This window comes from Monodelphis domestica, chromosome 2 (assembly GCF_027887165.1).
Source record: "Monodelphis domestica isolate mMonDom1 chromosome 2, mMonDom1.pri, whole genome shotgun sequence".
Taxonomy (NCBI): domain Eukaryota; kingdom Metazoa; phylum Chordata; class Mammalia; order Didelphimorphia; family Didelphidae; genus Monodelphis; species Monodelphis domestica.
Genome location: NC_077228.1, coordinates 271,528,576 through 271,648,807, shown reverse-complemented (window position 1 = coordinate 271,648,807; position 120,232 = coordinate 271,528,576). Strand labels below are relative to the sequence as shown.

Genomic DNA, 120,232 nt, shown 5'->3' with positions numbered 1-120,232 from the left:
TTCTGTGTTCTCCTAATTTTCTTATAGTTTCCTTTATGTTCAAGTCATTCGCCCATTTTGAATTTATCTTGGTGTAGGGTTCATCTGTCATTTCTAAGCTTAAAGAGGGAAAGTTAGAAGTCTTATCTTCCTTGCCCCCTCTCAAGATGACAAAAATTATTTCTGTAAGTGCTGCTTTGAAATAGCATCTATCTCTCATCCAGCATTCCTTTAATTGCTTCTTTGCCAATTGCTTTAAAATCGGAATTACATGTTCAGAAAATGCTCCTGAGGTCTCTGAATTTTCCTTCCAGTAAAGCTGGCATGTCACTGGCAAGAATGAATGTAGTTCAAGTGGAAAGAGAAGGTACTTCACCAGTGGTAGGAATAAGCTTACAGTATTCCCAAGTCAAGGATATGTGTGTGTGATGAGAGGGGAATTTTTTTAAGCCTTTACCTTCCATTTTAGAAGACTGTTGGCTCCGAAGCAGAATAGTAGTAAGAGCCAGGCAATTGGGGTTAAATGTCTTGCCCAGGGTCACAGAGGAAGTGTTGGGATTGAATCACTTAACTGCCCTAGGAGGAATTTTTAAAATATATTTTATCATTTTATTAGGAATGGTTTCGAGTGGGTTAAGAAGAAACTAATTCATTGAGTTTGATGAATTTTAGGAGGAATTTTTTAACTGACCCTAGAATGAAAGCCCAGAAAAGCTAAAGAAATACTCCATAGCATTTTGAAGTTCAGTAAGGCCAACTATTCTCAGACTCAACTAGGTCAGCTGGTAAATACAGGTCACTGAAAGCTAGTTTGGAAGGGGTTGGTTGTTCCTACAAATATATTGGGTTCATTTAGCTATCCCCAGTTTGGAAATGGGATTTCTGCTTAATTGTACAGTAATGGATCTTGAGTCATTTGCCACTAATCTTAGAAGCAGGTATATGAGAAAATTAACTAGAGTTGTCTGCTATTTATCAAGGTACATAAATGGAAAGAATTGGAACAGAGCTTTTGAGTATCTTAAAATGACTTAAATTCTTATCTTAAACAGCCATAACTTTTTTTCCCCTTCCATGTAATATAAGTTTTCTAGAGATTCTCCATAGAATTCTTTGCTCTGAAAAAAATCCAAAATCTCAGAAAAGGACTTGACCAGAGGTTCTTTATCTGGGGTTTGTGAGCTTGTTTTACAAATATTTGGATAATTTATATAAGTGATTTCCTTCACATTTTATGCACTTGAAAACATTCCAAGAAGCTTACCTAGAGGGGCCTGTGAAACAAGATTAAGAAATTACTGTAGAAGGTATGTAGTATATTTAGAACTATGAGAGGGGTAGTAGGTTGTGGGTTTTTTGTCCATTTTATTAGCTGTAAATGTGCTTCAAGATTAAGTTGAATATTGAGAAATACTTCCTAAGTTGATTTCTAGTACTTAATATAGGTTGAGGGCATTGCGATTATGATCTAGAGCTTGAGAAACTGAATAAAGCTGTACCTTATTTTCCTTTTCAAGAACTTGCTTTTCTTGATTTATACTTAGTTACACATTAACAGGATGGTCTTGTGTGTCCTACTCTATAGCCACAAGACCTTTTAAGTTACTGTGAGAATATAAGAGATCAAATATTGGTAGAGGGAGTTGACCCACTTTGGAATCGGTATTAGAGAAAGGTCAGTCTCTTAAACTACTTCAGTGTGCTGTATTTCATGTCCCATGTGCTATATAGATCTGAATTGGTGAGTAGAAGGAGGACTCCTTGGCAACTTCACTGGATGGGTAAGACCTACCTAACATTGGCAGGAGGGTTCTCTAAAAACTTCCTTGAAGGCCTTCCAGGATCGAGGTCATAAACTGTAAAATCAGATTGGAAAGGGAACACAGTAATAAATGTAGAAGTTAGTGGCCTACAAGTGTGACCATAAATCATTGTTGAATGAATTACAGATCCCTTCCCCTTAAATTAGAATTGGTTTTTATAGAGTAGCTAGAGGTGATTTGACCACGTTTTCAAGAATTGGTGAAAAATGGTAGTTTTGTCTTCTGTGCAGACTGAGTTGAGACCAGTAGGTGTCAGGCTATTGCAAGGCAAAAATCACCAGATTACCTTTATCCACAGCCAAAGGGTTCCACCTCACTGCCAGTAGGGGAAGCTTTCTTTGGCAGAAAGGGCTAGTGTTTGGGGAAACTTACAGTTCCCCATTGGCTGCCTATGCCTGGCCTGGCTTTTTATCCAATTTTCCAGCTGGCTTGAATGATGTCAAGTGGTTTGCCCGTGTTCACACGCTGAGGGGATTGTTTAACCTGGATTAGACTCTGAGATGTTGCTGGCTCCCGGTCTTCCCTTTTCCTTCTCACCAAAACAGAATGTGAATGGATTTGTACTTTGTAACCTAAATGGCCTAGTGCCCTAAGTCTTTACAGCTTTGGTTGGAGCTCTAGGCTTTGGGATTTTATTTTTTTGGTTGTGTGTGTGTGTGTGTTGTGAATTAGCCCAGGCCATAAAAGGAAGCCGAAGCCCTGCTTCTACCTTCCCTTTCCTGATAATTTTATACTAGTAAGTGCAGGAAGATTGAGAAACTACTAAACCTGTGTTGTCTGTAAAAGTCTAGATCTGCAATTAAATTTTCAGAGTTAAAAGAATTTGAGATCAAGTATTAGTAGAAGGAGTTGGCCAAATAGCAAAGAGGGACAGCAGTTTGACAGAGACAACAGGAAGATTTGAATTCAAATCTTAATTGACCAAGTGAGCATGGGAGTCACTTTTTTAAAACCCCACCTTTATTTTTTAACCTATTTTAGGAATAGCAAGGGCTACCTATTGGAGGTTAAGTGAGTTACCCAGGATCATACAGCTAAGAAATAACAGGATTCAACTCCTCAGCTCCTCAATCTCCTCAATCTGCTTTGGTATCACCTCATACCTAACAGATTGGCTAACATGACAGCAAAGGAAAGTAATGAATGCTGGAGGGGATGTACAAAGTCAGGACATTGATGCACTTCTGGTGGAGTTGTGAATTGATCCAACCATTCTGGAGGGCAATTTGGAACTATGCCCAAAGGGCAATAAAAGACTGTCTGCCCTTTGATCCAGCCATAGCACTGCTGGGTTTGTACCCCAAAGAGATAATAAGGAAAAAGACTTGTACAAGAATATTCATAGCTGTACTCTTTGTGGTGGCAAAAAATTGGAAAATGAGGGGATACCCTTCAATTGGGGAATGGCTGAACAAATTGTGATATATGTTGGTGATGGAATACTATTTTGCTCAGAGGAATGATGAACTGGAGGAATTCCATGGTGTTATAGTCAAAAGAGTGTTTGCCTTAAACTGTGAGCGCGAAAATATGGTTTCAAATCAAAAATAGAGTGGTTGCCATGTGAAAATTCCCAAATATTAAGTATACCCAATTCATCTGGCTTTTATAGAGATTTTAATTAATACAAATTAAGGAATTAATGAAAGGGAGAAAGAGTAAGATAAAATAATGAGAAAAGGGCTAGGCCAGCCTAGGCTTAAGCCTTAAGAGAGAGATCAATCAGTCTTTAATCCACTCACCACAAGATTTGTCCCAAGCAAGATTCTAGTGTTCAGAGAAACCAACCAGTTCATCTCTTCAGCTAAACTAAGTTTAGCCACCAAGCCCTCCAATTCAGCTTTGGCAAGCTCACTCCTTCAGAGGCCTTTCTGACCTCCTTTTAAAGAGAATTTTCTCCTATGTCACCTCCCCTAAGTTCTCACATCTACCAATCACAGTAGATGTTTTTCACAGGACTGACCATTCTTAATTCACATCTTCTTTAGTTCTCGACTTCTCTGGGTAGACTAAAACTTCTGAGTAAATTCACACCTCTTTGCCCCTTGGCAAGTTTGCAAGTTGCCTGACCTTTTAGTGATTAATTTGATCTTCATAGGTATTTAGCACCTTTTTGTATTAGATCTAAAAATAGACTTAGCTTAAGGGCTTTTGCCTCACTATAAGTATGGGTTAAGTGCTTTTTCATTGTTCAGTAAGGAGTTTACAACTTTATCTTCCCCTAAAGTATGCTTAAGTATGGGTGGAGTAATGTTCTCACATTCCTGACTAAGTCCATTCATTGTTTAAAATGGGGAATGGTCTTAACCAAATGTTCTAAAGTAGAATCTGAGAATTCACAAGTCTGAGAAATTTTAAGATTCACAATGGGAACTGGAATGACCTCCAGGAATTGATGCAGAGGGAAAGGAGCAGAACCAGGTACAATGGAATGTAATGGACTTCTCCATTAGTGGCAATGCAGTGATCCTGAACAACTTGGAGGGATCTATGAGAAAGAACACTATCCACATTCAGAGGAAAAACTGTGGGAGTAAAAACACCAAAGAAAAACAACTGCTTGATTGCATGGGTCGAAGGGATATGGTTGGGGATGTAGACTAAATGATCATCCTAGTGCAAATACCAACAATATGGAAATGGATTCTGATCAAAGATACATGTAATACCCAATGGAATTGCGAGGGGATGAGGGAGAAGAGGGAGGAATAGAAAATTATTTTTGTAACCAGGGAAAAATGTTCTAAATTGACCAAATTAATAAAATAATTTTTTAAAAGATAGCTGCTTTGGGGAAGAAAGTTTCTAGGAAATAAGATTGTAAGTACACATACAAAAAGTAACCACAATTGAATTTTGTAACATTACTATTAATCAGAATGCTATCAAAGTGGCAGACTTGGAGGTGGAAAAGACCTTAGAGCTTCTAGTCCAGTGGGATTTGACTTGAGGTTCATGAATTTTTTTTTTAATTTTCAATATAATTGTTTTTCCCTGTCATCCTATATATTTTATCATTTTAAAACATTCTGAGAAGCAACCCACAAGACAAAAAAGGTTAAAAACCCCCATCAGTCCAAACCCCTTCTTTTTTTTACAGCTGAGGCCCAAAAAGGATAATTTACCAAGGGGAATGAGTGTCTGAATTGGGTCTAGAACCTTGAAAACCTTGACTCTTGGTCTAGAGCTCTTTCATTATACCATGCTTCATAAAGCTTACAAATTAGTTAGCAAGAAAAATGACAAATAATTGGCCTGCAATGATAGCTTTACATAGCCTTTAAAATTTGCAAAGTATGTCTATTTCTCATTTGGCCCTTAACAGTGATGAGGTAAATACTATGGTATTGATTCTCCCCTTTTTACAGATGAGAAAACAGACCCACAAGTTAAGTGACTTACTTGTGGCTACAGAATCTAGTTAGGGTCAAAGGTATGATTTGAACATGGCTTTTTAACTCTGCTTGGAGTCATAAGCCTAGAAAACACAAGTGTTGGGATATGAATCTAGGTCTCCCTGGCTCCCAAATCCGGCTTCTCTCTGCCCCTTCAAACCCCACTCCATATCACTATCTCTCCTATTAACTTAGACAAAAAGTTGGTTTGAGAAATGATCTATATGTTCAACAGGAACATACAGATGGTTCTGTATAAATGTTTGGGAATGGATAAATCATGATGACCTGGTAGGAGAACAATCAATGAACTACTGTTTTGTGTTTTTAAAATCCTTCTTAGTAGCCATCCTAAGACAGAAGAATGTAAGGGATAGGCAAACTGGGGCTAAGTGACTTGCCCAGAGTCACCCAGTTAGGAAATGTCTAAGGCCATATTTGAACCCAGGTCCTAACTCCAGGCTTGGCTTTCTATCCACTGAGTTACCTGCCTTGGTTATGGTTTTGTTTTGTTTTTTCCTAAATTATATATAGAAGAGGGGCAGGTAGACAACATTGTTAAGGGACAACAAGAAAATAATATTATTTCTGTGATTACAAATTCCACACTTTATGTTAAAAAAAAAAAAAGGACTGGGCTAGAATAAAAAAATGCTAGGAATGTTAAATGAGAGTTGAAGAATCTGCAAAATTAGTCTAGACAGGAAGTACTTCAAGTACCATGAAGATTATTAGCAAATTGCCTCAAAGTATGCACCTGGGGTTTAGGGGTAGAAGAAAATACTTTTTGTGGTAGATTTTAAAACTATGCATGATTTGTACTGACCTTCATTCAAAGAAAATTGGAGTGTGTAGACAAGATGCCATGCTTAGTACTGGCCTCAGTTCTGAGTAGTTAATAGGAACCAGTACAGGAAGCAATTGTGATAGTGACAGCAATATCACTGAATTCAACATTCTGGTAGGAAAGGGGAGACCAAAATAAACCTGTCACTTGGTTACTCATTTTTAGAAAAGAAATCTGGGACACAATGAGGGCTGCTAGGAAAAACAAAATGTCAGTAACAGCTTCAAAATGCTATAACCTACAAGGAAGCTCTGGGACTTTCTATTTTAAAACACCTCATTGGAAGCCCAGGGTAAATGAATGGCAAAGATTCAAAAGAAGAAATGACTTGAAAAATAATTCCTGTTCAGTTAGTCGACAGTCAAAGAGACTATTGTAGGGAAAAGGGCATCTATTTAATAAGGGCCACATTATTCATGCTAAGAGAACAGGGATAAAGTGGGGCAGGCTGAGTACAAGCTAGAATTGGAAGAATACCTACCTCACAAAGTTAATAAGAATATTATTATTCAATATATGTCAAAATCTTCAAGTTAGTTTAAGAGACAGTGGAAAGGGGCAGTTGGATAGCTCAATGGATTGAGAACCAGGCCAAGTTAGAGTTGGGAAGTCCTGGACTCAGATTGGACCCTAGACTTTTAGCTGTATAACCTTGCACAAATCACTTAACCCTCATTGCCTAACCCTTCCTGCTCTTCTGACTTAGAACCAATACACAGTATCTTAAGATAGAAGGAAAGGGCTAAAAAAAAAAGTCAATGGAGTCCTTTAAATCCTGCGCAAAAGCAATGGGGAGGGATGAAAAGGAAACTAGAGGCAGAGTGCCTGGATGATCTCCCAATTCATTATCTTTTTGAAGCAGAAATGCCAGAGGGACTAGATTAAATTGATCTGTAATGCAGGTAAGATATTCTAAGCCAAGGTGAAACAAAAGGTTTGGGTAAGTTAGTGTAAATGGTCTCTGTACTACCCAAGGGTTTTAAAAAAATTCAAGGATGAAATTGTGATAGAACAGAGTTATGCTCTAGGCCCACTTCTCTTCTTTACTATTTCACTTGGTGATGTCATCAATCAGCTCCCATGGATTGATGCTGTCGATTTTCAGATCTACCTATCTTGCCCTTCCAGCCTCCCATCTCTAACTGCTTCTCAGACCTCTGGAATCAGATGCCCAGTAGATATCGTAAATTTAACATTTCCCCCTAAATCTTCTCTTCCCACCTTCCCTGTTACTGTAGAGGATAATAGCATCCTTTCATATCCTCAGGCTCACAATTTCAGAGTCTTCCTGGATTCCTCACTGTCTCTCATCCTTCATATCCGAGCTGTTGTCAAGATCTGCCAATTTTGCCTTTACGGCATCTCTTTGATATTCCCCCTTCCCTCCTCTGACATTTCCACTATTCTTGGGCCTCTATCACCTCATGTTATAATAAGAGATTGCTACAATAGCCCACTGGCCAGTCGGCCTGGGCCTCGCAGCTAACAAATAATGGGCCCCTGGTCTTGGGAATCTGGGATTCTTTTGTTCTGGACTATTTAATTGTGAGGCACATAAGCAGAGACCTGCCTGTTTGTAGGCAGGCTGAATGTTTTTGTTTTTTTTAATTACTAACTGATGCAAACTAATGTGACATGATAGCTAATTCTTGTGTGACTGTAATTAGGCAAACATTTTTAATAAAAATCTCAGGTGGTTTCGTTTTCATGTGTAGATGATACAATCTTTGCAGGAATTCACACATCATGACATATGCTATTACCCCACAAAGAATTTTTGTATTTTAGCGACCACACAATGTAGTGGAAAACACTGGATTTGGAGCTATAGGATTTAGGATCAAAGTATCAGGCAAGTCATTTTTTTTTAAACCCTTACCTTCTTCATATCACTTCTAAGACAGAAGAGCAGCAAAGGCTAAGCAATTAGAGTTAAGTGACTTGCCCAGGGTCACAAAACTAGGAAGTTTCTAAGGCCTCCCAACTCAAAACATGTCTCTCTATTCATTGTGCTACCTACCTGCTCTAGGCAAGTAATCTTACCTCTGTGAGCCTTGGTCTCATCTGTACAAGGTAGGGAGTAATACTTCTATTATACATCTCTCATGGTTGTTTTAGAGATAAAATGACTATGTAAAGCAGGCTCCCTTAGAAAGAGATTGTGGAGGAGATTGGGACTATGAATGTAGAATACTGTATAAAATGCCAAGTTTTTCATGTCCCCCCCAAACTTTTTTTTCCTTTAATTTTTTTGCTGTTATAAGGGATGGTTCTTGGGAAGGCAGAAGCAGTGAGATATATTGTTTAGTCAGTTGTGAAGTATCTATTTAGTATATGCTTTGTGCCTAGCACTGCTAAATGCTGGGGATAAAAACAAGGGGAGGTATGTATTCCAAAGTGATAAAAAAAAAGGTAGAAAAGACCTGCTTATACAAAAATATTTATAGCAGTCTTTTTTTTTTTACATTTGGTCAATTTCAAACATTGTTCTTTGGTTACAAAAATCATTTTCTATTCCTCCTTCCCTTCCCTCTACCCTTCCCATAGCTGACGCGCAATTCCACTGGGTATTGCATGTGTCCTTGATCAGAACCTATTTCCATGTTGTTGTTTGCACTGGGATGTTCATTCAGAGTCTATATCCCCAACCACATTCCCCTCGACCCATGTGATCAAGCAAATGTTTTTCTTTGGTGTTTTTACTCCCACAGTTTTTCCTCTGAATGTGAACAGTGTTCTCTCTCATAGATCCCTCCAAGTTGTTCAGGGACATTGCATTGCCACTAATGGAGAAGTCCATGACATTGGATTGTACCACAGTGTATCAGTCTCTGTGTACAATGTTCTCCTGGTTCTGCTCCTCTCGCTCTGCATCACTTCCTGGAGGTTGTTCCAGTCTCCATGGAACTTCTCCACTTTATTATTCCTTTGAGCACAATAGTATTCCATCACCAACATATACCACAGTTTGTTCAGCCATTCCCCAATTGACGGGCATCCCCTCGTTTTCCAATTTTTGGCCACCACAAAGAGTGCAGCTATGAATATTCTTGTACAAGTCTTTTTCCTTATTATCTTATTATCTCTTTGGGGTACAAACCCAGCAGTGTATAGCAGTCCTTTTTGTGATGGCAAAGAATTGGAAATTTAGGGGATGTCCATCAATTAGGCAATAGCTGAACAAATTGTGCTGTATGTTGGTGATGGAATACTATTGTGCTATAAGGAATGATGAACTGGAGGAATTCAGAAAGAGCTGGAAAGACCTACATGAACTGGTGCAGAGTGAACTAAGCAGAACCAGGAGAGCATTGTACACAGTAACAGCAATATTGTGGAATGATCAACCGGGAAAGATTTAGCTACTTTCAGCAATACAGTGATTTGGGGCAGTCTTAAGACTGAGAAAGTCTTATGACAAAGAATGCTATCTACTTCCAGAGAAAGAATTGTTGGAGTCAAAGTGCAGATCAAACCATATTATTTTTTACTTTTTAAAAAAGTATGTGTAAAGGGAGAATGGTCACCTCTCTCAAGAAGTTCCTATATAACATATAACATGTAAACAAATAACATGTAAACAAATATATTCATATAAAATGTACACACTTTAAATGGGAGGTAGAAACATTAACAAAGCATTGGGTGGGAAGACACTGGGAAAGGTCTTGGAAAAGATAATACATTTGAGCTGAATCTCAAAGCCAGAGGAGCCAGGAAGTATAGGTAAACTGGGAGAGCATCCTAGGCATGCAGCCTGGCCAGTGAAATGCACAGTTAATAGATGGAGTGTTGTATATGCAAAGGAACAAGATTAGTGATGTTGGATTTTTTTTTAATTAAAAAAAATTTTTTTGGACAGTCCACATCTCCCTCTGGGACTTCTTTAAACCAAGATTTGCATGACTTCAAAGGGGATAAAATGTAAGAAGAATGGCAAGGTAGGAAGGGTCTAGGTTGTGAAGAACTTTAAAAGCCAAACAGGGTTTTATATTTGATACTACAGGAAGGGAGCAAGTCACTGGAACTTATTTAGTAGGGGAGTGACATGGTCTGATCTGTGGTTTAGAATCTCTGTGTTTGATGACTGAATGGACAATGGACTGGAGTAGGGAGCAACAAAGAGGGTAACCAGCTAGTCCAGGCCTGAGGTGAGTAAAGGCCTACACCGAGGTGGTAGCTTTAATATTGGGACATATACAAGAGCTATTGCAAAGGTTATAAAGACATGACTTAACAAGAGATAAGGATTGTGGGGTGAGAGTAATCAAGGGGTCAAGAATGATACCTCAGTTGTGAACCTTCAAAACAGGAAGGATGGTGGTACTCAGTAATAATAGGGAAGTTTGAAAGAAGGGACTATTACAGATAATGAACTCTGTTTTGGACATTTTGAGTTTAGATGGCTACAGATCATTCAGTTCATAATTGTGCAATAGTTGATGGTGCAAGACTGGAGGTCCGGATTAGATATATAGATCTGGGAATCATGTACATAGAGATGATAATGGAAAAATGGGAGATGAGGTCAAGCAAAATAGTATGGAGGAGGAAGAGAAGAGGGCTAAGGATAGCTCTCAGGTTAGTGGGATGCCCTGGAATAAGAGTCTAATAACAAAAGAGATTAAGAAGGAATGGTCAGAGAGGTGAGTGGAAGACTAGGAGAAAGCTATATCAGCAAAACTAACAGAGGAGAAGATATCCAGGACTGGATAAGATGGAAGGAAAGTATCCTGAGGGATAGTAGATAACAGCTGCCTGGTTCTCGATTGGATGAAAAATATGGATTGAATTCATCTCAAAGGAGGAAAGGTTACTGAGTAATGGTGGTAGATAGAGGGAGCAATGGGAAGCAAGAAATATATTTTTTAAAATCCTTATTCTCTGTCAGTATTAATCCTAAAACCAAAGAACAGCAAGGGCCAGTATCTCAGCTAAGAAGCATCTCAGGCCACATTAGAACCCAGCTCATCCAGACTTGAGGTCTGGTGCTCTGAGCAAGAAGTATTCTAACTCCCCTACCACAACCAATGAGTCAGGGGACATGATATAGGTGATATAAAAATGAAGGATATTAAGAATTTTAAAATATTATAAGTTTAATAAATAGCAAAAATAATCAAGCAAGCATACAAAATAAGAAGTGAAACTATACATAAAACCATTAATAGCCAAGCGACAGTTTACTAAAGGAAAACATGTATAGGAAAACTTTAACTAATTAAAAAATTTTCCTTCTATATTATTTTATTACCATTTTTAATAGTTGCAGTCATACTGATTCTGTTTTCTTTATCTGCTTTATCATATCATATAAATCTTCCCATGAGTCATTATATTTGTGACTTTTGGAACAGTATGTTTTTATTTTTCATAACTTTACATAGAGATTTATAATATGCATGAATATAGTGGGTTTAAGTATAGGCTGTAAAATAGAACAATCAGGAGGAAATCACATCAAAGAAATTGATTGAAATGAAAAGAAAATGAAAGAAATTGAAATGATTGAAAGAAATGGTGGGCTGATCATGTGCTAAGAGGGAGAACTGATGGAGAGACAGCCTGTGTACCCTACTGATATCCTTGTGCTATCCAAAAGAAATGAAGGAAGACTCCCAGCATATTGGATAGAAATACTACAGCCGTTAAGATAGATGATACGGACAAGTGTCATTCAATACAAGCAGCAATGAATAGGGTGCATTGTTGGTAACCACATTTATGAGATTAGAGGTTCTTTTGAGTAATTTTTCATTACCTTGATATGCCCCAATTTATTCAGGCATTCCCTAATTGTTGGGACTATAGGCTATTTCCAGGTTGTTGTTTTTTGGTGATATTTTAAGTCCACTATAGATATTTTTTTCCCTTTTAATTATATCCTGAAGCCCTAGCAAGGAGAACTCTGAGCTAGGAGGTTTGCTCAATTTTGTAAAGTTTATTTTATTTTTGCCAAAGCTGGCTTTCCAACAGAGAAGTGATTTTTCTTTTAACCTTGAGGTGGGGTGGGGGGCAGGTAGGTAGCACAATAGATTGACAGGTCTGGGAGGTGGGGAGCACCTGAGCTTAAATCTGGCCTCAGATACTTCCTAGCTATGTGATCCTGGGCAAGTCACTTAGTCCTGATTGCCTAGCCCTTGCCACTCTTCTATCTTAGAATTGATACTGGGGGCATTGGGGCATCTGGGTAGCTCAGTGGATTGAGAGCCAGGCCTAGAGACAGGAGGTCCTAGGTTCAAATCTTGCCTCACTTCACCCCCATTGCCTATCCCTTACCCATCTTCTGCCTTGGAACTAATACACAGAACTGATTCCAAGATGGAAGGTAAGGGTTTAAAAAAAAAAAAGAATTGATACTGATAGAAAGTTTTTTTTAATAGATGTAATTAGTATATATGCTGTTCTAGTCATATCACTGTTATTTCATGTCTTCAGATTTTACTATATTCTTTATAGTCACCTTATTACAATACTCAAATATACCATAATTTAACTTATATTTTTTATTCATTGAGCTTTGATGGCTACATTAAGAAATCTCAGATTTTGTTCTTCCAATAGTGCAAATCACAGCCCAGCCACTCATTTTCATCCTCTGCTGCCCTCATTCATCCATGTTCTCTATGCTTGCTACCTGACATTCTAGTGGACAGCTAGGAAATATAATAGATAGAGCACTGGCCCTGGAATCTGGAATTCCTGAATTCATATCTGATATGAAACATTAGCCATGTGACCCCAGACAACTCACTTAAGCACTTTCTGTTTCAGTTTCTTAATCTGCAAAATGGGGGTAATAATAGCACCTGCCTCTCAGGGTTGTTATGAGAAAGTAAGATTTTTACAAAACTCTTTATAAACCTTAAAGCCTTGTATAAATGCTGGCTTTTAATATTTTTTAATGTAATTAATTTTATTTTTTACTTAAAATAATATAAAGCTAGGTGTCATAGTGTAGAACGTGCTGGGTATGGAGTCACGAAGGCCACCAGTCAAATCTAGTCAGAACTCACTTGCTATGTGACATTTAAACCTTTTTGCCTCAGTTTTCTCATCTGAAAAATGAGCTGGAGAAGGAAATGGCAAACCACTCTAGAAGCCTTGCCAAGAAAGTCCTGTATATAGTCACAAAAGATTGGACATGACTGAAATGACTAAACATCCACAAAATTGGAAAAAAGAATAAGGGAAGAAGGCTATGGGTCAAGGCTTCTGCCTGGGCCTCTGTGACCTTGAATGGGGGAAATGCATCCTTTTCATTAATCCTCAAACTGAAATTTATCACTTCCTTCAATGATGATTTTTTAAAAAATTCTTCTGAGAAGACCCCTCAGTTTCACCAGACTGGCTATTAATATTATTATTATTAATATTAATATTATCCTGGATCTTTTTGCTATGGATAATAAAGGGGATGGTGTATCATGATTGGAAGTTTAAGATTGCTTTGGTGTACAATTACACATGTAAAATCTAAATCAGATTGCTTGCTGTCTGTTGGAGGGGAAAGGTGAGAATTTGGCTCAAGCTTAAAAGAAAATGAAAGTAAAAATTTTTTCATGTAATTTAGTTTAAAACAAAATAATAGTACATAAAAAAAAACAGATCACTTTGACAATTGAGTCAGGGATAGAATGAAAGTGGGGAGCTCTTTGAGGGAGGCAGACTCATCAGAAAAGAACATCAGAAAAAAAAGAACAGAGCTTATACAGAGATGTTGGGCTGAATTCAGCCTATCCACACAGGATAGGTATAGGAAGAGAGCTTCCTTTCCAGACTATTAAATGCCATTCAACAACAAGCAGTGGTGAATATGTATTGAGCACTTCCTTTGGACCATGTACTCTTAATAGAACTTAAACTCCTTGACAATGGAGAAAATTTCATTCTTTGTCTTCCTATCCTCCCACTTAACACACAGGAAAGCACTTCAAATCTTGTTGATTTGATATACCAGGGATACAAAGGCAAAAAAGAAACAATGCCTGCCTTCAAGGAGCTCACATACTACAAAGTAGAAACAACATGTACACACACACAGTAATTACAATCTATACACAAAGTAAATAGAGGTGATTCCAGGGTGTGGGAAAAGAGCACCAACCATTATAGGGTATGAGAAAAATGTCCCTCTTGTAGGCCTTGTGGAGAGGTCAATCCATATAGGTAGGCTAACAGTATATATATCTCAGACAAATATGGAGGGACAATGAGCTGGGTTCAGAAGTGAAGAAGAGCAGACTAGAAAACTGCAGTTTTTTTTAATGACTTCAAGAATTTATCTCCATCTTTTAATTTAAAAAAATTTTTACTTTCTCCTCTTAGAATTGATACTGAGTGTTGGTTCCAAGGCAGAAAAGCTGTAAGGGCTAGGCAACTGGGATTAAGTGACTTGTCCAGAGTCTCCCAGCAAGGAAAGTTCTGAAGTCACATTTGAATGTGAGGATCTCCTATTTCCAGGCTTAGCTCTCTATCCACTAAGCCACCTAGCTGCCTCCAACTCAGTCATTTTCTAATTTTTTTGCTTATTTATTTTTGCTAAAGCAGCCAAAATTGTATGGGTCAGGGTAAATATGAATTGCCTAAAGCATTGACACTAGGCCTAGTTTTAAGTTCTTACAAGTGATTTTAAAAATTTAGGGCATGTGTAGATTGTCAATAAATACCCCAAGTGATGAAATGCAGAGTTGAGAGGAATAAGTTTCAAGAAGAACTCTAAGGTGTTAGGGGTTTAAATTTTTTTTAAATTTAGAGTAAACATGTAAATTGATGGAATATGGTAAATTCATCTTTACTAAACTCCTATGCTGAAACCTTACCATGAAGGTGGCTCTGGGTTCTTAAAGGCTAAACTACTGGAAGCTAAGGCTTGGCAGGCCCTAATATCAAGTAGGAGGTGCTTCAAGTATCAGCCTGACCAAGACCAGCCTAAGTAAAGGAGTTTACCATCAGCAGATGAATTTCTTTGGCTACTACAGCTCATATAGTCATCTATGGGGGCATGGACAGATTTTAATTTGTGTCTATGGAGGCTATACATACAATGATCATAAGATCATAGATTTAACTCTATGGAAGGGACTTCAAACATCAATATGTCTAGCCTCATTTTTTAAAAATGAGGAACTGAGGTTCAAAGAGGTTATTTGTCCAAGAACCACAAGGGCAAAAACCTGAGTCTAACATCTAGTGTCTTTTACTTCAAACTGCTAAGATTGAATTATATACCTTTTGAAATAATGAAATAAGATGGATTCATAGTTGATGAAACCATAATAGGCTATTAAAGGAAGCTATCTAATTATTTAAGGTTGTTACTAAAGACAACCACACCTTCCCCAAAAAACTTACTGTCGGGTTAAACACTGGTTAGACTAAACTAACATTCCATTCTTGTTTTGGAGGCTAGAAACAGGACATAGCAATAACAAGTCTTAGTTGTTTTAAAGAAGATTCGGTGTAAGAGCAAATTAGAAAAATGAGGGAACTTTGGGATATAATCTTTATTTGGAAGCTTTATTTAGGAAGGGATCCTTGGAGGTCAATTTGTCCAATTCATCTTTTACCCATGAGGACATCTAGGTCCACAGATGTTAAAAAGACTTGTTGAAGAACAAGAAGACCAAGTGATTGACTTGAAACTCCCTCCCCTTCCCCCCATCCTGGAAACGCATTACCAATTAATGGACAAGGAAAACAAATTGCTGAAAGCCACCAATGCCCAACTAAGCAAATACTCCGAATTCGGGAGGAGGTGGCTTGAAGGCAACAAGGCAGTGCTTTCTTACATTTCCTGGGAGTATTTTTATTTTTTATTTTTTTTTAGATTTAGGGGAAGGGATTTTTTAGGGAGAGGGATGATGGGGGGAAGGGGAGTTGTCCTAAACGTGTTGGTTGCTATTTTAAACTGTTTATAGCCCATAACTTACTCTTCAGCCCCTACACCATTTATCTGAAGCAAAAGCAATTTTCTTGAATTTTATTCCCCAAGGTCCAAGCTGGAATCCCCAGCACAAGTGGGACATCCCCCCTCCCTCCGCTCTTCCCTACCCCACCCCACACCTCCCCCGCCCCGTCCCCTCTGGCCCCAGGAGGACCAGTGGGGTTCTACAGTCCCTTCGATGACCTAGCGCTGAACTCGAGCCTCGGCACTTTGCCCAGGTTTCCTTTATTCTTCTAGGGAACCCAACACAGCCACACCCGCCGCAAACTCGAGGCCTCGTTATGCTCCGGCTCCCCTGCTACGCTACGGGCGTAGCGGCATCCACTAGCCTCCCAGCCGGGGGCGGCCCCATTCCAGACGCCCGTTTACGCCCGCGCGGTTGGCATTAGGGCTTGAGCTGCGCTCGCTGGGGAGGGAGAGATTCCCGAAAGCTGCTTACGCCGAGAACGCGGAGAGGGTCTTGTTGCTCCGCGCAGCCTTACGCCGATGACGCAGCGTACCCCAAGATGGCGGCCCGGTCGTCGTCGGTGGCGGCGGCGCTGGCGGAGGGGGCGGTGGCAGCGGCAGCCGTGAAGCGAACGGCAGCGGAGGAGAAGGCGGTGGCGGCCGTGACGGCGGCAACGGCGACGACGAAGACGACGGGTCTGGGGCGGGAGGAATGAGGTGGCCGCGGCGGGACAGCGGCAGAGCCGTGTAGCGGAGAAGCGGCTCCCTCCACTGCTCCCTCCCGGCGCGAGCGCGCCTGGGGCCGGCCCCGGAGCGGCCTCCAGACTCAATCTCGACCCCGACTCCGACCCAGACCCTTATCCCACCGGCAGCGGCCGCGGCTCCTCCTTCTCCTCCTCTTCTTTCCACGCCCCCTCCTGCCCTGACCCCTCGACCCCGATCCCGGACAATGATGAAGTTCAAGTCAAACCAGACCCGGACCTACGACGGCGATGGCTACAAGAAGCGGGCCGCGTGTCTGTGCTTCCGCAACGAGACCGAGGAGGAGGTGAGGGGGTATCCAAGTACTGGGACGGGGGCGCGCGGGCTACGTGCGAGACAATAGGGACGCCTCAGACCTGAGTGGGGAGGCGGAAATGGAAACAAAAGGGGGTGTCCCCTCTCTCCCTCCGACTCCTCTGGAGCTAGGGAGACAACTATTTGTGCCCTCCACTCCTATTAGGTAGACTCTGGTACAAGAGAAGCGAGGCTGTCATTCTGGGAGAGACGAGGTGTAGGGTGGGGCAGGACTAACTGATGGGGGATGGAGAGGGTGGGCTTGGGGGCTGGTAGGTGGAGGAGGAGAGGGGGAGGCTGGCAGCTGGGGGGCTTCGGGCCAAGACGTCTTGCCCCTGGGCGTGAGTCCCTTTTTAAAAGGCTGGGATTTGCCCAGAGTGGAAGAAGTCTAGTCTGTGCAATTCCCTGAGGTGATGAATAAGGAAAAAACATTATGGTGAGGAAGCAAGCCAGGAGCTGTTTGGAGAAATTATGGAGCTCCTCTGGAGAAGAAAGGGGAAATAAAGGATGTGGGAAAGTAATTTTGGAGCTGGTGGTTGGAGGCTCTAATTGTCTTTCGATAAGAACGACCGAGGTCAAATGGCAGTGGTTTAATGAATGGTCTGTAGTTACAGGATCTTCCTGCAGCAGTTTTTGAGTCATCTGGACACAGAACTATATTTGTCAGACACACTCGTTGAGTGACCACTCTAGGCTAGTAATTCGCTTCACTTAGCACTTGTGTAGTTTGCCTGGATTTTGTATTGGTCATACTTCCTGGGCAAGGAAAGACTTAAAAATAGTTGAGTGTTTACATGCCCAGTGGTAGTTATTTTACTATATCCAGTATACCTAAGGGCAGCCCTAGGAAGAGAGAAAGTTGGTAAAACAATCTTTGTGGTCTGGAAAATTTTCAGCTTTACAGTTAATCTTCAAGGCTGAAACCTGTAATTAAGGTCTTTGGGCTAATTCCTTTCACTGCCCAAAAGTAAGGCCCATAGGGCAAAAATTGCTGAGTGGGGGGGGGGGCGGGGGTGGGATGTGAAGAGGACCGGAATGCTTTCAATTATTGATTTATTTTTAGTTGTTATATAAAAAAAATCTGTGCTTCTAAAGTAGTTTCCGTGGTGATTCAGTGAATCCAGAAATAAAGAAGAGGCTTTGGAAATTTAAAATGGTCCTTTGGGGAAAGTGTTTCTTATGTACATAATAGAATGATAAAGTTAAAGTTGAAACAATGGAATACATTAATATTCAGCATATTTATATTGGGCAAAGCATTCAGCATTACATTGAATCCTGGGGGACCTACCAGCAAATACTATCCAAATGAGGAAAGAAATCTGGGCCAATACTTGTGAAGGAAAACCTTGATGAAATGAGAAAGTGAGAATTAAAATTAATGCCTTAAAATGTGAACTCCTATGACAATATATGTATTGTTGAGATAGTATTTCCTTATAGTAGAATCTAAGGTAATATATACTTTGTATCTAGTCACTTGTTTTAAAGGTTTCCAAACTTTTTAGGACATAAAGTGGCTGTCTTAGTTTGACCAAGGCTTTGTTCTGTTTTATTATAATATTTGTAGCTTTAGGAAACTGCATGGGATCTCAGGCTTGGGGGTGGGTGGGTTATTGAAATAATAATAGCAAATATTGCTATAATTCTACCAACTATAAGTTTAACTTTAGCATGAACAATGCAAATTTTTTTTGTATTATACATATATATGTTATATATGTAAACGAATTATTTGTGGTTGAAACAGAAATCCATTATGGATAAATTAATTTAGGCTCATTTTTCCTAATTTCTTTTGCTTAAAAGTTATACTACTTAAAATGCTACCATTAGTAGCAATACATCTGGGATTTCAAAGCAATAGTAATTATTTTTTCTAAGTTGATTTCTATTTTTTAAAATTTATTTTTTATTGAACATTTTTATTTAATTAATTTAGAATATTTTCCCATTGGTTTCTATTTTAACAAATTTTCCACATAAGTTTTCCAAAGTTATATGATCCAAATTGTCTCTCCCTTTCCCCCTCCCTGCTCCTGGAGCTGACAAGCAATTCAATCTGGGTTATACATATTTCCGTATTACTCATTTTTGTAAGTAAATAACCTTATAAAACCAAAACCTTCTGAAATGTACCTAAATAAACAAGTGATAAATCATATGTTTTCACCTTCATTTCTACTCCCGACAGTTTTTTCTCTGGACATGGATAGCATTCTTTTTCATATGTCCCGCAGAATTGACCTTGATTATTGTATTGCTGTTAATAGCAATGTCTTCCACATTTGATGGTTCCACAATAAGCAATAGTAATTGTTAAATGTTTAAGGGAATCCTGAAAATAAAAGTCACAAGCAGTGTCACTCTCTTTTAGTATTTTAATCTAAAAATTCTAATGTAGCAAAAATTATTTTAAAGGGGGCAGCTGGGTGGCTCAGTGGATTGACAGTCAGGACCAGAGACAGGATGTCCTGGGTTCAATTCTGACCTTAGACACTTCTTAGCTCTGTGACCCTGGGCAAGTCATTTAACCCCCATTGCCCAGCCCTTACCACTCTTCTGCCTTAGAACCAGTACAGTATTGATTCTAAGACAGAAGGTAAGGGTTTAAAAAAAATTACAGAATTAACTTTTTATTGATTAAATTGAGTGATTAAGTTATTTGTGAATCATGGTCATGGAATATTAAAATAGTAAGTGATATAATTAACAACCAGCTTTCTTAATCTTATGTTACAGAAGAGGAATCTTAGGCCCAGGGAGGCTTCAATATGTCCAAGGAATATAGGTTTGTATTGATCTGTCCTAACATAGGGTCCCTAACTTTTTATGTGAAGTTTGTTGATCAATAAATATTTATTAAGCACCTAAGGGATTCAGAAAGAGACAAAAGATAGTCCCTGCCCTCAAGAAGATCACATTCTAATGGGGGAAGCAACAAGCAAACAAATGGGTATTAACAAGCTATATACAAGATAAATAAGAAATAATTAAAAGAAGTAAGGCATTAGAATTAAGAGGGGTTAAGAAAAGGTTTCCTGTAGAAGATCAGATTTTAGTTGAGACTTAAAAGAAAGCCAGAGATAGCAGTAGGTAGAGATGAGGGAGGAGAATGGAGAAAGCCAGAGAAAATGCCTAGAGCTGAGAGATGAGGAGGTGAATATCATACTGATCAAAGAGTATGTGGCAGAGAATAAGGTATCATATGATTGGAAGGGAAAGAGGGACTAGGTCAGTGATGGTGAACCTTTTAGATATTGAGTGCCAGGACCTGCCCCCACCCCAAGACTGAGTGTCATGCTCCTCTCCTAATGCATTGCTGGATATGTCCCCCCTCCCCCCCTTATCTCACACAGTGGAGGGAGGAAGCACTCCTATTGGGCTATTGGGCAGAGAGGTGGGGAATGTGAAGAAATGTCCTCAGGCTTGGTGGAGAGGGGAGGGGAGCTGCTCCCCTTCAGTCCCTCTCCCTTTCTAGTTAATAAACTTGGTGTGAGGGGAGGGCAGCCACATGCCCATAGATAGTGTTCTGTGTGCCATCTTTGACACCCGTGCCATAGGTTCACCTATCACTGGACTAGGTCATGAAGAGTTTTGAATGTCTAACAGGATTTGTATTTGATCCTGGAGAAAGTAACAAGACCCTGGAATTCATTTTTCTTAGTGTAATTTTCCAAGGTTACATGATTCATGTTCTCTCCTTCCCCTCCTTCCTCCCCTCTCCTGGAGTTGACAAGCAATTCTACTGGGTTATACATGTATTATCAATCAATGCCTATTTTCATATTATTCATTTTTGTAAGAGAGTAATCTTTTAAAACCAAAATCCCAAATTCTAAACACATATAAATAAGTGATAAATCATGTTTTCCTTCTACATTTCTACTCCCATGGTTCTTTCTCTTGATGTCAATAGCATTCTTTCCCATAAGTCCCTCAAGAGTGTCCTGGATCATTGCATTGCAGTTAGTAGCAGTCTGTTACATTTGATCATCCCATAATGTTTCAGTTACTGTGTACAATATTCTCCTGGTTCTGCTCATTTCACTCTATATCAGTTCATGGAGGTCTTCCTAGTATTTATAGAAGTTAAGCCATTCATCATTCTTTACAGTGCAATAGTATTCCATCACCTGTCATATACCACAATTTGTTCAGCTATTCCCCAATTGAGGAAAATTTTTTGAACAGACATTTTTTTACCTCTTTGGGATACAAACCTAGTGACACTGAAGTTTGTTGATTGAGAGTGGCAATGTGATCAGGCCTGTACTTTTAGGAAAATTACTTTGGTGACTGAATGGAGAGTGAATTGAAGTGGTAAAAGACTTGAGGCATGTAGATCCACCAGCAGGCTATTGCATTGGTCCAGATGTGAGATATTTTGGACCTGCACCAGAATGGTGGTAGTTTTAGAATAGAGAAGGGGGAATTTTGGAGAGACATTGCAGAGATTATATTGATAGGCCTTGGCAACAATTTAGATATGAGAATGAGAAATAGTGAGGAGCCAAGGATGACTCCATGGTTGAAGGATGGTGTTGCCCTCAACAGTAGTAGGGAAGTTAAGGGAGGATGTTGACTTAGGGGGAAACTATTGAGGTCTGTTTTGAACATGTTGAGTTTAAGATGTCTAGTAGACACCCATTTTGAAATGTCTGAAAGGCAGTTGGGGATTTGAAATTGGAGGTCAGCAGAGAGTTTGGAGCAATATAGGTAGATTTTAGAATTTTTAGCTATTGCTTTTTAGTCAGGCAGTCACCTAGTGAAGTATTAGATGGAGAAGAGAATAGAGCCTAGGACAAAACCTTATGGGACATATGCAGTTAAAGAGTATGACCTGGGTATGGATCTAGCAAAAAGACTTGAGAAGGAGAGCATGATAGATAGGAAGACTAGGGAGAGTAGTTTCCTGAAAGACTAGAGAAGAGAAGATACATGGAAGGGAGGATGATCAATACTGGATTCAAGGAGAGTGAGGAGTAAAAAAAAAGCCATTGGATTTAGCATCTAAGATCATTGGTAACTTTGAAAGGAGAAGTTTTGGTGGAATGATATGGTCAGAAGCCAAGATTAAGAAGAGAGTGAGAGGTCTCTATCATAGATGACATTTTCTAGTTTAGTCACCAAGAATAGAAGAGATATGGGATAAAAGTGAAGGTGGAAGGATCAAGTGAGGGTGTTTTGAGGATGGAAGAGATAGGTTCCTGTTGGAAGATAGTAGAGAAGGAGTCAGTAGATAGAGAGAGATTGAAGATAAGTGAGAGAAAATCTGTTGGAGGAGGCACAATGGAATAGAGTCATTTGTGTGGGAAGATGTATTAGCCTCAGTAAGTAGTGGAGTTACTTCATATGAGATGGGTTAAGATTAAGAAGTGGCAGAAGGCATCTCAGTGTAGGTGAAGAAGGTACCAGCAGCAAATGGTTTCAATTATTTACATAAAATTTAGGCACATTTCTCATCAAAGAGATGGGGAAGGAGACGACTTGTGTGCAAATAGAGATCTGCTACACCTGAACTACATTTACCCAGAATCTTTTTAAGTTATGTCCTCATTTTACGTATGGAGATAAATTTGTCTGAGATCCACACTGCAGGTCTCTTTTTGAGCTTGGGTTTTTGGTAAAGCTTGGCAGATCTGGGTCTCCGACAAATTTATCTTCCAAGCATCTTTACATAAAATGAAGATGTAACTTAAAAGGATGTTGGGTAAATGTAGTTCAGGTGTAGCAAATTTCTATTTGCACGCTTGTGTTAGGGGTAAAACTTAGGGTTGGACTGAATATATTTTTAGTTGGTCACCAGAGATTTAAATTCTAAATCCTAATGAAATACTCAAGTCAGAATGGAATTCTGGTGGTTTATTTACAATAGAGTGAAGATGTTAAGGAAGAAAGAAAGAGAGAAAAGAGAGAGATACCAGGCATGAGTTCAGAGGCCCCATGGGTGGGGGTGAGTGGATGGGGGGGTTGCTGTAAGGGGGGAGAGGATTAAATCACAGCTTCCAGCCAGGAGGCCTCCTCCAAGATGAGGGGCCTCCTCAGAGAGGTTGGTGCCTCCAGAAAAGCCAAGGAAAGGGGAGTAAGCCTTGCACTCACCACATGATAGTCTAAGGGAAGCAGTCTGAGGTCTCCTGTTGGAGCTCCTCCACAGTCAAGTTCCATCGCCAAGTCCCTCTTACAGGAAGTGACACAAAATATAAAGGCAGTTTTTACGTCACTTCCTATATCTTACATGTACCAATGATGACTTAAACTTGGCTTTGGATGACCCAGGGGGTCAGTCAGTTGTATCTGATTTGTTACTTGCTAGCACACACAGGTCATAGACCTTCCTCCCCCACACTTAATCCTTAAGTGGGGGGTGTATACATTCCTGGTTGCTAAAATTCTAAAGACTAAGCAGGGTGGAGTAAATCTAAAATTCACACTTGGCAGGATTAAGGAAGATTGGAAAGATTTAGAAGAGCTGTTATAGATAGTGGTATAGTGAATCTAGCAATAGTGAGGGCCAAGATGAGATTGTGTCACATAATTTTGTTGTGGACTCAGAGTAGTTGTGTGATTTTTACCTTCATTCAGTACCATGTGTATAGGAGAGATGGTGGCTAGAACGTGGGAATGATCCAAAACTGAGCCTGGTCAGTATGCAATTGGCAATGTGTTCAAGGGGCTAGAGACTCAAGAGAAGAGGACAATGATAATTGACCTAGTTCACCAAGGGATCTAGAAGGGGGATAGAGAGAGTCAGAATGGAATTCTGGTGGTTTATTTACAATAGAGTGAAGATGTTAAGGAAGAAAGAAAGAGAGAAAAGAGAGAGATACCAGGCATGAGTTCAGAGGCCCCATGGGTGGGGGTGAGTGGATGGGGGGGTTGCTGTAAGGGGGGAGAGGATTAAATCACAGCTTCCAGCCAGGAGGCCTCCTCCAAGATGAGGGGCCTCCTCAGAGTGGTGCAAGTGCAGGGGAGATGTCCTAGGAGAGAACTTAGTGATTGAGGGATGAAAGGTTTGGTTAGTAAAGGCACAGAAAGAGTTGGAAAGCCAATAGATTATGGCCAGATAGGATATTTTGGAATTCTTGAACATGGAGACAGTGCATTGTGAATAATGTCGAAGATAGGGAGATCCAGTCTCTTAGAGAGATTAGAAGATAGGAAAAAACATCCCCTATAGATGGTATGATCTTTAATATTAGTCACTTGTTCATTGTGAATTTATTGTAGAATATGGTCTAGTATGTTGGCAGTTCTCTTTAATTGCCATATCTGGTCTTCACTTCCACTATCCTCTCTTCAAAACTTTTCTTGGGTCTGGTTTTTATAATGGTATTCTTACCTCTGACCTTTGAGTGTATCTCAGGGTTACACACAGTTCCAGGCCCTCTTCTCTCTCTTTCCAATTTCTCATTTGTTGAGATCATCAGCTCCCATGGGTCTAATGATCATTATGCATATGATTTCAAGATATATCTACAAAAGCACTTTATATTCATCATTTAATTAGAGCATCATAACAACCCAATTAGCTAAATACAGATATTTTCCCCCCAATTTCACAAGTGAGGAAACTGAGGCTCCAAGAAATTATGTGACTTACCTATAGTCACACAGCTCCTATCTGAGGAGCCATATCAACCATTCTGTAGTCTGCGTAGCCTCAAGTCATAACATTCCATCCACCAGAAAATGCATGGCTTTTGTTTTTTAACATTGTTGTAATATGAGTTTGAATTTTGTCTCAGTTACTTATTACTTTTGTGACCTTGGATAAGTCACTTACTTTTCTCTGAATCTCAGTCTCTTCACCTGCAAAGTGAAGGTGTTGGAGTGGATGATTTCTATGGTTCCTTCCAACTCAGTTTCATAAAATCATTTGACTATGAAGGACTTATGACCATTAGCATCTTTCAAAAGTCATTTCTTTTGACCATCATTTCTTAGAGACCCTCCTGTATTTTTCCTCCCATCTTTCATACTTAACGGCAGTATACTTCCTTTGAAGTCCTCTTCTGATGCTTCCTTATGGTATGAACATGACTATACACAAGCTTGACCATATTTTATCAAACTAGAAAATTTTCAAATGCCAACCTAGTGACAGACTTGCTCTATTGACTGAGAACTGGCATAGCCAAATTTCATAGTATCTTATTGATAAACAGTGATGAATCTTTTTGACCACAGCCCAGCCAAAGACTATTAGATAACAAGGAGGTGCAGTAGATAGAAGGCTAGACTTGGAATCAAGAAGATCTAAGTTCAGATCTGCTCTGGAACACTTCTTAGTTGCCCTGGCCAAATCACTTAATGTCTATCTGCTATAGTTTTTTCTACTGTAAAATGAGGATAATGATAGTAAATAATGAAGTAAAAAACAGGAATCAAGAATTCTAACCTGTTTTTCATTAAATTGGTGGTAGAATATAGAATGGACATGACATGAAGTTATGCATAGAATGAAAGTTCTGTGGAATAATAGTGATAGCCAACCTTTAGGGCTATTAACCTTGGGCTTGTTATAGACATGTCAGCATCAAATGAGCCATATTTAACATACAATACATGATTAGTATAATAGTAGTAATTGTTGGAATTCTAGTATTTGTTTTAAAAAAAACCCAAACTTCACAAAAGAACAAAAAGCTAAAGGACCATTTAAGTCTCCAGACAATTTAATGGGTTATACTATTAGAAAATAGGAAATAAGGGGGCAGCTGGGTGTTTCAGTGGATTGGGAGCCAGGCCTAGAGAGAGGAGGTCCTTGGTTCAAATTTGGCCTCAGACACTTACTAGCTCTGTGACCCTGGACAATTCACTTAACTCCCATTGCGTAGCCTTGCCTTAGAATCAATACAAAGTATTTTAAGAAATAGGAAATAGGGCTAATTGGAGCAAAATAGGATTTACAGTAGAAATAAGAAAGAATTATAAACATTGAAATGTTACAAAAGACTGTATTAAAAGCTTTCTTTGAAGATAGGCATTATATAATTAAATATAGTCTTATTTTGGGGTTTGTAGGTAGCTTAGTGAATAGAAAGCCTGATCTAGAGATGGGAGGTCCTGGGTTCAATTTTGTCCTTAGACACTTCATAGGCATGTCATTTAACCCCAGTTGCTTAACATTTACTACTCTTTCTGACTTGGAACTGATAACTTTGTATCAATTCTAAGATAGAAAGTAAGGTTTAAAAAATGTGTAAGTTTGTGTTTTTAACTTTTCTCTTATTAGATTTAGCCCAATGTTTTAAACTTGTCAGGATAATTTTGGATCCTTGTTGTTAGTTTTCTCTTCGAGCTTTTTATCATTTGCAGATTAGATAGATGCCATATATGTTTTTATCTGTGTCTTTAATGAATATTAAACAGCAGAAGGCCAAGCATTGGATTCTGGGGCACTCTGATATGAAACAATAAGTTGGTGATGTCTTTTTTTTTTTAACTGCTCAATTAACCAGATATGAATCCACCTAATTGTACTGTCACCTAGACAAAAAGTTTCTAAAAATACAAACAAGGTTTTTTTGTACTTGTAGAGTCTTATTGTACAAAAGACTCTGATAATTTTAAAGTGCACATAAACAATAATATGAAAGGGTTTTTTTTTCCCCCAACCTTGCCCACTAGATATTCTATAATGTTGAAAAGTTGGTTTTGCATTTATAAATATTAAGTTCATGGAAATGTAATTGATTTGGACTAAATTGGGAGAAGGCCAAGAACAATCTGATTTATAGACTCAAAGGTTTTGTTTCTTTAGAATATATACAGTAATTTATTAGACTAATAAAGTATTACTTGATAGCAGTCATTATGAATACACAAGATTTGCAGTTTACTTATGAATGGATTCTTAAGAGTAACTTTAAAAGCTTTTCAGATTATTTAAATATTTCCTTATAAATCTTTTTATATTTAGCATAACCTGTTCCCACAAAAATATAAATCTTTGCCCAACCCATGTTTGAATTATGAATTTCAAATCAGTCAAATATGAATTAATGAGGGTACTTGTATAATACAGCTCTTTGTTTACAAGGAGCTAGTTTCGATGAAAGGAAAAAACTTTCTGATAAATTAGCCTCCTTATTTTTTAGAGTTTTCATAGCACTGGGTTTTGTAAGTATATTGAAAATAATGTTCAAAATGTCACTACTTAAATGTTTAAGTTTCTAATTTGAGAATTAATGTGTTTGATTAATTCAGAATGATTAACTGATCACTTAATTTCTAGCCTGTTCTATTTTCTTTCTGAATATTGCTCAGAAGTAATGAATTTCAAAAAATATATTTTAACATTATAATACTGCATAGTATGATTGCCAGAATATTTCTAGTGGTTTCAGCAGGAGATTAGGAAACAGAATAGCTTGATGCCCTGGAGTGGGTTCCTTTTGAGGTAGCATCCCTAATGAGAACCTGCTTGCTTCACCATCTGTAGCAGGAGTTGAGGGAAAATTTCTAATGTCTTATTGATTCTATCTTTTGTGGCAGTCAGATAACCCTTTCAGAGTGTTAGTTTTAGGGAGGAAGAAGGAAAATAATTATAAAAATTATTAGAAAAGACTTATGCGTAGGATCTTTGTTGTTTTTAGCCTTACATTCCATCTTATAAGAATGTTGAACCTCTAGTTTTGTGGAAGAATGATTCTCAGAACTGAAGATGTCATTTTTCTTGATCACTTCTACCAGTGAGACCAAGAGATCAAGATGGAAGATAATTCAGTACTCATTTTGATCTGTATTTAGAATGTCTTGAACAGTGATATTTGAATAAAAAATATGCTCCATACTTTGGGAATACCTCTTTAGACAAAGCCAAACTATGAATCCATGAAAAAGAAAATAAAAGGCATCTGGCCAGTTTTTTCATCCTGAATCCCTTCTGGCCTTGTAACTTACTCTATACTGTGAATTGACTGACTGGTTTCAAGCTGAGTTAAAGCACGACTGGAAGCTGAATTATTCTCTCCCTTAAACATTACCTGGAGCAGGGATGGTGATCAAGTGTTTGGGTTTTAAATAACTTTCTGGAAAATTACTTCTAAACTAAATAGAGTGGTATTAGCTTGCCAGCAAAGATAATTAATCAGTGGAAGGGAATATTGTCCAATTTAAAAGTGAGATTTTCTATGAATAATTGGAAAATTATTTGTAATAACCCGCTAAACTTCTGTCTAGTCATTAAGTCTTCTAAATTCAGTCAGAATGTGTGCATGACCTCTTCCATTGATGTTTTGAGAAATTTATTAAGATGTTTAAATTTGATTTTTTACTGTCTGTTGCTAGAACCACATAAGCTGCTTTTAATAAGGGATTTGCTTGTACATTTGAAGATTATAAATCCTGAGCCTAATATAGTGTCATGTACCCTGATGGACAGTTAATATTTTGATTTATGATTCTAAAGTAATGATAACCTTCCTGGTAATTTGTAATAGACACTATGCATAATTTCTCATTTCTTACTCTTACCAGGATAGTAAAATTAATTAGAATTTAATTTTTAAGGTTAAATATGTGGAAAAAATACAGTTACTAAAAAGATGTTGTTCCTCAGATTCACATCTAGTTATGCTTAATACTTCTATTTTGGTCCTTCTTTTTCCAGTGCCAAGGCTTCCTGCTGACTGCTCTACTCTAACTACAAGCCTCAGTTTTCTTCACCTTTTTTCCTTAATGTGTTTTGATAAAGCACACTTTTAACACTAGCTATTGCTGATTTGAAGGGGGGAGGGGAGAAGTTTATAGCATCAAGATGCTATTACCTCTCGATCACTGTTGTCTCTTTAGTCCATTTCATTCACATAACTTTCTTCTGATTGTGGAATGACCAAATATCCTTTGACTTACTTGGACAGTGCCACTCTTCGTTTGCATATCTCTGCCTCTTCTGACTCAGAATACATTGAACATTAGTGCAATTGGTGGCTACCTCATAACTGGAATAGACTACCCTGTAATCAGATTCTGTTATTTCAGGATATTTGAGGACTGAGGTATCCTGGTGCCAAAAATGCATTACTTATTTTCAAATAATTAATTGGAATATAGTAATTATACTATACACTAAAGCTGTACCAAACTCATTTTAATCTTTTTTTGCTTTAGCAAGCATTTTATAATTTTTGAAGTGTTTCGGGATTGTTAGCACTAATGATTTTAATTGTTAGGTACTGTAGATGTGGATGAGGTGAAATCTGTATCATTCCTGTGATACTTCCTAGAAATATATCTCTTTTCTCTCTTGTTTCTCCTCTTTCCTTTTCTGTGATTTCATCACTATACCAAGCTCTATATACATCAAAACAAATAGATATCTACTTTTTAGTCCAAAGTTGTTGAGATATCTAATCCTGTTGCCCTTCCTTCCATTCAATTCAACAATCATTTAACACTGGGGCTACAAAGATGGTTAATAACCTTCTCTCAACAACTTTATAAAGAAATTTGGCAGCTGTCGTAGGCTTCTCAAAAATAAAAGACAGCAGTGTGTAGCAGAGAGTGCTGGATTTGGAATCTGGAGGGTCTTAGTTCAAATCCTACCTACCCCAGACACTCGTGTGATTAAAGATGTATCTTTTAGTCACTCCCCTCAAGTTTCCTATCTATAAGGTGGAGGTAATGATAGCTATGGCATTTTATTCATAGAGTAGATGTAGCTCTATTAAGAAAATATGTTTACAATGATTTGCACCTTTAAAGATCCTAAAGTAAAACTACAAAAGTGATAAATGGGATCAAGAATGGTGTATTTCTAGGATGGTATATAGTAATTCTTGTTTTGGTACTTTAGCTATTAAAAGAGAAAATGCCAAAAATAATTTTGAATGAGATTATCTAGAATGTTAAAATAAGTGGACATTGTTAATAATGGACCTAAATACATTTGCCTCAATGTTTATATGAAGTTAGAGTTAGTAGAGTGTTGTTTCTGACCCTTAGAGGAATAGTTTATCTTTTAGTATAAAAAAAATAAGTCAAAGATTCCTTGCATTTTTGGACTTAACAGTATCACTGACTTCTGTTTTAGTGACTTTTCCCCCTTTTCTCCTAAATAGAAAAAGCACTTTTTTTAAACCCTTACCTTCTGTCTTGGTGTCAATACTGTGAATTGGCTCCAAGGCAGAAGAGTGGTAAGGGCTAGGCAATGGGGGTTAAGTGAATTGCCCAGGGTCACATACCTAGGAAGTGTCTAAGGCCAGATTTGAACCTAGGACCTCCCATCTCTAGGCCTGGCTTTCAATCCACTGAGCCACCCAGCTGCCCCCAAAAAAGCACATTTCAAATGTAAAACATTTTAAAAGTCACTTTAACATCATAGAACTATACATTTAGTACTAAAAGGAACCTTTAAAAGTCATAGAACCACCAGACCTTATTTTACAGATGAGGAAACTGAGGTACAGGGGTGTTAAATGACCTGTCTATGTTCTCAAAGCCAGGAAGTCCCTGAGACAGGAATTTTAACTCAGGTTTTCTTTAACTCTAAATCTTGTGCCCTATCCAGTATTCCACAATGCCTCACCCTTAAGGACATTTACATTATTTTTATATTAAAAATTGTATAAAATTAATTTTAGTGTGGAACTTGACCCTTTTAGATTTTTTCTTTAATGATGGTCTGTATAATATTTCCTTGCCTACTACTCTTCTTCTTTCATATTTTGTTGAATTGTGACTTTATTGGTGTTTTTATACCTTTTGCCAGTTCGGCACATAGCTCATCCATGGTTCTCATCCTTGTTATTTTTGTCAGTCTCCTTCTATAAATCTTCTATATGACATCTACCATACTATAGGAATTTTTCAGGTCTCAAGACTAGAAAGCCAAGAAGCATCAATTGATACAAAAAAATTATTATAACTTTACTATGAAATAAAAATTTTTATCCTATATTTTCTTTGAATTATGGATAAAAAAATGTTGACACAGATTGGTCCTTCATGTTATTCTTAATAACCAGTTTTGGGGGGGGTGTTAATATTTAATGAATACCAGAGCTGTTTTTAGGTTATTTTTCACTTTGTGATTCTTTTATTCTCATCTCACTCTCCCCTCTTATTAAGAATCTAGTCCCAGGATAATACGTTAGTAATAGTTTTAAATGTATGTTACCATAAGTATGTTATGACATAAATCATAAATGTATAATTATATTGCATTATATTGTTCTTTATAACATTGATTCTTGTAGGAAGGCAGCAAAGCTCAGAAGGGGATTTCTCAGAAGTAGGGGTTGGGATGTACTATAAACCCAAGTCAAGTTGTTCTGACCAGTCCATGACATGTAAGTTCCTATTATTTAATGTCAAGAATGACCTCTGTAAGTCTTACTCCCTACTCTGTAAATTTCTCTTTTGCCTTTAAAAATCTGTTTGTGTTCATAATCAAGGGTCTCATATTCAACTGGGGAATCTACAGACCTCTGGTTTGTTTGCCTTGCCAACCAAATAGATCTTGCTCAGAGAGTACTTTACCCAGTCTTTTTCTTTCACTCCTCTTTGCTGGTGTAACTCTCCATAAAAATACTTGTTATATACTCTGTCCTGTTCATGGGTTATTGTTAATATGAATATAGGCTACCCCCAAAAAATTATTTAATTATTTAATTTGGAATTTTTTTGTGGTTACATGATTCATATTCTTTTCCTTCCCTCACTCCACCCCCGCAACCAACACGCAATTCCACTGGGTTTTACAAGTCATTGATCAAGATCTATTTCCGTATTATTAGTATTTGCACTAGGATGATCATTTAGAGTCTACATCCCCAATCATATCCCCATCAAACCATGTGATCAAGCAGTAGTTTTTCTTTTGCATTTCTACTCCCACAGTTCTTCCTCTGAATGTGGATAGTGTTCATTCTCCTAAGGCCCTCAGAATAGTCCTGTTAATACAGACTATTTAAACCTACCAAATGTTTCTCCATTCTTTTTTGGGTTACCCTCAATTTTGATTCTCTTGAGATAGTGACATCCCATGATTCATGATTATATAACATCACCAAGAGAATATCAGTTTTGAAAAGGTGAAGCAAAAAGTTGTGATCATTGAACATATACCACAGTTTCACAAATGGAATATAACTCTTTCTTCTATTTATTTATTTGTTTTAAGCTCGTACCTTCTGTCTTAGAATCAATACTATATTTGGGTTCTAAGGCAGAAGAGTGGTAAGGGCTAGGCAGTGGGGGTCAAGTGACTTGCCCAGGGTCACACAAGTAGGAAGTGCCTGAGGCTAGATTTGAACCTAGGACCTCCTGCCCCTAGACCTGGCTTTCAATCCACTGAGCCATCCAGCTGCCCCCCCTCTTTCTTTTCTTTATTAATGGGCCAAGATCATTGTCCATCTGAAGTACCCAAACAAGGTATTATACATTTGTCAATTGAACAGCATATCATACTCTTGCATTCCTAATCCATTTAGTTAATTTTCCTTCCTAGATTGCTAAACCAATCTCTTTTGAGGGACCACATTTTCATATTCATAACAAGAATAAAAAATATCAGTTCTGCATATGGAATTCAAATGGCTCTTTTAAAGGTAGTACCAGTGTCTCAGTTACCCAGCTAATACCCTTCCTTGTACCATTCTTCCTTCCTCCAACTCTCTAGTAATGTAATCATTTCATTTGCTAATACTTTGCACATTCTGTTTATTCATTTTCCTTTATATCTTTTCCCAGTGACACAAAACTTGTTCAAACTTTCATTATCTTTCACCAGGATTATTGCAGTAGCTCCCTTCTCTTCCTTAACAGGTCAGAATATTGTTCTCCTTAATTTTGCATATGTTAGTGTTAATTGTCTACTTTAAAGTTTTTACCATCTTTAAATATTATTAAAAATTGTTAATACTATTGCATTGTGAGACAAGATAAAATACCTGGTTTGTAAATTAACTTGTAAGGCCATTAATTAATTTCTTCCTAATGTGCAGGTTACCATATCAGATCCTTCCCCCACTATCCTAGCCTCAGTCATTAAATTTCTATGGCTTCCTATAACCTCCAGCTAAAATATAAAATCTTTTTGCCATTCGGATTCATTTATAACCTACCCACTCCTATCTTTCCTGTCTTCTTACACCTAACTCCGTGCACTCTTTGATCCAGTGGCATCAGTGAGCTCCTTGCTGTTCTTTGTACAAGACACTCCATCTCCTTACTGGAATTTCCACTGACTCCCCATGCTTGGTGTGTGTGTGGTAAACATGGGGACCCCTAACTCAGTCCGTCTCAGAAAGACTTTAACATATGAGTCACAGAGTCATGTGGCATGTCTGATGGCCTGACACTGAGGTCCCCTAGAGTCCCCTGGTATCCCAGTGTTAGCAACAATGTCTAGGCACAGGCATGACGTTTGAAAGGTGTTGGCTTATGATCAGGGGCTATGAGGAGCATAGAGTTTGAAAAGCAAGAGAAGCTGAGATCTCTTTCCTCTGGACCAAGCTCTTGAACTAACTGGCTCTCTGGGCTTGCTCTCTGTCTGTTCTCTTATCTCACTGGGCCATCTCTGACAAGCCACTGCTTGGAGACTGGATGCAATGTAGGATTGGGTTTTTATCTAAAGTTAGAAAGGCTGAAACTTCTTTCTTTCTTTCTCTTTACTAGTAAATGCTTATAAAGCCAGTAATAAACCTCCAGATTAATTTTGATTTATAGCATTGGAATTTTCTTCCTCCTATCTTTCAAGTTTCAGCTATAGTCAGCCCCACCTTCTACAAGAAGCTTTTCTCCATTCTTCTTAATCTTAGTGCCTTTCCTCTGAGATTATTTCCAATTTATCCTGTAGTAATCTTATGTGTACAATTGTTTGCATATTGTTTCCCCCATTAAACTGTGAGCTCTTTGAGAGTAGGGATTGTTTTTTTTTTTGCCTTATCTGTATTTCTATTATTTATTAAAACAGTTCCTAGCACATAGTAGGTATTTAATAAATGGTTATTGACTTGACTTCAACAAATATTTTTTTAAGTGCCTACTCTATGATGCATTTGAGCTAGGAATACAAGAATGATGCATGTGACAGATTCAGGGAAACATGGGAAGACTCCCAAGTTGATGAAAAATGAAATGAGCAGACCCCAAGAGAACCTCCTATGTGATAATAATGTGAAGGAAAACAGCTTGGAAAGACATAAGTATGATCAAAGCAAAGAACAGTAATGACTTCCAAAGAATGATCATGAAGTAAACTTCCCACGTCCTAGCAGAGAGATGAAGGATAAGGGGGAAAAATGAGATTTACATTATCAGGCATGGCCAACGTGTTGATTTGTTTTGTTGATTCGTACAAAAGAGAACTTGAATGGACAGGGGAATGGGGTAAGTTAGTGGGTAGTCATAGAAATGTCATAAAAAAAGGATGGATAAAGATTTTTTTAAATGCACGGGGGGAAAAAGTATAGAAAGGTGCATAAATAGAACTGTTTTATTATTACTTTGTTATATATGTAAACATCTTTTTTTTTTTTTAACTTATAGGGGGTGGCTGGGTGGCTCAGTGGATTGAGAGCCAGACCTAGAGATAGGAGGTCTTAGGTTCAAATGTGGCCTCATACACTTCCTAGCTGTGTCACGCTGGGCAAGTCACTTCACCCCTATTGCCTGGACCTTACTATCCCTCTTATGCTTTGGAACCAGTACACAGTATTGATTCTAAAATGGAAGGTAAGGGTTTAAAAAAAACAAACACATACTTAAAAAACCTTACCTCTGCAGAATTAATGGTTTCTTGGATATCCCTCTTGTTATTTGCATACTGTAATAATTGTGTTTTATAAAAAAATTTTCCATTAAAATTTTTTTTTAAAGGAAGGGAAGGGGCTGTCACAGGCATAAGTGGGACTCAAATCTAGGTCTTTTGACTTCCAAAGTCATGCCTTTAATAGATACTAGATATAGTTTCTATCAAGATTAAACCAATCTGCATTTGTAGAGGGTCTTTTATCTATATGATACAGGTTTTATCTCTGTCAATTTCTGTATATGTTCTTCTGAATTTTAGGTTTGTTATATAGGGTTATGATTATCTATATACATACATATATATAATTTGGATGTTCCAATAAGACTGTTTTAAGGCTTATAGGCTTAAAGCTGGAAAGGATTCTAATAGGGGAGGAAATTGAGACTCGTGGAGTGGTTAAGTGACTTGCTCATGATCATACATCTGCAATGTGTTATATAGATAAGATTTGTACTTAGGGCTTTCTGACTCCAAAATTTGACATAAGGGTCTACACAGTGATCGATGCTGGGAATACAAAGACAAAATGAGCATATTCTGTGGGGTAAGGGAGGATATAAGAGGGTCAGAGATAAATATTTTATACACACACATGCAATAATTTCTGGAAGAGTTCAGCATCTAAAAGCAAATAGAATAGGTCTCTGAGTTAAACTTTAAAGTGAGCTAGAGAAAGAGAGATTCTGTAAGATGGACATATAGCTAAGAAAGGAGAAATTTAGAAAAATCTAGGAAAAATAGGAAACTAGCTTATATTATTTTACTACCTTTAAACTGAACTGGCTTATATTATAAATCCATAAAAATATGAACAGGTAGCAAGAATTATTCCTAGCAAAATGACTGTGGGCAAATTGGAGTGTGTGAAATATTCTAAGTACAAGATTTGTAAAAATTTACATGTGTTATTTCATTGCTCTTTACCATTATCTGTAAAGTTTCTACTAAGGTATTATTATCCCTGTTTACAAGTGAAGAAACTATGAAATGTTAATTGAATTGCCCATAGTCACAAGGTTGTAACTATCTGGAGTCTTTTTCTAATCCCTTGCTAATATTTATTAGTCTACTCCCCCCCCCCCCCCCTTTGTAATACTTTAAATCAGCTTCTTTATATTGGAAGATGAGAAGGCAAGTTTGACTAGGTTGGAGAATAAATGAAAAGGAAATTATTTATATTAAGATTGGAAAGGTGGATTAGAGCCACATTGGAAAAGGCTTTAAATGTCTGTCTGAGGAATCTGTATTCAAAAGCTAATAGGAATCCATTGATGTTTGTTGAACAGGAGAGTGGCTTCCTCTGCTTTAGAAATATTACTTTGGTAACTACATAAGTAGAGAATGGATGGGGCAGGGTGTGCAGTAGGGAGATAATTTATTAAATTACAGAAGCTTGCCTACATTCATTCATGATCATTTTGGGGTTGTCATTTTCTCCCTTAACTTTGAAGTTTTCAAAATGAGCCTTTTATTATATATACATGTGTATATATATATTTTTTAATATCAGGTGTTGCTGGTGAGCAGTAGTCGTCATCCAGACAAATGGATTGTCCCTGGAGGTGGCATGGAGCCTGAAGAGGAGCCAAGTGTAGCTGCTGTCCGGGAAGTGTGTGAAGAGGTACCTATATATTTTTAATATATATATGTATATCTCAGTTGAAAACATTTACATTTGCTAATAATTGTCTCTTCTTTAGGAGTGGTGTTATTTCCTTCCCTTCTAATTTTTTGTAAAATCTGTACAAATACCCTACCCCATTCTGTTCTGTTGATGAAATTTTTAAAAATATTTCCAAATACATACTGCTTTTGGTATGAAAAGGTGGGTTTTGATCATTATAAAATGTGCCAGTGTTCTCTTTTAAAAAAGAAAACCTCTTATCTTCCACTATTAGAATTGACACTAAGTATCATTTTCAGGGCAGAAGAGCAGGAAGAGTTATGCCATTGGGATTGGTGACTTGCCCAAGGTCACACAGCTAGCAAGTGTTTGAGGTCAGATTTAAATTTAGGACCTCCTCCCATCTCTAATCTTGACTCTCTGTCCACTGAGCCACCCAGTTGCCCCTCCCTTGTGTCTTAATGAGAACTGAAAATAGCCACACCTTAAAATGTCTCAGCTTCTCTTCTGGTTCAAGAAGCTTTTGTAATGAATCTTTAATATATCTGTCTCATGCTGTTAACCATTTTGAGCTGAAATCTGTCATGCTAGGGAATTTTTGAAGTATCAGTATTTCTCAGCAGTTCTGTAATCCCCTATTCTGGTTTTTGATTGACCTATCTCATTGATTCTTATTGATTGAAACTATCTCATAGATTCTATTTTTTTTTTAAACCCTTACCTTCCATCTTGGAATCAATACTGTGTATTGGTTCTAAGGCAGAAGAGCAATAAGGGCTAGGCAATGGAGGTTAAGTGACTTGCTCAGGGTCACCCAGCTAGGAAGTGTCTGAGGCCACATTTGAACCTAGGACCTCCTGTCCCTAGGCCTGGCTCTCAATCCACTGAGCCACCAAGCTGCCCCCTATCTCACAGATTCTTTGTCATTTAAGATTCTGGCCCATAATTGTTCCACGAGCTTGAGTCATTTTAATTCCATGTTTTCTATTATAACTTTATTCTTGACTTAGCATTTCTCCCCACTAATAACATCTTGTTTTCTATCACATTTCTGTTCTTTTCTTCTAATGCCAGTTCATCTCTCCAACTATTGCTTGACCTTCTTATTTTAATCTGGCTCTTCACGTTCATTTCCAACATTTCCATAAAAATAAGGTGACTATTATCTATCTTATAAAGGTTGGATTGTGAATATAATGTTTATATGATTGGGGAGAGAGGAATATACCTCATTTCAAAAATGGACCACCATTCTCCCAGTCCTTCCTATAGATTGGAAATCTAGGGATCATGAATTCCTTACTCTCTCCATTCTTCAGTTAACATCATAATCCCACTAGTTCTTTATAATGTATTTCAAATTGTTCCTTTCTCTGTTTGTAGTACTATTACCTTAGCTGCAGTCTCAGTAGTGTGTTATGATAATAACGCAGAACTTTTGGTCTCTTCCTCTCTATCCTATATACCCTTGCTAGGTTATTCTTACTAAACTACTAATTTTTTTCATGTCATTCCCATGCTCAAAAAGACTGAGTGGCTCTCTTTTCCCTTTTCACATTAAATCTGAACTCATTAGCTGCAACATTCAAGGTACTTAGTCAATTGGTAACCTGGCTAACTTTTGCTTATTCTAGCTCATTTCATCTTGTTTCTATAATAGACCCTTTATGCTTGCCTGCAAGTTCCCAAGTATAGGATTCAGAAATGGAAGGAACTTTAGAAAGTTTCTAGTCCAAATCTGTAATTTAAAAAATAAAATATATTGATGCCCTTTTTTATTAGTCCTTTCTAGAAATATGCCTACCCACTCCAAACCTCATTTCCAAATTTAAACCTCCCTTATGACAAAGAAAAACAATTAAAAAGAAACTCAATATAGTGAGTGAGTCTGACATTTCATACAACATCTCTACCATAAAGAAGCAGGGGTTTTAGCATTACTTTTCCTTTGCTCATTTTTAGTTTTTCAGTTCCTCAGAGTTTAGCTTCCTTTTTGAAGTTCTTTCATTTACATTTGTTATAATCATTGTGTATATCTTTTGTATATTTTCTTCTGCATCAGTTTTTTCAAATCTTCCCATTTTTAAAAATTCCTAAAGATTGTCATTTCTTATTACACAATATTTCATTATTCCTATACCCGGGATTTTTTCCCCCAGTTATTTCTTAAGGTAGGGCACCCAGTTTCATCTCTAATTTTGCAGATAACCAACCTAAGTTCTAGAAAGGTCAAATGATTTGCTCAGAGTCACACAGGTAAGTTTCAGAATCATAATTTGAACCCACATTTTCTGAGACCACAAACAGGGCTCACTCTTTTTTTAATCCTTATTTTCCATCTTAGAATCAATTAGCATATTGGTTCCAAGGCAGAAGAGTGGTATGGATTAGACAGTGGGGGTTAAGTGACTTGCCCAGGGTGATAAAACTAGGAAGTGTCTGAGGCCAGAAACAGGGCTCTTTCTACAGTTTGCTGCCTTTTATCAAAAACTAAGAACTGAGCAACCAAACTCATTTGGTCAGTACCTCATTTTCTCTCCCTTTTGCCTCTTCCGTTATGTTCATTTTTACTGTCCTTCACAAATCATGACCATTCTTACTTGCATTTCTTGCTTTTGTGGTTTGCCCTAAATAAACTTCTCCCCTTCTGTATGGTCAGTACAGATTCCTTATTTCTTACTAGTCTTACTTTCTTCCCAATCTATCTTTGTCCCTTGGGTGTTTCCCCCCCCCCCCCCCCCCCCCCTTTGCTGAACTAACTGTTCCTGCAGTATTTTAATTATTTTATGAAGGTTGCGTCTTTGTATTCATGCATGCATGTATATCCTATTCTTCCACCCAGATTGTAAATGCTTTGTGGGCTGGTACTGACTTCTCTTTTAATCCCTTACAGTGATTGTATACAATAATGGATATACAGTAGGTGATTAGTAAATACTTCATTAATAAACATAAATTCTAGGAAAATATTAAATAGTGGAATACTTTTTAGAGGAAATGAGACTTAAGCCAAATCTCCGTCTCTATTCTTTTTTGTTGTTATGAACTTAACAAATAATAGCAAACATGAAAATGTCAATATACAAAGGGCAGAAAAGAGAATTGTATATGAAACTGTAAACTATTACATTGAGTTGTTTTTTTTTTAAACCCTTACCTTCCGTCTTGGAGTCAATACTGGGTATTGGCTCCAAGGCAGAAGAGTGGTAAGGGCTAGGCAATGGGGGTCAAGTGACTTGCCCAGGGTCACACAGCTGGGAAGTGTCTAAGGCCAGATTTGAACCTAGGACCTCCCATCTCTAGGCCTGGCTCTTACTACACTGAGCTATCCAGCTGCCCCCAACATTGAGTTTTTTTAATGTACATTAGATTTAGAAAAATTGCTGTAAAAGCACCGTACTTGTCTTTGTTCTTTGTTCCCTTCTGAACTTTGTTGTCTTTCTATTTTTAATCTTTCATTGATGCTCCTCTTTTTGAGTCATTATCATCACCTATCAACTTCCTTCTCCCCCATTTTCTCTTCCCCCTCCCCCAACAAAAGCCCTCTCTTATGACAAGGAATTATAGTCAAACAAAAGAGATCCACACATTAGCCAAGCCTGGAAATTTATTTCATTTTGTACCTTTAGTCTTTTAATCCTACAAGGATATGGAACCAGGCTTCATTATCAGTCTTCTGATTGGTCATTGCAGCCATCAAGGTTCTGAAATCTTTCAAAGTTGTTTTCTTTAGCCTATTGTCATTATAGAACTTGTTCTGATTCTTTGAGTCAAAATTTTAAAGAAGTAATGATAGGGGTGGACAGAAAGGAAGTTGGAGGCATTGAAGTTGAGCAGCAGCATAAAAGAGGAGAGAGGAGGAAGTAAAGAGACCATGAACCATGTGCTTGAGAATGTTTGCCTGGCAAGAGCAGAATGACATTTCTGAGTAATGAATGGTAAATGTGAGGATTATGGCCATGAATCTTGGTAGCCTTTCCCCTAGTTTCATTTACAAGTGAAAAAAATCTGGAGTAAGATCCAAGTAGCATAGAGAGGGGCTAAGAAAGGAGAAGCAAAGGATATGCAGTTCTCTCAAAAAATTTTCAATATTGAGAAAAGCTGCATGGCCTTCTGGAGAGAGTACTGGCCTTGGAATCAGGAAGAACCAGGGGGTTCAAATCCTGCCTCAGACATTTACTAGCTTTATGCTCTTTTTAGCTCTTTGGGGCCAAGTTCCTCATCTGTAAAAAAGAAGAGGTAGAGCTAGATGGCTTCTAAGCTTACTTCCAGTTCTGTGATCCTATTGCCTATGTATCTCTTTCTGGTTCTGTTTTGACAGGAAATGAAGAAGCTTAGACTTAAATTGCAGTAAGTTAAAAAAAAAAGAACTTAAATAAAATCAAATCAAAGCCAGAGCTAATAGACTAAAGCTTTCACAATTTGTTAGAAATTTGGTTATAGTGAATTTGTTATAGTTGATAATGCTTTAGGGTAACAGAAGCATATGCAATATATTTTAAAGGACTAAAGAGATGTTTGTTCAGGTGCTTAATATCTCTTGCTGTAAATCACAATAGCAGAGGAAAATAGGAATATTAATCCATTAAGAGTATTACATTTTCTTTAGTGTTTTAAGTTGCTTCTTTTATTTTGAAGATTAAGGAGAGAGGTTATTCTAGGGTTGGACACACCCTCCTCATTCCCAGCAGGTAAGCTACACTCAGGCTAATCATTCAGAAATCACCTGGTTGTCATTACTGACCTTAAAAAGGAAGTCAGGAAATATTTCTGAAGACTAATAACAACTTTCTCTTCCTACATAGTATATTTAATAGACAAGAAGAGAACAGTCTGATCTATAGCATTTGTGCTTTTTTTTTTTTATTGTTAGATGGGAGTCCTTGGGAGTCCGTATCTGTGGAGATGTCTAGTTTAGACCTGAGTGGGGTGACTCTCCCTTCTATAGCTGTTTTGGCTAGGTAAAGAGTTGAAGATACTGTTAATATATAATATAAGTGCATTTTACTTAAGTGCAGCTCAACCTAAAAGGCAAGACTATGTCCATCAGTAAGTCTGGATGACTACTAGGTTTACCAACTAACTGTATTCCTATCTAGTGATGTTATCAAAGCAGTAGCAGTAGCAGAGAGTTTTAGCTCTCCAGGAATGGAGTATGATTTTGATATACTTCTACTTTCCAGCTGGGTTAGGGTTCCACATTTTTCTAGAATATTGGGAAAGTTGCAGATCCCAAGCTGGCTGTGAAGTGATAAGAGTAACAGAACCTAGCTTTTTTTTTTTCCATCTCTCATAACCTCCATTCTACCTAGTATTCTCAGGATAATTATAATTGGAATCTCCAAGAATCATATCTATTTGATAATCCCTTCATTTCGCAGGAGAGCCAGAGAAGTGACTTGGGAAACCCTAATGGAATGAACGGTGCCCCTGAAGAGGAACCTAAAGTACTTTGTTTAGGTTTATTCTATACATGTAGAAGAAATTACAGGTTGTTTATTGGTATGTAGTGGCAGTAGGAATTGGTGTTTTGAGAGAGATCATTCTGACAAATTGTTTTCAAGATACACTGAGTTAGAAGGAAACTGGAAGCAAGGAGATCAGCCAGAGTTGTTGTAGTAATCTAGGTATGAAGTGGTAAAAACCTGAAATAGAGTGAAGGTTTTAGAAAAGGAGACTGATATTGTGAAAGAAGTCACAAGACTTATTTATTGATTTTATCTAGGGGAATAAGGGAGAGTGAAAATAAGCTAAAAGTCTAAAATAAGCTCAGCCACAAGCTTGGGAAATAAGGAGGATGGTGCTAACTTTAACAATGATAGTAAAACTCATATAAGGTACCCTTCTCAAGGGAAGTTGGTTTTACCATTTTTGTCATGGTAACTTTGAAATTTTTTTAAAATTCAGTTTTATTTTCAGTTCTTAATTCTCTCCCTCCTTTACCAGTTGAGAAAGCAAGAAAATTGAAACCTGTCACAAATATGTTATATGGTCAAGCAAAGCAAATTCTTGCAATTAGTTGTGTCCCCTCCAAAAAAAAGGTGTACTTAAGTCTGCAGTCCTATGTTGTACAGTACAGGTGGATAGTGTGTTTTCAGGAGTCCTCTGGAATTGTGGTTGTTTGCATGGTATTGGTCAGTTTCTACATTTTTCAGAGTTCTTTGTCTTTAATGTTACAATAAAAGTTGTTTAAGTTGTTTAAAAAGCCATCATTTAATTATCTCCTGTACTGGAGCCTGTACAAAAATATTTATAGAAGCAGCTCTTTTTTGTGGTGGCTAAGAATGGAAACTGAGGCAATATCCATCAGTTGGGGAATGACTTGAACAAAGCCCTTTGAGCATAATTGCAAATTGCCCTCCAGAATGGTTGGATTAATTCACAACTCTACCAGCAATGCATTAGTGTCCCAATTTTGCCATGTCCCCTCCAACATTTATTACTTTCCTTTGCTGTCATATTGGCCAATCAGCTAGGCATGAGGTGGTATCCCAGAGTTGTTTTTATTTGCATTTTTCTAATTGGGAGGAATTTAGAACACTTTTTCGTGTGATTATTGATAGTTTTGATTTCTTCATCTGAGAACTGCCTATTCATATACTTTGACCATTTGTCGATTGGGGAATGGCATGATTTTTCATAAATTTGACTTAGTTCCTTATATATTTTGGAAATTAAACCTTTGTCAGAGTTTTGTTATAAAGATTTTTTTCCCTGTTTGTTGCCTTCCTTCCAATTTCGGTTACATTGGTTTTGTTCAAAATTATTCATTTTACATTTTGTAATGCTCTCTCTTGCTTGGTCTTAAATTTCTTTCTTTCCCACAGATCTGACAGGTATACTAATCTCTGTTCACCTAATTTATTTATTATTTCACTCTTTATATTTATGTCATTTACCCATTTTGAATTTATCTTGGACAGGGTGTAAGATGTTGATCTAGACCTGATTTTTTCCATACTGTTTTCCAATTTTCTGAGCAGTTTTTTTCACATAGTGAGTTTTTGTCCTAAAAGCTGGAATCTTTGGGTTTATCAAACCCTAGATTGCTGAGGTCATTTACCCCTAGTCTATTCCATTTATCCACTCATCTGTCTCTTAGCCAGTACCATATTGTTTTGTTTTGTTTTTTAAACCCTTACCTTCTGCCTTGGAGCCAATATACTGTGTATTGGCTCCAAGGCAGAAGAGTGGTAAGGGCTAGGCAATGGGGGTCAAGTGACTTGCCCAGGGTCACACAGCTGGGAAGTGTCTGAGGGCAGATTTGAACCTAGGACCTCCCATCTCTAGACCTGGCTCTCAATTCACTGAACCACCCAGCTGCCCCCTACCGTATTGTTTTGATGACCACTGCTTTATAGTACAGTTTAAGATATGATACTACTAGGCCCCCATCCTTCACATTTTTTTCATTATTTCCCTTTATATTCTTGATCTTTTGTTCTTCCAGCCAAACTTTGTTATAATTTTTTCTAATTCTATAAAAAAGTTTTTTGGCAGTTGGATAGGAATGGCACTGAATAAATAAATTATAGATTACTTTTTAAACTACATGTTTTACCATCTTTTTCTTAGGATAGGTCTTCAGTTTTTTGTTCAGTAGGGGGAAATTCCATTACTATAAATACCAAAGGGACCTATTTCCTTGTTCCTACAGATATCCCATAATAAGAGTGCAAGAAATACTTTCTACAACCATTCCTATGATAGTTTCTTTCTGTGCAGCGATAGGTACTTCTTTGTATGGTATTTGCAAAACAACTTTCTCTAACTCATTATAAAAGTTAAAAACCATTAGCTGGCAGTGATAAAAAAGAGAAGCTGTATCAGAATTCTTTTGTTTAGCAATTATACCTCAACTTTGTACTTCAACTCCTACCAGTTTCTACTTCAGACATCTGTAATTTTCATCAGAACAACTTTGAACTTTGAAAGATCTATTCTATTCTGAGAGTGTTTATGAACCTTTTGACAGCATCATAGCTCACTGCTTTTTCTGGTCATATATATTCTCAGCTCATCACAATAATTTAAGAATAAGAATTTTGAAGAGAAAAATAATCAAGATAAAGAAATGTTGAACACTATTTACCTGCAACAATTGAGCAGCATGGTATACAGTGCTCATAGCACTGAACTCAATCAACACTATTTATTAAGCTTACTATGTACGAGGCACTGTTCTACATATTGAGAAAGGCCTAGGGAATCTATGATTTCAAGGAAGTTATATTCTTATGTAGGCATGCCTCAGAAATTTGGGGGGTTCAGTTGTAGACCACTGCAGTAAAATGAATGTTGCAATAAAGTGAGTCACAAATTGTTTGGTTTCCCAGTGCATATAAAAGTTATGTTTATATTACATGGTAGTCTATTAAGTATGCAATGGTATTACTTAAAAAAATATATTGTATATCCCTGAATTAAAAAATGTTAATCATAATCCGAGCCTTCATTGGATCATTTCTTTTCACTGGTGGAGCGTCTGCTAACTGACCAGGGTGGTTACTAAAGGTTGGGGTGGCTGTGACAATTTCTTAAAATAAGACAACAATGAATTTTGCCATGTCATTTGACTCTTCCTGTCACTTGAACACTTAGAGGCCCTTGTAGGATTACTAATTGGCCTCATAGGAAGGCCTAAGGAGAGGGAGAGAGATGGGGGAACACTGGTTGATGGAGCAGTCAGAAAACACACATTTTTCAATTAAATTCTAATATGGGCAAGATTCATGGCACCCTCAAAACAATTGAAATGATAATAATGGGGAAAAGTTTTAAATATTTCCAGAATTACCAAAATGTAACACAGGGACACAATGTGAGCACATGCTGTTGGAAAAATGGTAAGGATGGACTTGTTTGCCACAGGGTTGCTTCAATTTTAAAAAAAAACTATAATATTTGCACAGCACTATTAAGAGCAATAAAACGAGAAGAAAAAAAAAACATGGTTAAACAAAAGATGGGAGGTCCTAGGTTCAAATCTGTCCTCAGATACTTCCTAGATGTGTGACCTTGGGCAAGTCACCTCACCCACATTGCCTAGCCCTTAGCGCTCTTCTGCTTTAGAACCAATACACAGTATTGATTCTAAGATGGAAGGTAAGGGTTTAAAAGAAATCTATATAAAATTGTTCCTTTTAAATTGAATCTTTTGGTCTAATATTCTATTCCATTAGTATATACTTCAATGCACAATAAATAACAAGGACTCAACAAATGACGTTTAGCAAAATGTTTGATGCTGCTGCTTTTTTCATTGCTCTTCCCAAAAACTAGGTGCTTATGTGTTCCTTAAAACAAACAGTGCAAACAGTATTAACCTTAATTTTCTCACATATACTGAAAACTTAACAGTAGCAAATTTGTTCTTTACTCATATAAACCTCTTCTTGTTTTGAAATGCTGGCCAGAGATCTGGCTGCTCTAGAGCCAAGAAAAGCCCATTGAAATCCATAAAAGCCTATAATAGTACTCTTCAAGCTATTGGAGCCTATAGTTGTAGGCAGTGTATTGAAAGGAATAGTTTTAAAATATCCCTCATTTGATACCATCAGATATATTTGGCCTTAAAAGAACCAGAACCCTTATACAAATTAATAATTACTTATTTAGAACATAAGAAATGCTGTACTGGATTGGTTCCACAATTATTCAATCTAACATTTGAAACTGGCACTGAGGGCCATTTTGTGTAAGGTTCTTCCAAATTAAACATAGTCCAGGTATTCATCATTTCTCTTAATCATCTGTTATGGCTTCATCAACAACTAATTTATCATAAATCTTTGTGGTGGCTATGGTGATTCAGTGGATAGAGTGCCAGGCCTGCAGATGAGAGGTCTTTGGATCAAATCTGGCTTCAGAAACTTCCTAGCTATGTGCCCCTAAGCAAGTCACCTATCACCCCCATCCCTCTACCCCCATTACCGATCTTCTTTCTTGGACTTGATACAAAATATCGATTCTAAGAGAGAAGATAAAAATATTTTTTAAAAAGGTTTTGTGACTATTCAGTGAACAGACATTTATTTTCTCTCCCTTTTACCTCCTTTCCACTGTGAAAAACAAAGATCTTGTAACAAATATGTATAGTCAAATAAAACAAATTCCTATATTGGTCTGTCCAGAAACATGTCTTTTTCATGGTGCCGTATGAGTTGTGTTATTTGTATATTCAAATGGACCTGGTATATTTGTTCTGAAGTATAATTGTAAACATGTAAAATAGCTCCCATTGTCTGCATTTCTGTTCAAAGATAATTTATTAGGTATATTTGAATATGCAGTTTCCTTTCCCAGAATCTGAATAAGACTGGGATTCAAGTATGACATTGAGATGGGTGCATATTTCCTTGTCTCCAGAAGTGTATATGTGTTTCACCAGTGATGTGTATGATATTAATCAATGCTTTCATTGTATTAAAAGTGGATATAAACTGTTCTTCTCTTCCTTCAGATCCAGAACCATGTTAGCTCATATTGTAAATTATCCATTCATAGATTCTTTTTGTTTAACCCAAGTTAATTGAATTTGAAAATACTGGTCATACCTTATATTTTCATAAACCTGTGAAAAGTTAGATTTACTACTACATTTAAATAATACCTGCCTTGAAAGAGTTCAATGTGACTTACTGAATGCATGTAGGAGCACTTACTAAGTGCTTACTTTATGCCAAGCATTGTATTAAGCTCTGGGGATACAAATACATCCCATATACAAGGAGCTTATATCATAATGGAGGAGAAAGCACATCCAGAGGAATGATGCTAAGGACGGGTGTTTTTATTTGGGCATCTATCTGTTGTCAAATATTTATTAAACCTGACAATATACAAAGCACTAAAAATAAAAGACAAAAAAAGAAAGCTCCTGCTTTCAAGGAGATTATATTTGGTTAGGGAAATATTCTAAATGGTACAAAATAAATATAAACTATAACAAATTAGGTAATGGACTACACTAGCAATTGAGGGAAAGTGGAGAAATCAGGAAAGACTTCAAATAAAAGGTGTTGTAAACTGAATCTTGAAAGAAATAAAGGTTTCTCAGTGAAGAAAATGAGATTGCTTATTCCAGACTTAGAGGACAAGGAAATGTGCCTTCCAGTATGAGGGACAGCATGAATGCTAGTTTGGCTGGATTTTAGAATAGGAGGTGAGTAATGTATGCTAGAAAGTGGGTCAGGGCCATGCTTTCAAGAGTTCTAAAAGCTGAATAGTAGTTTACATTTTATCTAGTGCAAAAGTCACAGAAATTATGAATAGACTCCTAGAGGAATTGTTTGACTTGGGCTTTCCATTAGTATCAGTTCACAAAATAAAATACAAACTGAAGAACTCCTACACTCTATTGAGAATGAATGATTTCCCCCTGAATTCTGGTCTTATCATCCTGTAATTATGTGACCCTGAGTGAATCTCTTAATCTCTTTGGGTTTCTTAATTTGTATATTTGAAGGTTTTACTCTAGGTCAAAGATGTCAGACACTCCTGAGTGAGACCAGAACCAGATTAAAATATAATTGGAAAATATATAACAAAATAATATATAGTAGAACATAGATAATGTTAATATGTGGTTTTCTAAGTTAATATTGTAGCTCACAGGGATTGTTATGTATGGTTTATCCTCCCACTCCCATTCTACCTACTTTCCATGTGAGTTTCTCACCACTGACCTAGGTGATCTCTAGGAACTTTCCTAATCCTAGCAAATCTGAGAGATTTGTGAATTGAATTGTCCCAAATTCTCCTTGGACAAATTACTTAATTTCTTGTCTATTTCCTTATCTGTGAAATGAAGAGAGGTTTGGATTATGTGAGTTTCATAGGTCCCTTGCAGCTCTAAAATTACATTATTTAAATTTTTTCATTAAAAAACCCTAAATGAGTACAACAGTGGTTAAAATATTGAGATATTTGCTTATAAGAAAAAACTAAAGAAAATTACAGGAGAGAGCCTTCCAGTTTCACCAAGGAATAGAGATTTAGTGTTTTGTTAGTAGCATTTAAGCTGATAGGTACTTTACTCAGAATCACTGGCTGCCAAGTTTTGAATTACATTCTCTTACCATGTGAACAAGAGAGCTATGGCTGACCTGAGGGATTATCACAACTAGCTTAAGCCAGTTTCTTCACTGGAGAGGATACCTCTGCCAGGGTTTCCTTTCACTTACTAGATTGTAACTTAGAGAAAGGGCCTTTCCAAGTTCTCAGCTGCCAGAAACCATAGATTCACTGGCAGTTTATTTAAGGATCCGAAAGGTAAAGCCAGAAATGTGAGTGGACTAGACTTCCAAAATGAAATGGCCCCACAATTAGTTTCTAACATAGATGTGGTGTATTTTTTCTTCCTGTTTCACATTTTTTCTCTTGGGAAAAACTATTATATTCCTTGCCTACATTTTTAGACATTAATGCTTTTGCCATATTACTAAACTAGGAAGATTACCTCCTAGGGGAAAAAAATGTAAAAAGATCCCTTTAATAAAGTTATATGACTAAAGAATTTACTAGAGGTCAAAAAGGGAAATTGTTTTTTAATATATTGAGTTACATATCCTATAAAGCTCTTTTTGAAATCATCCATTACAATAGAATACTGAGCTCAAATTGTACTGAGAGGTTTTGAATCTTTTATGAACAAAATATCCAGAATACTTAAGGTCTAAATCCTTATTAAAATCAACATATTAGATTTATAGAAAGTAGTATTTATCTTGCTGTATTTCATATTACTGCTAATATTGTTCCTTGCATATATTAAGCATACCATAAGGATTTATTATTGGACTGTGCTTATCATTTTATTTTAGGTTTATTTTAGGTAAAGTTTTTAGGTACACATAAGGAAGCATTTCTATGAGTACTTTAATGGTAAAATCAAAACCCAGAGAATCCTCTCTTAATAAATTTTGATCTTTTTTTTTTTTTTGGCAAATAGCCTATAAATAGATTTTAAAATAGAAATATGGGGAATGTCTTTTAAGTAGTAGTTTATTTTTAATTAGTTTTTATTAGTTTATAGTAGTAGTTTTTATTTTTTAAGGTATTTTTTTTAATAGAGTTAATTATTTAGTTTGGCTTACCCAGGCTGAAAGTACAATGGCCACTTGGAGCTAAAACCTACTGTTGATAGGTATGGAGACTTTACTTCCTCTTTTTTTCAGTCTGAGTCTATTTACCCCTCCATGTTCAGTATATTAATCCCAGACAATACAGACAACTGATCACCTTTAGCCCTGCAGTACCTTATAAATTAAACTCAAGCAAGTCTTAGCCTCTGCCACTAAAAGAGGGATTACAGGTGTGTACTATGAGGCTTTATATAGTGACCAACAAGTAAACATATTACTAGAGCAACTGAATTGTATCTTGACATTCTTACTATAAATAAAACCAGAAGACAGAAGGAAGTTTCATCTTAGTAGAAGGATGACTCAAAGATGCTCCCTTGGAGAGGCCAGGAAAAGTTGGCAGAGTAAAAGTTTAATCATATGCCCAAAGGAAATAAGAAACATTACTTCATGGGATACTTGGTCACTACAAATTATAGTACTAATAATAAATATTTGCAAAATAGCCACTATAAAAATAATTGCTGCTTTATGTATCAATATTAAATGTTGAAGATGAAGTGGATAGAGAAATTCTATAAAGAATTGGTAAGACCCTCCAGATGTAATAAAAAAAAAAAACTCTGATTCTTAGTGACTTTAATCCAAATGTGAAAAAGATTGAGGATAAGGAAAAAAATATAGGAAAGCATAATTTTGGAAGAAAATGAGTGGCCAAAGACTACAGAGATTACACAAAAGCTTTGCATCTCTATGCCATGAATATGTTCTATAGCAATAATAATGATAAACTTTCATTAGGTATGATAAACACCAAATAACATAAGAAACAATAAAATAAATTACATTTTAACAGACAGGAAAGTAGTTATTGTTAATGTGAGAATTATCCCTGGATCAGCTCTCTATTATATTCAGCCAGATCATTGACTCATCGGAACTAAGATAAGAATTAACAAGAAGGCAAAATAATGGAAAAAAGGGTATGGTACTCCTTTGAAGAACTTAATTCTTTAAAAACCAATATTAAAAACTCTTGGCAGGATACCCACTAAACAAAGTCATTCTGGGATGAAAATGGAATGACTGAAGAATAATGGGAAATTTTTTCAAAAAACATTTTAAAAAACTTTTTTTGAACCATTGACTTCTCAAACCTATGCTAATATTACAGCTTCAGATATGCTTGTATAGGCGGTAGGAATGGAACTTAAGAGAATAGACAGGCAAAGCACCCAAATGTGATCAAGTATATAAAGAAGATTCATGCTGGAGGCAACACAGTAGTGAAGTATTGGGACACTAACATACAAGAGAGGAAAATACGAAAGGCATGGTGAAAATAACTTTATTAATACTGAGAAAATGCAATTCATATAATTTTCTATCTCCACAAAATATGAGAATAATTTATACACAATCAAGGTTGTCCTCAATTATTATTAGCAGGAAATAAGCAAGCTTTTGCAAGCAATATTTAGTCATGAAGCAGTTCTTTGACATTTCATTATTAAATAGAAAATGAAGAAAATATAGAATCCCATTGTACTTTTTGATTATACAAAAGCATTTACTTAGGTAGAAGAATGCTAACTTTAAAGCAGTTTTACAACAAGCTGTCTTCCATCCTTACATCAGATTCATTAGAAGATTATAATACAAATACTATCACACACACACACACACACACACACACACACACACCCCTAAAAGTAGTTGTCACCATGATAGAGGAGATATAGGGCAGTCCTGGTTTAAGAGACATTCTCTTTAGATGATGACATTCTGTAGATCCTCCCGTTTACAAATGACATGATACTAACTGCATCAAGCCCCAGAACATTACAGAACCTACTCAAAGGAGTTTGACCTATTCAGTAAGAAAGACTAAGGGGACAAAGAACCTCTGTTGTCCAAAATTCAACATGCATTTTGCTTAGAGTTTTTCCTTCATGATACATCTCCATGACAGACCATATGCATAGACAGGGAGTTAAGACTCAGTATTAAAAAGGAAGAACAGAATAGGCTAGTTTGATTTAAGGAAATTGCAAGGTTCTTTTCCTAACTCCCTGCTTCCTTTGGAAAGCATATGGCAGTGGAAGACCACCTGGAAAACATTGTAGCTTGTACATTAATATCTGTTTCAGAACATAAAGGGGAATAGAAATGGAATTTCTTGGGTGAGGAATAGCAAATTGACCAGTGTAGTTGTATCATAAAGTACATGGAGGAAAGTAAAGTGTAAGTAGATTGGAGAGGTAGAAAAGGGGACAGGTTGTAAAAGTCAAACCAACCAGTTTATATTTGAACCACTGTAATTTGTTTAATGACATCAATCCTGAGCTTTAGAGAGATCAGTTTGATAACTAAGTGGAGGATGCACTCCATTACAGAGAGACTTGCAGCAGAAGGGACCAACCAGAAGGTTATTACAGTGTTTATATTTCAAAGTTCTTACTCAGCTCTTGTCTTTTTACCCCAATGCTTGAAAATCATGTTTCACTAAAGATATATTTCTTCCCCCCCCCCCTTTTAGGATTATACTTACCTTTTGTATGGCAAGTTATTCTTGATTATATGCTGTATTTTGTATCTTTTGTATACCAAGCAGCTAAGTGGTGATACAGTGGATAGAATACCAGGCCCAGAAGTCAGGAAGATTTGTCTTACTGGGTTTAAATCAAGCCTCAGACACTTTCTAGTTGTATAATCCTGGGAAGGTCACTTAACACTGTTTGCCTCAGTTTCCTTGACATTCCTGTCAAATGAAGTGGAAAAGGAAATGGCAAACCACTACAGTATCTTTGCTGAGAAAACTCTAATTGGGGTCATGAAGAGCCAGACACATCTGAAAAATGACTAGAACAAAAATTCCAAGCTCTCACATTTATAGAAAAAGTTGTCAGGTATAACACAAATCTACTTGTGGTTCTCTGATACTTGAAATATTTCCTTTTGAATGCCTAGTTTATTTTTCCTTTGACATGAAGGCCACCCTAACTTTTGTCTGTGACATTCTTGAGACTTTTTCTTCTTGAGGCTGAATAGCCCATTCACAGCCACTTACATCTTGCATGCCAGGTAGAGAGTCGCATGTGCCTAGAAGTGGAAGAAGAGAGTCTTGGGAGGCAGAGAGCCCTTTAAATACTAAATTGTGTTCTCGCACTCAGGTGGGGACTCAGGTGAGATTATAGGGAATTCTGGGAAGTACCAAGGACTTCTGGGGATTGAAGTCTGGGGTTCAAATCTCCATTTTTACATTATGTATACACAATTCCCCATCCATAGAGCTTTTATATTTCGATGCAAAGAAATTCAGAGTTTGACAAGAAAAATAAATGAAGGAATATATTGAAGGAAAATTTTTAATAATTGCTTTTCATATCTTTCACATATTTTGTTTTGAAATGGAGGAAGAGACCTGTAAATACTAAATATAAATAGTCAGTGAGTCGTGCACATAGTAGTCACTTAGTAAATAAATAATTTTTGATTTTAATTTCTACATTTACTTCAGATTTACTCAGATCCTCTACTGAAATGACTGCGTTTTTGAAGGCTATTCTAATGGAGTGTAAACTCTCATAGCGAAAAGACTTCACATTTGGGACCTAATGAAAATATGTTTGTTATCTGAGAAACAACCTAGTTAAGTTTGGAAGGATTCATTGCCAGGTTAGTCACAAGGCAGTGAATTTTCTGGCCCAGGCATTTCTCAGCGTTCATTAGCTAAAGGGACTGGATATATATATAGCTTGGTATCTAGCCACTTTGCTGTGATGATGTAGTGCATTATGGCATTGCTACAAATATATACAAAGTTAAATTGTAAAATAGTTTAGAGGGAATACAAAGATCCTTTGGTTCTTTCTGATAGTGTCCTATATGCTATTACTACTCAGTAAAGTTTGCTTGCTTTACTTTCTGTCTGCTGCCTTCCATCTTGTGCTGTGTTCCATTAGGCCTTTCTCTGCCTCCCAGCCATTCCACTGTAGAAGCATCATCTGTTGACCAGCATTGGGACTCATGATCTTTGCAATGGCACCTGCTTCCCATGCTGTAGCTTTAGGGAATGTAACATGCAAGGGCTGCTATATCAAACCTCCTGCTCCAATGGCAGCACTTCTCCTTGGTTCTGACTAGGGGACCTGTACATCACTCTCTTTTCTCTGGCAACATAAGTAGCACATATGAGAGAATCCTTTGATCCTGAACCTCTCTCAGACTACATCAAAGTATCTGTCCATTACTGGGGAATCTCTCTTCTATCCATAGAGTTCCTCTTTCTTTAAGAAGAGTCTCAAATTTGTAGTTAACCTCTAATTGCATAGCTGTCATTTTTCTTTCCTTTCTTCTCTATGTAATACTTTTCCGCACTCTAGCAGCCTCACTTGGGTTAAGTCCCATCCCTTCTACTAGTACCTCCCCTCTGCTTCATGTTCTTTTTTCCCCCATTGAAGCCTTGCATTTGTTTCTTTTCAGAGTCCATCAGATGAGATGGCAACTATTACAAGCCTACTTTAATGCCACTAAAATGTTTGTTTTCCTCTTTATTGCCTTTCCAACTAGTAGTGCTTTTGTGGGTAGTGGAAATAAGAAGGAAGAGTCATCTGGATGACTGCTTTTGTCAGTTCAATGTTTTGTTAATGAGTGTATTTAAGTCCTTAAAGAAATATATAGTACTTCAAAATATAGTATAGAAGATCCCAAGACATCAGAGGCAAGGAGACATATGTCTGTTTAGGGAATATGGTTGAGAGGAATTTACTTTTATGCAATCAAAGTCAAAGATGGAAAGAGACATCAAGAAGTCGTCTAGCATAACTCTTATTTTCATCCATTCTGAACTGTATTTCAACTATACAAGACCTTTAGATACTTTGGGGGTTTTTTCCATTTTTTTTTAATCCTTATTTTTTAAAACATTAAGCTCTTTAAAACTTTTTCTAGGGGACAGCTGGATGGCTTAGTGGATTGAGGACCAGGCCTAGAGACATGAGGTCCTAGGTTCAAATCTGGTCTCAGACACTTCTTAGCTGAGTGACCCTGGGCAAATCACTTGACCCCCATTGCCTAGCCTTTACTACTCTTCTGCCTTGGAACCAATATATAGTATTGACTCCAAGACGGAAGGTAAGGGTTAAAAAAAAAAACTTTTCTAGTAATTTTACTTTTAAAAGTTACCTTATTTCTAATGGCTTCTAACAATAGGGTTAAAAGGATGAATTGAGTTGCCATGACTACTCACTAGTTTGAGAAATGCTTCTTTTTTGTAAATTGATTATATATAGTGTTAAACACTGATGAAAGACAGTTTTATTATGGTGTGACCACAGTTGCAATTTCCTTTTTGTTGATGGAATGATATATTAATAGTAACATGAACTGGCAGAATCAAGGTGAGGAGTGAAAGGAAGCATTTTTGTCTTAGTTCCCTGGCACACTTCTTCCATAACAACTTAGAAAATGCCATTGACCAAATTCTGAATGAGAAATTGAAGAAAAGATCACGAGTTACTTTTCTTTCCCAAGGCAGCTTTGGAAGACGGACAGAAAGATCTGCTTATACCAGGGTAGTAGCTGGCTCTTAAGAGCACATAGGCAACAGCAGTAAAGAACATTTGAATACCCAGGGACCAAAAGGGAACCAAGACAGCACTGGTGTTCATGAGAGCAAAAGTAAGAGCTACCTGGCAACTCTGTTGTCTTTTACTCAGTTCAGGGTCACAGACCCAGGGCAGAGAGGAGTAGGTACAAGGGAGCAGGGCTGTAGTTGAATCCTAAACACAGATCAAATTCCAGAAACATGGCTGTGTAGCTCTTAGCCCATGAACAGAGCAATGATTCAGTTCTAACCTTTAACCCTGCACATAAGCCTGCAGTGGAATTATTAGGCTAGGAGATTTAAGACCAATGGGGAGCCAGCAGTTAAGTCCCTCTGAACCTACAGAATCTCTCCGCAGACTAAGAGTGACTGAGGCCAGTGACAGTCTGTGGAATCTCAGCCTCACTTAAGTCATTGGACCCAAATTTCAGAGCTCAGATCAGGAGGGCAATCAACTCTCCCTGGATCACACCACTTTGGAAGCCGCACTCTCTGAGATTGAGCTGTGAAAGAATGAAAGGTCAGATACTCAGGTGAACAGAGCCAAACTAACATGAAGTCCAAAGTTGAGAAGTAGCCTAGAAGAATGAGCAAACAAAAAAAGAACCTTTCTATAAAGAGATACTATGGTGACAGGGAAACTTAAAACATTTTAAGACAGCAGTGAACTTGAAAATGCCAACAAGTAAAGACATGCAAAATGGACATACATTCAACAAGAATTATTAGAAAAGTAAAGAAAAAGAAGGAGCTAGAAAAAAGGAAAGATATGAAAAAAGAATTAACAGTTTGGTAAGAGTCACAGAACCTTAATGAAGAAAATAATTCTTTGAAAATTAGAATTGATCAAATCAAAGCTAATAATTCCATAAGAGTGCAAGAAAGAATAAATCAAAGTCAAAGACTGAAAAAAAGAGAAGAAACTACGAAACAACTCATAGGAAAAACAACTGACATGGAAAATAGATTAAGGAGTAAGAACTGAAAAATTACCTTAAAATCCTCTTTAAATTTATTAATAAGAGTAAGATTACTTGTCTTCCTATATAAATATAAATGATAGTTTCTTCTCTTAATAAGTAAGAAATGAAGGAATAAGTCAAAGAATCAAAATTAGATTTAAAAACTACATTCTAGTAGCTGCTAATAGAACACATATTAAGGATATTGGCCCATCCTTGTGAACATTGACAGTGTGTACTTCAAACTGATTCTAGGATGCTTGAATTAGTATAGTACTATGTTGGCCTAAGCAAATATAACTTCAAAATATATTTCATCTATGATTTAATGAAGGGTTATAATAACAGATATTTCTGTAGCACTTTTAAGTTTGCCCAGCACTTTACATGCATTCATTAGAGCCTTACAACTACCTTGTGATGTCAGTACTTTAGTATATACCCATTGTAGAGGTGAGGAAATTGAGGCTCAGAGAATTTAAATGATTTGCCCATGATCATCAAGTAAGTGAGTGTCATGGGCAAATATTTGGATCTAGTTCTTCCTGACTGAACATTTTGTGCTGCTGTGCCACATTACCTTTCACTGTTCAAAGAGTGCCTCAGTGTGATTCATTGTGAAATTAACTGCCTCCATTAATAATATAGCAGGTTTATGAATAGATAATCCAATTTTATTAGCATTAACAGTTAATTTTCCTGACAGCTTCTGGATTGCATTTTAAATGAATATTTATTTAAAACCCCAAATGCTTAAATTTAAAAATTAATATTTATTTGGATATTTGTGTTCTTCTGTTAAATGAAATAATTGTACAACTTTGACTTCTGTAGATTGGAGAGGAATCCACCTTTAATTGTGGATAACCCAAGGCTCTGTCCTGAGCCCTCTTCTCTTAGTGTTAAGTTTCATTTGGTGATCTCATCAGCTTCAGTGGTTTCAGTTATCCCTTCTATGATGAAGATAGATGTCTCTCAGATCTATTTTTCCAGCCATAACCTTTCTCCCTATATCCAGTCTCACATCTCCTTTTCAATATTTCATCCTGTAAATATCTTAAACTCCACATGTCTAAAAGAGAACTTTTATCTTTTGCCCCAAGTTCTCCTCTCTTTCTCAATTTGTTATTACCAACAAGATAACTTTTCCTTCTAGTCACCATGTTCACAACTTAGTTGTAATCCTTGAGTCTCATTCTCGTCCTCCATATCTTATCAATGGTCAAATTTTGTTAATTTTGTCTTTGTAACTAACATCTCTTGTATATGCATCCTTCTTTAAGATGACAATGCAACCACCATTGTTAGGGACTTCCTTGCTTCACAATAGTCTTTTGCTTGGTTCCCTGCCTCAAGTCTCTGTACTCCAATTTGTCTTCCACTTAGCTGTCAAATTGATCCCTCTAAAGCACAGGTCTATCTGTAACATTTTCCTATTTAGTAAACTCCAGTGGTTCTCTTTCTCCTCTAGCATCAAACATTAAATCATCTGTTGACTTTTAAAACCCTTTATAATCTGGTCCCTCCTTAAATTTCAAGACTTTTATAATCTTTATAACTGGAGAGAACTCCAGTGGCACTAGCCTTCTTATTGTTCCTTAAACAAAACACTCATCCCCCAATTCCAGGCATTTTCACAGTCTATTCCCTATATCTGGAACTCTCCCTCATCTCAGACTCCTACCTTCTCTGGATTCCCTCAGTTCTCAACTAAAATCCCACCTTCTACAAAAAATCTTTTCCAGTGCTGTTTAATTTTAGAATATTTCCCCTGAGACTACATCCAATTTATCCTGTATGTATTTTGTTGTATACAGTTGTTTATATTTTTTCTCTCCCATTAGATTCAGCTCCTTGAGAACAGAGATTATTTTTTTGCCTTTCTTGTAATACACCCAGTGATTAGAATAGAGCCTGGTACATTTTAAATGGTAACTAACTATATAGGTATACCTCAATTTATAATAAATTGTTTTATTTTTATATATGTATATATACATATAAAGTTCTTGTAAGTCAAATCATATTTTTCTAGTGACTATCTTTTTGATTCTTTGTTCTTTTCTGATTGCTTTTTAAACAGAAGTAGCATATAACCTCCTTTTGGTCAACTAATTTTAAAGCTTTATATATGTATGAGTCTGTGTAGAGTCTTTGTATTTATTATTATTTTTTTATCTGAACTTTACTGGAAGATACGGACTTTTTACCTGACATGAGTTTTTATACAATTACTTTGTACCTAACTGATAAATGGTTAATTCAGTGGCTTAGAGATTAGAATCTATTATATTGGAGAGTGCAATACTAGTTTGTGTTAGAACCCACTATTAAACCCTAACATTTGTGATATGGAAATCACTTTAAAAGACTGATATATTAATTTAAGGTCACCAAGGAATTCAGCTATGTAATTCCTAAATGAAAACACAAGTCAGCAGTCAACCTTTTATGGAGTTTTTAATTACTAACAGGAGGAAGAAAGGTGAGAGAGAGGGGGGGAGGGGGAAAGAGGAGAAGAGGGGGAAGGGGAGAAGAGGGGACAGGGGAGGAGAGGGGACAGGGGAGGAGAGGGGAGAGGAGAGAGAAGGGAATAGGGCTTAAATACCCCCTCTGCTTAGGTTGGGCCAAAGGCCCCAGGGCCTTGGATAGCCGAGGCAAAGAAAAGAGATCAGTCCCTATCACTCATGTGACCAAAATGGAGAAACAGTCTCAGGGCCTCCACTCCAAGCAACCAGCCTCCAACCACCACACTCTCCCTCCACACAGGAAGTCCCAGCCTCCTCAGCTCTCCTCTACCTCACTTCCTGTGTCTCACCTGTGCCAGTGGTGGCTCTAGCTTAACCCAGGACCGCCCAGAAGTCTGTCCCCTTTGCACATGTCTGTTGAAGGTCATATTCTCAAATAATTAAATCTTGAGCTTTGCTGCAGCCCTTCCTAAATCCTGTTACCCTGAGTAGGGTGGAGATTGTAGTTTCCAAGACCTGATTCTGTCATTCCAAGTATCTCTGTTGTTATTGATCAGAAAATAGCCAAATCCCATCCTCTAAAGAATGGTTTGAATGGGGTTGAGTAGTTTTGAAATTCACACATTCCTGTGATAATAGCTAATTAATTACTTTCTGCCAAATAAAATGAATAGTGATTAAAGGGAAAGATTCATAGGATGGTTCTTTTAGACCTAAAATAGTAAACTAAAATATGTATTTATCTACTCTAAGTTGGGAAGAACTTTCTTAGGCAATAAAATAAACAGTCATAGCTAGTTGTTAAGCTACAAACTTAGCTTGAATTTTTATAGATGTGATAGGATTTAAATGAATTCACCCTCCTCATTTCACTCCCCTTCCCTTGACTTGACACTCATATTAAGCTTGTAAATTATTTGACTTCCAGAAAAAACAGGTTCAGACAAGCAATCTGGCTGCACCAATCTTGTGGACCAAATAAAATTCCTCATCCCCAAATATCTGAGCCAGATATCTGTCAGATGTAATGGTGATACCTACATTGACCTGCATGCAGTAATCATGTGATATGTAAAAATAGCCTCCTTGAAGGTTGTTGTCCATGTTAGTATTCCGAACGGGGTGGGTGAAGGTTGGGCATGAGATAAAGGGAAGTCGTGTGATCAATGTACATGGTACACTTCTGTATGGATAAGGCTGCAAAGATTATTGAAGCAAGCTGAGATCTTAAGGCTTTTTGCTTGTCAAGGATTACTTTGTCTTTGTTGCAGACACATCAACCCTAAAGAACTGGAAAATCCACCTTGATTTTAGATGTATGCTTTTAAAAGAATCCAAACAAAAAAGAATTGTTAGTTCACTTAGGATTATTGTTATAGAGAGAAAGCACAGTGTAGTGCTTCCATCATTAATTGGACTTGATGTCTGTAAGTAACAACTTCTCTCTGTCTTACTTTTTTCCTCTGTGAATTGAGAGGGCTGGCTCTCTAAAGCTCCTTTATATCTGTATGATTGAGTGATTTAAGGAAAGAAAGCAAATAAACACATAATAATAATTCACATTTATATGGTGATTTAACTTCTACTAAGCACTAGTCATAGCAGACCAGGGAGTTAGGCAGTATAGATATTATCTCTTCATTTTGCAGATTGGAAAACTGAGGCCCAGAAGTTATAAACATTAATTGGTTGACATTAATTAATTAAGGTCACATCTTACTACTTCAATGCTTCAGAAATTAAAAGGACTTAGGTTTAGATCATGAATCTGTTGTTTGCTCTGTCTGACCTTGTGCAAGATATTTTATTTGCCCTTTGTGCAACATGAGTTTCTCTTTTTGTAAAGAGGGAACTTGGATTAGACCCTATAGGTCTAAATCTATATATTGTACTGTTCTATAAAAACCTCCAAATCTGAATTTGGAAAAAAAAAATGCATTTGTGGATAATCTTTTGATTACCTACAAGGATCTTTTAAAAATTTCCCTTAATGTAATTCTGTTGGCTTACTGATTATTAGCTTGGACAAAAAAGCTCACAGATGGTAGAAATTTAGATTGGTTTTTGTCAGTTGAAGATGAATCAAAGTTAAGTACAGAAATGTCAGTGGGAGAGATTATGATGGAACTTAAACAAAACTTTATTAGAAATATTCCACTAGGTAAAAAAGTATGCTCTAACTATCCTAGCTATTGTTGAACCAACAATAAACCATTGAAATAATGCCATTGCTACAAAGAACCTTAAAGATAACCCTAGGCTAATGATGATGAACCTTTTAGGGACCCTTGCCAGGTCCTGTCCTACCCCAGACTGCATGCTGTGTCCTCCACCCCACTGTGGGCAGTGACCCACCCTCCTATGTTGGTGAGGGGGATGGGCTCCAGTTCCCCTCAAGCCACCTCCTGGGGCCATGGGGACAGCTATCAAAGAAACCTGGGAGGAGGGGGAGGCTCAGAGACCAAGTGCCCCCTCCCTGGAGTTCCGGGGCAGAACCAGCTCCCACCTGGTTCATAGCTGCCCAGGAGGAAACTGCCTCCTGCAGCCACAGGAACTTGTCTCTGCATCTAGCCTCCCTGGAAACTGGCCAAGGAAGGGGGCTGCTGCCAGATTTGGATCTTCTGGGAAGGTGGGAAGTAAGTAAAACCTTGGAGGGGGGTGCAGCTCAGAGACTGAGAACCCCCCACCCCCACCCCTTGCATTTGGGAGTTGTACTGGACTGGCTCCCAGTCTGCTTATGATGGGGAGGAGCCACCTCCTGCAGCCACAGGGACCTGCCCCTACATCTAGACTCCTCCAGGCTACCTATTGGGCTGTGACCCACATGAGATAGGAGCAGGGGGAGGCTGTCAACCCCCAGACTGGCTGTTGGCCAGAAAGGAAAGAAGAAAGTAGAGGTTTTTTTAGGGGCTGGGGCCGGCCGGGTGGCAGGAGAGGAGACCCACTCCCCTGCACCACCTGGTCCCAGCCTGGGAAGGGAGAAAGAGAGGGGCGTGGTCTGAGTGCTCCTCTCAGGGGAGGGAGTTAGTGCAGGTGCAGAGGGGTGGGGAGACATTGTGGAGAGGGGGGGAAGGGAGCAACTGCTCAGAGGGGAACAGGTGTGCCCACACAGACATCTCTGCATGCTGTCTTTGGCATATGTGCCACAGGTTCACCATCACAATCCTAAGTTAATACTGTCATTCATTCATTTATTTATTTTGAGCCCTTACCTTCTATCTTGGAGCCAATACTGTGTATTGGCTCCAAGGCAGAAGGGTGGTAAGGGTTAGGCAATGAGGGTTAAGTGATTTGTCCAGGGTCACACAGCTGGGGAGTGTCTGAGGTCAGATTTGAACCCAGGACCTCCCATGACTCAAACCACTGAGCCACCCAGCTGCCCCCAATACTGTCATTTAGATAAAGAATTGGATCAGAAAATGGAAGTGACTTCCCAAGATTTTGAAGTCAAAATCTCTTCCTAACTTCTAGCCCAATATTCTTTCTACTATAAATATATTGCATCTCTGTTACTGTAGAATGTAGAAGTATGCAAAATAATGATTCTGTATTAGTGCCTTATAACTAAGTAATTTTCCCCATCAGTTTTAAGATTTCTTGGTATTGCATTTTTAGTTTTAGTTGCATTTTAAAATGCATTCAGGGGGCAGCTGGGTAGCTCAGTGCATTGAGAGCCAGGCCTAGAGATGAGAAGACCGAGGTTCAAATTTGACCTCAGACACCTCCCAGCTGTGTGACCCTGGGCAAGTCACTTAACCCTCAATCCCTAACCCTTACCAATTGCCTAGCCCTTACCACTCTTCTGCCTTGGAACCAATACACAGTATTGACTCCTAGACGGAAGGTAAGGGTTTTAAAAAACAAACAAAAAATAAAATAAAATGCATTTAACCTCCTTGGACAATACCTTCTGTTGAATACTGTTTTTCCACTGCTCCAAAGAGAGGGTAACTTTTTATTTCCCATAAATCTCTCTCAATACTTCCTCCCTTCCCCTGCCCTTGCACCCAATAATATATACCACTGATTTTATTCCTAGGCATTGTATGTGTGGAAGTTAGGTTGTGAAAAAGCATTTGATATGTCTCTGAAGATTATTTGAGCATGTTCTGGCTTCTTAGGGTAGGAGTAGAGAATTGGCTTCCCAAAGTTGGTTTTGTCTGCCAGTTTGTCCCTCTTGTGCAAAATAAACATCACTGGTTAATTCATGGAGTGCAACCTAGTTATCCTTAGTTGACTGTGGAAAATCATTTCTAATAGTGGGGTAGGGGGAGAAGATCAATTTAAATAAGAAAGAATTTCCATTTATGTGACCTAAAAGTTTCATTGGAAGAAGGGAGACAAAGAATATAAATGTATGATTATATGAAATAATGGGAAAAGGCATATTGACAAGTGAATGTAAAGAGGAATGATATAGTCTGATAATTAGCAAGCAATGAATAGAATGATTGTTCTGTGAGGTGCCCTGTTCTAGCTAAACACCTCCTATATGAAGATATTTTTAAATCTCTTATACTAACAACAAATATACAAATGTCTATATTTGCATAATTCTAAAGGGATGTTTTTAAATTAATTGTTTCAGATAGATATACAAACACACAGGGAAAAGCAAACCTCTGGCATTAACTTTCTAATTATTTTGAATAAGCTCCTAAAACTTCAGATTACTGTCTTGTGTAATATAAAAGGTTAGTTATTTTAGGTTTCTGTTTAATTAATGCCCTTTAGGTTAGTATTTAATGAATTTTTAAAATTCAGTTTTTTTCTGTTCCATTTAACTTAAACTATTGTTTGACCTTGCTTAACTATACTAACATTTTTTTCTACTATTATATATTATTTTAATATATATTCCACCTAATTAATCCTAAAATGCTTCTTTTTATCAAAGCTTTTTATAGACCTTAAAAAGTTAAATACAGAAGTGCCCATAGGATCTCTTTGAGTAAGATGTTGACATGAACAGACCTACTCTTTATAAAACTCAGTTTGGTAACCAAATGAAGTATGATTGTAATGGCAAGAGAGACCTGAGGCAGGGAGATCAGTTAGAAGGCTATTGCTGTATGAGCAGAGAGAAGTGTTGTGAAGGTAGAAATGACATGGATTGGATTTTTCGGGTGAGTAACAGTGAAGTTTTGAGTGTAACTGGGGAGGTGGTTTTGTCCTCAACAATAAGGAAATTTGGAAAGGAGAGGATGATCTTTGAGGGGGAAGATACGTTGGAGATACCCAAGAATAATGTGGAGATGTGTAACTGCAGCTCAGCAATTAGAACCACCTTCATAAAGATGAGATAACCCATAAGAGCTGTTGAGCAAAGTGAATCATGTCAAAAATAGGAGAATATTGCATTTTAGGCCCAAATCGGCCAGAAATAATCTTGATTCATTAAACATTAATCTAAATGTAAGTATTGATCTGCTTGAGAAAGATGCCCTGGGATGTGAAGTTCTGGAGAAGTTAAAAGATAGAGTTCCTCCTAAATACTTAAGCAAAAATAACCTGTTGGGGTAAAGATAACCTGATTTTTGTAGGGGCGCAGGCAGCTCAATCTATTATAGTCCTTTGAGAAAATAAAAGCATGCAGGTTGATGAAACTGAAATGGTAGGCAATCAATTTTAGTTTCATAAAGCTTTAGGTAGGATTCTACATCAGAGGTCTGTTTTGGGGGAAGAAAATGATGTAAGGATAAATGTTCGTTTCTGTATGAATAAATAAAAATAAGCTTTTGAATCTGCCAGGAATTTAATTCTAGAATTGATCTTATTTGGCATTTTATAATTTTTTTGGAAGAGTGAATCTATAGTCAAATCTATATTAAAGTTTACAGATTATACTGAGTTTTCTGGAATAGTGAAACAAATCATTGAGAATGAATTGCATGAGTATTTCCTGAGACTATGTGAGTAGGCAAAAAAAAAATGGCAGGTGAATATCACTGTGGTAGGAAAACAGAAGATAAAGTATTTCAGGGGAAAATGTAGAGCTTGGAGCAGAGGCCAGACCTGGAGTCAAGAGGACCTGGGTTCAGATGTTGTAAAAATTAAAATCTCAATAATAAAAAATATATATTTTATGGAGGTTTATTAAAGATCATTAGAAACCAAGGAATAAAGAGGATACAAAATAAAACCACGTGCCCATGGCTGATTAGCCCATTTAAAATCCCTGCACTTAGTTTACCACCACACTTGTTGTATCAAGCAAGAAGAGATAATGTGGGAAGTATTACTGCCAGATGAATACCAATAACGTGATCTCACCAATGTGGAGACACAGGAGAGATTATAGGGAATTCTGGGAAATACCAAGGACTTCTGGGGAACGAAGTCTAAGCTTCAAAATCTCCATTTATACATTTCCCCTTGAGACCCACAGAAGACTAGTCTCTCCAGTGGGTCTTGTAAACATACCAACTATGAAATTACAATAATTTAAGGATGAGAGGAAAAGAGAACAAAACCAATAATTGCCAGGTGCATGGACAAAAAGCCAGTTAGGGGGCAGGCCCTTCAGCATAAGAGTGTAAGTGCAAAACAAATGCATTTAAACCCCACACATCCCAAAGTTCACTCTGGATCTTCTGGTGCAGCTTGTGAAATGTGGAGACATCTTCATGGTGTCTTCTCCAAATAGTTCACTTTCTGGATTCAAAGAGGTAGCATGTTGCTTAACCTAAAATTACTCTCAAAAGGAATTTAAACTTTGCAATTTAAAATAATAATAATAATAATTATATATAACCCCCCCCCCCAAGAGGGTGATTGAAAAACACAGGGATCACTTAGGGATGCGTGGCTGAGTTTTGAGGTATATGAATCAATTGGCAAGAGAAATCAAAAATATATTTTTAAAAATCCAAATAAAAGAAAATAATTTGTGGATGAAATATAGACTAACAAAGTCTTTTTCACAAAAATTCTAAGTAAAGGAAAAACAAATCTATAACAGGTCCTTGAATCAGAGCCCAATTAAAATGATTTAAGCAATTATGCATTTACCCAGTCAGTAGCCAGAACTGTGGAAAGTTTGCCACACCATGAAAGACAGAAAAGAGACTAGATTATAGGAGCCAGGTAGGAGCCAAATTTGAGATACTTGGTAGAATGTGGGACAAGGAAGACCTGCCTTTAACACATGTTAAACAGACTCAACCTCCAACCCCAAACAAGTTCAAGTCCTCTTGTATTTGCTCAAAATTTTCATCAATCCCTTCAGGATTGGCTGGTCTCTTTGACCTTGTGCTTGATTGGCACTATGCAGTTTAGCTTTGTGCTTCTTTGGCACTGTGCAATGGCTCTTTTTTTATTCTCTTGTCCTGGAATCAGACAGAATCATTAAGCAAAGTCCCATAATTTTTTTTAAACAATCAATGGAATCATTTTTATAGTCTAAAGCTTTTTGGGTATGCATTGACATTATAGCAAATATATTTTAATCTTATATTACTGTAAAATCAAAAGTTAAAGAAAATCTTCTCAATACTGATGACGTGCTTCAAATACAATAAGGAGAGAAAAAATAAAAACCTGAAATAGTATATTACACATGCAAGCAGAAACATAATAAAAGAGTTTTATCAAAAATATAGCTTATAATCATTGACATACTGTGTCAGCTAAGGAAAAGTAGAATACAAAAGTTTCTCACTAAAAAATGAGATCCATTTCCTCTTCAAACCTGGCCATGATCCACTGTGAGTACAAGCAAGTGATTTATACAAAGTAACAGTTTTTTATAAAGAACAGTAGTACAGCATGTAATGCATATTCAAAAGTATCAGAATCCCTAAAGTTATAAGAGCCCATTTAATGACAATAGCAAACAAACCCACTATCATATTTTACATGAACCTGATGTATGACATTTAAAGAAAATGGATACTTGTCACAAGTTTTTCAGGTGTAGTAATGTTTTAACCTTGGCTGAGATTTTTTTTTTTTAATTCTATTACTGCCATCATTATGTGGCAGGAGTCTAGAAAAAAACCAAACCTCTGTACTGTTGATGTTGGGTCTAAAAATGTCACCAAGAATCTAGAGATCATTCTGGTGGAAGGGTATAGTAAGCTGAGGAGTTATAAATGAGAGATGCTCCCCTTTTTGGGAGCCATCCAGGGGTACCATGCCCTGGGATCAACTTCCCAGCTCTTTTGGAATGAGACTTATGTCCCATCAGGAGGTAGGGATTATAATTGTACTTCACTTCAGCTACTAAAATGGACCTTACCTCCTGTTAGAGGCAGGCAAAATAATCAGAGTTGTTGGGGGAAAAATTCTAAAAATCAAAAAAGGGGTCTTTAACCACTTAAAATCAATTTGAGATATTTAGCTCATTAAATTTTCCAAAGATTGTTATACAATTGTAACCAGTTTTTTTATGAAGTCCATCCATCCTCTATGTGACAATTTATACAAGATGGAAGAAAAATCTGTTGTTTTTTTTAATGGGCTTATTCAATAATATTTGTTCAGTATAGTTATAGGGGAAAAGCAACAGATTATAACAGTAGTTAAAACTCAGTATATTAAAATGATTCAGTGTAACAGAATAGTATTGAATACATTAATATATGAACTTAAAACCACAAAATTAAATCTTTTTTGTTTTGTTTTGTTTTGTTTTGTTTTGTTTTGTTTATAAACCCTTACCTTCCATCTTGGAGTCAATACTGTGTATTGGCTCCAAGGCAGAAGAGTGGTAAGGGCTAGGCAATGGGGGTCAAATCACTTGCTCAGGGACACAGAGCTAGGAAGTGGCTGAGGCCAGATTTGAACCTAGGACCTCCTGTCTCTAGGCTTGGTTCTCAATCCACTGAGCTACCCAGCTGCCCCCCACAAAATTAAATCTCAACCAAAACAATCAGCAAAATAAAAAAAAAAATACGGAAGCTTTTATAAAATATTGGAGTCTGAAAAGTCTTAAAAATTTCACCTCCAGTCTCTTTAAAGTTGTTTTTTATCCTTTCAGATTCCTTTTGTCAGTAATGTGGGATGTCCCACAGTGAGGGAGAACATGGGTTTTAGGAATCTCAAACTGGGTAGGCCCAAATGGCAAAGAGTTGCAGGGAGATGAATATCTCCCCTGAGTCTCAGGCAAGATAAGTGTAAGGATCAGTGCACTCATGAAAAAACATCCTAAAACTGGAAGCTGTTTGAAATAGACAATGCACTGCTCTCTCATAGAATATGCCATGCTTGTAATTACCTTCCTGTTTGTAAAAGTCTCCTCCCCTCCCCCCCAGGTACCCTGCCATGAGGAGGCTAATTGTTGCCTAAGGAAAGAACACCCCAATTTTTACCAGTTGGTTTATGATTCCAAAGACAGAGTGGTAGCTACCAGCAGCCTGGGTCTTGGGGCTGGTGCTGGGTTGGAGGCTGGAGATCAGGAGTAGAGTTGCTGGGGCTGGGCTGGGGCCTGGAGAGTGATCTGGGTCAAGAAGGTCAGGAGTGTATGGCTGGAGGCAGGAGCAGGAGAAGTGACTTTGTAAGAGTGGGTGGGATGTGTGAAAAGCCTTGGCAGGAAAAACGTGGCTTAAAAAAAAAAATCTAGGACATCTTAAAAGAAAATTGAGAAGTTCTTGTCTGACTAGTGGTTGCCAAAACTGTAAAAATTAAAATCTCAATAATAAAAAAAATATTTTTATGAAGATTTATTAAATATCATTAGAAACCAAGGAATAAAGAGAATACAAAATAAAACCATGTGCCCATGGCTGATTAGCCCATTTAAAATCCCTGTGCTTAGCTTACCACCATACTTGCTGCATCATGAAAGAAGAGAGAATGTGGGAGGCATTACTGCCAGATAAATACCAATAATATGATCTTGCCAACTTGGAGACACAGGAGAGATTATAGGGAATTCTGGGAAATACCAAGGACTTCTGGGGAATGAAGTCTAAGCTTCAAAATCTCCATTTATACAATGTGACCATAGACATTTCCTAGCTTTGTGACCCTAGGCAAGTCACTTAACCCCACTTGCCTAGCCCTTGGCCTTCTGTCTTAGAGTTGTTACTGAGATAGAATATAAGAGTTCAAAAAAAAATATAGAGCTATATTTTTATGATAATTTAGTGCTTAAAATTCAAAAAGCATACCTAAAAGGCATCATAATCTTCTACCTTAAGATTACTGCAATTCCAAAGTATTACTATGACCAAAAATGGTAGCAAAATTAAGCATTATCGAGGGTACTAATGCAAATCAAACAGAAAACATCATCCCTTTATACACAGTCCTGGTTTGTTCACATGTGGATCTTGTCCGTCTTAAATGAGACATGAGATTGGAGAATGCGAACTAAAATAATTAGTGTGGTGGGAAGCTTCTATATAAAGACAGGTTAAAAGATAAGGATTAAAAAAATTTAAATTTATAAGCAATAGGATAAGGATTTAATCTCATTTCCCATATTATATCTCTTCCACAACCATCTCATTTCCTTCTCCTCTCCACCCTGCAATTACTTTAGTTCAGGCCCCCATCACTTCCTGTCTGGACTGTTGTAATCGGCTCCTATCTACCTCTAATCTCTAGTGGGGGTCCTTAACCTTCCCCTCTCAGAACTGGATAAATCTTTTTTTTTTTTAACCCTTACCTTCCATCTTGGAATCAATACTGTGTATTGGTTCTAAGGCAGAAGAGTGGTAAGGGTTAGGCAATGAGGGTTAAGTGACTTGCCCAGGGTCACACAGCTGGGAAGTGTCTGAGGCCAGATTTGAACCTAGGATCTCCTGTCTCCAGGCCTGGCTCTCAATTTACTGAGTTACCCACCTGCCCCCTAGAACTGGATAAAACTAACCAAAAAATAAACAAGAAAGAAGTAAAGCAAGTGAATGAAATTTTAGAAAAGTTAGTTTTAATAAATCTCTGGGGGAAATTGAATGGGGATTAAAAAGAAATATACCTTCTTTTCAGCAGCACATAGTACACACACAGAAAAATTGACCATACACCAAGTCATAAAACTTCACCACCAAATGCAGAAAAGCAGGGGGGAAAAAATGGATCCGTTTCAGATCATAGTGTGATAAAAATTATGATCAATAAGGGTTCATGGAAAGGAGAATTAAAAATTCATTGGAATGTAATTCCAAAAAAGTGATGGGTCAAAGAAAAAATTATAGGAACAATCAGTGATTACATTTAAAAGAATGAAAATGAGGAGATTACATATCAAAATTTATGGAGTATAGCCAAAGCAGTGCATAGGAGAAAATTTATGTCTCTGAATGCTTATATCAATAAAATGGAGAAAAAGCATATCAATGAATTGGACATGAAATTAAAAAACAAACAAACAAAAAACTAGAAAAAGAACAAATTAAAAATCCCCCATGAAAGACTAAAATGGAAATCCTAAAAATCAAAGGAGAAATGAATAAAATTGAAAGTAAGAGAATTATCAAACTAATAAATAAGACTAGGGGTTGGTTTTATGAAAAAAAAAATACAGCATTGGTTAATGTGATTGTAAAAAGCAGAAAATCAAATTACCATCATCAAAAATGAAAAGGGCACTTTCACCTCCAGTGAAGCCATCATTAGGAGCTATTTTACCTAATTATATGACATTCTCATAATCTAGGTGAAATGGATGAATATTTACAAAAATATAAATTGCCCAGATTAACAAAAGAGGAAATAGCATACTTAAATAATCCCATCCCAGAAAAAAAGAAATCAAACAATTGATCGATGAACTCTCTAAGAAAAAATCTCCAGGTTCAGCTGGATTCACAAGTGAATTCTATCAAACATTTAAAGAACAATTAATCCCAACATTATATAAACTATTTGGAAAAATAGGCAAAGAAAGAGTCCTACCAGTTTCTTTTTATGACAAAATATGGTGTTGATACTAAGCCAGGAATATCAAAAACAGAGGAAGAAAATTACTGACCAATTCCTTAATGAATATCGATATAAAAATCTTAAATGAAATACTAGGAAAGAGACAACAGCACTATACCACAAGGATTATTCATTATGACCAGATGGGATTTATATCAGGAGTACAAACCTGGTTTAATGTTAGGAAAACTATCAACATAATTGACTGTATTAGTAACCAAACTAACAGAAATCACATGGTTATCTCAATAGATGCAGTAAAAGCCTTCCAACAAAACAACACTCATTCTGATTAAAAACACTAGAAAGCAGAGGAATAAAGCAGTATCTGTCTAAAGCCATCAACAAGTATTATTTGCAATGGCGATAAGAGTTAGAAGGCTTCCCAGTAAAATCAAAGGTGAAACAAGGATGTCCATTTTCACCACTATTATATTATATTAGGAATGTTAGCTTTAGCAATAATAGAAGAAAAAAAATTGAGAGTTAAAGTAGGCAATAAGGAAACAAAACTATCACTCTTTGCAGATGATGATAGTATACTTAAGAGAATCCTAGAGAATTATCACAAAACCTAGTTAAAATAATAAATAACTATTGTAGTATGCAAAATAAATCCACATAAATCATCAACATTTTTATATATTGCCAACAAAGTCCAGCAGTAAGAGTTAGAAAGAGAAATTCCATTTTAACTAACTCTAGACAACATAAAATGCTTGGGAATCTATTTGCCAAGACAAACACAGGGAAATTATATGAACATAATTATAATCACAAAACACTTTTCACACAAAGTTAGATTTCAACAGTTGGAAAAATGTTAATTGCTCATGGATAAGCTGAGCTAATATAATAAAAATGACAATTCTAAACTAATCTTATTCATTGTCAGACCAGTCAAACTAGCAAAAAAATATATATTTTTTAGAACTACCTCTAATGTCTCCCAGACACTCTTATTCCATATACCTAATCAGTTGTTAAATCTTGTCAGTTGTTTCTACATTTCTCACATCCCTTCCCTTCACTCTATTTGCAGAACCACTATCCTAGTTAGTTTAGACCCTCTTTACTGAGCTGTAAAGGCTAGGCAGTTGAGGTTAATAATTTGCCTGGGGGTCACACAACTAGGAAGTGTCTGAGGCCAGATTTGAATCTAAGACCTCCCATCTGCAGGCCTGGCACTCTACCCACTGAGCCACTTGACTGACCCTAGAAATACCTTCTTAAATTCCCTCTCTTCCCTTAAATCTCTCTTCGTTCTAATCTGTTCACGACAAGGTGGTGTGTATTTGCATGAGTACATATTTTTTCTGTTTCATTTTTCTTTTTGTATCCCTACCACATAGCACAGTGACTAGCACTTAGGTATTTATTAATAAGTGCTCATTGATCAATGACCTGTAATAATGAGCACATGATAAATTTTTTTGTTGTCTTTAAAAAATCAGATATGTTTAGCACTTTAAAGCATCAACCCTCCAAGTTAAGTAATGCAGCTGCTATTACCTGTATTTTATAGGAAATTGAGGTTCATAGACTAAGTGGCTTTCCCAGAGTCACACAACTAATGTTTCAGAATTGGGATCCACTACTTCTTATCTTCCTTTATAACTTAAAAGTTATAAAATCTGATCTACATTTTTGCTTAATCTTTACTTTTTTTTTATCTGTCATTTATGGGCCAGGGCATATATAGGCAAAAAATAGTTCAAGTAGAAAACATGTCAGGTTGTTAGTGGACTAGTCAGTCAATAGGCATGTATTTAGTGCCTACTACGTACTGTGCTTAGTGCTGGAGTTACAAGGAAAGGCAAAAGACAGCTGCTACCATGTAGGGAGCATTCAGTAGAATGGGGGAGAAAAACACATAAAAAGGCATTTTTTTTTTTAAACCCTTACCTTCCGTCTTGGAGTCAATACTGCGTATTGGCTCCAAGGCAGAAGAGTGGCAAGGGCTAGGCAATGGGGGTCAAGTGACTTGCCCAGGGTCACACAGCTAGGAAGTGGCTGAGGCCGGATTTGAACCTAGGACCTCCCGTCTCTAGGCCTGGCTCTCAATCCACTGAGCTACCCAGCTGCCCCCAAAAAGGCATTTTAAAGGTAGCATAATAAAGAGCTCCAGCTGACAGAGAAATAATGAGATGGCTGCAGGAGCTCTCCAAAAATCATCCTCAACCTCTCCCCACAGAGGGGCCACAAGGGCTAGGAATGAGATGGAAGTTGGGGGAGTTTCAGAATTAATGTGATCTTGCAGGAAAATGAGTTGCTAGAGTTAGTGATGAAGTCCAGAACAGCCTACTACAAACTCAATATGGGTTAGACCCAAGTATAGCAATCAAAAAATTTAGTATAATTTTAGGATGTATAAATAAAAGTTTGGTGACCAGAGTAAGGGAGGTAGGCTCTCTGAACCTTTTTTATTACCCTATTTAAGCTGTATTTGAAATATTACATCCTGTTGGTGTCACATTTTATGTGAAATATTGATTAAGGGAAAGTGACAGAATGTTGACTACAAACAATATCATCACATTAGTTTACCAAGTACGCTTTTTGACTTTTAAACCCCTCATAATCTTCTCAGATCTTTCTAATCTTGGTCTTCTAATTTTTACTTCTTTCCATTTATCCTATAATCCAATGACAATTCCTTGAACCAGACATGCCAGTCTCACCTGAAATTCACACTTTTAGCATTTTCACTGACTGTCTCCCATGCCTAGAACTCTTCCTCCCCATCTCAACTTCCTACCTTTCTTGATTTCCTTCAGGTCTCAGATAGTCTTATCTTCTGCAAAAACCTTTCTGTCTTCTTTAATCTTAGTGTTTTCCAAAAAAGGGAAAGGACCTACTTGTACAAAAATAACAGCCCTTTTTGCAGTGGCAAAGAATTTGAAATTGAAGAGATGCCCATCATTTGGGGAATGGCTGAACACATTTTGGTATATGATCGAATACTGTTGTACTCTAAGATGAACAGAAGGATTTTAGAAAAACCTGGGAAGATTTACATGAACTGATGCAAAGTGAAGTGAGCAGAACCAAGAGACCATTGTATACAATAACCCTATTGTATGATGATCAACTGTGAATAACTTAGCTTTTCTGGTCAATATAATGATCTAAGACAATTGGGAAGGCTTCATGATGAAAAAATGAGACAGAACTGATGTAATCTGCATACAGATTGAAGGATTTTTTTTTCCACTTTATTTTTCTTGCCCTTTTTTTTCCCCCAAAAAAAGGCTAAGGAGGAAATACATTTTTGCATGATCTCACATATATAACTGATATCATGTTTCTTGCCTTTTCAGTGGATGGAGGAGGGTAAGGAGGGAGGAACGACTTTTCGTGCCACTGGACCCAGGCTTCCAACGCCGAGAGAGTGGGACTGTCTCTGTGCATCGACTTTTCCACTTAAATCTCCTTCACGCACAAGTGTCTTTGTGCACACTCATCTATCATAGATGAAAACGCACAAAGACAATTGTCATCCTCGGTTACCGAGAGACTACTACTACTATGTACAGTGTTCTGGTTCTGCTTATTTCATTTTGCATCAGTTCATGTCAGGCTTTCTAGGTTATTCTGAAACTCTCCTGCTCATCATATATCACAAAGATATTCTATCACTATCACATACCATAACCTGTTCAGCCATTCTCTAACTAATGAGCAATTCTTTGCCACCACAAAAAGAGTTGTCATGAATATTTTTATATAAATTTCCCCTGTTGAAAATCTTTGGGAAATAGATTTAGTAGTTTTATTGCTGTATCAGAGGGTATGCACAAATTTATAGCTCTTTTGGCTTAAAATTCCAAATTGCTTTTCGCAGAAAGGTGGTATCATTTCACAATTTCACCAACAGTGTATTAGTGCCCCAATTTTCCCATATCCTCTACATCATCTGTCATTTTCCTTTTCTGTCATGTTAGCCTATCTGATAGGTATCAGGTGGTACCTCAAGAATTGTTTAATTTGAATTTCTCTAATTAGTAATGATTTAGAACATTTTTAAAATTTGACTATAGTTTTAATTTCTTCATCTGAAAACTGCCTATATATCCTTTGGTTATCAGTTGGGGAATGACTTGTATTCTTTTAAATTGATTCAGTTCTATATATATATTTGAGGACTCAATTTTTTTTAAAGTCATAAATTGTGGGGATCAAAAAATCAGTACCTTCCCTCTGATACTCTCCTATTTATCTTGTGATTTTCAGCACACTCTAGGCACTTGCTAATTGCTTATTGACTTGGACAATTATCTGTTGGGATAGCTAGTAAAAGAAAGAACTATTATTCCCATTTTACAGGTACAAGAACTGAGGTTCAGTGAGATACAAGTATCTTCACAAAACCAATATTTAAATCTAATCTCTTCTGACTCCCAAGTTCAATACTTGACTGCCTGACCCACCAGAAGGATTGAATCCAAGAACATTACTTAATTAACAATATCTTCTAGTCTATTTCTCCACTGAATGAATAAGTGAGTGATTGAGTAAGCAAGCAAATAAACAAATTAATGCATATTTTTTGAGACTGGGTCTCTTGTTTCACTTGGCTTGAGGTACAGAAGCCATTTACAGAACTGATCCCACACTACTGATCAGCATAGGAGCTTTGACCCATTTCATTTCTGACTTAGGCTAGCTCACTCCTCCTTAGGCAGCCTGCTGCTTCACAGCACACACACCCCACCTGCTTTTTTCCCTTCCCTCCCTTCCTCCTAGAGGCTGATAAACAAAAAAATGAGTAAATAAATGACTGATAGATGCAGTGCAGACACATCCACTTTAATCCTGCTGCAGGTCAAAATTTTGGAGCTCAAGAGATTCTTCTGCCTGAGTCTTCCTTGTGACATGGGAATGTACATACAGTTCCACCAAATAAACTACAATACCGTGGAAATAAAAGGCCCTCAGTTTTATCTTTAGCTCTTAGATTGCTAGCTTTTGATGAGGGCAAGGAGAAGGCTAGTCTATTATCAGTAGGTATGTGGGATGTGGTTGTATCGAGGGTTCATCATGGGAGAGAGGAGCTGGTAGCTCTGTTCAACATGGTCCCAACCTTGGTCCATTGATATCAGACATTAAATACTGCTACAACTCTGTAGATAAGGAAGCCAATTCTTCTCTTTTCATAGGATTTAAAATATAGTGTGATAGAGCCCTAGAGTATTAATACCTTCTTTTCTTTTTTTCTCTTACTTAGGCTGGAGTGAAAGGGACATTGGGAAGATTGGTAGGAATTTTTGAGGTAAGTCTTTACTATTTCCCAATTGTGGGGAAATTGTTATATACACTTCAGAAGCTTAGATGCACTTTAAAAATTCTAATGTGACAAAAACTGCTGGGAAGATTGGGAAAAAGTGTGGCAGAAATTAGATTTAGATCCAAACCACATATTGTATACCAACTAAACTGAGTGAGTACTTCACTTAGCTATATAAACGGTTACATCATAAAGAAGTAGAGGAACTAGAAAGAAAATCTGTGAGTAGGGGAAGAGTTCATTACCAAACACAGAGTAGAGAGGATCCCAGAAGATAAAATAAACAAACAAGTGTGATTACAAAAAACTTAAAAGATTTTGCACAAACAAACCAATTCAGCTAACTTTAGAATGGAAAAAAACCAGGTAACTGGGGGTGGGATGAGGTGGGTGGGAGGGGAATCTGGGCTGTAAGTTTCTCTGATAAGGCCTTGTTTCTGAGACATATAAAGAACTTATTTAAATTTGTAAGATTAATATCCATTCCCCACAGATAAATGGTCCGAAAATATAAAAAGGCAGTTTTCAAAGGAGAAATTAATTCATACTATCAACAGCCACTTGGAAAAAATGCTCTATATCCTAAAATGCAACTTAAAGTAACTCTAGTTTTGCTTTATGCCCATCAAAATTGACAAAAGAGGGAAACTTAAAATGGTTAGAGCAGCTACATAGAAGCAAGCATTGTGAACTGACCTAGCCTAGACATTCTGGAAAGTATTAGGGAGTAAGTTCCCAAAGTCACTAAACTGTGTAGACCCTCTGACCTGGAGATATCACTACTAGGTGAGTATTTAATTAGTGATTTGGTACATATTTTCATGTGGCTGCTTATGGCCTGCATTACTTCCTTTAAAACTACCTGTTCATATCCTTAGACTATCTCTTCGAAAGTTACTTTTTCTTGAATATATTTGAAACTGTTCCTTACAAATCTTGGATATCAAACTTTTATCAGAGAAAATTTTTCCAAAACTATTTCCCCTAGATTTGCAGTAAATTTCTCTTCTAATAGTTTGAACTCCATTGGTTTTATTTATATAAAACCTTTTTACTTTTATGCAATAGGAGTTATTCAGTTTATGTTATATTACCCTCCTTTTCTTGTTTGGTCTTGAATTCTTCCCCTACCTGAAGTGGTCTTTTCTACTTACTTTTCTTCATTTGTTTATAATGTTATATATCTTGTGTGTATATAAGTAATTTATCAATTTGGAGTTTATCTTGGTTTATGATGTGAGATGTTAGTCTAAACCTAATTACTGCCAGAATGCTTTGCAGTTTTTTCAGCAGTTTTTATTGTGAACCCATAACCCAATGCTTAGGGTCTTTGTTTATTAAATACTGCATTCTGATGTTCATTTTCTTTTGTAGAATGAATTACTTTAAGTAAAATTGTTACCCCATTCAGGATCATCTCTGCTGAAATATTTGATGTCTAGTAGAATTGATAAAAGTGAGTAAAGCAGGGATAAAGAAATAGAGAAGAGTCAAATTCATTTATCAAGATTTTATTAAATGCCAGTATTTGCAAAACATTATGCTAGACCCTGAGGATACAGAAATACAAAGACAAGAAGTTAATGATCTCTGCCGTTAAGCTTACAAAGAGGGGTTGGGAGAGAACAGTATCATTTAATTAGGAAAGTATGACTGCTAATTTGAGAAGAGAGAACACTAATGACTAAAAAGATTTAGGGAAGTCTTTTTGTAGGAAATGGTCCCCAATCTGAGCTCAGCATTCCAAGAGGCAGAAATGAGTAGGGGATTCCCTGTGTGGAGGTAAGTGAGAAAGCTTATGCAGTCATAAAGTGGGAAAATGAAGGGGATTTGGGGAATAAATTAACATATAGACTGGTTTGGAAGACAGTGCATCCCAGAGCAAAAGAAAGCACAGAATAATAGGATCTGATAGCTGGAGAGAGACTCAAGGCCTGTACCTGAATAAGAATCTCCGCTACATCAAAGCCAACAAAAATTCACCTGTCTTTTGTCTGAAGACCTCTAATGATCCAACCATCCCTCTTTGTTCCAAGGAAGGCCATTCCATAACCCTTAACTTAGATCTATGTAACATCACAATTAACATCCTAAGCATATTCCACCTTTCCTTAATGGAAGAGGGAAACAGAAGGTGTTGATATGAATTTTTGGTAAAAGAATAAGGAGCAAGAAAACAGGGTTAAATTGAGTGATAAAATCAATGAAGAAAATAACCTTTGATTATCTTTTTGGTCCACTGTCTGATAATTTTGGTAATGACCTCATTCTGTTAGCTTTGCATTTGATCTGGATGAACTTATGTAATGCTTTATGTGTTTTTGGTTGTAGTCAATGGAGAGTTATGGGGAAAAAATGTGACCTTTATGTCCAAGGTAGCCAAATGACGTACCCTATAATCTATTTTAAATAGACTATAATTTTTAAGAAGATAAAAAGGTAACAGGAGATCTATTCAAGTAACTTTAACAGAGACTCATGAGTTTCCTTTATTTAGATATTATCAGGTGCCTGATAGAAAAAGTTCTTTGTTCATTTTCTTTTTCTTTTTCAGAACCAGGAAAGGAAGCACAGAACATATGTCTACGTGCTTATTGTTACAGAAGTGTTGGAAGACTGGGAGGACTCTGTTAATATTGGTAAGTTCCACTTCACACCTAGCAGAGTGTCCAATATGACAGTAAGGAAAATAAATGTTGGAGGGGGTGTGGCAAAATTGAGACATTAATGTATTGCTGGTGGAGTTGTGAATTGCTCCAGCCATTATGGAAGGCAATTTGGAATTTGTATAAAGGGCTTTAAAAGAATGCCTGTCCTTGGATCCAGCCATACCCCATTGGATTTGTACCCCAAAGAATGTTTGTACAAAAATATTTATAGCTGTGCTTTTTGTGGTGGCAAAAAAAATTGTAAAATGAGGGGATGCCCCTTGATTGGGGAATGGATGAACAAATTACGATATATTATGGTGATGGTATATTATTTTGCTATAAGGGATAATGAACTGCTTGATTTCTATATGAACTGACAAGACCTCCATGAACTAATGCAGAGTAAAATGAGCAGAATCAGGAGAACATTGTACACAGAAAGTAAAACATCATGGAACAATCAAATGTAATAGACTCTGCTACTAATAGCAGTGCAATGACCAAGAACAATCCTGTGGAACTTATAAGAAAGAACACTATACACATCAAGAGAAAGAACTGTGGAAGTAGAGGGGGAAAAAAAAGAAAAACAGGATTTATCAATCGATTATATGGGTATATGATTTGGGGTTGTGGTTTAAAAGATTACTCTCTTACAAAAGTGAATAATACAGAAATAGGTTTTGAGTAATAAGATACATATAAACCAGAGGAATTTATTGTCAGTTTTGGGAGGAGGGAGAGAACATGAATTATGTAACCATGGAAAAATATTCTGAAAAATAAAATAATATTGGTAAATTATCTACATTGTTGGGTGTTTGGAGGTGATCCTCTAAAATAACACTGAGCTTGTTGCCCCTTATACCCTCACCTTAGTGGTCTCAGAAACATTACTTATTTTTAGGGGGAAAATAGGAAAGTTCTTAAAAATAAAAGGGAGGAGTAGGAAAGTACATAAATTTTTGAACTTGAGAGTGAGAATTTTAGAATTTATTTCAAACATATTTTAACGCTTCAAATCTGGCCTCAGATATTTCCTAGCTGTGTGACCCTAGGCAAGTCACTTAACCCCAGTTACCTAGCCCTTACCACTCTTGGGCCTTGGAACTGATTCTTAGTATTGATTCTAAACAGGAGATGAAGTTTTTAAAAAATACACCCCATCTTTCCCTCTTATCTCCTCAATGCCTGTTAGCATAAAACAGGAGCATTATGTTGAATTTATTTCTAAAACCACATATTTTTTTATGAAAAGAAGAAAAATGCCTAACTCCATAATTAATATTTGTGTTGTTCAATTTATGCCAAACTGATCTCATTTCTTTAGAAAAAAAACTATTATCAGGGAGTCTTGTTGTTGTTCTAGTTCTTTTAGAAGTATTAGATTATAAATCTAGTGTTAGAAGGAACCACAGAGACATCTAGACTACTCTCCTCTTATTTTGGAAGTGAAGAAACTGAGACTAACAAAGGTTAAGTGACTTGGCCAAGATCAGACATAGTAGATACCAGAATGAGGCTTTAAGTTCCATTCCTCTGGTAACCCAGATCCAAATCTTTTTACTAAAGAGTTGCTTAACACTCTTAGATTGATCCAGGGATTTCATGTTTTAGCCTTTCCAGCCCTTATTGTGGGACAGGCGTTCTCCAAAAGAGCCATTTGGTCTTTCAAATTGATGGTATAAGACCTTTTTACAATGTAAGAATTCTATAGGTGAGCAGTTAACAGGATTATTGATTGAATATCTCACCTCTAGAGAAAGATGTATATTCAAGTGAAAGCGCTCTCAGAAAAGCATTGCCAACTTTTGTGTTTTATGTTATCTTGGTATACTTTCACCATAGGTGATTCACTTGCCAAAAGCACTGCTGAATTATTGGCTCTGCCCAAAAGATGGCCAAATAATGAACCAGAATTCCCAATAGAATAGAGATAGAATTGGACTCATGATCTCACTGATATAGGGGGTTCCTGGATGAGGAAACAATTTTAGCATTATATTTAAATAATTTTTTAAATTGTTTGTATCCATCCCTTTTGTTTTTTTCAGTCAATTCCTATCCAACATTTGAAATTAGAACTTTTGCATTATCTTAGTTTGTTTTGCTGATGACTCTCTCCCTCTCTTTTATTCTTTGTCACATTTGTTATCTTAAAGAAAGCAGACATATCTTTATTCCTATTAAATTAAAAGAAATTTGTTGAGAGTCTTCTTTTTACTTTTTGTTTTATAGTGGTAGGGAGAAACAGTCAGGATAAGTGGTCTCTGGGGTCTCTTACTCTGCCAGAATGCTTTAATGCTAAACTCTTCATTCTTCAGAATACTTTAGGTCTTGCTTCCCTAATACTCTTATTATTCTTTTTGTTTCCCAACAGGGAGGAAAAGGGAATGGTTTAAAATAGAAGATGCCATAAAAGTCCTGCAGCATCACAAACCTGTGCAGGCCTCATACTTTGAAACCTTGAGGCAAGGCTACCTGGCCAACAATGGCACCCTGGTCATGGGCACCACATACTCGGTTACCAGTCAGAGCTCATTGTCAGACATCAGATGACTGAAGACTGCCTCCCAAGAGAAACGGAAGTTGGCAAATAGACTGAGATCCAGATCTCCTCTTCTCTTCCCAATTCTTTCCCTGTCCCCTCCCTTCACATGCCTCCTCTTTGAAACAAGGCATGGGCAGCAGCCTGAAGCAGAGGAAGTGTTCTTTGATAATGTTGCTGTTTGGTATTAAATGGAGCTTTTTTCTTTTTCTAAAAAAATCCTCTTGGGGTCTGGGGGGATGGGTATTATTTTGTAAAGTATATTTTGTGCATGATGTGTCCTTTCCCTTGGCACCACCACTACTCTTTGAAGAGAGATGGACAGCTTCTCCTCAGCCTGGCACTCTGAAGCGTTCCTATCTGTCCAATTCCCATTCTGGCCAGACATTTTCCTCTTTTTTAAATTAAAAGATACCAACGTGAGGCCATCTCTTCCAATGAATTTGCCTACAATGTGCTGTTCAGACCTGTAAGTCGGTCCTGTTCAGTGCATGATGCATTTATATACACATTATATATCAACATATAATATGTAAATAAATGATGGTAGAAGGACATGTTTAAGAATCTAATTTTGCAGTTTCTTTCACTTCGAGAGCTCCAGAAGAGAAGAGAGTTTCTTAATTAACCTGCCTTGTAGGCTTAATCTAGGCCAGCTTCCCTGATCATTCTTCAACTTGCCCACCGTTGGTCATTTGCAATGACAGCCTGGGTGAGGAAAGAATAAGACAACCTTCAAACCACCCCTGGTGCTCCCAGTCTCCTGTCACTTAAGGTGGCATTGCTACTGTGGCAGAAGAGAACATGGAAAACACTTCTTTTTTTACCCAGGCAGGAGGAGCAAGTAGCCTCAATGTAGACCCAGGGAAAGAGTGATAGAATGGAATCTCAGCCTGCCCTGACCATGTGGAGGATTGGAACTGGAGCTCTTGGGAATAAACTCGACAAAGAACTGGAATAGCCAACCCTGTTTTGTATCCCGCCAGTTTGAAGTTCTTTCCACGGCCCTACTTGGAGATGATGATCTCTCTCTTCTTGTCCATATGCCTTACCATGCTGACTGGATATTGTTTTTGTGTGAAAGCATCCAACTGTTTCCACAGTGTAGCTGCACATGTTCTTCCCCTGCGGTGCTAGGGTGACCGCCTGGTATTCCCAGGAAGAAGTACACGAGGGGAAAATTCATATGTTCACTATCGTGTTTGAGGTGTGGCAGCACTTATAATTTTACCTTGGAGCATGCTCAGAATATTAAATTGTCTCCTGCTGTGTGAATACAAAAGGTACAACTTTACCCAGAAGTACTAGTGTAGAGGACTCTTAATCATTTACTAGAATAGCTACATAATGTATTGGCACACTTTAAACTCTTCTGTTGGTTTATTGATGTTTCATACTGTCTTTATTTGCCAACTGTATTGTTTAGTTGGGAAATAAAAAGGAAATGGTTGTGAGTTTGGAGTATGGGCGGGGGCAGGGCATTAGTTAATCCCTGGCTTGGGACAGGAGGTTGTTGCTAGGTTCTTAGTAGCATCTCTTTTGTCAAAACATAGCCAAGATGTGAAATTAAATCTGCAGTACTCTTTTATTTAATAATTCTAATAAATACTTAGACTTTCAAAAAGTTTTTTTTCTTCCCTCCCACTAAAAGAGGAACAAATAAGTCTGGTAGACCTATCAGTTTAATGTCTGACTCTGGAGAAGAAGATAGCTGATTTTAGAAGCTTACAGACAGGAAGATCACAACACAGCTAAGCTTTGAACTACAGGGCCAAAAAGCAGTACTAGCATTTTTGTCAGAGTACCGTAATCCCATGCTAATACTTTCATATCCATGGTTTGGGATTTCCGATGTTTGAAATATTAAACTTTGATTCTAAATGTTGAACTTCGTTCTCTATGTGGCCATTTTAAGCTCATTTTTAAGAAGCCCACCCCCTACTTTAAAGCTCACCAAGGTCCTGCCGAAAAAAGCCAAGAAAAAGATAAAATTGAATCGAATCCAAGACCCAAGTGACATCCTAAGAACATAGCCATCTCCTACTGCCTTGCAGACTAATTCTGGCCTTTTGCTGTATGGATTTGCTGTTTTGAAAATGCTGTTCAGGAAAACAGCTGGTACTCCCAAAAGAACAGCTGACGTTTTGATAGCAGTAGCATGCACACCTTTCTTGAAAATGTTTTTACTGGTCTGCTAAATTCAAAATGTAAGGGTAGAATGTTATTAATGACTGCTGATGGCATTTTTGTTTAGGTCAGGAAAATAAATTGTGCCAACAAAGTATTTTAATGTGGCATGAATCAATGTTATTAATGCCCTTAGCTGAAGGACTTGTTAAAAGACTCAGTGGGAAAATGAGAGCTTTGTCCAGTACTCGTAGTTAAAATAAGTGCATTGCTACACCATACTTCCAGTGAATGAAGGTTTTGTTTTTTCTTTCCATATCACAAAATTCCATTCCCATCTTTTTTAGTGTGTATTAGAGATCTCTCCAGATAGATAGGTGGATCAATTGGATGGATGGATACATACAGTGGCCTTTAACTTCCAGAGCCTATTTCCCCTAGGAAAACAAGAGAAACAAAAAAAAAAAGTGTATACATATGCACAAACCATCCACATAACCTCCAAGAAGAACATGCCCTCTTGATTTTATTCATATTTTAGTGGCTATGTACATGGTATCTATTTGTGAATACCCTCTAAAAAAAGAGTAAACATTGGTTGGGTTTTTTCTTTTAAAATTTGTTTATGTTCCCCTTTTCTCTCTAAAGGTTGATAAAAATGGCAGCCATTTGGGAAGGCTTCTGATTGGATCATTGGATGCCATTAGGTGGGATTATCCCACCTTTCTTGGAGAGAAAGAAAAGAGAAAGGGAGTGTGTGTTTGTGTTGGCAAGTGCAGTCATTTAATTTACTTTCCCAGGATTATATGCAGATACTTTGTTGTACAAAAAGGTTCACTCACTGGGGCCCTATGAAGTCAGGGGTAACTGCAAAGGATCAAAGAGAGAAACAGCATGCACCTGAGCCACATCAGTTCTGAGATGGTACATAGTTTCAGAGTAGATCCTCCGCACTCTTTCTGCTGTCAACTCAGATATGCTCCACAGCCCAGCAATAGAATCTGTGGCTTCACCTCTCAACCCCAAGTCCAGGGTTAGAAAACATCTTGGTGGAAGTAACATGAATAAACAGTTCTTGAGGGGTATGTTGCAGGAGCTTTGCAATCCTGTTTCTACACAGTCAAGTTCCGCTGTAGTGAAGAAATGTTTTCTCTTTGGGCGTTAGAAATTGGTTAGTGGCCCATTGCAGAGGCTTTTACTCAGAAGAGAATATTTTTGTTTTTGTGGCTTATAAGGAGAGAAAAAAATTTCCAATGAAGAGTTTCTTCCTCTGCTTTCCATCCTCTAGGTAACTTAAATAGAGGTCCATCAGTGGTTAGACCCTAGGGTATATTCTCCTTTACTGAAAATTTTATAATTTCCATTTAATGCATTGATGCCTCCCTAGAGGTCTGAATAACAGTTTTCCCCACTTCCTTTTCCTTTAAATTAGCTTATTCTGAGCCATGTTTACTTTTTCCATTAATAAAAGATTTCACAACCATGGCGAGCCAATATTTCTCTAGTGTTCTGGAAGCCTGAGTGTACTTCATATGTGTAATAGAATAGTAGTAACTTACATAATAATGGGATTTTGTGCATGTTATGTGTTTGTGGAGAGAGCTTAAAACACTGAGCTGTGGTATAATCAGTAATGTCCTTTGGTCTGGATTCCCTTTGCATTTCAGAAAATAACCTGCATCAAGAAAATAAGCTGGAGTACAGGATGATTAATTTCCTTTTGGCAGCTGTATTGGGAGAATCTAGCTGTGAAGTGATTTTTCTGAAGATACAGAGATCAAGTATTTTGGTGTGTGTCTCCCCTCAGCCCCCACCCCCACCCCCGCCCTCTTCTTTTTTCAATCGCTAAAAAAGGCAGTGGACTGTTTGCAGCCCACATAGTTTTGTCACACTGCCTAACCACATTGACATTCTGTTAATATAAACCACACAGATGAGGCTTGCCCCAGAAAGGCATGTGAGACTTGCAAGCTGTGGAAGGGAAAATCTTCCAGATTTGGCCTCCAGTGCTCTCAGACAAACAGCAAACATATGGCCTAAGCTTCATAATATATATGTATAAGACCAGCTTACTTCACTGGATGATATGGAGAAGAAATCTAAGGAAAAATCTGGGTCTTGTTTGGCAGTTTCTGTTCTGGCCTTGAAATGAGAAGCTCATGGTTAGTGATGAGCCCTCTTGGAGTCCAGAGAGGCCTCAGAATGTCTTCCCTTTTTCTAGGTGCGCCTTCTTGCACGTCACCAAAAATGGGACAAGACTGGGACTGGAAGGGGAAAAAAATGAGAGAATGCCGACGATAGTGCATGTGCATACTGTCTTTAAATGAGAAAACACTGTTAATAGGTTGTTTTTGTCAAAGTCCAGTTGGTGGAATCAGAAAACTTCTTTTGCACTCAGAAACCTTTAATTCTAGGCAATTGGCCTTTCTGTGGTGCTTTATTCTTAGATGAATTATTCCCTTTTTTTCCACAAAGATTCACCATTTTTCTTTAGCCCAGAGCCTTCCTAAAGATTTGAGGAAGCTGAACTATTCATATTTGGCAAAATTATGCATTTCCCATGGAGAAAGACCAAATGCAAAACATTAACTCATCCCATTCTACTTAAAATCCTCTGGTAGCTTTAGGACCATTTCATTGTTTGAGGTGTTTTTTTAAACCCTTGTCACATCTTCAAATAAATACTAAGCATTACTTCTAAGACAGAAGAGGGATAAGGGCTAGCAATTGGGGATAAATGACTTGCTGGGGCCAACTAACTAGAAAGTGTCTAAAGTCAGATTTGAACCTAGACCTCCCAACCCTAGGCCTGGTTCCCTATCCACTAAACTGTCTAGCTATGTTTAATTTTAAGCCTGGGAGTCCATTTTTAAGCATTGGTTTGATTAGGAGGATGTTTAAAAAATGGAATTATTTTTATGGAGCAAGATGGGGAAACTGATAATTCTAACTCAGAAATCCACTAATTGATATAGGTGGGATTTTGCTAAAAAGAAATTCTTATTTAAAAAAGATATGATAGGTCCCCTATATGATGGAATTCCTAGGCTACTGTCTCTCATTGAGCAGATCTTTTTTTTTTCCCCTCTGATTCATTTTCAACTTAATATTTTGAGCTTTTCTCATTAAGCACTCTTACCTCCCTAAAAGTATGCTTTAATTAGCTTTAAATACAAAAGAGCAAGATAGATATAATTTTATTCTGCCAAGATTTTCAAATACTATTTTATTAGGCTAATCACATTAAATGCAGAGAGAAAACTATCAGTTTTTTTAAAAAGCCTTCGGTTGGGGAGCAAAAATATCACCACGAAGTACTTCATGTGCTGATTGCTGCTAGACATGAACCATGCCGTTTATTCTGTTCAGAACAATACTTCAGTACAGCTAAGCATTTATCTAGGTATTCAATTCCAGACTAGTTGATCTGATCATAATCTCTGTATATGCACAGAGAGCCAAGAATGCTTATCACAGCTTAATAGTTTAACATGTACTCAAAGGATCAGTTATTTGCCAGGTGTGTTTCTGGCAACCATTTAAGTAGAATTAAGAGAAGTGGGGCAGGAAGAAAGGACACTCAAGATGCTGTGAAAGCTGGAATTTCTTTAGAGAAAAGGCCTGCGTCTCCAAAGCACACTATTTTCTCAAGACTCCATTACTCCCAGAGCTCAAGATATGACTAATTGTCCAGTGATATTGCCCATAAATTCACACTGGAAGAATATCAGAATCTTCCTGAGCAAAGTGTGCTTTGCCTTAATTGAAAACATTTGCCTAAACTGCTGGAATGCTGAAGGTTTTCTTTTGCTTCAGAAGTCATTGACCAGGATCCCTATAGTCCTGACCAACTCAGTATCCCACCATAGATCCCTCTCTTAAACTATATTCTCATTGCTGAAGTTGTGTACTTTCTGGTCAAAAAAAGAAATATTTTTCTCTGTTTCTTGGGTTTCCAAGAAATATGGAAAGTGTTAAGTATGCTACATTTTATGGAAACCTTTGTTAACTTGAGCGATTGGGCTGAGGTTTGGGGGACAAGCAGTGGGGATGGTTTGAGTGTAGGGGCAGCAATTTAAATCTTTTTAAACTAGAGAAGTATAGAATGGGGGCAGGCAGGTGGCTCAGTGGATGGAGAGCCAGGCCTAGAGATGGGAGGTCTTGGGTTCAAATTTGGCCTCAGACACTTCCTAGCTGTGTGACTGTGGGCAAGCCACTTAACCCCCATTATCTAGCCTTTACCACTCTTGCCTTGGAGCCAATACATAGTATTGATTCTAAGATGGAAGGTGAGGATTTAAAAAAAGGAAATAGAATGTATATAAGTTAACGTAGGAACTAACATTGAGTTGAACCTTTCTTAGAAGATATCCTTAGCAATGAGCAGAGACTTGAAGCAAAAATTAGATCTGTGCTTCCAAAGCCCTGAGGAAAATGAAAATTGAGAGCAAGTTATCTTGTCAGAGGGCAAGAAGCCAGTGGGTACATGAATAGCAAGACCAAAGAAGGGATGAGCAGCTGTCACTTGGTGAGTGAACTCATCTTTTCACCTGGTTCCACATTTCAAGGGGAGCTCCTTTTGCAACAAGGGTTCATCAGCATGTCTGTTCCTCTCAAGTCTAAAGTGTGCAGAATTGTAATTTAACCTGAGAGCTTGCTTCTCCTGTTTGGCTCATGTTGTCTTGGTCGGTGGAGTTTTAAGTCTTCAGAATTTATGTGAATGTTATGCTATACTGTGCTTCAAACAAATGATTAATTTCAGCCCCAGTAGGGAAATAGCCACATGGGATTGTATCAGTGTGAAAGAAAAAGGATCTTCATGGAGCTTTATAAAGATATAAGGTCAATTTTTAATTTTGTCTTGGTGCAAAAATTTCGTAACTGGTTTTTGGTTAAGAAAAAAGAAAAGAAAAAAGATTGGGTGGGACCTTGAATGTGGACCCAGTGGGCCTAATTTCTGAGAGATTTGCCTGCTGTGGTTTGCCTTTTCTAAATGGGCTCTTTTTAGCTGGTGGGTTGAACTCCTGAGGTTATCCCAGTTAGCTTGTCTTTAGAAAAAGACATCCTAGCGATGGGTATCAGCTTGCCTTTTGTTTAAGGAAGTGAGCGAGAGCATTTGAGGATGTTGGGAACTATTTTAAAACAAAAATGAAGTGTGTTTAGTTAAGCAAGAATCTCACAGAACTACGGAAGTGGCAGCAAGTTCATATCATATCATCTTCAGGTCTTGAACTGTCAGCCAACCCTTTATTTCAAGTATGTTCTCTTTGGTAGCCATTAATGGCAGGGATGTAATTAATGTAAGGGATGAGTATGAAGAACTGAAAACCAAAAGTCGAGCCCATGTGTTTTACCATTAATGTGTGGCCTCTCCAAGCAGGTGGGTGTCTGGAGTAGTTCCTCTGCAGTAGAATACTTGTGTTGTGGCCAATACAAGTTGTCACTTGAGAAATAGTGGGGGGGGAGAGGGGGAGAGTTGTATTATTATTGTTTTTTTTAGTGAATTCAGAAATACCAATCTCGCTTTTTTTTTCCACTGCAGCATTCCCTCAAGGGTGAAATGGTCCAATATAAAGGTCATGTGTTTCCTTCTTGGACAAATATAAACAAATGTTTCCAGACATCCCAGGTTGAGGCAAAGAAAAAAAATGTATTGAATCTGGTGGTTTTTGTTTTTGTTTTTTCCTGAAAGGGCAAAAACTTCCAAAATCCTTTCTCTGCCCATTCCCATGTTTTAGCAGAAGGTTGCTGTTGTACCAAAAAAATGGCCAAAATTAAATAATGATTCTAAAACTGAATCTCAGAACCCAAGACTTCCTCACCCAGAAACCAGCCCTCAAAGATTTAAATGCTGTTAAAACCCTTGTTCTGCCCCCACAGAACCACTGTCTTAAGACTTTATTCTTGTTCTTGTTTCAGGTCAGAAGAAAAAAAATATTTGACATTCTAATTATTTTTGCATTATGCTCTGGAATCTCTGTGCTCTGTGACACATTTGGGGGGCATGGGAAGTGTCCCATGGGTGGACTTGGGATATTTCCCACCATCCTCAGGGCCAGGGAGAGAAGGCAAAACACCTCTTGGCTGGGATTGTGCATTTTGCATCTGTAAAAAGAACAGCTTAAAATTTATAGTCTCAATTACCTCTAAAGAGGAACATCCAAACAAGTGATCCCAAGAGAGAGCTCATTGGATAGTGGAAGCAGAGGGACAACTGCAAGGCTCTTTGGGGCTAAAGGATTTTATTCTTTCCACCTTATGCCCCTTATTACTGATTCTGGTTATTGAAGCATTGTGGTTTAAATACTTCCTTTCCCTCTCATCCCTCTCTACTCACTTTCCCAAAATAAGCTTCATAACACAAAACAGGTGAGTTTTCTGGGGGTCCATTTCTTTTGGCTTCTTGCCCTATACTTGTATTTTAACAACTTCTAAGGAAGGTGGTCGAATCCCTTTTGGAATGGGAACAAGTCTGAAGCCTGTTAGATGGATATGGAAAGAGGTTTTGCTTTTTTTTCCCCCAAGCTTTTCTCAGGCTTCATTCCTCTTCTTCCAACCCCGTTTCTCCCTTGTCCTTTGCCAGCAACATTTGGGCTCAATTCAAGGTGTAGAGAAATAGGGCTGAATAGGAAAAACCATGAAGGCCAGTTTCAAGCTTGAATGTGAAACGTGTGAACAGTGTGTGCTATTGTGTACATACACACACACATCTTTTTTGCCTAAGATAACAAGATAGGGGCATGGTTAATAATCCTTCCATAGTCTGAGCAATAGTCAGAGAGTAAAGCCATCCCTCCCATTTAGAATCTAGATAAAACTTGGATGCCACCACTGAAAACCTCCCTCCCCTATTTTTTAAGAAATCCTCTGATATTAGTGTGTTTGCGTGTGTAGTTCCTTTGTATGTTAATCAGTTTCCTTCCATTTGAGTTTTGTGCGAGGGAAAGATGTTGGAATTGTAGGTTGTAATCTTGTGCCAACAAATAAACACTGGTATTTCACATACACTTCTGCCTGGCGTCTGGTCTCATTTCTTACCCATGGTTATCCAGTTCCTCCATTTCCCATCTCTCCTGAGTGGTCAGATGGCTGTTGAAACAAAAAGAGAGTAGTCCTGTGCAAACACTGTCTTTTGGTAACTCAAACCCGGAAAGGGCCTTGTTGCCATAGACAGCCAGTTTGGTCAGGCCAGGGAGTCTGCCAAGGAAAGAGGCCCCAAAGCATGTAACCATAAGCTCAGAGTTAGGAAAAGAGGGAGGATTGTGAGGTCCAGAGGAGCTACAGATGGTTTCTTGAAGAAAGTGAGTCTTAGAAGATGAGTTCTGTTTAGTAGGGAGAAGAGAAGATGAGGAGACAAATGATCAAAGGAACTAAAGGGACAAGAAGCCAGGGGAGGGCACAGCTGAGGAGCACAATGGGGTCAGGAGACCCTGGGTCCCAATGCGACTTCAGATATATCCTTGCTGGGTGACCTTGGGCAAGTCATTGAACCCCAGTGGTCTTGCTTTTGAATTGATACCAAGACCAAAGGATAAGGGCTTAAAAGGGAAAAAAAGCCAGAAGTGGAATTGTGCATTGGCTTTGGGGGTAGGGGGAGGAAAAAAACGTGAATCATATAACCATGAAAAAATTATAAATTAATTAAATTAAAATTTTAAGTTAAAAAAAGAAGACAGGAGAGTGGAATATGAGTGTTTACAAGATGATTCATTGGATCATTATGGCGGGATGGATTCTGTTGAATCTTGAAATTCAAGAGATGACATTTGTGCTGAATGTGGTAAGAAATGTATTTTAGATGTGAAAGCAGTGCCATGATGATTCATCTAGCAAGAAGCAAGGTGGCTGAGGCTGACTTCTGGGTAAGCATGGCAGCAGTCTAGACGCAGGACACGTCCTCTCCCCAGCACCCAACGAAATAGACTATCTCAAAAGAACATAAAAACCATCTTCGGAAGAACAGAGGGACTCAACGGTAGGGTGCAACATTGAAGGTACAGGGGTTTGAGCATTTCCACACTATAAGTAGAAAAACCTCCCACCCAAACATGAGCCAATCTACCCTCCCCCACCCAACTACAGAGCCAGAGTCAGAGCCAGCATGCACCAGAAACAGCGAGTGATCGAGGGGCACCTCTAGGTCCTTCGGAGCTGGGGATATACCCCTGAGAGAAGTTACACAGGAAACCTCTGCACACTGGAGAGTGCAGACTGCCAGTGCTCTAGTGAACAGCGGAGGCTGTGGTGATTTGAGAGCTTGCCTCAGGCAAAAGTCTTGCTCCTTAACTCCATAAACAGAGAACCTGTCCATTTCCCTCAGATTTCTGACTAAAAAAAAGGGAAGGAAAAACCACCATAGGGATGACTCATTGTACCCAGGACCAACAAACACCCTCCAAGAAAAACAGGAAGAAGACATTAACCCTTGAAAAATTTTACAGAGGGGAAAACCCAGGCTACAGAGGAAAAAGAGGATGAAATTCAAACAAAATCAAAACCTTCCAAAAAAAAATGGAAATTGTCCACAAGCTCTGGAAGAAGTCAAATTGGAGCTTATCCAAAAGAGGGAAGCCTTCTGGCAAGAAAGATGGGAAATAATTCAAAGAGAAAGCAACAGTCTGAGAGACAAGAACTCCCAATTGGAGAAACAGATGGAAGCCACAAAAAGCAGAGTAGACCAAACTGTAAAGGAAAACCAGTCTTTAAAGACCAGAATTAGTCAACTGGAAGACAATGATCTTGCAAAACAAGATTTTTAATTTGTTTGCTATCAAGTTTTTTGATTTGCATGTCCAATTCATTGATCTCTGCCCTCGCTAATTTGTATAATATATGAAGTCAAGGATATAAATTTTCCCCTGAGTACTGCTTTGCATCCCATAAGGTTTGAAAGGATGTCTCATCATTGTCATTTTCTTCAATGAAATTATTAATTGTTTCTATGATTTGTTCTCTAACTGATTTTGGAGAATCATTATTTAATTTCCAATTAATTTTTGATTTGGCTCTCCATGTACCCTTACTGATCATTATTTTTATTGCCATATGATATGGAAAGGTTGCATTTATTATTGCTGCTTTTCTGCATTTGTATGCCGTGTTTTTATGACCTAGTATATGGTCAATCTCTGTGAATGTGCCATGTACTGCACCACAGTATGATGCTTAACCCTTGAAAAAATTTATGGAGGAAAAACTCAGACTACAGTGTGGAAGCTGCCAGGTCTTGTGTGATCCTGATTGGTGCTCCTTGGTATCTGAATTATCTCTTTTTGGCTTCTTGTAGAATTTTCTCCTTAGCTTGAAAGCTTTGTAATTTGGCAATTACATTCCTTGGAGTTGTCTTTTGGGGATTTAGTATTTAGAGGGTGTTCTATGAACTCTTTCAATGTCTATTTTGCTCCCTTATTCAGGAACATCAGGGCAATTTTCTTGGATGATTTCTTGTAGTATGGTATCAAGATTTCTGTTTATTTCTGACTTTTCAGGTAGACCAATAATTCTCAAATTGTCTCTCCTTCCTCTGTTTTCCTGATTTGTCACCTTATCAGTGAGATTTTATGTTTTCTTCTAATTTGTCAGTCTTTTGACTTTGCTTTACTAATTCTTGCTGTTTTGCAAGATCATTGTCTTCCAGTTGCCTAATTCTGGTCTTTAAAGACTGGTTTTCCTTTTCAGTTTTGTAAAAAATAGACTCGAATACAGGACTACAATCCCCATGAGCCTTTGCTCCACTTCCCCAAAATGCCTTGTAATCTCACCTGGGCTGAGATCGAGAAGGTATTTAAGCTGATTCAAAGGCTTTTGAGGCACTCGCTTTTTTGGACTTCCATTTTGGAGCAGACGTGGCTTTTTTTCATAATGTAGGTGAGGTTGTGTCTAGGCCACTCTATGGCCTGGACACATGTTTCTTATCCTGTATTTTCTTTAATCCTTAATCTTCAATAAACCTCTAAAAAAATATAATACTCCTTGCAGAGAGAAACTAATTTCTACCTGCCTCAGATGCCTCAGTCTCCCCATCTCCCCATCTCCCCATCTTCCCTAAGTCTGCCCTGCTTTTTGTGACTTCCAGCTGTTTCTCCAATTGAGAGTTCTTATCTCTCAGACTGTTGTTCTCTCTTTGAATTATTTCCATCTTTTGGATAAGCTCCAATTTGAATTCTTCCAGAGCTTGTGGACAATTTCCATTGTTTTTTGGAAGGTTTTAATTTCCATTTTTTTGGGAAGGTTTTGATTTTGTTTGAATTTCATCCCCTTTTTTCTCTGTAGCCTGGGTTTTTCCTCTGTAAAAATTTTCAAGAGTCAATGTCTTCTTCCTGTTTTTCTTGGAGGGTGTCTGTTGGTCCTGGGCACAATGAGCCATCACTGTAGTGGTTTTTCCTTCCATTTTTAGTCAGAAATCTGAGGGAAATGGGCAGGTTCTCTGTTTATGGAGTTAAGGAGCAAGACTTCTTCCTGAGGCAAGCTCTCAAATTGTCACAGCCTCCTCTGTTCACTAGAGCACCGGCAGTCTGCACTCTCCAGTGTGCAGAGGTTTTCTGTGTAACTTCTCTCAAGGGTAGATCCCCAGCAGTTCCAGTCAGCTCCCAAGAACCTAGAGGTGCCCCTTGCTCACTGTAGAGGTGCCCCTCGCTCACTTGCTGTTTCTGGTGCATGCTGGCTCTGACTCTGGCTCTGTAGTTGGGTGGGGGAGGGTAGATTGGCTCATGTTTGGGTGGGAGCTTTTTCTCCTTCTTATAGTGTGGAAATGCTCAAACCTCACATACCTTCAATGCTGTGCTCTACTGTTGAGTCCCTCCATTCTTCTGAAGATGGTTTTTATGTTCTTTTGAGATAGTCTATTTCATTGAGTGCTGGGGAGAGGAAGTGTCCTGCATTTAGACTACTGCCATGCTTACCTGGAAGTCCAGGGTGGCTTTTAAGGAAAGAAAAGGGGGAAGAAAATCAGTTAGGAGCCTCTCGGTATTATCTCTAAAGATCTTTACAACTTCAATGCTTGTTTTTCCTTCAGAAAATGGGGGTGGGGGCAGCTGGGTGGCTCAAAGGATTGAGAGCCAGGCTCATTTGGGGTCAGGGTTTATAACCCAAAGAAGTCATCAATACAGGGGAAAAAATTCTATATGCTCCAAATATTTATACCAGCACTTTTTGTGATATCTAAGAACCCAAAACAAAATAGATTCTGATAGATTGAGAAAATAAACAAAATGAGGTACATGAATGTGATGAAATGATCTGTGTGATGAATACAGAAAAGCAGGAAAAGACCTGTGTGAGCTGATGCTAAGTGTAGTTAGCAGAGCCAAGAAAATAATACACATAGTGGCTCCAAAAATAGAACTTATAGGACAAACTAGAGTTTAAAAATCAAATGTAAATCTAATGGGGACAACAAAGTGGTTCAGTGGATAGAGAGCCAGGCCTAGAGACAGAGTCTCAGGTTCAGATCTGGACTTAGACATTCCTAGCTGTGTGACCCTGGGAAAGTCACTTGACCCCCATTGCCTGGCTCTTACTGCTTTTATGTCTTGGAACTAATACATAGTCTTGATTCTAAGGTAAGGGTTTTTTTTTCTGCTTTAAACATTATTTTATTTGGTCATTTCCAAACATTATTCAGTGGAAACAAAGATCATTTTCTTTTCCTCCCCCCCCCCCATACCCCACTGGGTATCACATGTGTTCTTGTTTCGAACCCATTGTCATGTTGTTGGTATTTGCATTAGAGTGTTCATTTGGAGTCTCTCCTCAGTCATATCACCTCCACCCCTGTAATCAAGCAGTTGCTTTTCATCAGTGTTTTTACTCCCACAGTTTATCCTCTGCTTGTGGATAGTATTTTTTAGATCCCTGCATATTATTCAGGGACATTGCATTGACACTAATGGAGAAGTCCATTACCTTCGATTGTCCCATAATGTATCAGTCTCTGTGTACAATGTTTTCCTGGTTCTGCTCCTCTCGCTCTGCATCACTTCTTGGAGGTCGTTCCAGTCTCCATGGAATTCCTCCACTTTATTATTCCTTTTAGCACAATAGTATTCCATCACCAACATATACCACAATTTGTTCAGCCATTCCCCAATTGAAGGGCATCCCCTCATTTGCCAATTTTTTGCCACCACGAAGAGCGCAGCTATGAATATTCTTGTACATGTCTTTTTCCTTATTATCTCTTTGGGGTACAAACCCAGCAGTGCTATGGCTGGATCAAAGGGCAGACAGTCTTTTATCACCCTTTGGGCATAGTTCCAGATTGTCCTCCAGAAGGTAAGGGTTTTTTTAAAAAATGTAAATGAAACATAAAGTTATAAAGATCAAATAGGACTCAAACGAATAGGATGGAGAAATCCTCCCAACCTTTGCAGATGTAAGAGGTCAACAGGTATAGTGTTACACATTGCACATGTTTTCAGGCTTCTTAAATGTTTTGCTCAATTGTACTGAATTTTTTTTCCTCTAAAAAGTACTATTTGCCATATGAGATGGTTCTCTGGGAGGGGAAAAAGGGGAAATACATGGAAGACTGACTATGTAAGAAACAGAAAATATTGATAAAAATTTTTTTTTATAAAACTCACTATTGTAACAGTCATGGGAAGGCCCGAATTTGAATGGACAGAAGGGGATGGATCCAAAAGATATTGAAACAAACAATTTACTGGATAACATATTAGGTGTGTAAAGAGAGGAAGAGTACAAAAGGACTAGAAGAGTGATAACAGAAGTGGCTAGAAAAAGGGAAGTTCAGAATAAGGATAGATATGAGGAAGGGAGACCGAAGATAATGATAATGGCTTTGGTTTTGAACCTGCTACATTTGAAATTCTGACAGAATATCCAGTTTCAAATGTCCAGTAAGCAGAGATACATGACTGAATCTCAGGAAAGGTACTGCAGAAAGATGGTCACTGAACCCCTGGAGGCTGAGAATGGTCAGGCAGGTAGGAGGAGAAAGATCCAAGAGAGATTAGTGTCGATAAATCCCAGAGACCCAAGTTGTGGTCCATTAGTTCAACACACCATGACCCCATTTGGGGTTTTCTTGGCAGAGATACTGGAGAGGTTTGCTATTTCCTTCTCCAGCTCATTTGACAGATGAGGAAACTGAGGTAGAGTGAAGTGACTTGCCCAGGGTCAAACACCTAATGGTTTGCCATTTCCTCCTCCAGCTCATTTTACAGATGAAAACACTGTGGCAAACAGGGTGAAGTGACTTGCCCAGGGTTAAACAGCTAGGAAGTGTCTGAGGCTGAATTTGAACTCATGAAATTGAGTCTTTCTGATCCCAAGCCCAGTGCTCTATCCCCTGTGCCATCTTGCTGCCTACAGAGATATAGGAGACAGTGGTTAACAGCTTAAAATGCTGCAGAAAAGTCAAGAAGGAGGAGAAATAAGAAAAGGGCATCAAATTTGGTAAGGAATAACTGGTAACTAGAGGGCACCATTTTCAGTTGAGTGAAGTCAAAAGAACAGAATTAGTTGAGAAGTGAGATTGAAAGGAAATTGGAAGGGGGTATGTAGGTGCTCAGTGGATTGAGAGCCAGACCTGAAGATGGGAGATCCTGGGTTCACATATGACCTCAGACATTATTTTTAGTTGTGTGACCCTGGACAAGTCACTTAACCCCCACTGCCTAGCCCTTACCACTCTTCTACCTTGGAATCAATACATAGTATTGATTCTAAGATTTAAGATAAAGTGATAGCTACAAACATTCTTCTCCAAGTCAGATCACTTCATGAGGCAGCACAGTTGATGGTTAATTGCACCCCTACACACAGGATGGAGTATCTTGGTGGATCCATTTCTGGCCCAGCACCATCCAGGCCACCATCCTTTCATCTCATGGGTAGTTCTCCTGACCCTTTAAAATGCCCAAAGTCATAGCTTGGTTCATTCTGTCCTCATGAACTCCTTCCCCTAAGAGCAGGAAAGAATAAACCTAACAGGGGCAGAAGAACATGTGCCATGCTGTCATGGCATCACACCAGCCCTGCCTCTTGAGCCCACCTGCAGGATTGGAGCAGTCTTTATCTCTATGACCACCAGAGAAAAGAGAAATGGTTTTAATTCGTTATTGCCAGCTCCCTCAGTTCCTGCCACCCTGCCACAGTACACGGACAGGAAACAACTGTGTAATACCTGGGCGTATCTGAAAGAGAGACCTGGCCCCTTCCAGGCTGCATCCTCGCCCTCTCTCAGAAGCATCCAGACATACCAGTCCCTCCCTCCTGCTCCCAGGACTGGACCCTCGTCCCCTAATCCCCTGTTGTTTTACCAGCCGGGACCAAAGCAGGATTTTGTATTTTATGTATTTTTTCAGTGAATCAGGGGACCCCAAAGATGGAGTCTGCTGGCAAGTGTCTCCTATAGGGAATTTTTTGGAATTTATAAGAATGAAAATATTTCCCCATTTTGTAAGAAGTCAAAAAGTACAACAGAGAGTTTTCATAGAAAGAAATCTGAGTTATCTATCACCATGAGAAGATATATCTCAAATCACTAATGATTTTTGGTGTGGTTTAGTTCTTTTTAGATTCTTTGTGGCCCCACTAGGAACTTTCTTGGCAAAGATACTTGAGCAATTTGACATTTCCTTCTCCAGATCATTTGACAGATGAGGAAACTGAGGCAAACAGGGTGAAGTGACTTGCTCACAGTCACACAGCTAGGAAGTGTCTGAGGCGAGATTTGAATGGAGGAAGATGATCCTCTTCTAGGACACCTTGCTGCCCATGCTAATAATCAGAGAAATGCAAATTAAAGCAGCTTTGAGGTTCTGAGCCATACCCATTAGTCTGACAAAGCTGGCAAAGTTTGACAAAAACTGATTAAAAACTGGTAGAAAAAAAGGACAAATGTTGGAGTGACTCTGTAACCCATTCTATGAATTGATAGAGCCATTCTTAAAGGCACTTGAGGATGAGATGTGGTTTGGGCCATCAGCCAACTGACTCAAAAGTCTCTAGACTGGCTCAATACAGCACCAGGTCTAGAGAAGAGAAGTCCTGGGTTCAAATGTGGCCTCAAATACTTCCTAGCTGTGTGACCCTGGGCAAGTCACTTAATCCTGTTTGCATAGCCCTTGCTGCTCTATCTTAGAGTGGATACTGAAATAGAAGATAAGGGTTTAAAAGGTATTGAAAGGCATAAAAATTCTGATCCATATTTTATATAACAAAGCAGCTGGGTGCCACAGTGGGTAGAATCTTGGACTCCAAATCAAGAAGACCTAAATTCAAATTCGCCTTCAGACACTTGCTTCATAGTCCTGAGCAAGTTAGCATTACCTCCCTTAGCCTCAGTTTCTTCATTTGTATATAGGTAATAACAACAGCCAGGTGGCTCAGTGGATAAAGCATGGGACATCATGAAGACACATCTTCCTGAGTTCAAATCTGGTCTCAGACACTTATTAGCTCTGTAACCTGGGGCACTTAATCCTATTTGCCTCAGTTTCCTTCTCTATAAAATGAGCTGGAGAGGGAAATGACAAACTACTCTAGGATCTCTGCCAAGAAAACTCCACCTTGGAGTCATGGAAAATGCCTGACCAGCAACAACAAGTAAAAATAAAGATTTCTCTCGTAGGGTTTGTAATAGATGTTATTGGAGGTTATATTTGATGGATAAATGATAACTAATGGATCAGGTAGTTATCTTCTTTTTGCCTACCTTCCTCCCTTTTATACTTCCATTCCTCCCTCTTCCAATCTCCCTTCCTCCCCTCTTTTCCCTTCAGTTTCCCCTTTCCCCTTCTTCTTCAGCCTCCTTCTAAGTCACTCAGGGTGAGCTATGATGTTTCAGAAGAAATACTCTTTTTTTCTTCTTTGACTTAAGTAAGGCTTTATTGGGGAAAACGGGAAAGATGGAGGATAAGGTAAGAAGGGTGGGATTTCTCTATTATCTACAGTGAGTCTTAGGTTGGAGGATATTGAAAGAAATGGCAATTCAGTCACTAGCATGAAACAGAGCCAGTCAGAGAGAGATATAGGGACTACTGTCCTCCTTCTGCCTTCAAATCAGCCAGGTCATCTCCAACTGGATTATCTCAAGTCCCAGAGATAAACCCAGCTTCTTCCTTCAAAGTCACCACCATCAGCCCCAAAGGCCAGAAAAAAAGTCACCGTTGGCTTGGCTCCAAACTGCTTTCCCTATAACATTCCAAATGGAATTTTCCTTTAACTGACAGCTGACCCATCTTCAGCTTCTGTCCTTTGCTTGCGTGCCTCTTCCACAGATTCCTGAGGATAAAAAGGGAATGTTTGTAAATCATTTTGTAAAATTTTAAATGCTATATCAATTGTATATATGTTACCTACCTCATAATAGAGGCAGAATGGATTAAATATACAAAATGAAACACATTTTGGGGACATGGCCAATATAGGGGATGGATGGATGGATGGATGGATGAATTTGATTTTTTATCTTTACTGGTTTGCATTTTGTTATAAGTTTGTTTTGGGGCAGGGGAAAAGGAGGTGAGAAAGACAGAAAATAAGTGTTTGTTAATTGAAAATTTTTAAATTAAAAAGAGAGATGTGGTTTGCTGCATAAAATCATCCAGAAAAGCCTCTCTTCACTTTTTCCTGTTTTCATCTAGAATGTTCCATGTATTTTCTTCTGGATTAAACAAGTAATTAGGTAAGAAGAAAAGAAGCCAGATCATATTTGAAGAATTATCTACGCTTCCAGTGATCTTGAGATGCTCTCCAATGCAGGAACTTTTTCCTTTTTATTTCATATATAGCTTTTTTCTACATGTTTGTTGGTTGTCCTTGAGGACAGGGGATATCTTTTAACCTTTCTTTGGTACATAGTACGAGCTTAATAAATGCTGATTGATTGACTGACTGACCTTCCCACACTATGATTCTCCTGAAGCCTACCACAGCCTTCAAAAAAGAAAAAATAGCAGGTCACTGGAAGAGAAATAATGGGACTTTTGGTGAGGATGATACCCCAAACAGCCTAAATTACCAACTATGACTCACATATAAGACAGGACATGAAAATGAATATTCAGGTGGGAAGCTGGGTGGCTCAATGGAGTGAGGGTCAGACCCAGAGATGGGAGGTCCTGGGTTCAAATTTGGCCTCAGACACCTCCTAGCTGTGTGACTCTGGACAAGTCACTTAACTCCCACTGCCTAGCCCTCACTGCTCTTCTGCCTTGGAGCCAATACACAATATTGATTCTAAGATGGAAGGTAAAAGTTTTAAAAAATGGATACTCAGGAAGGTAGGTGGGCTATATTGTAAATGAGGAATAAGACAATGGGTAGCTGAAGGTTGTGCTCTGCACCCCACCTGAAGAATATCCCATGGCCCAGAAGAAGCCTTCTTGGGCATATTGGGTAGATTCTTTCTGGAGATTTCACGGAAGGACATAGACAATAGTTGCTTGGCATAAGAGGGCATGAAAAGAAGGGGAAGCTAGGCAGGACAATCAGAGACTTTAGGTTCAAATTTGGCCTCAGATACTTCAAGTTTCCTAACTGTGAGATCCTGGACAAGTCAGTTAACCCCAATTCCTGCCCTTTTTTGCCTCAGAACCTATACTTAGTATCAATTCTAAAATAGAAGGTAAGAGGTTTAAAAATAAAAAAAAAAGGTGTCACAAGAGCTATGACCTTCATGGTGGGAGAATGTCTACAGATGAGAGCCTGAATGCTTCAAAGCAAGAGCTCATCTGAAAGTGCTTTGGGAGCCTTAAAGGGTGATGAAAAATCAAGCTACAGTGTGTAGGGATGGGATGATGATGATGATGTTGGCCAAGAAGAAAGAGTTGGGAAGGTAAAGCAGAAAAATGCATGTCCTCCCAGGTCTTCCTTCCCTGGGGCTTTCCCATGCATTTGGAACAACAATCTATAAGAACAGGGGGAGGTGGAAATTGAGAGCTTCTATATAGAGTACAGGAATATAAAGGGTAATTTTTTTTTTAAATTTAAAACCCTTACCTTCCGTCTTGGAGTCTATATTGGCTTGCCCAGGGTCACACAACTGGGAAGTGTCTGAGGACAGATTTGAACCTGGGACCTCCTGTCTCTAAACCTGGCCCTCAATCTACTGAGTCACCTAGCTGCCCCCTATAAAGGGTATTTTTATTTTTTTTTTAATTTTATAATATTTTATTTGATCATTTCCAAGCATTATTCGTTAAAGACAAAGATCATTTTCTTTTCCTCCACCCCACCCCCCATAGCCGACGCGTGATTCCACTGGGTATCACATGTGTTCTTGATTCGAACCCATTGTCATGTTGTTAGTATTTGCATTAGAGTGTTCATTTAGAGTCTCTCCTCTGTCATGTCCCCTCAACCGCTGTAGTCAGGCAGTTGCTTTTCCTCGGTGTTTCTACTCCCACAGTTTGTCCTTTGCTTATGGATAGTGTTTTTTCTCCTTGATCCCTGCAGACTGTTCAGGGACATTACACTGCCACTAATGGAGAAGTCCATTACGTTCGATTATACCACGGTGTATCAGTCTCTGTGTACAATGTTCTCCTGGTTCTGCTCCTCTTGCTCTGCATCATTTCCTGGAGGTTGTTCCAGTCTCCATGGAATTCCTCCACTTTATTATTCCTTTTAGCACAATAGTATTCCATCACCAACATATACCACAATTTGCTCAGCCATTCCCCAATCGAAGGGCATCCCCTCATTTTCCAATTTTTGGCCACCACAAAGAGCACAGCTATGAATATTCTTGTACAAGTCTTTTTCTCCATTATCTCTTTGGGGTACAGACGCAGCAGTGCTATGACTGGATCAAAGGGCAGACATTCTTTCATCGCCATAAAGGGTATTTTTAAAGAGGAAGAAGAGCATCTAGGGGACACTGTGGATAAAGTAAATAGAGGGCCTGGAGTCAGGAAGATCTGAATTCAAATTTTACCGCAGACACATTAGCTGTGTGATCTTGAATAAGTCCCTTAACACTGATTGCCTCAGTTTCCTCCTCTGTCAAATAAGTTCAGGGAAGAAACTACTAGCTGTGTGACTGATCAAGTCACTTCACTATTTGCTTCGGTTTCCTCATCTATCAAATGAACTGAAGGAAATGGCAAGATCTTGGCCAAGACACTTCACCCTTTTTGCCTCCGTTTCCTCATTTGCTAAATGAGCTGGAGAAGGAAATGACCAACCACTCTAGTATCTCTGCCAAGAAGACCCCAGATGGGGTCACAAAGAGTCAAACTGAAACTGTACGACAAAGAGGAAGGAGATTTCATCTTCTGTCTCCAAGATACGTACAACCGCAGGGTCATTATCAGAAGACCTGGCTCTGCTCATCACTACTGGGTGACCCTAAGCAAGTTATTTTATTTTCCTATTTCCTGTATAGCTTGTTTGTACGTATGGACTTCATTTTTCCTGTAAAATGAAGGGCTTGGATTTTGCCATCCTTTTCGGCTTTAAATCTGTGATCCTAGCACCTTGGGCACCATCTCTAAACTGGAGGAGTTGGACTAGATTTTCTCTTTGGTCCCTGACAGCTCTAAACCCTTTCCATCCTTCTTCGCCAGTATTTTTATTTGTGTTCCAGAGTGTTGGGGTTCTTTGCTGGGCTTCAAAGAAAAACTGAATGAGCCAAATAGCACTGGAAGCAATAGTCCCTTTTATTTGACTCATTCAAGGAAGGGCCATGTGACTTAACTGGAGATGCCCAAGGGAGCCAGAAGCAGGAAGGGAAGGTTACTGGGGCAGCCTCCAGACCCCTCACACAGGGGCCAGGACTGCTACCTCTGAACTCAGATGACCCACTATAAAGGGTATTTTTCCTCCTAGACCTTCCTCCACCACCAAAGCAGGGACCAGTGCTTCCAAAATGGTACTTTCCAAATGTCCTTTGACATGGCTTTGGGCCATGACAGGAGGAGGGAGTCTGGGATCATTTTGCAAGAGGCTGGTCCCAGAACTAGTCACAGTCTTTCACCAAGCTCTGGCTAGGAATCCTGACTCCCTGCATCAGGACAACTTGAGGAAAGGATTGGATGCCACTCAGGCAAGTCTGATTTCCCACCTCTGAAGTCATAGGCATAAAGGCAACAAGCAGCTAGAATTTCAGAACAGGAGCGGGGAAGAAGCAGGAGGAAGGTACCAGGCAGAAAATGGGGGCATGGCTAGGACCACAGAGAACCCCTTGGGCTGAGAAGACCATGCCTGAAAAATCACATTTCTTTCTAAACTACAACCAATCATTTTGCCTAAATATATCAATTGAGCCTCTGCTGGGTGCCAGGAGAATAAGTATTCCCCAAGATGCCAAGAGAGATAGAAAATATAAACCATGTTTGGCCAGTGGCCGTAGAAGGAGCAGATCTAACATCAGGAAAGGACCTGACTCTTCTGGAGTAGAAAGTTAAAGGTCATTCTACAGCTCAGGTGGACTAGGCACAATCAGCCACTCTCCAGGGCCCCTCTGAAAGGTGACCACAGGAAGCTCCTGGAAGGGATTATTTACAGCTTCTAACCTGAGCCAAGAGAATGGAGTAACAGGAGGCTGAGAAACATGTGACTTACCTCAACAGGATAAAATCTGTGTCCTGAAATTCCCTCACACTGTACTCAAGTATAAGTGAGTCCTGAAATTACCTGTGTGTGCTGACCTACCCTGGAACAGGGGAGAAGAAAGGAGCATGGCTACAGCTTTTGTTCAGTCATTTCTCAGTTGCGTCCAACTACTCTGTGTGACTCCATTTGAGTTTTTCTTGGTAAAAGTACTGCAGTAGTTTGCGATTTCCTTCTCTAGCTCATTTTACAGATGAGGAAAGTGAGGTAAACAGAGTTGAGTGACTTGCCCAGGGCCACACAACTAGTGTCTGAGTCCAGATGTGAACTTGGGAAGGTAAATCTTCTGGACTCTAGACCCAGCATGTTATCCACTGAGCCACTTAGCCGCCCATATGACTGTAAACAAGAAGGCAACAAAATTTAGGGGGGAATATCAATGGATTTGAAATCAGATAAAAGCATAGGGTCATAGATTTAGAGATAGAGGACAAACCCCATTTGATTCCTGGGAAGAGGGAAGGAAGGGAAGGAGGAAGACAATTTGGATCTTATACTTTCAGAAAACTTATGTGGAAAATTGTTATTATATGTCATCGGTAAAATAAAATGTTTTCTATTCTGACATTTGATTTTGACAGTTGAGGAATCGGAGGCACAGAGATGCCTTTTCATTGGCTGGACCCCATGCCACCCAGCTGCTCCACAACCTTTCTTTCCTAGGTCTTCAGGAGTTGGGGCTTTGGCACTTGCAGGAGCAGTTGCTGGGGTGGCATCTCAACGACGGTTGCTTTTCAGGGCGATGGAAAGCATGACCATTCCCAAGACTCCATCAGGGTCTGAGGGGAAACGATGGCCAAGGCGGTTTGGCTCACCTGGTGTCTTTTCTTCAGGATACCTCAGCTAGGCTGGCTTGCCTACCCCAGGGAGGGCAATCAGTTGATAGCTGGTGGAGATGAATGTTCCTTTCTCCAGATTGTGGAGGCATGACTTGGGCTGGACACAGGGCTGGTGGCTAAGGGATGCTGCCTCCCCAGGGCTCATTGCCCATCTGCATGGTGGTGGTTGCTCAGCAGTTGTAGCTGCTGGTGATGAGGAAGATGGGCCTCTTCTCCACAGCCATCTCTCCCCTCATCGATGGCTGTGGGTAAGGATGGTTGTGCGCACTTTGAAGGTTGTTGAATATCATGTTTGGAGTGGTCATAAAGAAAATTATCCTGGCAGCTCTGGGAAAAGTGGATTGCTATAGGACCATCCTAACTGCCTTTCTCATCATCAGGAGTCCTTGCCATGATGTAACATGCACAACAGGGAAGTTAGGTGGTGAGGGGATAGAGTCCCAGGCTTAGAGACAGGAAGACTGATCTTCCTGAGTTTAAATCTGGCCTCAGATCCTTACTAACTGGGTGACCCTGGACAAGTCATTTAACTCCATTGTCTGAATTTCCTTATCTGTAAAATGTGCTGAAGAAGGAAATAGCAAATCACTCCAGTATCTATACTAAGAAAATCTCAATAAGGACACAAAGAGTCAGTCATGTGAAATGACTAAACAACAAGAAAACTAAGCACAATGCCATCCACACACAAGAACATCAGGCTTCACAATTTTTTTAATCTGGATTTTTCTCAAATCATCTTAAATGACACCAGCAAACACTTTTGTATTAAATGTGTGTCCCCCTGTTTTATGCCTCTTATTTTTTTTAGATTTCTGGAAATTTTTATTTAATGAGTTAATTTAGAATCTTTTTCCATGGTTCCAGGATTCACATTCTTTCCCTTCTCTCCTCCCACCCTCCTCCTGTAGCCAATGAGTTCCACAGGGTTTTCCATGTGTCATTCATTGATCAAGACCTATTTCCATATTATTGATGTTTGTTTTATGCCCCTTATGATACAGATAGAGGATCGCATAGGGTCATCAATTTAGAGTTAGAAGGGACCTCAGAGGTCATCTGTTCCAACTAACATGTTTCACAAGTGAGGAAACTAAGGCCAAAATATCTTGTCCAAGATCAATAAAGAGCACTGAAGGAGGGATTTAATTCCAAGTCCTCTGATTTCATAAAATATACTCTTTCTACCATACAAATCTTATTAAAGAGTAATCCTAACATGTGTAGCAACTCTCTACACCATCTCCACAGAAAGCAAAGATAATATGTATTTGTAAACCTTAAAGTCCTTATTATTATCCTCAGGTTGAAGGTGAATCTGTGGGTTTGGGCATTCAAACTGTTGGACAACTATGTGGTCCAGGGGACGCTGGGCCAATGATGCTGGGTTTGGAATCAGAAAAACCTGAGTTCAGCCTCTTAGATAAACCCTTACTAGCTGTGTGACCTTGGAAAATTCATTTAACCTGTTTACCTCAGTTTCCTCATCTGTAAAATAGGGGAAATAGGCACCTACCTCACAGGGTTATTGTGAAGATCAAATGAGAGAACAATTGCAAAGCTCTTAGCATAATACCTGGCACACAGAAAATGTTATATAAATATTAACTATTATTATTATTATTATTATTATAGCTCCTGGACACCCATCAATGCACTTTAATAGTTAGCTATTAGACACAATGAACTCAAAATGGCATAATAAAAACAGTGGCTATAAAACATTCCCCTTCCACCATAAACCTGGGGTATAGTCTTCCCCATAAGTACATACAACTTTAATGAGAAGAGTGGGCACACAGCCAGAGGACCCCAGGAGTGAGGTTCATACATAGGAATGTAGTCAGGCTGCTTCATGCCTCTGGCTATAGGCACCAGATGCCCTTTCCCTTCTCCTGGTAGCCTCCTGCTGGTCTCCCTGCACCTCCAATGGGTTGGTTGCTTACTTGGGTTCCCTGAGACTATTCTCCATCAATCACCTCTCAATGGCCGGAGCTGGTTCCCTCTCAAATATTCAGCTCTTTTCTCTTCTGCCAGGGGTCATTCTCCCTCAAGATACTTCTCACTTGGAATTTCACTCATCTCTGTCTATGTCCCTATAGTGATTATATGTCTAAATCCGTTTGGATGTACCTCCACTGTTCCTTAAACGATGTTGACTAGGTGACACCAACTTGGTGAGTAGCTTCAAAGCAAAGTGTCACAGCTGATGGGTGGAAAGTAGAGAGAGAAATCTCCTCAAGAGATTTTATTATAATAATATATATATATAATTAATAATAAGAGCTATTATTCCCTTTCAGGGGCTGAGTTCTTTCTCAGTTGTTGCCTCTTATCTGGGCTTATTCCAGAGCTTCCAAGTTAGCTTTCTAAGGACCACCAGGAGCACAGTCATTCTTCAACCAGCCAATTGCCATTTCCTCTTTTAGGTCAATCAGTCACTTTATAATTACTATAAATTACTATAAATATTAAATAAGTTACTTTATAAAGTGATACATGGATAGATTTATTTTTATATTTAGTTTATCACTTCAATATCATGTAAGTATGTCCTAAAGGGAAACCAATTTTCTGCCCTAAATATAGTTGAAAAAGAGATAAATTGGGTAGGCAGGTAGGTGGAGATGGGACATCCTGGGTTCAAATTTGGCCTCAGACACTTCCTAGCTGAGTGACCCTGGGCAAGTCACTTAATCCTAGTCTTTACCAATTTTTTGCCTTAGAACCAATACACAGTATTGATTCTAAAACAGAAGCTAAGGGTTGGGGGGGGAGGGCTAGAGATAAACTGTTGGTAGAGAGATCTCAAGGCTAAATTTTTCTCTATCGAATAATATCTATTAATATAGCAATTGTAATTAATACTATATTAGTACGTAATTAATATCTAATAAGATAATTAATGTAATGACAGATAATGATGGTATGTTATGTATAACATTAATAATATCAAATATAAAATCAATTAAATGCAAAAGGGGTATACTACTCTCTATACCTTTTAGCATATGTTTTGTATGATAATACATGTATAAACCAGATTGAATTGCTTGTCAGCTCTGGGAGGGGGAGGGAAGAAAGGAGGAAGACAATATGTAACTTGGGAAAAGTTATATGGAAATTTCATAATAAAATATGCCTTTTAGTTAATTACAGAACTGTAAAAATAAGGTCTTTATACAAAATTGTCTACAAAAACTTGTCTGGATTATCCTCTCCAGCTGCCTTCTCTATTCCTGTATTTGCTAGAATCATTGGCTTAGAGTTGGAAAAACTCTTAGTCTTCTAGTCCAAATCTCTTATTTTACATATGAAGAAACTGAGTTGTGACTCACCTGAGATGTGGCCACATGTGGTCAAACTGGGATCCAAACTTAGGATCTGATGATTCCAAATTGATTGTATTTTCTGCCCCAATTTTTACTTTTCCTCAACTGCAACTAAATGCTACTGTAGAAGTGATGAGGAAGGAAAATGATGCAAAAAAGGGCAGGGGACATTAATGAATCATTTAAAAAATAATTTTAAAAGAAAGTTGTTCAGGAAGGGACACAGAGGAAAGCAGAGCAATTTTGTAACTGTCATATTTATATATAATATACATGCACTTTATATATAAAATATATATCAAAACTATGCAATAGTTCAGAGCTGCTTTTACAATCCTATTTCCGTTCTTTGTTTATTGAAATGTTCATGCTTTGCATTTTTTCACTTTATCTTTCTTGCTTTTTTTGCAACATGACTAATATGGAATTATGTTTTGTGTGACATTTCATGTTTAATCGATATCATTGCTTGTCTTCTTAATAGATGAGGGAGGGTTTCGAGGGAGGGAAAGAATTTGCAACTCAATTTTTTTTCAAATGAGTGTTAAAAATAGATTAACTTTTAAAAAGACATGTTTATGCTTGTTAATAGTTTTCAAGTTCATTGTAAAAAAAATAATAAAAATTCTAAAAGGTCAAACAATAGGCCTGGGTTCAGTAAAATATGTGCTATTTTTTCTCCACTGGTCCCCAAGGCATGGCATTCTTTTCATTCTTCCCTGCTCCCTGTAGCAACTATTCTAAACCTTCCTTTCTTTCAAGCTCTCTGTGCCACTCCCTCCCCTAGCTCTTAGCAGGGGATCTTTGCCACTTCATTTCCTGACAAAATCAAGTCCATTAACTGTCTTCTCCTTTACTCCACACCATAAAGTCCCTTGATTCTCCATTCTCACTTTCTGTGGTCCAAAATCAGTCCTTCTATTTATACCCTTGATCTTTTTCTCTCTATCTATTCCAGGTCCTTCCCCTTCAAACATTCCCTTCTCCTTTTCTCAGATATTCCCTTTATTTCTGCAGCCAATAAACATTCCCAAATCTCGCCCACCCTAAAATAATTTTCATTTGGACCCACCATCCCCCTTAAGCTATGTCTCTTCTACTTTTCATTGCCACAGCTCTTAGGGGGGAAAGAAAAGTCTGCATTCCTTACCTCCATTTTCTCTCTTCTCATTCAATTAACCCGCTGCCACCTGGTCTCTGATCCCATTATTTGCCTCAAATTGCTCTCAAAGCTTAACTAGAAATAATTCTTAGCTGCTAGATCTGAAGACTTTGCTACCGCTTTTCATCACCATTGATCACAATCTCCTCCTCCTAGGTAATCCCTGGATTCAGGTTTTTGTGATAATAGATAAACCATTGGTTAACTTGTTAAAAAAAAAGAAAGAAAGAAAAAAGAAAAGCAAATTTCTAGTATCAAAAATGAAAGGGGTAGAGTCACAACCAATGAAGAAGAAATTCAAGCAATTGGAAATTATTCTGCCTAACTACATGCCAATAAATCTGACAAAGTGAAATAAATGAATACTTATAATAATATAAACTACCTAAATTAACAAACAAAAGAAAGGGAAAAAAGAAAGAAATTGAACAAAGTATCAAGGAACTCCCTAGAAAAAGGTCCAGGGCTAGATGGATTCACAAGTGACTTTTTTTTTTTTAATCCTTACCTCTGTCTTAGAATCAATACTGTGTATGGTTCCAAGACAGAAGAGTGGTAAGGGCTAGGCAATGGGGGTCAAGTGACTTGCCCAAGGTCACACAGCTAGGAAGTGTCTGAGACCAAATTTGAACCTAGGATCTCCTGTCTCTAGGCCTGGCTCTCAATCTGCTGAGCTACCCAGCTGCCCCCTCACAAGTGACTTCTACCAAACATTCAAAAAAAAAAAATTAACTCTACTCATGAACTATTTAGAAAAGTATGAGGATGGGGTGGGGAACTAGGTTATTGGAGTGGAGCCAAGATCTCATCTTTACCAAATTGCCCTCCAAAAACTATGATATTATGAGAATTTATATTTTGTATACTGTATTAATTCCTATATATTGGGGAGAATAACTGTGTATTCCTATGAGTAGGATCTGGATCAGAAATATCATCTAGTTTGCTACTTTTTATATTTTCTTTGTCCTTGGGAATCCTAAAGAATGTCTTTTTTTTTTTTAACCCTTACCTTACGTCTTGGAATCAATACTGTATATTATGGATTTGGAGTGAGGAAAGAACAAGAGGGAAACATATAAATAAATTCTGAGTTATTGTTTGGGAAGGGTGGGAAGGAATAAGGATTTAGCAATAAACTTATACTTAATTTAAAAGCTAATATCTATAAATAACTAAACTATATTACTAAGCTAACCATTAACTTCCCAATATCCAAGTCTCACACCAGGAGTCCAATCACATGGGGCTAGGATCTCAAGTTGGCAGATGTCCAAGTAGGTCCAGAGATCTTCTCACTGATGCTGCCAGCAGAACAGATCCAGAAAACCTCTTTCCTCTGTTGGTCACAGGAGAAAATAATCTTCCAACCTTAATCTCAAATCCTTCAGGAGAGAAGAGAGTTAGGCAGATAGAATCTTCTCCCAGATCCCTCAGGCTCCCATGTGACCCTTGATCATATGCTCCTGTCAATCATTCTCTAAAGTATGCATTTCTCAGTTTTTGCAACAGTTTTTGCATAACCTTTCATCCTTTATCTCATTCCCCACTTTTGCAGGAATCAAAAATTGTGATTTTTGAATATGTGCACAATCTAAAATACTTACCAGTTTCCTAATCGAAGAAATCTACCCAAAATAACAAGCAACCTACACTCAACTGTCTTATTCTAACTAACACTAACCTATTGTGAGGAATTGTAACAAGGAAAAAGGAAAACGAATTAAATAAGGAACAAGTACAAAAGTCAAACAGAAACAAAATCAAAACAGCAATAACATCAAACAAAAGATGAACATAACTTCCATGCAAACATCAAACCAATACTCTTATCAGCCAATAGAGAACATTGTACTACTACTGCAAAACATTAACATTAAACTTAAAGAAAAAAACTTGAAAATTACAATAAATACAACATTGCATAAATTTTACAATGAAAATCAAACCAAACATTAAACTCACTTATGCAAATACATGTAACAAGAAATATTAGTGAGCTGTGTACATAATTTATGTATGTACATATAGTGTGTATATACATAGAGTATATACATATAATATATACATGCATGCTATACATATGCACATACATACACTTATGTACACTTCACATTTACACATAGTTTACATATAGACAGATACTATAATACAATTCATTTACAATCCTATTGTATACCCGATTTACATATTTACATATATTTACATATTTATTTACAAATTTGTTTGATATGTGATGTCATATGTTGTTTGTGTTGTGTAATATATGACGTAGTACAAGTCAGTATCTAATTTTATCTTATCTTACTTAATTTTACCTAACTAATCTCTATTTTCAAAATACTTCTCTTAATTAAATTTCTATACCTAAACTAAATCTAAGTGTGTAACTACCTTTTGTTAGTAAATAACATATCTATAGCTAATCATAGGACCCTAACTATATACATTGTTTCACTCATTTAAGTTGTGATTCAATGTAACCTAGCCATGTTTATGTTTCATATTTATGTTTTATTATGTTGTTACTTTTGCTCTGTCATGTTGTTTTGCTATTTTAATGTCAGTGTAACTGCTATGTAAGAGTCATGTTACTGTTGTATGCAACATACTTACCCCTACTTTGGATCTTTCTTTCCTTTCTCACCTCCTTGAATAATCTTCTGCAATTCCATAGTAGTAAATATATTTGCATTTGTATGTGAATAAAAGCTATGTTACTATTTACTATAATACATTACTCCAAAGTATAAAATCATTAGTTCATCTATCCTGTATTCCTCTTCATTGTGAATTTCACAAAGTCTTTTAAATATACAAATTTTCAGCCTTTTAACAATGTCCATTAATTCCTGAATTCTCCTCTTCATCTACATTGTCCTCTTCTATCTTCTTCCACAGGAATGGTCCTCTCCTTACTGATCTTTTTGACTACAGACTCAATTTGACTGATGATTCTATCTTTCTGCAATCTCTTCTTCATTTTCTTCTTCTTCTTCAATGATTTGTACATTTTCATTATTTATACCATGTGCTAATTTTATATGTGAACAATGATACCAAGAATCTCTACCCAAAACTTTTACTGAAGATGGAAAAACTAACACACTAACCTAACCAACTTTCCTGTGTTGCTGATGTTTTAGCAAATTTTTTTACATATACCAAATCTCCTGGTTCATAATTATGAATAGAATAATCCAAAGGACTAGTTTGAATTAATACTCCCATATCATGTAATTCTTTTAGTCTTTGTTGTCAAGCACTTTAAGCAAGAAGCAAGTTGACCATCTCCTCCTAAGAGAGATGTATAGACTATCTTACAAGTTTTTGCTTGTAGTGGAGCATGTCCAAAGAGCATTTCATAGGATGATATACATAAATCTCCTCTTGGCCTCATACATAGGTAAAACAAAGCTATGGGAAGAATCTATGGCCATTTGAGATGAGTTTCAGCACAGAGCTTTCCCACCATAGTCTTTATTTCCTTATTTTCACGCTCCACTTGCTCTGAGCTTTGTAGATGATAAGGCACATGATATTTTGGTGTTATTCTTACATTTTCATAGACTCTTTTCAGGATGTCTTGAGTGAAATGGGATCCTTTATCAGAGTACCAAAAGCTTTACAATATTTAGGAAGACTTTCCAAAACTGATTTACTGGCTCCAGTATCCACCAAACAATCATATATCTGATCCCCTATAGTTACAGAAACATAGGGCTCTGTACTATTTAAAGGTTGAAAGGTTTCAAGAATTGGTGCAAGCACAATAACATCAGTACAAAGCTCAGTCATTTCCTGTCCATCCAAGTCTACATCTGCTTGAATTACATGACTTTCCCAGGATTTTGCATCATCAGCTTTTATATTACTCTCATTGCTCCTTAAATTCTCCATCTTAGTATCATTGTTCCCATTTACAATTTCATTATCATTATTATTATTTAGTTTATATTCTTCATTAATTTCTCTTATTCTACATTCATTAGTATTTTCTATTAAATTTATATTACAATGTTCTTTCTCTGTACAATTATTTAAAACAATTATATCCTCCTTTGATTCAATTAATTCATTTGAATCACCATGTATTTTATTTTCATTACTTCCAATTTCATCTATCCTCAACTCATTTTTCAATTATACCACGTGCATTTTTTGATTCATTCTCATGTGTTTCTAGGGGAAACCTTCATAAGGCACTAGCATTCTTACTCTGGTCACCCTTTACTACTTGGCTATATTTAGGTCTAGCTCCAGCATTTACCCAAGACTGCATAATATTATGATCCAGTGCTTATTGTCTCTGGCAACAGGCATTTTTACATTGATTTGCATACCTATTTTGATTATTGCTATTATTATTAGTGTTCCATCTGTTGTTATTATTATAATTATTATTACTACTCCAGTTATTGTATTTATTAAACCCATTATTTGTCTTCTAACCTGATGCCTGAATCTGTATAGATGGCCAATCAAATCACAAAGGAAACAGTGCCTAGGGCCTCTCATTAGGCTTATAATTGTTATTATTATACCTTGGCTGTACAGATCTCAATATAGCCACAGTCTTTATTTTTTAATTTCACTGTCTTTAGCTTTCATTTCACCTTCCTTTAATTTCCTTTTCAAGTCCTCAACAATGGTATCTCTCTCATCATTTTTATCCTCCGAGTCATTTGTAAAATATGTGTCTTTTCTCCTTAAGTCATCCAGATCTAACTCTTCCCAATCGGGGTAATTTGTTTTAAAAAATTGTCTGACCTTTGGGACTGCATTCTTTATAAACACCCTTTTAATGTGTGCAATTGTGTTTTCTTCCAGTGGATCCATCCCTAATAAAGTTTCAGCTGCCTCAGTTATCCTTTCCAGGAAAACTGCAGGAGCTTCAGAGATCTTCTGCTTTATAGCCTCAAATTTTGACCATGAATTGGGCCTTTTAGTATACCTCCCCATTACTCTAGGATAACATCTCTTGCTTCTACTAACGTATCATAAACCCTATCATCTGATGTATCCAACTTTAAGTCCTCTGGTCGAGATTGTAATAAAGTATCTCTTCTTGTCTCCTGTATAAATTTGGTTCTCTCTCTCTTTGCCAAGACGTCTTCCATTAATAGGACAAAATCACTGAAATCAGGATCATATAAATCAATTGCCCTACACATCTCTTTAATTACTTTATTTGGTTCATCATTGAATTTTGGAGTCCTCCTTTTGATGGATTCAAGGTCCTCTGGGGAAAATCTCTTATGCATCTTTATCTTATGTACTTCATTTTGCTTAACCACTGACATATCTCTAAGTGGGCATAAATTAACAATTCCTGCTGCTTCTTCCTGTTCTAGACTTTAAGTTTTTCCTTTTAGTGTTTAATCTGTTGTTATCATGTGCACAGTCTTGATTCATATTCATGTTTATAAATTACTTCAGTGTATCCAGTTGAGTTTTCATTTGTATAACCATCATCTTTCAGTCAGAATCCCTTCTGAACCAGGTTACCAGATCTTTAAGACACTTTACACAAAGGCACACAGAGGCACGAGACTTGTAAATAATACACCCACAGATCACAGCAAGGAGTACATATGCCATAATATCACAGAGCTTTAAGTCCATCAACAGCTTCATACAATCCATAGTAAAAACATAATGGCAGTAACTAGGGAATAACACAAATACAAAATATGGAATATACATCAAATAGTTGAAAAACATCATTAGCATATTGCTAAACATGTCTGCTGACATGCCAGTTTCCATTGTAAAATTATTAGAAAAAACAATATTATTACACTGTAACTTGCACATACAACAAAGAAAACAAACAAAAAATAAATCTAAAAATTTAAAAAGTTTTTTCCCAAGATGGCTGCTGGGGGGAGGGGTCTGTGGTGCAGCTTCACTAACCCACCTTGAGCAAGCCAAGCCCTTAGAATTCTATTTTTTTAAATACCTGTACAATAAACAGACTTTTCAACCTAGCTGGCTCAGCCAAGCTGTTATGGTAGGATTTGAGGTGAGAAAAAAACAAGAGGGAAACATATAAATAAATTCTGATTTATTGTTTGGGAAGGGTGGGAAGGAATAAGGATTTAGTAATAAACTTATATTTAATATAAAAGCTAATATTTATAACTAACTAAACTATATTACTAAGCTAAACATTAACTTCCTAATATCCAAGTCTCACACCAGGAGTCCAATCAAATAGGGCCAGGATCTCAAGTTGGCAGATGTCCAAGTAGGTCCAGAGATCTTCTCACAGATGCTGCCAACAGAACAGATCCAGAAAACCTCTTTCCTCTGTTGGTCACAGGAGAAAATAATCTTCCAACCTTAATATCAAATCCCTCAGGAGAGAAGAGAGTTGGGCAAAGATAGAATCTTCTCCCAGATCCCTCAGGCTCCCATGTGACCCTTGATCATATGCTCCTGTCAATCATTCTCTAAGGTATGCATCTCTCAGTTATTGCAACAGTTTTTGCAAACCTTTCATCCTTTATCATAATTCCAAGGCAGAGGAGCAGTAAGGGCTAGGCAATGGGGGTTAAGTGACTTGCCCAGGGCCACATAGTGTAAAGATAATTTTTTTGTGACTTAAAATCTGAATTAATTGGTTGCCAGGGAGAAAATCCCAAATAAAATACCCAAGTCAGTCTGGAAATTTATGGTAATTTTAATTAATATAGAGGGAAAGATTTCAAGGAGAAAGAGTGAAGAGGGTATAGGATTTCTCCCACCTGGCCTGTGCCAGGGGGAGTTCAAAATCTCCAACACTAGGTCTCAGAAGAATATTAGAGGCTTCTAGGAGGATAAAGTTTGAAAGTAAAGGAGGGAAACTCAGCCTGAAACTCACCACTGAATTGGACAATAGCTGTAGCCACGCCAAGATGCTGAAAGGCCCAGCACGTTTCCACCAGCCACCTCTCTGCCACCAAAGGTACTGGAGATAGGAAGCGATGCCAAATATATAGACCTTTTACTTATGTGTCCCCTCCTCTAAATTTTCACATCTACCAATCATATCAGAGGCTTTTCTCCAGGACTGCCCATTCTTTAGTTCTCATCTTCTTTGATTAGATTATATCTTTTGAGTTGCTTAACACTTCTTTATTAAGTTCACCTTCTGTTAGTTACTTAATCTTTTTGTGATTAATTTAACCTTTATAGTTACTTAATGTTTTTTTTGTATTAAGATCTAAAATAGACTTGGCTTAAAGTTCTAGCTTCACTATAAAGTAATAATTAAGTAGGGGGCAGCTGGGTAGCTCAGTGGATTGAGAGTCAGGCCTAGAGATGGGAGGTCCTAAGTTCAAATCTGGCCTCAGACACTTCCCAGATGTGTGATCCTGGGCAAGTCACTTGACCCCCATTTCCTAGCCCTTACCACTCTTCTGCCTTGGAGCCAATACACAGTATTGATTCCAAGATGGAAGGTAAGGGTTTAAAAAAAATAAAGAAAAATAAAGAACTAAGTAGGTTGGAGTAATTTAAAGTTCACAATAGCTGGGAAGTGTCTGAGGCCAGATTTGAACCTAGGATCTCCCATCTCTAGGCCTGGAACTCAATCCACTGAGCTACCCAGCTGCCCCCTAGAATGTCTTCCTTTTTAATAGAATTTAGTTAATAAAGGAAGGAAAAATGGTTCTTTTCCTGTGGATGTGACATACTCCCACTTATGGGGATGGGAAGGGGTGGATAGGTTAATGGCCACCTCTTAATTAGTTATCACTAATTAAAGATGTCTTGGGATGATCAAGGGAATGATCAAGGGAGGGGATGAATAATAAGCAACTAAAAATCTATTTATCAGACTGACTTACCCAGCTCAGATTGTCCTTAATTATGAAAGACAAACATGGAGACCTATATCACTTTATGGATTATGATGCTGGCCTAACCAACAAATCTGATATCAATAAATTTATATTTTACCCCCAAATCAGTCTCTCAAGATCATTTTAATTCTAATAATATAATGTCTCAAAACAAATGCTGGAGCATAACCCACAAAAAGAGGTGAGGTAATTTTTTAGCTCACAACAATTTTGAAGGCCAGCAAGAGGGATCTAGTGTACCAGAATTGTATGACTGAAAATCTGTTATCCTAAAAAAGAACTACATATCCCAAGAGCCCACTGACTTCCTGTCATTACATACTTCTTGTAGACAGAGGATAAAGGGCATGGGCTTTGGAGGTTCCTGTTCTCTGGTGGAGAATCAGCATTGATGGTGGTAAGTGGGGATGACTAAGAAATGGCTAACCAGCCATGGGCATGTGGTCTTTTTTTTTTGTATCTTCTTTATTCCTTGATTTCTAATGATCATTAATAAATCTATTAAAATATAATGTTATTGTTGAGATTTAATTTTAACTTTTACATTGATGGCAATCACTAGTCGGAGAAGAAACTCAAATTTTTAAGATAGCCTTAGATAAAATTTTTTAAGCCACATTTCTCCTGCCAAGGCTTTTTGCCCACCCCACCCACCCTCTCAAACTCCAACTCTCTTTGGAGCTGCTGTGTTTTTCTTTTACTACTTTTTGTCCAGTTGCTTGTTTTCCCTACTGGCCAAGTTATTTTTATTGGGAGAACTCTTGGTGAAGAAGACATAAACCGTTTTTCTCCTCCAACTGCTTGAGTCCTTTGTTCCTCATTCCTCCTTCCTTCCTCCTTGATGCTGACTCTGGCACTGCTGATACTACTTTCTCCTAATCTTCTGGACCCAGATCTCTCACCTGGCTGCAGCCCCAAGCCTCCAGAAATCCTCCTCCTGATCTCCAGCTCTGATCCTAAATGCGCCTCCACCCTGAACCCTGTTGCTGCCTCTGCTGGGCTGATTGCTGCCACCAAGAAGCTATGAGTCCTTGAAGTCACTCCTCAGGGCAGATGGTAAAAAATAAAAACAAAAACAAAAAAAAACAGGATTTTTTTCCCCTTGGGCAATGATTAGCCTCCTAACTCCCTCTGGGGAAACTAGCATTTTACCTGGGGGGTGGGGGAGGACAGGGAGAAGGAAGAGACTCTTCCAAGCAGGAAATTGATTACAATCGTGGTGTATTCTATGAAAGAGCATTGCATTACCTATTTCAAACAGCTTCCAGCTTTAGGATTTTTTTTTCTTTCTACCACTGATCCTTTCAATTATCTTGCCTGAGATTCAGGGGATACTTTCACCCCCCTACAACCTTTTGCTATTTGGGCCTGCCCAGTTTGAGATTCCTAAAACCCATGTTCTCCCTCACTATGGAAGATCCCACAGTGCTGACAATCTGAATGTTAGAAAAAGGAATTTTAAAGGTTCTGGAGGTGAAATTTTAAGCCTTTCAGACTCCTTTTTTTTTTAAATGAAAGTCTCTGTATCTTATTGTACTTTGCTGATTGTTTTGCTTAATATTTAATTTTGTTGTTTTACGTTCATATATTAAATGTATTTGATACTGTTCTGTTACACTGAATCATTTTAATCTACTGTGTTTTAACTATTAGATATATTGTTACATTTCCCTTATGACTACTGAACAAAATATTGTAAAATATTGTAAAAGCCCATAAACAGCCCTTTTTTTTTCATTTTGCATTTATTAATTTTCACATAGATGATGGATGGACTGAACCTGGCTAACAACCTTTAGAGAATTTAATGAGCTAAGAATTTAATTGTAATGTTAAGGGGTCTTCAGAAATAATTTTAATTAACTAGTGGTTTCTGAATGGATGAGTTTTTTATATTTATAGTTTAAAGAATGTTGTATTAAAGGAGAGAAACATAGAAATGTTCCTACCAAGGTATTTCTATGAAGCAGGAAGCCAAAAAGAGCTCCTGCAAAATGCTTCAGTTTCATTTACTTCCATCAGAACAATCTAGATTTCTTGGTGAGATGTTAGACCCAAATAAGTTTTACTTTGTTTAAAAATATTCTTGCCAAGTTTGAAAGATTTGTTACATCTGTAAAAATTGTGACAAATATCCATCAGTTCATAGGGTTTTTTTTTTTGTCATACAGCAACTTATGAAATATGATAGTGGGTTTGTTTGCTATTGTCATTAAATGGGCTATTATAATTTTGGGTATTTTGATACTTTTTGAATGTTCATTACATGTTGTACTATTGTTCTTTATTAAAAAACTGTTACTTTGTGAAAATCAATTGCTTGTACTCACAGTGGATCATGGTCAGGCTTGAAGAGGAAATGGATCTCATTTTTGGTGAGAAACCTTTGTATTCTACATTTCCTTAGCTGACAGAGTGTCAATGATTGTAAGCTACATATTTTTGGTTGTTTTTTTTTTCATTATTTTATTTGGTCATTTCCAAACATTTATATTTTTTGGTTTTTAAAACTCTTTTATTATTGTTTTTACTTGCATGTTCTATATTTTTTCTCTCCATTTTGCATTTGAAGCACATGTCACCAGCATTGAAAAGATTTTATTTAACTTTTTTATTTTGCAGTAATATAAGTTTAAAATATATTTGCTATAATGTCAATGCATACCACAAAAGCTTGAGACTATAAAAATGATGCCACTGATTGTTTAAAAAAGAATTATGGGAATTATGGGATGAGTGGGGATGACTAAAAAATGGCTAACCAGACATGGGCATGTGGTCTTTTTTCATATCTTCTTTATTCCTTGATTTCTAATGATCATTAATAAATCTCTTAAAACATAATATTATCATTGAGATTTAATTTTAACTTTTACAGTGTAAAGGGTGAATATTATGGTTGAGACTGAAAAAATCTAAATTTAAATGGTCACCAAGGGAAATCTCAAATAATAAAATACCCAAGTCAGCTGCCAAATTTTTATGGTGATTTAATTACAACAGGAGGAAGAAAATATTACAGGGAGAGAGAGAGAGGGAGAGAAGGAAAGAGGGAGAGAAGGAAAGGAGTTTAATTCAGAACCACTCTGGCTCAGGCTGAGCCAAAGCGGGTGTTAAGGCCTTGGACAGCCAAGGCAGAGAAAGGGGTCAGTCCTTATCACTCACATGACCAATCTGAAGGAAAGCTGCTGTGGGGCTCCTCCAAGCTTAAGCTCCAGGCTTGAACTGAACTCTTGCCCTCTCCACAGGAAGTCCTGAGATCTCCAGAGGATGCTCTCTACTTCACTTCCTGCATCTCACATCTGCCATTGGTGGCTCAAGCTTGACTTAGGACAGCCCAGAGGTCTGTCCTTTTATTTGCACATGTCAGTTGAAGGCCATCTCCTCAGATAATTAAATCTTGAGTTTAATGCAGATCTTCCTAATCTTGTTAAACTAAGAAGAGAGGAGAAATGTAGTTTCCAAGATGTGATTTTGTTATTCCA

General features: G+C 37.7%; 1 protein-coding gene across 2 annotated transcripts; it reads left to right on the top strand.

Annotated features, from left to right (window-relative positions):
- Positions 1 to 15,855: 15,855 nt before the first annotated feature.
- Positions 15,856 to 89,991, top strand: NUDT3 (nudix hydrolase 3). Of its 2 annotated transcripts, XM_056818057.1 has the most exons (6): positions 32,697 to 32,766; positions 34,492 to 34,677; positions 36,267 to 36,377; positions 75,599 to 75,643; positions 78,213 to 78,297; positions 80,690 to 89,991. In XM_056818057.1, the coding sequence occupies exons 2-6, from the start codon at positions 34,555 to 34,557 to the stop codon at positions 80,866 to 80,868; spliced, it is 543 nt and encodes a 180-aa protein (XP_056674035.1). In that variant the 5' UTR covers positions 32,697 to 32,766; positions 34,492 to 34,554; the 3' UTR covers positions 80,869 to 89,991. The 2 variants fall into 2 exon arrangements, with proteins under 2 accessions (XP_007483762.1, XP_056674035.1); XM_007483700.3 differs by lacking the exons at positions 32,697 to 32,766; positions 34,492 to 34,677 and adding an exon at positions 15,856 to 16,984.
- The last annotated feature ends 30,241 nt before the right edge of the window (positions 89,992 to 120,232 follow it).

Excerpts from the sequence above, each read along its gene's own strand:
- NUDT3 (XM_056818057.1), top strand. The coding sequence starts at position 34,555 with ATGTGGCCTCATACACTTCCTAGCTGTGTCACGCTGGGCAAGTCACTT. Across the intron at positions 34,678-36,266 it reads TATTGATTCTAAAATGGAAG|GTGTTGCTGGTGAGCAGTAG; the intron begins GTAAGGGTTTAA and ends TTTTAATATCAG. Across the intron at positions 75,644-78,212 it reads GATTGGTAGGAATTTTTGAG|AACCAGGAAAGGAAGCACAG; the intron begins GTAAGTCTTTAC and ends TTTCTTTTTCAG.